The sequence below is a fragment of the Centrocercus urophasianus genome, unplaced genomic scaffold, assembly GCF_019232065.1.
Source record: "Centrocercus urophasianus isolate 14NV4802_14NV808 unplaced genomic scaffold, USGS_Curo_1.0 seq_16, whole genome shotgun sequence".
Classification (NCBI taxonomy): Eukaryota; Metazoa; Chordata; class Aves; order Galliformes; family Phasianidae; genus Centrocercus; species Centrocercus urophasianus.
Window position 1 is genome coordinate 32,709,371 of NW_024884711.1, and position 141,087 is coordinate 32,850,457.

The 141,087-nt window shown below is 42.1% G+C and overlaps 3 protein-coding genes and 1 long non-coding RNA gene across 10 annotated transcripts in view; 1 reads left to right on the forward strand and 3 right to left on the reverse strand.

The window, feature by feature from the left end:
- MPP7 (membrane palmitoylated protein 7) overlaps nucleotides 1–29,079 on the reverse strand; it is a 143,428-nt gene extending 114,349 nt beyond the window's left edge. Inside the window, exons 1-2 of one of the 3 annotated variants that reach the window (XM_042816650.1) lie at nucleotides 28,988–29,079; nucleotides 21,923–21,998 (exon numbers count right to left, since the gene is read on the reverse strand). The gene's annotated coding sequence lies outside the window, so the exon portion shown is untranslated. Of the gene's footprint in view, nucleotides 1–21,922; nucleotides 21,999–24,513; nucleotides 24,597–28,987 lie in introns of those variants that run through there. The other 2 variants (XM_042816653.1, XM_042816649.1) reach the window with 2 other exon arrangements.
- A 30,196-nt stretch (nucleotides 29,080–59,275) lies between these two features.
- LOC122159395 lies at nucleotides 59,276–64,165 on the reverse strand. Of its 2 annotated transcripts, none has more exons than XR_006168489.1 (2): nucleotides 62,136–64,165; nucleotides 59,276–61,110 (listed from the first exon to the last, which is right to left on the reverse strand). It is a non-coding gene; the product is annotated as an uncharacterized LOC122159395 (long non-coding RNA). The 2 variants fall into 2 exon arrangements; XR_006168488.1 differs by having other exon boundaries at nucleotides 59,276–61,114.
- Nucleotide 64,166: 1 nt separating this feature from the next.
- LOC122159394 (Sjoegren syndrome nuclear autoantigen 1 homolog) lies at nucleotides 64,167–67,592 on the reverse strand. Of its 3 annotated transcripts, none has more exons than XM_042816922.1 (2): nucleotides 66,034–67,141; nucleotides 64,167–64,207 (listed from the first exon to the last, which is right to left on the reverse strand). In XM_042816922.1, the coding sequence occupies exon 1, from the start codon at nucleotides 66,419–66,421 to the stop codon at nucleotides 66,077–66,079; it is 345 nt and encodes a 114-aa protein (XP_042672856.1). In that variant the 5' UTR covers nucleotides 66,422–67,141; the 3' UTR covers nucleotides 64,167–64,207; nucleotides 66,034–66,076. The 3 variants fall into 3 exon arrangements, with proteins under 3 accessions (XP_042672856.1, XP_042672858.1, XP_042672857.1); XM_042816924.1 differs by lacking the exon at nucleotides 64,167–64,207 and adding an exon at nucleotides 67,537–67,592 and having other exon boundaries at nucleotides 64,218–66,480; XM_042816923.1 differs by lacking the exon at nucleotides 64,167–64,207 and adding an exon at nucleotides 67,533–67,588 and having other exon boundaries at nucleotides 64,218–66,480.
- Nucleotides 67,593–68,271: 679 nt separating this feature from the next.
- On the forward strand, nucleotides 68,272–121,668 carry WAC (WW domain containing adaptor with coiled-coil). 2 transcript variants are annotated; one of them, XM_042816921.1, is made up of 14 exons: nucleotides 68,272–68,406; nucleotides 68,531–68,567; nucleotides 69,979–70,174; nucleotides 91,410–91,516; nucleotides 92,279–92,394; nucleotides 92,841–92,953; nucleotides 94,404–94,712; nucleotides 104,193–104,438; nucleotides 105,942–106,064; nucleotides 107,075–107,223; nucleotides 111,001–111,119; nucleotides 116,869–117,052; nucleotides 118,895–119,022; nucleotides 121,497–121,668. In XM_042816921.1, exons 1-14 carry the CDS (start codon nucleotides 68,366–68,368, stop codon nucleotides 121,564–121,566), a joined length of 1,938 nt encoding a protein of 645 aa, XP_042672855.1. In that variant the 5' UTR covers nucleotides 68,272–68,365; the 3' UTR covers nucleotides 121,567–121,668. The 2 variants fall into 2 exon arrangements, with proteins under 2 accessions (XP_042672855.1, XP_042672854.1); XM_042816920.1 differs by having other exon boundaries at nucleotides 68,273–68,406; nucleotides 116,866–117,052.
- The last annotated feature ends 19,419 nt before the right edge of the window (nucleotides 121,669–141,087 follow it).

The window sequence follows — 141,087 nt, forward strand, 5'->3', positions numbered from 1 at the left end:
AAATAAACCCACCCTCGCCCCTGAGTTTTGGCCAATCTGCAAAACAGTCTTTATGTGCCTCAGAGTGAAAGAAAAATATGAATTTACCAGAGGAGGGCAAATAACATCCTCAACCACACTGAAAGCTAAAGGATCGCCTGAAAACATGGAATAGACTAGTACTATCAAGTGAATTCACAATCAAATTTATAAGCAAACTTTGCTCAGGATATCTGCAATACCCAGCTTCGTCACAACATCCCACCTAGAAGTAGAAAGTTGCTCTGCTTATGAAAATCTAGCAAGCACATATTGAAGCAACAAGTTCCCAGTACACACTACATCCGAGCTCACACTTTGCAATCACAAATAGTTGTTCTCCCTCCTCATCCATTCCCCCACATCCCCATGTGGCTCACTGCACAGGACAAGCCCTGCTCACTGAGAGCTCACTTTGTACTGACACATGGGCCATACATCTTGCAAATATATATATATATAAATAAATGCATTTCAAGCTATACCTGTTATTATAAGTGCTTCATCAGATCTCAGACTGACTACAAGTAAGAACCTATGCTAAGATTCAGAAATATAGACAACTACATAGTATAAGTCCAACAACAGAATCAACTACAAGAAGCTATAATGCATACTGAGTTTTGTGGAGCACCACACCAGATTACCAGCAGCCTTCTGAGATATGCTGAGAATATTTCTTTCATTTTAAATTACTTAGTTCAACGACTAGCCTAAAATCCAAGAGAAAGAGGAGGAACTTTAACACAGGAACGCTCACTTTAATTTTCCTTTATTCAAATAGAATAGTAAGCAAAGGAGTAAGATCTGCTGCTTCTCCTTTCTTAAAAGACAGTAAACTGCATGTATTCATTTAAATAATCATAGAGATAATCATTACAAAGACTTGTAATGAAACTTCTGTATATACAACAAAATGTTTCCATAGGAATGCTACCTGAGATTTAAGTGATATAGAATCATAGAATGAATTGGGGTGGAAGGGACCTTTAAGATCGTCTAGTTCCAACCCCCTGCTATAGGCAGGGAACACTTCCCTCTTGACCAGGTTGCTCACAGCCCCATCCAACTTGGCCTTAAACACGCCCAGGGAAGGGGCATCCACAACCCCTCTGCCCAACCTGTTCCAGGTCCCATCATCCTCACAACAAAGAATTTCTTCCCGATTTCTTCCTGTGGTCTAAATCTACCTTCTTTCAGTTTAAAACCATTTCTCCTCATACTGTAGCTACATGCCCTCATAAAAAGCCCCTCCCCAGCGTTCCTGTAGGCCCTCTTCAGCTACTGTGAAGGCCACTATAAGGTCCCCCCAGAACCTTCTCTTCTCTGGGCTGAAGAGCCTCAGCTCTCCCAGGCTATCCTTGTCAGGGAGGTGTTCCAGCCCTCTGATCATCTTCACAGCCATCCTCTGGACCTGCTCCAACAGCTCAACGTGCTTCTTGTTGGAGGTCTCAGAAGTGGATGCAGTACTCCAGGTGGGGTCTCACAAGAGCAGAGGTGCAGAATCACCTCCCTTGACCTGCTGGTCATGCTTATCTTGATGCAGCCCAGGATACGGTTGGCCTTCCGGACTGCAGGAGCACATTGCCAGCATATGTTGCCTTTCACCAACTGACACTCCCAAATCCTTCTCCCCAGGGCTGCTCTTGAGCTATTCTTCATCCAACCTGTATCTGTGCTTAGGAACGCCCCAACCCAGGAACAGGACCTCACACCTGGCCTCACTGAACTTCATGAGTTTGGCATGGGGGCACCTCTCAGGCCTGTCCAGGTCCCTCCAGGGTGTCAAATCCATCACTCAGCTTGGCTGCAAACTTGCTGAGGGTGCCCTTGGTCCCATTGTCCGTGTTGCCGACAGAGATGTTAAATAACGCAGTACCAACACTGATCTCTGTGGAACACCAGTCATCACCAGTCTCCACTTGGACATTGAGCTGTTGACCACAGCTCTCTTGAGTGCGACCATCCAGCCGATTCCTTATCCAGTGAGAGGTCCATCCACAGAATCAATTTTGGATAAATCTCCAATTTAATGACCATGATGCCATGCAGGACAGCGTCAACTGCTTTGGTTCTTCAGTTATCACAGAATCACAGAATGGCCAGGGTTGGAAGGGACCTCAAGGATCATGAATCTCTAACCCCCAGCCACATGCAGGGCCACCAACCTCCACGTTTAATGCTAAACCAGGCTGCCCAGGGCCCCATCCAAACTGGCCTTGAACACCTCCAAGGACGGGGCATCCACAACCTCCCTGGGCAGCCCGTTCGTTATCTACCAATGCTGTAACTCCATCATAAAAGGCCACCAGGTTCAGCAGGTTTGTGCCCTTGTGAAGCTGTGCTGGTTACCACCAATCATCCTGTCTTTATTTTCCAAGCACCTATGGCAGTGCCTTCAGGAGGATGTGTTCCACAATCTTGCCAAGCACAGAGGTGAATATATATGTATATTCTTATATATATATATATATATATATATATATATATATATATATATGAAATCAGTTACGACATTTTTGTGCTTTCAATTTAGCAGTGACATATTGGTTACATGTATGGAAGTTGGGAGTAAAAATATTTTAAAAGTAACTGTTTATTCATAGCAGTGAAGTACAAAAACTAAGTATTAACATCCAACTGCTTAAATAAGAAGTTTCGTACAATCCTGTTTACAAAGCAGTGGTGTTAACTAACAGGAATGAATCTCCTCAAAAAAAAATTGTTTCAGAGCAAGTTAGATTATTATTTATTTGCAACTGCATTTACAGATTCTTATTGTATTTACAGATAAGTTACTGTTAAATCTGGTTATTAGAAAACAACTAGATTTCAAATACTTTGCACTGTAGTATTATTGTTTAACTGCTTTCACACATTTTCAAAAGACTCGTGCAAGACAGCACTGCTGTGCTTAACCCCCACGTTCAAAGAAGAGGCTCAGAAGGGCTTAAGTCAGGAGTATGGGTTAATCCATACTGCCCTTCTTGAGATGCTTTCATATCAAAGCCAGGCTGGATGTGGCTCTGGGCAGCCTGGTCTGGTGGTTGGCGTCCCTGCAAATAGCAGGAGGGTTGAAACTAGATGATCACTGAGTTCCTTTTCAGCCCAGGCCATTTTATGATTCCATGATATTTAAGGTCACTTTAACGAAGACCTATGTGTGCAAAAGCAGTTACAACTAACGTAAGCCCTAGCTGAACACACCAAAGAAATCTGCAAATTTGCTTTTAAGCGTTCACACCAAGATGTCTAAGTCAAGTGTCTATTGAGCTGTACCTCTCAAGAAGCTTAATTACCCAGAAACACTAATTAAAGTCTAATTGAAAAGCCACAACACTTCTGCTGCAGAGGCAGAGAACGATGCAATTCTCCATCCCAGGAGGGCACTCCCTAAGCAGTACTTCCCCTCCCCTTGCTTGCAGGCTTTTGCAATAGCAGCATGCTCCACAACTCAGAAAGCAACAGACATCAAGGCATCTGTTCAGAGAAGACTGTCATTCAGTACCCACAAAACATTTACACAAACAGGAGGACATTTAGCTTTAGGTGCAAATGTTAGAACGCCTAACTTAACCAATTTAATGCTATTCTTTCAAATTTGGTTGTGAAGCAATGCATTCCTACAGCCTTCGCACACAAACTATGTGCCTTATCATCACCTACATGGCTCACTGGGTGACCTGCAGCTCCATGACCCATGGCACAGCAGCACCCAGCACCCTGCAGCAAGGGGCTCTGTGCTGGCAGTAGGGGAACCAGCTCCACCATTCCTATATATTTTCAGGATCTTCTGAGCTCAGCTCTACCTGGCAGGCTGGGAACACATCACAAGATTTGCAGGAAGAATGGAAATACAGCGCAGTGTGAAACAAAAAGATAAAAATCACCTTGGTCTACTGCTGAGTAATACAGAGCTACATCAAAATCTGTTTAAACTAAACCTCTCGGTCTCCACATCTTTCTTCTTTCTGAACTGAAGGAGAAAATACAGGAAAAACATGTATTTCCAATTGTCTGTAGGACATCCAGAGAGCCCACACCAACCAGCCTGACACCGGAGGCAAAGAAGAACCACATCCAGGCTTGTTTGCATGCGCCAGGTGTGGCTTGCTCGGTAGGACACAGTGCTCTCCCCACTTGCAGAAAGTTGCCTGTCTTCTCTAAAAGACAAGCTAAGAACAAGTCACAGACCATCAGTAAAAAACACCAGAGTCACCTGCAGAGTTATGAAAGGAGCAGCAAACAGGACGGAACTTGCTGCCCTGCTGATCCGCAGCGAGGCCTGGGGAGGGTGCCAAGTTACTTAATCCAAGCACACAAACAAGTTAATGATGACCTGAGGGAGCAACACTGGATTTACACATTGGGGGAAACACCAAGTAGAGAACTGTTAAGAAACCACCTGTATGTCAGAACGCTACGCCAGCATTTCAAAAGCTGTTTAATTCAGCCCTGGGACTCCCCAGGATTCTGAGCCTCCCCACAACAGCACCGCTGCTTCCATTCACACAAGGATGGGAGTTTGCAATAGGAATTCAAATAGCAAGCAGCATCCAAATCACCAATGCTTTTGGAATCCCTTGTCGTGCACATTCTGAGGACCAAAATGACTTCTTATGCTCAGCAAGTTCACATAGTATAAACAAGTACTTAACTCTTTGGTTTTTTTTTTTATTATTATTATTATTTTTTATTTGTTTTTAAAAATCAAATCACAATGGAAAGACCAAAATGGTGACTTAGAGGTTCTATCCACCCAATAGAGAGTTCTTCCCTCTGGACTTGTTGCACTTTTCATTTCAACTGTTATACAAGTGGAATTGTTACACAATTTGAGAAAACACTGAGGAAATACAAAAGAGGTTCATGTGACAGAATTTCCATATCTGAATACCAGAAAGCAGAAACCTGAATTTTCTGAGGAACAGAGACTACAGCATTTATAATTCACATGAAAACATTCAGTTCCCCGTCAGCTGCTAATATAAGTTTAAAAAAAAAAAAAAACAAAAAACTGTCAGAGAAGATGGAAATTACTTTCTGAAAATGTTCGCAAACTTAAATGACGAAAGAAAAAAGCATTACTCCCAGTCTCATAAGACATCAGCTTCCAGTCTGACGATGGGATCGGCATACCTTCTCAGATGTGAGATACAGAACTGTATGAAGCCATGACAAATATCTCCCCAAATAATTGTGTAATGTCTCGCAGCTTTCCTGAGCTCTCCATTTAAAATCACGGTTAGAAAAACAAGTCTCTTGCCCTTAGTTATCAGAAAATATGTGACATGAACAGAACCACTATAAGCCTTCTTGCTGCTTCTTGCATTCACATTCATAAGCTCCACTGCATTTTTTTTTTCTTGCAGATACAGAAGAATGAAGCAGCACCGAACCTCAAACTAAGGCTGAGCTGCTACAAATCGAGCTGCTCGCCACAAAGCCACCCCTCCTGCAGAAGCTCCAAACTCAGCTGCAGAAAGAAAATTCCTGCAGTTCATGGAGGAAAGGCTGAGTAAAAGCAGCTGCATTTTCTGTCAACATTTTTTTTGTAGGACAATCTCAAATACCTTCAAAAACAAGCAAACAAAACAATTTACATTCAAACAATACCCTTCAAAAGAAACCCTGACACTAAATTATTTAGGAAAGGTTTCTACTTACCCTTCTTCCTTCCTGTTTTTACACCAAACGTTCAAAACACTGTCGTCACAGGTACATCCCAGTACTTAGGGGACTCTACCTTCCTCAGTATCCTCAAAAGCAGCTGTCCCAACCTTCTGTATTTCACAGAATTCTAGTAACTATGTAACAAGCTTTAAATTAAAATTCTGGGGATGATATTATTTTGCCTAGGGACTTTAGAAACAGGCTATGGATTTTCCTGTTTCCTTTCTCTCTCTATAGAAGCATGAGGGTTTCCCAGCACTTCCTCAAGGGAACAGGAGTCAGGGCCCAGCCCTTGGCCCTGCAAGAACTGGGTCACAACATTCAACACCCATCACTGCATGTGACTTGCACCGGGTATGGAACAGAGACGTATGCTCTACTTCTGATTACAGGATGCTGCATCTCCTTTCTCTTTCCTTGTTGGGACAAAGAAAGAGCCCACAGCCTCATCACCCTACCATCGGTTATCCTCCTTGTCTGAGATTCTTTCCAGAACAAAAACAGAACAAATGAACAAACAAAAACTATTTCTTGACACAGAAACAGGAGACCTTTAATTTATAGTACAATACAAGAGTAGGTTTCAATAGCAATGTATGTGTTAGGTGAAAACAATGTAAATCCAGGTATATATGCACATGCACAGAATTCTTCTGTGTTTATCCTAGACAGAAGTGAAACAAACCCTCTTATATAGCAGGGTGAGAGCATACTGGCACCACGACCTCTTAACTGCACATGAAAGTAATCACTATCAGAAGAAATGCAATGGGAATAATGGCATGTGTGCTGCCACAATCAATCAACAGTTATGAATTAATATGAAATGATTCTATTGTATGTTTATGTTTGAATATATTTATATAAGTCTGTTTTATATAAGTCTGTTTCCCCCAGCATGTCTATTGAAGATGGCAAATAAAATGTGAAATTGGCACTTACAATGTGTGAAGACTCAAGAACACAACAACCAACATGATTTATTGTGACAAGCTGCCTTTCCAGGGTACCTTTCATTCATGTTATAATAATGAGGTTGTTATCTTTAAACATTAAGTTTTGACCAACATAGTATCTTTTTAACTAACTCAAAATCACAGGATTACCATGTGATTCTGTTTCTAAGACATTTATGCAGGCATGAAAATGTTTGTCCCTTTTAGGAAATAAATATTAATAAATGCACACATTAAACCACAGCTCTGTCACATAATAAAGTCCTTCAAATTCAGCACTGCCTTAAGCAAGTCATTACAAGTTACTATTACAATCACTTCTTAATTGAGCTAGAAATAAATGCAACATTGATGAAGGCACTAAGAAACATTTAAGACAGTAAATATCTAGTGGAAAAAGAGGAAAAACAAGAGAGAAATTCAGAGCGAGCATTAAAATTAAAAATGCCTTATGCACTTACTTAATAGGAAGTTGAATACATCTATTCTCTGCATCTTAGCAAATTGAGTTTGCCTTCTATTCTCTGAATTCTATTCATAGCCAGACATCATGATGCACAAAAAGTCTGCAGACACACTTGTATTTTGTTTTGTTTTTAACTGGAATGTCTTATCATTGCAGACATATTTATCTTTTTTCATCTGTCCTACACGTTCACCCCCGTTGAATTTGTTAAACAGAAGCTTATGTATATTAAAAGAATTAGCTAATTACTTTTGTTAGACAACAAACTAGGTTTAGGTTCACGTTTGAGTTCTTGGACCTTACATATTTATAATTTCAAGTAAGATTGTATCCTACTTATTTTCTCCACACCTGATCTAAGTTGATTTGTTTGATTATTTGAAGGGAGCAGTTTAATTTAGATTTGGGAGTTGCATTATTAAGGCAGTTGTGATCTATATAAGGAAACAATCTCAATAGCTCAGCATCTGTGACTACATAATTTCACAGCCTGTGACTTCAGATCCCTTGACTATTGGATTTGCATTGGACACAAAGACATTGTGCACTTGTTCAACAGTTTCAGAATTTTACCTGTGAAAAAGTTCAAAATCCAGGCTAACAAGCTATGTTTTGTCCACCTTTGAAAAAGCTAGAAGAGTTAAGCAGAACTACCAAATTAAGGTACATACCCTAAACATAACATTGCAACATGAGTTGCAGTTCACGAGAGCAGCGTGCTTGGAAAGTAAGCACTCAGCTCTCCGGGATGCTCTGAGGACTGCCATACAAAAGAGATGCTTTGGAAAGATGCAGAGATCATCCGTCAGCACCGCACTGCAGAACAGAAGGTGACCTGCCAAGCCACAATCAAGCTGCCTTGCCTACATTAAGATCTTTCCACACAAAGCTTTCAGAAGAAGCGTCAGAAGAAAGACATCCATTTCTCTTTATCTCAGGGCAGTATGAAAACAGGCTTGAAGTCATTGCTATCAGGGTTTGAAGGCAGCCATTTTGGACAAATCTGCTTCCTGAGGACCTGTCCAACCTCAGCCATTCTGTGATGAGGATGAGAGCACACGACAAAGGGAGGCCTGGTACCCTGCATGTAACTCACTAGGAAAGAGAATTTCTGCTGAAGAAAAAGAAAGTGATGAATGACATGGTCAGAGCAACAGCCTGGTAAAATCTCTGAAGCCAAATCACGTTGCAGAGGTAAGCATGACTAAATGTTACAAGAATTGATGCAGTAATGAGCAACAGATAATGCAGTCCAAAATATTTCCGTGTTCAAACATGTAAGAGTGAGCATATCTTATAGCTGTTATTGCAGGATTTGAAATGATTACAATTTAAATATAGCCTTGACATGAGCTGAATTTGGGAGCATTTTCCTGTTTATGAGCTCAAGTGAGAGACAGAATAATGGCATCATTCATAGCAAATTAAGAAAGGACAGAAGAGGAATTGTAGAAATGATGATGAAATTATGGCTTGAATTGTATTATTCAAGAAAGCAAGTAATGTGCTTTATTAACAATTGTAAGTGAAGATTTTCTGATAATTTATTTCTTCACTAACAGTAATTAATACTAATAAAGTATTTTACATTGCAATTTGACTTTTTTTTTTTTAAGAAAAGCTGATGACACGTTCAAACATTGGAGACGATGAAAATTTTACTCTGTTTTTTCTTTACTTAATCACATTTTTAGCTAGTTTTAGTCAGAAGAATTAACTGGAGCCAAATGGCAATATAGCAAAACCAACTGAATAGATTTCACAATCTGCATCCCAACAGTATATAAAAATGTGCAAGTGATGATTAAGGAAGACAATGCGCAAATCATTCACACTTTCTAAATTAAACAGATTTTTTAAATACAGTAAATCAAGTAAGAACAATATTACCAACACCCTTGTCTAGCTTGTCATTAAACTCAGCAATGTGGCTCAGCAGTGACAGGTTTTTTTATTTCCTCTCCACAAATCCATCCAGGATCCATTACCTTCTTTCTCCTGAAACCCAACAGATCGATAAATCCAATACATTTATTTGTCCCCATGCATGAACAACTGAAAAAATGCGAAGAGGAATCCCTTCCACTACAGTAGTCTTAAAACAGTATCTGTTGATCACGATCCATTTCAGTTTTCAAGAAAAACCTCTTGCTGTGTTACTTTCAATTAATGATTTACTGGGGAGAATGCCTCCATAGCTTCTAAGTTAGGACTGACATTTGAAATGGACACAAGCAGGCACAACCAAATCATGCTGAGGCAAGCCTGGTTTTTCAGGGAGACAGGACAGGCATTTATTTACATCATGACAAAAAGTTGAGGATAAGTTCCCTCTACCCCACTAAATCCCATGAAAGCAATGCATATTGACGTGAACTTCTATAAGCTACATTTGCTACATCACTCAGTTAAAATCACTAGTCCTCCCAGTTCTTTCCTAGTAGTTTCAAACAATTTTTGGTTATTAAGAGATGAAGGCATTGGAAACACACTCAGCTCTCCATGTTACATCAGTTCTGCCCACACAGCTTCCTTTGCAATTTACTTACGTGAACATCTGTCCTGTTAATGACAAGACAAACACTGCTCAACTCCTTCATGATCCCTTTAGATCTCTCACCCTAAACAATCAGCTAACACTCCCTCCCCAGCCACGGAGCTGCACACTGCCCATGTGGAACAGCAGTGCAGAGGATTCCTCTTCCCAGTCATTCCCTTGCCTACATAATAAAAAGGAGTTCCATCACCTCCTGCACTCCACACTCCTTTCTTCTTGTTCAAAGCAGAACACTGCTTAGATCATTACTCTCCTTTATCTAACACCCTCCAGAGAAATTCAGTTATAGATTTCAAATATTTGTTCAGATTTTCTTTATTAAAGAGAATCCAATCATTTGAAATAGCATTAAAAAAAAAGCAGCTAGAGTATTAGACAGAAAAGCAGTCGTGTATCTATAACATTACCCTACAGTACTCATGGTAGTAGTATTTACAACAATTTAGAACTGAAATGTTCATCACTTTTATGTATTTTCCAGGGCAGTACTGAATTCAACATGCATTGGTCAAAGCAGCAACAAGACTTTGTTTTAAAGTCCTGCTGTAAGATGCCAGAACAAATGATTGCTGGCCATGTAACATAAGGCTTCACCTAATGTTCATACTGACTGTTGTTACTCTTCAACTGTCAAACTGAAGAGAAATACCAATAAGCTGCACAAATCTGCAAATGCCCATTGAAATGCAAAGGAGCACCGCTGATGCACTGAGGAATTACAAGCTTTCAAAAACACACTCATCTACCCTTGGAAAAGTGATGTTCCAGTGTGGTTTGGGTTGTTACTTAGAAGTATTTGGATAAAGCAAAGCTCAGCTCCTAGAGATTTTCAACACAAAGGCGTGTGCTAACATTATAATACTGCTTTCTGACTTCTAAATAGCACTGAAGCAAAATACCTTCACTTGAAATATTTAATTAGGCAGGAAATCTAAATCTTGTATCCAATTTTCTTTCACCAAAACCTCTTTATCCTCAATGTTACAGTAACTTCATTTATTCTTAACATTAACAGGTGCTGTTTGAATCCACTGCCAAAGAGAGGATAGGACACAAGCATAATATTACATTTGGAAACATGAGTGAGATTTGGCAGAAGCTAATGTGTGGAGGTATCTAAGACACTGCACATGTGCTCCTCGCAATGAACTGAGCCAAGTATGAAAACTACACCACTCTAAGGTAAGATGTCTTACAGGTCAGATGAATGGACTGCACTTGCTCCGTGCTGTAGACAACACAGGGTACAAAAACCAAACCCACAGCAGCCCTCCACAAGCACACATTCTTCTCCCAACTCACAGCCAGACTCAGAAGGGTGCAATCCTACCAGTGTTCAGAATCTTTTTCTGTATTGCCACTTTGCTTACCTTGTATGCTGCCCTTAAAAGAAGAAAGGAGCACATCCTGTTGCAGCATTCTACATACACTGATCCTGAGAAACAAGTGAATTCAGTATAAGCCACTTCCTTTCAGAGCTGTAGAATCTTTTGGCACATATCAAATCCATGCATCCAGTTTCTGAATTGCCTCCATGTTATCACCTGATCCATCTGAACTATTCTGGGTACAAAATACCACCTTTTTCCAATAAGGATGAATCCAATCACCTTTCACACACACTCCGTCCATCACAGAAAGCCAAGGCACATCTTTTCTACTATCACAACGCTTGTGTCACAGCACACAGGTCATTCATAGCACAAAGTCATTCATTGATGAATACAACTACTGTCATGCACACAAATCCAGAAGATCTAGCAGGCTGCAGCTAAGAATAAATACAGAACATTATCTTTCCAATACTGAGTAACATTTTTCACAATTTTTATTCCCACTATCAAGGTGAATAACTCATTAAATTCCAAGTTGGCTCAATTTCATTCTCGTACAACTTTGCCCCGAAGGAAGTACAACTTCTGAGTTGTCATCATGTAAGGAGCAGTCCCCTGGAGATAGGGGAGAAAGGAGAAAGGGTATTTTCCACATAAGTGCTATGACATCACTTAGGAACTAAAGAACTGCATTTCTTCAACTTGGAAAGTAGTTTCACAGTTGAGTCTTCCATGACTGCCTGCACATACAGGTATCAAAAGCCGATTCCTAAGACAAAACCGCAGTAGGTCATACGGAATTTAGTTTCTAAATAACAAAAACGTTTCATGAATGCCTAAGGCACACGCTAGCTTCCTACTAACCAGGCTCACTGCAGCAGCACTCTGCAATATGGATTTCAAATTCCAGCCCCCCAAAAAATCACAGTCAGCACATGGCCCTTTACATGCATGCCTCCACACTTCTGTAGCCAGGAACCACAACCTTTATGAGCTACAGTGTTGAACATTAGCAGGCTTAAGCTCTTTCTTAAACTTAGGATATAAACAGTGTGAAGTGTTTGGTTTACTTTTTCCAACACATCAGTGCTGCTTGGGATTCCAAATGGAAGGAAAGTAGGTCAGGTTTTCTTACTGAAGCTTTTACAAACTGTTTAATTTTGCAGTTAGATTCTACAAAATGCATCTGCCTTTCACATCTTTCATTACTATCTTCAGAATACAAATCTCTGAAGTGGAGTTCAATGTATCAAAAGCCTTATAAGTAGCAATTATCTATAAATATTAGTCAGAAAAGTATAATGCCAGTTTTTGGTTCCTACGTAATAGACCTGATTCACCTTTGGCCACAGAGTTCTGCAGTAACTCATTAAAAAAGCACAAAGAATACATCTGCACAGATCAGCCACTGAATACTGATCTGAACATTTAACAGCCTAAGGGGGGGAAAAAAAAAAAAACAAGAACATGGACCCACACACTGGAGGCAATCAAACATCTGCCTGCCTTGAACACTTACATTGGATTGTCTGCATTCTTGAATTACAGTACGTACACTGAGAGCCCTAATGATTAGACAGCATTCACAGGGTTTAAAATATGGAATTTCCTATTTTAATGTTTCTATTGGTACACTGCAATAACAAGGAAGCTACTATTTGCTCCTTTTATCAGCACTAATGCAAAGTGTAAGGCACACCCTCCTGAAGCAACTGGAAAAACCTGCTGTGTGAGAGCAGAGAAGTCTCAGAGCACCCAAACCTTGGTGTTGCTCCACATTTCAATGGGGACTTGGCCTGAGCCTGGCTAAACTAGCTGAGTAGAAAAGTAAGAGCTGTGCATAAACACACCAGGAGAACTACAAAAGAATTGGAAAGAAAAAAAAAAATCCCCATTTAAAATAAAAGGACAATTCTGGCACAAGAACTGGTTATTACCAGAACTGATCATGAATAAATTTAGGCTGGGTATTACAAGGAGGTTCCTCATGGTTAGCACAATATAGCTTTGGAACAGGCTTCTAATTAAAGTCGTGGGTGAAAAGGCCCAGCTGCTTTTAAGACAGAGCTCCGTATGTCTACAACTGTACGATGAAGCCTACAAGAGCATGAAATAAACTTGATGAATAGGGAGGTCCTTCCCTAGCCTACATTCCTAAGAGAAAAATAACTGTCAAGCAAATAACATCATTCTGATACAGCTTTAAGGTATAACCATCTGTCAGGCAACACCAAGCAATAATTAGACCAGAAAATGCAAAAACATATGAATACCACAGCAGGACAAACTTTGCCAACAACAAACTTGAGGGTATCTTTTCACAAAATGTCTCAGATTCACATCCACACTTCCTGCCATTTCACACCAGAAACTTGCTCCTTTGGCAAGCAAGAGGTGCACAAAGCACACCTCAATGCGCTGCTCACTCCCATATTTCACAGTGCTCCTAGGGTTGGCCTCCATGCTGCTAAGCACTCATAGCATCCTTCACTCACACAGCACCTTACCGAAAGTGCATTACCTCTAATGCACAACAGTCCCTTTATTTGCTGCAATCAATTGCCATGCTCAGCTCAAGCAGGATGAGACAAAACTAGCTGCCAACTGCTTTGCTATTGGAAGGCTACAATAGACACAATGCACACATTAGCCAGAAAGCTACTGCAACCAGGGTGCTCCAAGGCCACTATGGTAAGATGAGAGATTTTCTCAAGGAGACCATATTCAATCAAACTAAGCACAGCAGTTTTAAAGCAGGTGGTCTTCTGGGCACACCAGCCTTTCAATCTGTTTGACATCTGAAGAGGTACTCAATGCAGTATGCTAGCTGGTCTAATAAACAATTTTGAGTCCGCCTGCAAGCCTTTCAGGCCAGGAGACAGTTTCATCCTATTGGGTACACGCTCAGTAGACAGGACTTTTTATCTTTGTTTTACTACTGCAATGTACCTGAAATTGAAATGACAAACTGTATTGACTCCACCTGCTTACTGACAAAGCTGCTGACCACATCGTGCATCCCACTGTTCCCATTCTCAGTGCCCATACTGAAATGGGACCACTGAGGGAACTGCAAGAAAGGGCAGTGTGAATGCTCAGCAGGAATCGTACACGTAAAGCATGTCAAACAACTACTTAGTATTGCTCATGAAACAATTTTAGGACACTGGAGGAAATTGCCTGAGAGCAGCCAAAAGACCAAATGATGGGAAATATTTTTTCTATGCAATACTTAGGTTAAATTGTAGTAGCCAAAACCCAATTATTTAGAAGTACTTAAGAGGCCTTGAGAACAGGTTCTTCAAAGCTTTGACAACAGTCTGTCAATGGCTGTACTGCTACACCAAAATAAAGGTTGCCTTATAGCAGGTTTTATCTTCTTCCCTTAATATCCCCTCAGACACTTCCGAAGAAGGAAGGACAGCTCTGATGTTCCCGTCAGGAGACATACAGCATGCAGTTTTCCCTTAATTAACACTCAATTTCACTTCAATATTTGAACTTAAAAACAATTTCCTTTTTGCAGTCCATTTCCTGTATCAGTAAGCCCTTGCAAAACTGCTGTGTCTTAACACAGAAACGTTTAGCAGAACGAGAATAAAACCTGTGTCTGAGCAGAGAAGCTTACATAAATTGTCTCTTCTGGGCTTTATTCTCTTGGTGAAGCACAGAGCAAGGTGGCTGCAAGAGAACATTTCAGCCCATTCTCTTAGTTTATATCACATCACAACTTTTTCCTCTACCATTTCAGTACATCTGCTTACACCAGAATACCAATGCTTTTTTAGACTTGCCTTCAGAATAGCACAAACTTATATTCACTGTAAGTGCCTGCAGATCTGATTTATAGTATATTCCAGACGTATGACTGTATAATTCAGACAAGCTTAAAAAAAGTATTCTGAAAGAAGATACTTGCAAGGACTTCCCATTGGCTCTGCTCAGCATAAGAGGACATATTTTTATTTGACCTACACAACTAATCTCAGTAAACTGGGCATTAGCAACAGATGCAAAGCTCAAATGACCACCTTCAAATCCTTGATGCAGCTCCACCCTCAGCCTTTTTCTTCTGAAAGTAACAAGCAGACCTGTGCTTCTTGGCCTATGTAACAGTTTCTCCTTAATCCAGGAGCTGATCTGTCTAGTGCCAACAAGTGGGATTCCTGGTCTTGACTTCAGCTGCATTGCTTCCTATCACAAACAGAAAGCATACACTGGGATATAAAAACTAATTTCAGAAGTTCAGAGATTGCTTTGATTATTTTGCTGAAGGATTAGGTAACAAATTCCATATAAATGGTACTTTTGTAGTTTCATATTCTGGCATTTAACAATTGACATTCAGTCTGGCCCAGAAGTCTGGCCTAAAGTGTAGGATAAAATCTACTTGAGCCAGCTTTCATTCTTCTGAGTATTGCAAAACTGCAGGCACACGAATTAACTGAAACACATTTCACCCTTGCACAAACTTAAACTGGAACAGAGTTAGAAAGAATGTTTTGTAACACAAACAAAAGGTCTTTACCCCAAAGTAAGTAGTAAGAATAGAAACACTGTAAGCATTTTAAAGCAAATAAAAAAAAATCACAAAAGAAAAAAAAAAAAAAAAAAGCACAAATAAAAAGCACTCAAAAAGATTCAAGTAGTAAGAACTACAGCTATCTCAAAGAGCACTAACTTAAACCTCTTCCACTTCTTCCAGGCGTCACCCGCAGTAAATTGACAGAAATTGGCCATCAGACATGCCTGTTAGTATCCTATACTGACGCCTGGCCAGGCTCCAGCAGCCTGTATAATTCTGCTGTGCCACTGCAAGGACAGCAAACCTGCATCCAAAGTAGCAAAGGGTTTTTTTAGTGTGTTATCTGGAAACAATACTTTTTGAAAAATCAGCTTTGAAATGTTAATAGACTCATTCCTGTATGCAAACTCTGGATCTCAGTTGCAGCTGTTTATGCCAAGTATCAGTCTGACAGTCACACAAATTTGCTGTTTTAATAGCAAGTTTATTTTCCCCTTCTTGGTTTATACTTAATACCAAGTTCACAGACTTACACAGGTTGTTCTGGCAGCTGGTACAGTCACATGCCAAGTCATAAGCTAGACTCCCATGACAAAATGTGACTTAACAGAGGCTCACTGATTTAACAAGCAATGGTAAAACAAGTCTCCCTCCCAGAATACAGCCTGGTTGAGCTACTTGCAGATATGGTCTCAGCACTAAGTAAGGACTGTCCTAAGGAGAAGCCCAAGTGAGTCTGATCATACTGCTTATTCTTCAATATTAACAAAGAAGAAGAAATGCAGAACAATATGCTTCACAACAAGACAGCCTACAGACTGGGCACTACTAAACTAGACAGTCATATCACAACTTCAATTCATAATCCAAACTCAAGTGCTAGGGCTGAAATCAGTTTCATACTTGGCGATCAGGGTAGCTGATCCCTTGACTCCTCAGGAAAGAGGCTTTTATGTGAAGTCTTTATCACCTTCCTTTTAGTTACAAGAATTCTGTAGGACCTACCGTACAGTAGATTGTTTTCCCTTATGCTTTGCTTCTTCCAAGGGTACTGTACTACTACACTGCTCCCTCTCAAGAGGAGCTCACTTTTTTTTCCTGAAATGCATGGATTCCATCAAAGGAAATGTGAACACCTGTCATTTTCCTTTCTTTGCCCCACAATTCTTCCTTTTTTTCCTTAACCCAGAAAAGGCTTCACCATCAGAGGAATCAGGGAATGCTCAGCAGTAAGAGAGGACAGCTTTAACAATTAGCTAAAATTCAAGGTCAAAAGGGACATGTACACACACACACACACACACCCACCCACGCTCACTAGTAAGGGCTATCTTGGACTTGAATAGATACACTATAAAACAACTTTTATGCATAGCTGTACAATCAATGAATATACAGATGTTACAGTATAGCAGAGAGCTTGGCTACATAGTTGATACACCAAAGCAGGAAACAGAAAAGATAGGCACGCTCACCTGTATCCCGGGCTGACTTGGGAAACTCTGGTGGAGTAGATCTCCAAAAGAGCTCCTCCCCCACTGGCAGTCAGCTCTTAAATGGGCCGTAGGAGAGGTGCAGCCAGGCTCCACCCTTCCGGCAGCACAGGAGAATTGCCTTCACCTGTGCTCCATGGCTGACTCAGCGCTCGCCTCAGGTGATCAATCAGAGGTTCGGGCCCTGACTCAACAGTTCCCATACAATAGCAATTGTGCATGCAAGAGGAAGATTATACATAAAAACATTCCAACTTCATGGAAAAAAAAAACTAATTACAAATAAAAGGAAGCGTGTAGCTTCCATGTATTTGAAACTTCTAGTTTCTAACCACATAAGCTTCTCTGCAATGCTGGAAACACTGGATTTTGGATTAGCTTTTCTATTACAGCCTATATCCAACAAAGAAAAGTAAGATGGGTAAAAAAGAAGCAATCATACATGAGGCTTTCACTTTGGCTGTGGCACATTCCCAGTTCTCCACTGGGAAAGCAAAGCTGTCAGTTGTTCTATATACTCATCTGCTGAAACAAGCATTCAAATGGGGACGTAACATCTCATGTTGCTCAAGAACGAGTTTTGTAGAACAGGCCAAACTATTTATTTTTTTTTAACCAGAGGTGGTGAGGCCCTGGCACTGCTGCCCAGAGAAGTTGTGGATGCCCCATCCGTGGAGGCATTCAAGGCCAGGCTGGATGTGGCTCTGGGCAGCCTGGTCTGGTGGTTTGTGACCCTGCACATAGCATGGGGTTGAAACTAGATGATCATTGTGGTCCTTTTCAACCCAGGCCATTCTATGATTCTATGAAGATAGACGAAGAGGAAGAGAACAATTTCCATTAGCCAGAAGATGCAAGGTAGCAAGAGCAATGAGGCATTAAGATTTGTTAAGGCAGAATCAAAACCAGCTCTTCAAGAATGAGGGTTAACATATGCTTTAAATTCACATAGCATGTAAGAGCATATGGGTTGTAAGGCCAATGCTAGTTGTGCACATAAGGAAAGTAGTAGTTCTTTGCTTACTGTCCTCTCAATCCCCCCTAAAGAGAAGGGATTTGCATTTCACCAACCAGTGAATCAAAAGCAGCTGGCAGCAAGGAAAGGGACGGAGACACATGGCCTCAGAGAGGACAACTGCATTGCAGCCTGGGCAGGGGCACAGGAGGCACGCCAAACCCTCAGCACAGACTGCTGCTGCTCTGACCACGTCCTGCACGGACACTGAGCATACTCTCACTGTCATCCTAACGTAGAGGAACTGCACAGATAGCAGCCAAACAAATACTTAGCTATAATTACCAAAACGCAAGATGAGATTTGATTTTTTTGGACAACTGAAACTTCATTTTCTATTTAAATCTTCACCATGCAGGGCAAATGTGTTGAGATTTTTTGTGTAGCTACTCTAACATACTGGAAACTTAGTGAGCAGCCACAGAAGGTCCAGCTTCTTAAAAAAACATTTTTCCGTTCCTAGAGTACAGCATTAAACTTGTTGGTTTTATACTGATGTAAGACCATCTTAATGGGCACGCAATGTTCTCCTCACAGGAAGCCAAAGATATTCCATTCACAAAAGGAAGAGGCTTTCTCTCCCAAAAAAGCACCAGCATTCCAGCTGAGCAGCCTGCGCAGACACAGTGTGCCTGCTGCCACCACGTCACCCCAACAATGTTTAACTGCAATGGCAGTGGGCTTATTTTAACAAGCTGCAGTGTTTTGACAAGTAATGCACATGTTTATTGAACTGATACGTATATTTTAAATATTAATGCTATATCCAAGCCAGAAGACAACATTAGAAAAGACAGAATAAGTGATTAATTAAGGTGGGGCACTTAATTCCCTGAAGTAAGTCAGCAGCATGCAAAATGGTTGAGATCAGCGACCAGAATCCCTCTCGTTTCCTTTCAAGTTTAATTGCCATCATCCACTGGAAGCCAAACCCACTAGCCAGAACTCATTAACTACTGTGATAAAGCTCTATGTCCAAGGAGTAAAATGTAAAATCCAACATTAATGAAGCAGCACTTAATCAGCTGCCATCATCCATTACACACGTCCACCTACACAACAAAGTTACAGTATTAAACACTGTGGTACAGATGTTGTCCGCCCTATTCATAGCGAAGGAAAATGAAACAGTACCTCAGTATCTTCCTACAGTAACAAGAAGCCTTTTACTCCCTACCTTTGCCTTTGATTTGATAACCTCCAGTAGAGAGTCAGTGGGCTGAGACCACTTGTCTTTATATTACTGCCATTGGTTATTATGTTTCCTGTGTATTTTCCCAGTTAGTTAACTGTTACTACATCCCTCCACACCTGAAATACTTGAACTCTTCCTCCCCAGCCACACCAGCTGCAGGTTCTTCCTATTTGAAAAGTTCCTGCATAGATTTTAACACTGTTCTGTTCTCACTCCCACTTTTTTTCCTGTTGAAATGAAGGTATTTAACACTCTGCATTTATCATTATAAACAAGTTCAGTGAAAAGCCTTAATGAGAATGAAGCTAAATAATCTTTATTAAGTAATATACACGTGTGTCATGAAATCAGGAATAATTTATATTGAATACAATACAAATTTTAGAAAACAATTTTCATAGCTTCATTGAAGGAAAAAAAAAAAAAGTGCTGATTACTGCACTGGTGTAATGCAGTTTCCTTCTTTTCTTTTCATTATCAACTACCCCACTGCCACCTGTTCTCTCCAGTATGTATCTTGCCACTTCCTCCCTTCATGGTGAAGAAGCTTCCAGATGTAGCTGCCAATGAAGCCATGGTCCTCCAGTTTAAAATCAGTATCTCCCAACCACCATTCCTCCGTTGGTCTGGGCAGCAGCGCATACACCACAGATGAGACGTGGGTCTCTTTCAGCAGACATGAACAGAAGGAACTTCCAACAGCGCCCACCTTCCATGCTTGCTGGTTGTAGCCACAGCTCCACATGAAGGACACCACACATCTTTCCTACGCTGCTTCCCAAAACTGCTTTTCCTGATGACTGACTGTTCAGCTGCTGCACACTACTTTTAGTCTCATTGTTAAGCAACAAGGTTTCTTAGCACCGGAGAGCCTTTCCTTTGAAGCACCCACCTTGCAGCAGTCAGATGAGCTCCCAGCACACCACTCTGCACTTGCCTCCAAGCACGCTATTCACAGCTTTATACCCTGAGGTTGGTTTGTCAATTGGATATCCACACGGTCATGGCAGCTGAAGGTGGTCCAGATTCCAGTTTGTATGGTATATCAAACACGTAACAAACTTCCAAACCAAAGGTGTGCACAGTGCCACTCTGCTGGAGCAGATCAAGCCACGCTGGGTTGTAGCACTGTGTTTTTCCAATACAAGGAAATTCTAACATCGAATTTTAATGTTCTTTAGTAGATTGAGATATTTGGAAAAGAAACATCTGAGAGCTCTGTAATGCAAACTGGGCATTCCTTTCCCCATTAGAAAGCAGTTCCTAGAACCGAAGCTAACTTGCCAAAGCTGCAGGTTACATACACGCATACTGGAGATGACTGGGAGTTGCTGGTTCAGACAGCCTGGGATGCAAGACAGCAAGCGACTCTTTTCAGTGTCCCCATGTCTGCAGATGGTGACAACAGCAGGGAAGGCAGGGCAGGGAGCCCCAGCAAAGCTGCTGACAAAGGGCTGCTGTTCATGCATGCCTCGGACTACCAGGACAGCGAGGATGGAGAGGGAGCAGAGAAAAGTTTCGATGCAACCTACAGAGCCATACTGCACACCCTTGCTAGCCTTGATCCTCAACACACCTGAACAAGAGGGTAAGCTGCTCGCTCAGAAGCTGGCTGTGAACACTTCTCCAGCACTGCTGGTCTCCAGACAATACAGCTTCAGCTTTCCCCCTCCGTGCACACATTCCACTTGCCATTAGAACACAGAAGTGAGCTGTTTGCAGCTTCCCCAGTGACCCAGATCACAATGAGATAATTAACCACTCGTGAACAGCTACTTCATTGAAAACCTCTATTACTGTATTTGAAAACCTTCATTGCTTAGCCTATTAAGCCTCTGCAGAGAAATTTAATACTGTTTCTATAGATCAGTTCTCTTCTGCAACTCTTCCAAACTGTGATGGAAAAGCAAGGCTTTCTATCGTCTGAATTTGCAACTTCTTTTTCTTTAAAAAAAAAAAAAAAAAATTTTCTTTAAAAAAATTCCATTAGCCAGTTCAAGCTTCTCATCTGGCCACAAACAATACATGAAATCTAAATATCCCATTCTTACCTATAATTAGCAATGTCAATTACATTTCTTCATAAAGCACTCATGGCATATTGACTATGAAATAGCACCCTGCATTTCATATATGAGACTACACTTTTGCTTTTGGAACAGATTCATTACCTAAAGCCAAGTTCAGTCCACCAAACAACATATTATGAGTGCAATAAAGATGTTCTGTGCTCCTTATATAAATGGATGTAGACATTTCCAAGTTCTGAGGCATAATTAGTAGCTCTAAAGCATTTTACCTTATTCTTAATATGTTATATAATTTATCGTGTAACTGTTCTTGTAGCCAATCCTTCTTCACTGCTGGCTGTACTGGTAACACACTTCCTTATGTTTTCAAAACATAATCCATCATATATAATGAAAGAACATATGAAAATGTAATCATTCCTGACTCCAAAAGAAAAAAAAAATACGCTGTCTTTGTAAGACAATAAAGCAGCATACAATTTGAATTAAGCATACTTATACCACATTTAATTATGCTGATATCTGACAGCTTTATTAATACTAAGTAGAACATTACTCTCATCCCAGTCTACATACTGCTAAGGGGCAGAGAAAATAAGTGATAACCTAATCCACCATCAGAAAGCCATGAGCAAAAGAGTAATCATACAGTTATCCTACCCATATGACTGTCTTGACTTCAACAAGAATGCAAAGTATGCATTTTCCAGACTGGGGAGCTGAGAATGTATGGAACCTGAAGGAAAAAGGAAAGGTTAATAGTATTATGACATTAGTGTCAGAAAAATGAAGTATCTTCACGTTTTTATTCTAGAATTATAGAATCACTGAGGTTGGAAAAGACCTCTAAGACCATCCAGTCCAACCATCTACTTACTACCAATATTTCCCACTCAGCCATGCCCCTCAGCACAACAACAAAACGTTTCTTGAACACCTCCAGGGACAGTGACTCCACCACCTCCCTGGGCAACCTGTTCTAGTGCCTGACTACTCTTTCAGAGAATAAGCTTTTCCTAACATCCAACCTGAATCTCCTCTGGTGCAGCTTGAGGCCATTTTCTCTTGTTCTATTGCTGTTACATAAGAGAAGAGGCCAATCTTGACCTCACCAGAGCCTCCTTTTTCAGGAAGCTGTAGAAAGCAATATGGTCCCATCTGAGCCTCCTCTTCTCCAGACTGAACAATCCAGCTCCTTCAGCCACTCCTCACAATCCTTGTGCTCCAGGTCCCTCACATCTTCATTGCCCTTCTCTGGGCACACTCCAGGGCCTCGACATTTCTTGTGGTGAGGGGCCCAAAACTGAACACAGGCTTCAAGATGCAGCCTCATCAGAGCTGAATACAGAGAGAAGATCACCTCCCTGCTCTTGCTGACTACACTGTTTCCGATATAAGCCAGGACATCACTGGCCTTCTTGGACACCTGGGCACATTGCTAGCTCACATTCAGCTTAGGGCAGACAACACCCCTAGGTCCAATTCTTCTACACAGACTTCCAGCCACCCTGTCCCAAACCTGTAGCATTGCCTCGGGTTGTTGTGCCTCTAAATGTTACGAGAATAAGTTCCTAACAATCCCTTCTCTATGAAGCCTTGCGAAAAAATAACAAAAGTCAGAAGAGAGCTTTATTTAGGGCATGGTGGTATGATGATATGCAAATTTGTTCTGCCTCCAAGCCTACCTTAGGCAAATTGGCCTTAATGGAGTAATTTATTTTTTTTTTTCAAAATGGTTATAGGAAAGCTTCAAATAAATGGATACAGATAATAGGAGTAAGCATCCATAAGACTTCGTTTATTCAAGACTTCATATATTCATTGCTGATGATACGAAGTTGGGAGGATTGGCTGATATGCCTGAAGGCTGTGCTGCCATTCAGCAAGACCTGGACAGGCTGGAGAGCTGGGCAAAAAAAAAAAAACAGATGAGGTTTAACAAAAGCAAGTATAGAGTCTTGCATCTGGGGAGGAATAATTCCATGCACCAGTACAGGTTGGGGGATGACCTGCTGGAGGGGAGCTCTTCAGAGAGGGACCTGGGTGTCCTGGTGGATGACAGGTTGGCCACGAGCTAGCAGTGTGCCCTCGTGGCCAAAAAGGCCAATGGCATCCTGGGGTGCATTAAAAAGAGCGTGGCCAGCAGGTCGAGGGAGGTGATCCTCCGCCTCTACTCTGCCCTGGTGAGGCCTCATATGGAGTACTGCGTCCAGTTCCGGGCTCCCCAGTACAAAAAAGACAGGGATCTCTTGGAAAGAGTCCAGCGGAGGGCCACAAAGATGGTGGGGGGCCTGGAGCATCTCTCCTATGAAGAAAGGCTGAGTGAACTGGGTCTGTTCAGCCTTGAGAAAAGAAGACTGAGAGGGGACCTGATCCAGGTCTATAAGTATCTGAGGTGTGGGGGGCAGAATGGCGAGGACGGACTCTTTTCAGTGGTGAGTGGAGACAGGACAAGGGGAAACGGCCGGAAACTGCAGCATAGGAAGTTCTGCACAAATGTGCACAAGAACTTCTTTACAGTGAGGTGACGGAGCACTGGAACAGGCTGCCCAGGGAGGTGGTGGAGTCTCCTTCTCTGGAGATGTTCAAGACCTGCCTGGATGCCTACCTGTGCGACCTGCTGTAGGGAACCTGCTTTGGCAGGGGGGTTGGACACGATCTCTGGAGGTCCCTTCCAACCCCTACAATTCTGTGATTCATATACGTGATAACATTTTATACATGACTGAATCAAGCTTTGGTACAAAACATTATGCATACACCTTCTCCCATTATACATCATGCTTGTAGTAAAGATGCTCATTTCTTTCCTTCACAGTAACTAATCATGCTGCTCTGAAAAGTCAGCAATAACCTCAAAACCATGACTAGCTGTGTACCCTGACATTTAACAAACGGCTTTTTCAACACTCCAGCTGGCACCAAGCTCTGCTTGCTCCTCTACAAGCTCCAAAGACCTGTTGTTTCCTACTGGCAATGGACAGCAGGACCAGCAATGGTGGCACCCAGGGTCACAGCCACAGCAAGTCCCACGTGTATAGCGGGCACTGAGCAGTCAAATCAATAGAAAACCCCAGGGTTTTCTACCGACAGGGCTATGCTTTCAATGTTCACATTTCGTCACAGCCTTGGCACACTGCGTATGACAGCAATCACATTGCCAATCCTATAGTTCCACAAGGTTTTGCAGTACTGTTAGAAGTTAGTTCACAGATTCTTTCAATGATTATCTTTAAATACTGAGAACATACCAGCTGTAAACAGTGAGTTCACTTCCAGAGCACCTCATTGCAGGTTTGTGGTAGAATGATTACATCACTGGCAATGCTGCACGCTGTTAAAGAACCAGGAAAGTTCACATTTTGATTCTTTAAATTGACTGGCTTGATTTCTTCTTCTATTAAAACTATTTTTTTTCCTTTTGTTTTTTTTCCCCTCTTATGAAGATACAACATCCCAAGCACTTCATGTGAAGAGTGCTAACACTGAAACACACCAGATTTCCAACTGACTGTAAAGCCAGCTGAATTGACAAAAAAAAAGACTGTTGGGTCTTTGGTTAAGCATTAGAACAGGCTGCCCAGGGAGGCGGTGGGGTCACTGACCCTGGAACTGTTCCAGAACCATGGTAATGTGGCACTTGGGACATGGCAAGTGGGCACAGTGGGGGTGGGCTGGGCTCAGAGGACTCAGAGATCTTCTCAAACCTTAACGATTCCACGAGTAGACATGATGGGTTGACAGTTGGACTAGATAATCTGAGAGGTCTTTTCTAACCTTAGTGATTCTATGACTCTATGATTTCATAACATACCTTCAGAAGGCACTGTTCAGCTTTTTATCCAGGCTGAATTTTAGCCTGACTTGGGGAGCTTAAATGAAATCACAAGAATGGGAATTGAAGGAGCATCTTAGCCCTCACAACTGAATAGAAAAGTGACAAAACCAAGACAGTGGCCACAGTAACATGTAATCCCAAAATATTAAATATATTGAAACCCTCTCATAGTAGCTACTCATCATTTCTCCATAGCTAGCAATGGCAAGATTGCTACACTTGATTCACAACATACACAGCTAAGTCATTTTCAGGACAGAAGCTGTGGTCCCCAAAACTAGTCTGCTTAATGCTATTGCTCAAGAACACCCTTCTGAAGAGGGGAGGGAAAATTCAAGTCATATTCCTTGCTAGCTATGCATAAAGAATATAGATACTCTTCAAAAACACCCAAGAAAAGTTTTGTGCATCTTCAGACGAGCTTCTTTTTGCTTTCTGCTGGTTTTCCTCTAAAAGTAAGACTGCTAGCTGAAGTAAAGAGCACGTCAAAGTACCACTTAAACTTGGAAACTCACTAAAAGAACTTCACTGAATGCGTGGTGATCTTCCAAAGGTCCTGGAAAACCGACAAGCAGAGCCAGGGCTCTCAGAGCTGCCACACAGCCAGCGAGGTGTGGCACAGAGCAAATGGGCTGAGCTGGCTGGGAATGTTAAGGACACTGCACGGCGAGGCTAATTTGACATGCATTAAGTAAGGCTTGTTCCCTCCTGCTGTACTTAGTACTACTACCTGGCAAGGAAATCCAAGGTATGACATCATTTATGATATAAATACTCAGGATCCTCTGCAAGCAAGTGTCAATTTATTGCGTCATATATTTCTAAGACTAAAATTAGGAAGGGACAAGTGAATACACCACATCTTTTCCTTAATGAGCTATGTATAGCAGCAACCAGGATGAGAACTTCCCAGGAGATGGGGCAGGAAGAACACACACACCGCAGGCTGGGATTAAGCTGTATTAGCACAACTAAGTGGAAAGCTTTTGGGACTCCCATGTGTAATTCACCTTGCGCTAGGTGGTAAAAATTGCTTCAGTCACTACAACAGCCTTCAAAGAGGTACACCAGGAGACAAGTAACAGAAGTTTCGCTAGCAGCAGGACCGGATTTCTTCCTGCTTTTACTTATTACCATAGCAAGTTCTGAAATGCAGCTCAGAAAGCAAATGGTATCCTGGGCTCCAAGAGAAGAGGGGTGGCCAGCAGGGACAAGGAGGTGATTGTCCCTCTCTACTCCGCTCTTGTGACGCCCCATCTGGAGTTCTGTGCCCAGGTCTGGAGCCCCCAGTACAAGAAAGACAGGGAGCTGTTGGAGAGGGTCCAGAGGAGAGCCACAAAGATAATCAGAGGACTGGAGCACCTCCCCTATGAAGACAGGCTGAGGGAGCTGGGCTTGTTCAGCCTGGAAAAAAGAAGGCTGTGGGGTGCCCTCATTGCAGCCTTTCAATACCTAAAGGGAGACTAAAAACAGGAGGGGAATCAACTCTTTGAAAGGGTTGATAACAGCAGGACAAGGGGAAATGGTTTTAAGTTGAGGGAAGGGAGATTTAGATTGGATGTCAGGGGGAAGTTCTTTACAGAGAGAGTGGTGAGGTGCTGGAACAGGCTGCCCAAAGAAGTTGTGGATGCCCCGTCCCTGGAGGTGTTTAAGGACAAATTGCATGGGGCCCTGGGCAGCCTGGTTTAGTATTAAATGGGGAGGTTGGCGGCCCTGCCTGCAGCAAGGATATTGGAGATTCATGATCCTTGAGGTCCCTTCCAATTCGGGCCATTCTTTGATTCTGTGAAATAACCCTTACGTGGAGGAACCAGGTTAGACAGAAAGGTGCTACTGAACTACTTTTCTTATGGTCCTTCTGCTCCCTTCCATATGTTACAGCTAAATGAAAGGCTCAAGTATGCCTGGCTGTTTGCTGCATAAGGAGAATTCATCACAGGAAAGCACAATCAAAGCTTCACTTCTAGTCAAAGGCAGTGCTGCAACATCCTAAGAACAGATGGGAGTTCCAGCAGTTTCCACCAGCATCTTTCTGAGAACCACAGCGCTCCCACCACACACTCAGGAGAGGGCTGGCACTTTGAGACATGTTTGCGACTGCTTTCTATCAGGAGCTGGGGAGCTCTGCCAATTTTAATGAAGGTACAAATAAGCACTGAAAGCAATAGTATGTTAATCTGCTTTCTCTGCACCTGGTTCTGATTTTACATTGTGCTCTTACAAACCTACAGCGCTGCACCTGCCTAATATGAAAGCTAAATTCCAAATTGGGTGTTACAGCACAGAAGACATTTCACTGTGCACACAAACGCCACACCAGCCCAGAAGCAGTGCTCATGCAACACAGCCTCCTGTCTCTGATAAAGACTGCTGATAGATGCCTGAGGAAGAGAACAAGAACCGAGTAAACACAGAGCAATGTTTCCTCAATGTTCTCTGCCACCTGACAGCAATAAGCACCTCTGGGACTACCTCTGTCCCCATTTACGTGTACACATGTAAGTAGAGAGATGGTCAAATCCAAAACGACTCTAAGTCCAAGCCCATTTAGATCTACCTTTTGCCATTTAGGTTGCCGCTTTACTCTTTGTCATTCTGATGAATAAACATGCACAGCTGAAACTGCCGTGTCCCTTTCATTCATTCTCCGCTCTAAGAGATTAAATTCTAAAACCTAAATTAACCGTTGCTTTAAGACCGCTTTTAGAAACTGCATGTAATCACCCGTTCTGAATACAAAAAGACTTACTGAATCCAACAGTGACATTTACCAAAATCCTAACATTAATTCTAAGCGAGATCAGAGATTTAATCATCCACATCAGTGAAAGTATTGTTTATTCTAATTAAGTGAAAATCGAAGCTGTAAATTAAGCCAGATCTTCTGTAAATACGGCATAGACATAATCACCCCTGCATTAAAAGGTCGTGAAGGATGACACTAATACCTCATACCAAAACTCTAACGGCTACATTTTAAAACGGACATCTACAAAGAGCACTTTTAACAAGGAACGGTGGCTACAAGCAGCTCTCCTTGAAACCAGAATCTCAGTCTAGGGGTGCCTGAAATAAGAACTCTGAACCTCACTGAAAACTGTAGAAAGGAGATGCTGAAATTCAGTGCTGGAGATCTCCGTGAGGTTGAAGGACGCCCGCCCCCAAAGCCCCTGAAGTTATCGCACACCACGTTCTGCAGGAGGGAAAGGCAAAGATGAACAGGGCTGTTTAGGAAACCAAACCGGACAAAGCTCTGGAGGTGCGGGAAGGGGTCTGTCTGCTATGCCACGGGCTGAGCAGCAGCGCAGCCCGGACCATAGCGGGGAGCACAGCGCTCCGAGTGCCGCCGCATCCAGGCTCGTTTCTGCCGCTCACGTGCAACTCGTCCAATTTATAATGCTATTTACGGATGTTTTTAAGGCTCGCTCAACGCAGATTAAGCGTGAGCATTAAGAAACCAACGAGCGGCCAGCTCCACGCCCGAGTTACGCTATTCTCAACCGATCTACGAGCACACCTCGCGTCACCGACAGCCGCAAATTAAAATTTACGGCTCTGCGCGCCCGCCGTCCCCTCACGTCCGCTCACATCCATTACTTCCCGGGACGAGCTCGCACCGCCCCGAAGGGCTCCGGGAGCCGGGCAGAGCGACTCAGCCCTCCCCTCGGCCCCAGCCCCGGGAGCGCCGCGGGGCTCCGCTCCCGGACGGGGGGCGGCAAGGCCGGTCGCCTCCCTAGGGGGGCGGGGGCCATCTTGGAACCCGCGGGGGGGCCGCGCCCCCGGCCCGCCTCACCCCGGCGCCTCCTCGGTCGCCCCCCACCCCGCACACCTGCCTCGGCGCACCCGAGGTCCCGTTCGCCTCGCCCAGCGGAGGCGGCGGCTCCTACCTGCGGCCGGGTCTCCCGGGTGGCGGCGAACGCACCCCAACCTCCGTCTAGGAGAGGAGCCGCGCGCCCCGGCTCCGCATCGCCTCTGCCGCCGCGCTGGGCCGGGCCGGGCCACGCTGAGCCCCGCCTCGAGGGGTGGAGCTCCGCGGGAGCGCGCGGATACCAACGACCGCTTCGCCAGAACACGGCTCCGGCCCTCGCCCCGCGCCCGGGCCCCGGGCAGCCTCGCGTCCTATTGGCTGCAGGAGGGAGAACGGCGCGGGGCGGAGCGCTGATTGGTTGCCGGGCGGGGCTGCGGCCCGCCCCTCGGGGGTCCCGTGATGCCAGGTGGATGCGGCTCGTGTCCTGCGGGCGCTGAGGCGGCTCTGGCGACGGGGTGTTGTTGTGCTGTTCGGGACGGCTTTCGCTCCTCTGTGCTTGGCGGAGTTTTTCTGCGTTGCCCTCAGGTGGGATTTGGGCTGATGAATGTGACTGTAACGAAAGTCCGCTGAGATGCGTCAGTGTTTCACGAAGGCTCTTAATTTCTTCTAACTTCCTCTCCTTCTGGGGGCACATCTTCCCTCAGCAGGCACGCCTCGGTGCACGCCGTACTGCAGCTAATCGCGCTCACCCTCTAGCACTTGTTTCTGTTCGATATAACACGAGGGTTTGGGGCACTGCAGAACTGCATGGTTTCATTGAGTTGCCGTTTGTTTTTAGTTTATATCGGCAAATCATTAACAACTACTTCCTTCTTGTTTGTATCTTCAGAGTCTGGGGACGAGATCCCTCCTCTTGTGATCCATCAGCACATGAAGTATTTCTGAAAGGAAACCGGTTGAACGTGTGAGGTTAGTTTTGTAATAAGTTATTCTCAAAGGCAGTAGAGTAATTGCAATGGCAAGAAGTGCCAGACACCTCAAAATACAGCCCCAGTTCAGGATAAATCTGCAGAATTTTGCATTGTTCAAGGTCGTACTTCAAATGTTCATCTTGCCTTCCTTTAAATATTTCACAAGATTGAATGTGTGCCACACTAATAACCTTTTTCTTTAGTGTCAGGTACCCCCCAAGTACTTTTTTTCATATCTTGAGACATAACCACATTTGGAAAGTTAATTAAAAAAAAAATTAAAAAAACTTCTGAGTTCTGACACTTTATATGCAAACACTTAGTTGAGGCCAAGTTGTTGGAAGAGAAAGTTAATTCCTAGGAATTAAAGTGCTGACAGATACTAAGCAACAAAACTCCAAAACAAGGCTTCTAGCCAGAAAGATGATTTGCCGTCGTACCATCCAAGAATTACCCTTCTTTTCCTCTTATAGTGTTTGGCAAGAGTAAGTTGAGCCCTCTGCTTTGAAAAAGGACCTATTCTTCACAAACCCAAAACAATGCAACTCCTGCAAACTGGCCACTCCCATTTGATTGCTAAACAGATGAAGCTGAAGTGCGTGAATATCTTCCCACAGTTCAGTGCTCTTTACAAACCCAGGGAGGTGACGTTCTCCATCACAACTTCAGTTAAGAACTAAGCATCCCGACATCATTAAATCAGTCCAAAGTCTGAAAGTCTAAGAGCCAGACCTGCAGAAGACAGGGAGTTAAAATCAAGGAGGTTAGGTGCTGATGTTCCTTTGATTATTCTCCTAGGGCTTCCTCTGGTGGAAAAGGACGAGAGCAAATAAGACACTAGGGAAGCTAATAATAAGAGACAGTAGTGCCCAAAACACTTTAAACGTGATTGATTTGGCTAACGAGGTAAGACATCTGCAAAAGTACCCTCCTACATCTCTCATGGAGGAATACAACCACAGAAAGACGTCCCAGGTGGTACCGTGTCTGCAGACCACTCCAGGGCCCACAGTCCTTCTGGTGGTCTCCAAAGAGCCGAAAACAGGCTGTTGGCCCCGCTCTTTAAAGTTGCTAAGCTGTTGTCTTAAGGTAGCTAAAACATATTAAATACTTTCCTAAAATTATTTTTCCATGTCTTTGTGCTGTATCTGGCACAAAGATGTTTTATGATTATTAATGGGAAGTGAAACTAAGAGTTCCTCTACAAAATGTGGCCAAAACTCCTGGGAGAGTTTTGAGAACTCCTGCTTTAAATGCATTTAGTTGTGAGTGTATAGAGTGCTGTGTTCTTCACCTCCTGACACTGATGCTTTTACTGTGCATAGCTGAGATTCTTGCATAATTTAAGAGAATCATCTCAGGTGTCTCCCACTCTGTTCAGAGCACTCCGCTGTGTTCCAGATTTTGGCACAGAGCTTGTATCACATTACATTTGAGAGGAGTTTACCAGCAATGCTTGTTTAGAGAATTTTCTAGAAAATAGATTTTTTTTAAAACACATATATTTGAATGGCTCCCTGAATTTGTAAATGACAGCAGCCTGGAGTCAACTGTTTTAGTGCCTTGGATTTAGTCTGACAAAGTATAATCAGCATTATTTATGCTTCTGTCTCAAATTGCAGCACTATTGGAGCAAGTTAATAAGTCCTTATCATCCTTTTTTTTTTTTTTTTTTTTTTTTCTTCTCCTGATACACTGAAAATGCTTGCTGCTTTTTTGTGTTAGTGCTTCACCTTCATGGTATTCAGGCAGGTTTGCCTTGCATGAAAGACCTACTGGGAGGAACTGGAACCAGCAAAAATCATTGCAAGATGAGGATGCTGGAAAACATGTAGAAACAGAACTTATTAAAAATTGATTTGGTTTTCTCACACTTTTTCATACTGTAATTGCAAAACCTTCTGAAATTTGCTGTTAAGCAGAACTCTAAAGTATATCTAGGTGCAGTAAATGAATTATGCAAATGATTTTATTGGGAGAACACGCACATTCACATGTACACATTATTTGCTTTACAATTGTGGTTAAATTCTTACTTGTAAAAACAAGAGTTCTCTAGAGAATCCAAATTTCCTTTTCTGATATGGTATAAATCTGTCATGTTGATGTAGGGCATATGGATCTTGAACAGATCAATATGAATAAATACAAAAACGTGCTAACCGATGTTTTTAGTTGTTTTAGGTTTGTTTCCTAAGGAAACAGGGCTCTGATATTTTGATGTTCATGAACAATTTTTCTATGAGTTCTCCATAGCAATTTCTGAATCTCTTTCTAGATACCTTACGGTAATTATAACCTTTTCCTTTCATTATGAAAAAAAGTCAAGCTGTGTCAGCTCTGTCCAGTCTGTCCTTCCTCTTGTAAACTGCTGCTGCTTTAGAGTTCTGAGGAGTTTTTGTGAGATCACCTTTCTGATTTTCTGGTGCGTGCGTATTTCTCTTCAGGAGAATCCAGCTGTCATAAAGGTCCGTACGTGAGGCAAACACCCGCCTTCAGGACTTACCATTCTAATTTCTTCATGTTGAACGAGCTTGTTGTGGCCGTTTTTGCTATGCATAATTTATTCTGAATATGCATACATTTTTGATAAGTGACCAAAGTCAGCTTTTGTCCCTTCACCAAATATTCATCTTTCTCAGGCTTATAGTTTTCCTCACTGCAGACCATTTTGATATTCTGCCATCCATGCCACCAGCTTCTCATTTATGAAGGAGAAGCTAAATAAAGTAAGCTGAGAAGAAATTAAGCAGTTTGCTTCATGCATATTCCAAGTTTGAATCCTGTCTTTAGACTGATACTTCACATTCTTTTTTACTTTGAACACATTCCTGTATGTTTTCCCATAATCTTGCTTCAAAGACAAGCTGTTCTTGTCTTTGCTCTTCCATCCAAATGCATGCTACTGATGTGTGTTTATAAATATGTGTGTGAATATATATATTTACTCTGTGTGTATGTATATAAACTTGTCTAGTCATCAGGCTATAGTCAATTTTGGTGAATTTTGAAATACATCCATTATTGCTGCTCCACCCAACTTGAGAAGTTATTCTGGGGCTTTCTCAGACTTGGAATTTTCCTGTTTTGAACTGTTAATTATTTTAATTATGAATATTATCTAAGATTTTAATGAAGCTTTATCTGTATAACCCATATTATTTAACTGTCCCTTATACTGTTCCTAATTGTATGATCAGTATCTGACCATGCCTTGCTTTTCTTATTGGAATCTTACAAGTTAATCATTTATTAATTCTGGTTTGCAGTTAAAACACTTTCATTCCTGGCATGCAGATCAAACATCTCAGAGTTTTACTGCCGCCTCCTGACCTCTGGCACACCTACTGATATATTTTTTAATCTTGTTTACTGGTTTAGATTTGCCTAAATAAGTTTCTTACCACCACCAAACTGGGTTGGACACTGCTGGACCAAAGCTAGGCATGTCCTATATACATCTTAATAGTCATATTATATTTTGATGCAGTGCTTGGAGAGGAGAAAAACTTATTCAGTTGAGACTTAGCAATGCAAAAATGTTTGTTCTGCTTCTAAACAAAGGAGTATTTCTGTGTTAAACACTGATGTTGCATTCCTTTTAAGACAACTTTAGAATGTATGGTGGAGTTGTGAAAGAATTAAGAACATAATGAATGCAAATTGGACTTGATGATCTTTAAGGTCTTTTCCAACCTGAGCAATTCAGTTCTATGAAGTTGAGCATGTATCATCCCTAATTAGGAATGTACTTTATTTTGCTGAAATCCTGGGAGGATGAACTGTTTGCTTCACTAGACAGTTACAACATCCCTGCTTTCTTTATCCTTCCTAGCAGTAACAGAAAAGTATTGGCTGCTATTAATGAATTAGGATGTGTCTGCAAGCCAAGAGTGTGCAGTTTCGTGAGTGTAGTCCTGCATGTGTATTTTAGTCTTCCCCTCATAGGATGAAGAGAATGCTGATGCTGAGAGATCAACATCAGAAGCTAGTGACAGACACCAGTATGAAAAAAATATATATGTGTATATATATGGTTTGATAAGCAGCCATCATTTCATTTTCATTTTCTACCTAGTTGCCTGATCTCATTTCCCTGTATTTTCTCCCCCTAAGTGGGATGTAATCCCTCCTGTCTTGCAGCCTGGAGGCAGGGTGCAAAACACCTGTCCAAACAGAGCTAAGGCAATGAGCACAAACCTCTGCTCCCTTCCCTTTGGGCAGTGAGTGGCTATACAGTGGAGAGCAGATCTCCCTTTGGCATTACTTTAAGTTATCATCATATTCAGTTAACAGTATTCTGAGTGTTACCTGGAGGGGATGCATTATAGAAGAGGCAACTGCTCAGGTAGAGACAGGCCACCAAGAATAACAGGAAAAATACAGCTATAATCTCAGAAAATCACATCACCTAATATACAAGAGGGAGGCAGATTAATCTTTTTTTTTCACAAATTAGGGCACAATTATAGTGTGTTATGAAATTAAAACAACCCTACTAAATCAGTGATCTTATTCTAACAGGAAAATTGAGTAACCAATGCTGAGCGCCTGGAGATGTTAGACAGGAAGGCTGTTTGCTTTGGAGATAACCTGGTCCTCCCATTTCACAAACATTATATATGTGGCTGACAGTAGGGTATATCATAACTGAGAAGATGAAGACGGTAGTCCAGAACAGGCAGAAGTTACCATCTCTGGGATGTCTCCCTAATTACATGAAGCTATAGCACAGTGTGGCTGCTGTACAATATGCACCACTGGCACCTCTGCATGTTGTGCATAGTGAGAGGTTATCTCTGGGCTGAAAAATGAGCACCTCCTACTGGAAGTTGATCATTATCAATCTAGCTGCTATCAGCTGTTACAAAGCATCCTCATTCTCCAGAAAATTCTTAAACTAATATTTACTAGAGCTGCCTGATAAATACTGAGAGCCACGTAATCCTCCAGATATCAGGAAAGACACCAGAAATTAATATAAATTTTCCTTCATGACCTAACAAGATATACACTTTCCTTGTATACTTAGCCAGGAGTAATCAACCTACCTTTAAAATCAGGACTGCACCTAGCTATGCTGCACTTAGTCTGTACTAAAAGGCCAAAAGAGCATGAGCTGAAGAGCTTCCTGATACATGCCAGATGCCTTAGCAGCAGCTCTTGTGCCCTTGCTTGGACATGGATGATTCACACACAGGCAAATGCCTCATAGGCATTAGCAAGACAGTCTCAAATTTACATCTTCGTAACTACAAGCAAAGATGCTTTGAGCTCAGGCTGCAGCAGAGCTAACATCCAGGATTGTGTAGATCTGCTGCCAGGTGAAACAGCCACTGCTCCTCAGATTTCCCAAAGCAGCAGGTGCTGCTGTACTCCAGCAAAAGCTTCTGCCTTGCAGGTGCTGCTGGTCTCTACTGAGCTGCCAGGACAAGCAGAAATATGGCCCACTGTCAGAGCAGAGCTGGTGAGCACACTTCCTTGTGCTCCTGTCAGGGCTGCTGTAGGAGTTGAACTTGCTGTAGCAGGAAGGTCACTGCCATTGTAACAACACTAAGAAAAAGGCAAGTGGCTGCATTTCAGAGCTGTAATTTTGTCTTAATCCTTCCAGGTCAACATTTTCACCGCTCTGGACTGGGTAACAAACACACTGTGGTTCTTCAGTTTCTATTTTCGGTTAGCTCAGCCCAGTGAATTGTAAGCAGGCTGGCTGTGCTCGCTGCCTGCCAGCACAAGCCAGCCAATCTAGTGCAAAATCTCATTACCAGTCTTTTATTTTCAACTCAGTTAAACTCTGTTACCTCTCAGGTCTGCCAAAGTGCTTTTCTGCCTCTGTAGAGGAACAGTCTTTTCCTCCTGGAAAGCACTCATATCCCATTCTGTTCTTTTTTGTGCATGTACGTGCACATCCGAGGGAGGGGTGGGAGGAAGGAGCAGCTCCCCTAAGAGACAAGCATCCATTTCTCTCCCTAAGCTGGAAACCTATTTAAATCTGCTTGCTGGGAATCAGCCTTTCAGCCGCTTCCCAAGGCCCTGTGAGCAGGGTGAGCAGCTCTGCTGAGGCTTTAAAGGGCCTGGGCAGCCCCTTGCTCAAGGCTTAACATTCCCCACCCTGGAACCAGCTGCCAGCCAGCTGTGCCAGGCTATGCCAATGTGGGCTGCAGGCATCTGTGCTGACGGTCTGCACCGTGCGGGTGTTCTGCTTCTTTGTGGAAATGAGTAGCCAAAGCATCCTGGCACTTCTGAAGCCAAATATAAGATGAGTAGATTGTTTTCAACAGGAAAAAGATGAATGAAATGTTTAATGGAAAAAAAGTTTGCTTTCAAATTAAGCAAAGGAAGATTTTGTCGGATGTTTTTTTAATTCTTGAAAATCTACTTTAATTTGGTCAACTTTTAGGGTATTTCAGTTCTCAGTTTACAGAGACACTTGGTACTGCTTAAAGGTTAAGAATGTCCCAGAGCAAACTCACCCTCTTACAACTTCACTCCTGTTTGTGCATCATTCCCACAGTTCAGTAAGTCTTTGTCCCTTACCTAGGCATGCACTCTCCTTACAAAGCCACCACACACACTGCAGCCTGGGATGATGTGATGAGGACAGAATTTCCCAGTGATGGCTGTTTCCAGCTGCTACGCGTGTAGCTGGTGCCAAGCAATAGACTGAGAACATGGATGCTGCCATGCACTCCCAGTGACCTCCCTGCTGGCATCTAGGCAATAGGAAGGAAGGAGGAGACTGTCCCATTCAGAGGCAAAAGAACAAGAGTCAGATCTAAGGAACATAAGAGTGCAGGAAGCAGGAGAATGTGAGATGAAAACTGGGACCTGTGCATATGTTCCAGGGTGGCTCATCCAGATTTTGCAGTGCAGTCTTTCCTTGTTCAGTGCATACAATTGGGAATCAGGATGCTGGATGCAATCTGATGCTAGGTAAAAGCATAGAGGTTTTGGTAGCTGTATGCCTCTTTATTGATTTTAATCTACCAATAATAATAATAATGGCAAGATAAATGTGGCAAAATCTGCTGTGGATGAAATTTTTGCAGGCGGCAGCATTCACCACATGACTAGCAAATAATTGTTATTACACCTAGCACTGGGCTGGACTCATGTTCTTATTTTGGAAATAGTTCCTGATCTTTCTCTTCTGACCAATGAGTAGGACCACGCCTGTGAGTGCTCAAGCCAGGCTGATCCTCTTACTCCAGATTGCATTTAACAAAAACTCCAGCTGGTTCCAGGCTTTCTGTGTGTGGAAGCATGTTAGCCAGCACAGACTTTAGCATACCTGGTGCTGGTTTTAGAATCACAGAATCCTAAAATGGCTTGAGTTGGAAGGGAGCTTAAACATCATCTGGTTCCAAGTTCCTGCTGTGGACAGGGACAACTCCCACCAGACCAAGTTGCCCAGGGCCCCATGGGCAGGAAAGCATCTTTACCTCTGTCTGCAGTGACCTACCACTATTTGGGTTCTTGCCAGTCTTTCAGTAGTTACTGTCATTCAAGATCAACCAGGTACTATCAGCATTTAGAATCTCTTTCATGTAGTGCTTTGAGAATTGTAAATACATTCAGTATGGCTGGTGCTAGCACAGTGCTGTGGGAATCACTCTTCTGCAGCTCCAGGGCTGGACTGGATGCCTACAGCCCCATGAAAACATTTATTGCACAGTAACACCTCAGTTGCCTGTGGTATTCCCTGAGGTGTACCAGCAGGCTGGCAGGTTGCACCATGCATTACTCCAAAGTGTGGTCAGCTACACGTTTCCCCTTCTCTTGATAGTCAGTTTTTAACTTAATAAATGTCATCGTGCTGATGTTTCATTCTGTATGGAATTCTGACAAAACATCACCCACAGAAGCGTGCCAGGATTGGAGCCTGTCCTGCTCAGGGCCCATATGGCTGCAGCTCACAGCACTGGACAGGGCAAAGAAAAACTCTTCCACCTCTATCTGCCTTCTGCAGCTTCTGTCATATCCTGGGAATCCAGCTGTGCAGCACAAAGTGAGTGTAAAGATGGACAGGTGGTGCTGGCGTTTTTCTTCCAGTTTCTGTAGCAATTACAGCATTATATTATCAAATCTGCATACTAAACTAGATTAAAAGCACCACTTGATTTCAGTGTGTGGTTCCTAGGACCTCTTTTTAGTCAGTGGTTAACCTAGGGTTATGCATCCCTTGTATGCTCAAAGAACAGTGCCTGCACACCTCATTCGCAGCCATCTGAGGCTGTCTGCAAACCAAATCCTGGGTTACTGAGTTGGCACCAAGATGAGGGATGTGAAATCAGAGACTAACATTAAGCACTCCTCTCATAGAACAGTCCAGCAGAAGCAAAGCAGACTGCAGTTCTCCAGGAATGGCACCCTGTTATCCTATTTGTAAAACAATCCTGTTTCTCCATGCAGTTCCCCGTATCATCCACTATTAATTTCCCAATTTCAGGAACAAGGACAAGGGTCTGGCAGGCAGCAGATTCTTTTGGTTCAGAAACTGATTCATACTCACAGCACAACTGAAAAGTCAATATGCAATTTTGTAAGTAAAAACTACACCTAAATTTAAAATTACGAAATTAGCTTTCCCAACTTTTAATGATTGACTGTGCAACATTAATAGTGTTGCTTGAATGCATTTTTTTCTGACTGCAGATAAGTTGATGTGCTCTACTTGTTTGGCAGCTCACATTCTTTCTCTTTCCAGTGGGTGTTGAGAAAAAATTATGGGAGACAAAATTGAAAGGTTGTGCTAATTTGAACCAGTCCACACAGGCAGCTGGAACACACGTTGCTGCTTCCATTTAGAACGGGAAAGGCAAACAAAAGGGTTAAAGGACATTGGTGTAGCGAAGGTCCTTGAAGCAGCCATGGTGGGATAAACATAAGACTACACCTAAGCTGTTTCATGAGATTATAGTCCCTCTACATAAGACTCATGTGTTAGTAAAATATTGCCTGGTTTTATAAAAAGTTAATTAAAAGTAGATCTAAAATAAGCTGACTTGACTTTTCTTCACCCAGATAAGCCATGTGTAATCTGGTGATGCCAGGTCTGGTGTTGCAGCAAATGGTGGTTCTTCTCACAGAGCAGATGAGAGGAGCTGGAGCTGCCTGCTTCCAGGCAGTCTGTGCTGTGCACTCAGCAGCACTCTGCGTGCAGGCAGTGTCAGTGCGTGCAGTTGGCCTTCAGTGCATTCTGCTTTAAAGCAGAGCCTCATGGAGCTGCTTCTTCTTGCAGTGATGGGGGGAGCTCCATCTCCAATCTAGGGCCACACACAGCACGACCTATAACTCAGCATTACAGTGGACAAATAGCATGCAGAGACACTGCAGAAGACTAGTGGATGAGGTATGCTGCTTTCTAAGCCTGTTTCCTTTTCTAGACACTGGCAAAGGCTCATGAAAAAAAATCTTCTATAAAAACAAAAACATCTTGTGTGTGTTCTGTAATGCTTTTCCCTTCCAAATCAGGTTGGCAGTGTCTCTTTAATGTGCAGCACTGTGAACTTAAAAGAAATCTCATTATCAGCCTTCCTAGCCTTAAGCACTTCAAGTATTCCATGGTCGCTGCCTTGCAGATGCTACAGTTAAGGTGCTGGGTGGTGGAGTTTTGTTTGCATTCCCTTAAGCCCTTTTCTTGTTTTCATGTGTAGCTATAAATATCTTATCCCTGAGCAGACATGAAAGTAATCCTATAGACATTAATTAGATTCTGTGTGATTTGTTTTTCAAATTCTGGAGTCACAAAGCACAAGTTTTAATTACCCATTTTTGTTTGGGGACTAGAACTTTCAGACATATATCAACACGATCAGAAATACGTAAAAATTCTTCTCCGAAATTCTTGTATTCTTTCCCCCAGCCAATTTTTAATAAGTAAGGAAGCGTTTGTGCCTCAATCAAAAAGCTGTGCACCCCTGAGTAAAAGTTCCAGTTCCTCTGTTGTGGGTCTCAGCACTGTGCATCTATCAGGTTTTGTTCACAGAGATCCTCAAGATAGAAATCAAAAACTTAAAAGTATAGTTCATTTCAGTTCACTTTTTAAACTTTGGAATTAAAGACAGAGCTTAATCCCAGAGCAGCCATATCCACCCAGCTGGGTAAGTAACCACTTTCTTTATCCTTCCCTCTAAATGTTGGTACAACAAAACCGTATCACCTAATTTAAACTAACCCAGCTAATATTACATGCTTATATTATATATTCAGACATGAAGGAAATTGCTTCTTTCTGCAAACATTTTTGCAAAATTCAAGCAACTGGCTTCAGACTGATGACCAGTGCAATATTTTGGGTAGGTAGCTTTCATCAAAGTAGAAACTAGTGATGATCCATTGGTGTCAGACAGCTAGAAATTGCTGAAAGGTACCATTTTCAGACAGGGTCTACTGCAGCTAGGATTCAAGGGTTGCCTTAATTTGGATTTCAAACCTACCTCTTGCATCTCCACTCCCCTCATCACAGAAAAAATCACTGCAGAGCAAGGGCTGCTGGTAACCAGATCACAGGTCTGGAGGTTGCACAGGGGTGGGATGACACCACTGGGAGAGCTGAGAGATGGAAGTGGCTTTTTGCAGAGGCTGCAGAAGGTATCCTAATGACTGTGATGTGCTTGTGTTAACCAAGTTCCATTTTTCAAAATATCCAAAGTATTCTCAGGTTTTCTAGTATCTGGTTTCTTTCTTGTTGCCTTTCTTCTTTTTTTCCTTCTTTTTCTCTTTTCCTTTCCTTTTCCTTTTTTTTTTTTTTTCCTAGTTACCAAGGAATCTTGGCTTATGTGTCTGTGTATATTCACAGTAATTCTTGGATTTGTTAGCAAGTTTCTATCAATCAGCTGAGTGAGGTCTCAAAGATAGGCTTGAATTTACTCAAAGCAAAGTTTAATTTCATGAAATTACAAAGCTGATACAGGAAAGCAACCAAAACTGGTGGCTCCACACCAAAAGGCTACAAGAGCTCAGCTATTATTAGTGATCAGAGAATCTGTTTGCAGGAGCAACATCTCTCAGCACCTACACGGTAAGAAAAGCTTCCACTAGAGTTGTGCATGGATGGAAACCCATTATAATGGGCAGTTAATACAGATCCTTGGTTTACAGATTGTTGTACTGTGACCATTTATTTGTCCAATGTAGAAGCAGAGACGGACCATTAGATATGATGAATGCCTCCTTTCCTTTCTGTTTTGTGCCATCCCAAGTTTCCCCAAGCAGCACCCCTCAGATTTCATTCCTGCCTCCTTATTTACTGCCAGAAATTAACAGAATCTGATTTAGATTTCACATATAAGCCATCCAAATCAACAATTCAACTGCCCCATACCTTCTCTCCTAAATACATACTGTGAAAAGCCTGTCCTGTGGTCAAATGCTATTTTAATTGGTTCCTGCATTCACCCAAGGCTGTCTGTTTCATTCACACGTGCTGTCATTGCCTTTTCCAGCCCTATTCTTACCAGGTACATGATTATCTGAACCCTATGAACCAATCCTATGACCAGGAATAGATATTCTTATATTCTTACCTTAAATTTACAGTTCTGTTTCTCATAAATATTCTCAAACTGCTTGCTTTTTGAAGCTTTATGTCTTTATAGAAGCATAACTCTGGATTGTGACAAATATCTTTGGAGTATTTCTATTAGCAATATTTTGCTGTTATAAATCACTACTATTAAACATTCTGGACTGCCAAATTTTATGGATAAATGTGAAGAAAGAACCTCAACCTATCATAGTAGTCTTGGTGAACACCCTACCAATTATTCACTCTAAAGCTACGCTAGTGATCAGAGAATAAACTGCTGGGCTCAGAGAAAGGTCAGGCAGTCAGTCAGTGCATGTAACACTCACCGTGCTTCTCTTCAGTTTCTCACTTTGCAGAGGATGTGAGGGCAGATCTGGAGTTCTGCAAACTTACAGACTCACACATGGGTGACTATGTAAGTACTGACTACCCTGGTCACAGATGCCTGTCTTTGGGAAGGGCCAGCAGTTAGAGCCATACTCAGTGAAGGTTTGCATTTTCAAGGCATTGAACAACAATCTCTCCTACCTGTGAGGAAAGAGCAAGGACACAGCTTGTGGCTGATTTTAGGTACAAACTCATGGTTTATTTTTCTGGAAAGGAAGGGTCACTCACATGCATTTCCCCACTCTTCTCATGTGTTGTTAGGTTGAAAGTACAACCTTTCCATGGTTGAATGAAACTGAAATTTCTGTCACTCTCAAAACTGTAGTTCTGAATGGGGTGCCAGTGACCACCTACATTTTCCCTATCAGCAAATAAAATTTCCCCTATCCTATCTTGTAGCACACATTGGTCACTGGCTCAGTACAGCAGCCAGAAGCCTTTCTCCCGGCCCAGGTGTCTGGTGCAGAGGGTTCCAGAGGAACAGCTGGCTAAGAAAGACACCTTGGTCAGCCCCAGATAACACAGAGTCACTGAAGCCAGGAACTTTGAAATACCGAGCTCTGAAGCTCTATCCAGAGCAAACTGATCTTTCTTAAGCCTAAAAGTCAGCCGTGCTGAGGTGGATTTCCAGAGTGAGTAAAGAAATTTTCCTGCCAAATTTTAAGCTTTTCTTCCAAAGCACAGAGCCTTTCAGCCTATCTAAAGAAGAGACTGGTTTTTGGTTTTTTGTTTTTTGTTTTTTTTTGTTTTTTGTTTTTAATATGACAGGAACAGCACATTTTTTCTTGTAATTGTTGAGAAGCAAAACCATTTTGGCTAAAATTTTTGTATATGCTCAGCCTGAGGCAATTCTTGATACACATACACAGACATCACACCTCCAGCCTTTTACAGGCACCTGCCATGGAAAATCTTAGTCCTAATGGCACAAGTCTGACAATGTCATAGGCAATGGAAAATGTGGTCTAACAGTGGAAGTTACCAAGCAGCATTTAGCAGGTGAATTGTCCCAGCACTACCCAGAATTATCCCTCCACTGAGGAGCTTTGAAAAGATTCTACAATCTTATTTGTCCTTTGCAGTAATTTTCCTTTTAAAAAGCCTTGGCATGCATTTGTTCACATGAAATAATGATTTGCGGAAGGGAGGAAGTGAAAATCCCACCCATCCTTTTCTCTCCTGGTTTATTTATTTTCCATGTGAGATTAATGAGTTTCCTGCAGCAGGGCAAGATCCGCTCACACATTGTGCAGATAAGTTAATATTTATTTCCGTTTCCAAAGGCGAGCAGACACCTTCACGTCCCCCGCTTCTTTAAAGCAGAGATCTGTGCACAACACATCAAGTGCTGCCAAAATCAAACATCCTAAATTGTGAAACACTACTTCGTGTTGCGTGCTGCCATTGAGCCGACAGGTAAATCAGAGCTCTACTGCTCGGTGCTGACACTGAAGCTGAGTTAACTGGATTCATTTTACCAGCAGATACCTTGGAAACAACACATATGCTTTTTTAAAGGGCAGAGCCTGTCTTGTGCAGGCTCAGCTGCTTGCAGCAAAGCTCATGAAGGCTACAGATTCCTCTCCCAAGTTCCCATACGCTCCCAGATCCTTCCCTTGTCTCTGGTGCCATCCCTCCTCTCTGCAGCATCCCCCCTGTCCCTGCTCCGGGCAGTGAGCTGTTCTGTCTCTGCCCCTGCAGAAGCTGCAGATCATTGCTTCTGCAACCTGCCAGGTTTCACAGAGCTTCCTACTCCAAGGCTTCTCTGTCACATGCCACCAAGTTAAAGTGACCAGGAGATGGGCAGGCAGCATGAATGCAGAGGCTGCATTTCCTAGGAAAAATGGGATTAAAAGTGGGTCCTTAATATCAGGGCATTATATAAAATAATTATATATAAGAAAAGTTGTGTGTGACTTGGTTCTAGAGCCTGTCTAAGCAGATATTTATACTGTTATTAAGCTCTTCTCCATGGTCAACCCCACTGCATCAATTACAGCTTCCCTCTCCTTGGCCAAGTTCCCCTTAACAACACAGAAAATTCTTATTTTTCTTCACGTGTGATTTCAAGTTTTAGAAGGTAAACTGGAAAAAGCAATATGAATAAGTTATAGCAGCCTATGGCACCTGGTTGGGTGCTTGCTGCTGCTGACAGTGTGCGTGAGGTCACTGCTCAGAGGAGCTGTGCAGGATGTGGGGAGTTGGGCAAACTGTGTGCACACTGCAGAGACCTGCCTTCTGCAGCCAAAGAGGGAAAACGCTGTCTGTTAAGGGTGAAGTTCAGTAATTCTTGCTTTTACCTAATGATACAGCTGTAGCAGAGCAGAGAATTTGATTATTCACTAGGTGTTTGATATCAAGTATAACAAAAACACTGCATCTTGTGCTTAGGACCTGGCAACTGAGAGAAGCAGGAATGTCTTGGTTCAAATGTGCCTGCACCTCTCAAAAGAAAAGAAAAAAAAGCCTGTGAAGTTTCCCATGAGTTTACAGTGAGTACAATAATGCTGGCACTTCTCTAGGGGAGCAGTCACAGTCACCGCTTTCATTATGACACTCCCTCTGGCACAGATAAAGAGTAAATGAGCCTCTGACTCAGCTCCAGATGTGTCCTTTATCACATAACCCAGACTCAGCTAGAATGAATTTTTCAAGACATGTGGCAGCTGCGATTGAGAATTTAGAGCAAATAACAAGCTTTCAGTATTATTACTACATTACCTGCATTGCTCACAATTTAGAAAGTTGTCTTTTAAAAGCAGACCTGCTGCTTCCAGCAGTGTGACTGGTGAGTGTTGTATTATACTGCCTCACAGAGAGCATCCTGCATATTCAAAGAGTTGCCTGGATCTCTGCCCGTGAGGAACAGTGGGAATTTGGAGCCTCTCCCTCCTCTCTCAGAAGCAACAGGCAGGAGGAAGCTTGAAAAGGACAACTCATTTCCCACTTTTCATTTTAAAAGAGAAGAAAACATAGCTGATTGCAGAAGTTCAAGGAGAAGACTGTGAAGACTTCCAGAAGCGTCCTGAGGCTCCCAGAAAGGGTGAGGTCTGACAGAGCTCACAGCTGTATGAAGCCAGGCAGAGATCAAAGGAATGAGGGCTCTTGGTGCCCTCCTGTTCTCCTGTCCCTGCTCACCAGTAGCACAGAACTGAGAACTACTGGAGCACCTCAGTAGTGCTGTGGCCATAAAGGTACAGGCAAGGAGAGAATGTTTCAGTGACAAAGTACGTGCAGTTTTTATAAGAAATACACCATCCATATTCTGGAGATGCAACAGTGATCCATGAGGGAAGTATAAACATTTTCCCCATAGTCAGCCAGTTCAACTTTTCCTCTTTGCAGTCTTTTTGGAAATAAGTTCTTTTTAAGGCATTTTACTTCTAAGATTTGAGAGTTGCAAATGAAAACCCATGTGACCTAAACTGCTCATTTTGTTAGCCTTGCCTTTCAGTAACCTGAAAATTTGGACTAACAGGTCTTGAAACTGCTATGTCATGGGCTATGAGGACTGAACATGCTGCAGCACTGCAGATACAGAGCTTGTAAGGAACAGAAGGGGAACATCACCTTAAAATCTGGACCTGTAGAAGTGTATGAACACTGCAGTAAAAAGCTGGGTTAGACTTTACATTCTGTCTTCTGAAGAGTTCCTAAAATCTTCATATATTGTTCATCTTTTAGAATTTTCTTTCAACAGAGAGAGCTTCCTTTCTGCAAGGTAGAACAAACCCACATCTGACCTCCAAAGGCCATAGAAACATACCTCATATATTTGTATGGGACTAGTTTCCATACATCTTTTGCTTTGGGATTACACTCCCCAATCAGTGCCCAACTTGTGGCCTGCAGACTATTACATTTCCTCTCCTTCCACCATCTCACTCTTGGACTTGCAGTGACCTAGTTTCAAAGAGAGAGGCAGACTTTCTTCCCTACCCACATCATTTTGTAGCTTACTGACTCCAAGTCTTCGGAACAACTGATTTAAATCCTTTCAGCTGAGAAGGGAATTAAAGCGGTCTTTTATTTCCATTACAAACTTGCTAGGTTTTGCTCCAGGCATGTAGAGATTTCTTCTTGAAAGAAATCCCTTGAGGTGGTTCTGCCTTCCTGAGAGTGAGCCCAATAGTCCTCTCTGCCACTATAAACATAACCAAGTTGTTATTGCTTCCACCAAAGCAAGTCCTTCCTCTGAAATTTTCCTCTTGTCCTCTACCACATGCCAAAGGTCAGTGTCAGATGCCCAGTCTGGTGCAACTGCTTTTTGATGACAGTAGTAGCTCTTTCCACATTTCCCACCACCAGATGTGGAAAGGTCTCTAAATGAAACATAAAGGTTCTCTCATCTTCAGACATTCTCTAGGACCAAGGGCCCAGAAAGGTTCTTTGCACTGAAAGAATGAACCTGAAAGATGTCATAGGAGTGGAAAGTGATTGCAAAGGCAAGAGTCTCCATGTGGGATTCCCAGCATCAAAAACTTGGGAAATTCTGTGCCCTCTCAGTGCTGGAGGTTGGACTGCAGCCGTTGTGTCCTTGATCTTTACAGAGAGGAAGGACAAGCAATTTTCAGATCAGAATTTGTGAAATTTTCCCTCTTTCCAGATCTATAGGAAAGCTTACCACATCTCACACAAAGAAATAACATATTGCTAGATTTTATCTTATGGTTGGTCGGCAACCCACTGTACTCACAATCATAGATTCATCCTACAGGCATTGAAAAGAAAAAAAGAAAGTTGAAGTGGAAAATAACCAAGTGGGAAGATTATATTTGCAGAGAAGAGACCATAAAAAGAAAAAAGCCAAATTACCCTTCCTTTCAACTGTTGCTTCTTCAAAGACACTGCTTTCAACTGTAGACGTAAAACACTACGAAAACAGTTTTGAAATTTGGTAATTGCCAATATCCCTTCAAGCTCTTTTCCACTAATTCCAAAGTTAATAAATAAATTAATGACACTTATTTATCATTAGCTGACATTTGCATAAGCTCATTTCTCCTGAACAGGCTGCAGCTCCATAACAAATGGCTCCAGCATGGCTACACTCAAAGCTACAAGAGCCTTCAAAACCACCCAGGAGTGGCAAGCAGGCCTGGCACTGTGCTGGAGGCAGTTTCTGGTGGGTTTCAGCCCTGTGATCCCTTCCTCGGTCTGGCACAGAGCATAGCACCACCACTGGAGGGCGTATCCCTTCTTCTCCCCACCTGGTGGTCATGCTTATCGTCAAAATATTCTTCTTCAGAAGCCACTCACATCCTCAAAACACCAAACTTCTAATTTGCAAAAATAAGAATAAAAATAGGAAATGAAATACCAGTGGAATTTACCCTTCTGTAAAGAAAACAAGGCCTCGCAGAAAGTAGGAGCTAAATGGGACTTAGCTAACACAGGACCCTTCAGCAGATTGCAATGTCTAATTACACACACTGCATTTTACTCATGGTGCAAAGAACTACTGCAGCCTAACCACACAACTGAATACAACATGCTGGGCAGCTTTTGGCAATGAGGAGTCTGGTTCTCATGCTCAGAAACAGAAAGAAATGTTTCTCTTTCCTAGCTGCTGTAATAGGTTTTCCCTAGTCACGGAACGAAGAGAAGTGCTGTTATGCAAAGTTTTGAGCAAATACTGACCACTTCCTCTTTGAATTCCTGTTGCCATTTTTCCCATCTGCTGTATTCCTTTTTTCATAACTACTTCTGATACCATAAATGCTTGTCTTAACAAGAGGGCAAGTGTCAGAGAGGAAACTGCCCAAGTCAAGGTTCACTTCTATACTAACAGTGTTTCAGACTTGTGCTGAGATGAGGCAGGGAGGTCTGGCACCACAGAATGTGAAGCCCTGAAATGCAGGATATGGGGATCCCTGCTGAGCAGTTCTCACTATTGCCTGACACATCAGATGCTGATCAAAGGAACAGCCAGTTTTGCCTCTTACTGCTGAAATACAGGAGAAAGATAGAGGAAAGGTGCAAGCTTGTGGCTTCGCTGCAAAAGTCTATGATGGGGAAGGTTCACATCTGTGGGTTAAACTGAATGGGCCTATGACAGTAGGACAAGGATGCAGCACAGCATGCCAGTTACAGTGTGGAGATTTGCATCTGTATTTGCTGCTGTGGAAAACATGAGATATGAAGGAACAATTCTGGAAAATAAATAGATTTACAATCTTTGCCAACTTCCATCTCTGCCAAGGGCAGCAGTGTTCACTTTGCCCAAGCAGTGACATTACAAACAAGCCATGGCACATAAGAATCAAAACTGGCACCAGAGAATCTCAGAAGCACCCCTTCCCCACAGACCTGTGGCTCCTGTAGGAAGAAAGCCTTATCTGTGTAAGCAGACTGAGGCAGAAAGCCCTGGGATGCCTTGAGAACAGTCCTGGGGATTTGCTGAGCTCTCACCCCTGCAGCTGTGCAGAGGACAGACAGATGCAGATAAGGTTGGTCAGGTTGGTCTGCATGAGAGCCCACACTAGCCAGGTTGGGTAGTGGCCAGGCTAGGATTTTCTCTCCTCTGGCAACACCCTCAGCAGTGCTAGTGGCCAATCGTGCAACAGAAGCATGGCTCTCCTAATAAAATATTTCCTAACTTGATCGGTGCAGTGTTTACCTTCTGCTGAGCTGCCCCCCTTCTAGCTGACGGAAACAGTAGGCTGTATTCTTGCAGCTCTTTGTACAGCAGTTCCAGCACAGAACATGGAAAAAAACGCAAAAAGATGCTGAACCTGTGAAAAAAAGGACTGTGAGCTGCTGCCATCAGGCTGCCTGCTGCTGTAAAAGCTGATTTGAAACCTTCCTCTGCACTGCCAAGCAGGCAGCTGGAGGGATGAAGCAGCCACTGGCCTAAGCAAGGATGGACTGCAAAAGGATTTTAGGTGCCTCAACATGTAGGCAGATGTCCCTTAGGACTTCTAAAAGCTCCCAAGAATTAAGGATGGATTTTGTTGAGCTGTTCAACATCTCTGTGATTGCAGCCTTGAGCCAAAAGGCAGATGCAGTACTACAGGAACTGAGGTGCAAAAGATGAATATTTAAAATGTACTCACCATGATCCCAGAAACAGCAAAGGAAGTGTCAAATCAGTAAGGGATGAGGAATCCCAGGCAGCAAAGGAATCCACAGGGTGTTGGTGGAATGCTGCGGCCTCTGGCAGGAACGAGCAGGTTGCACACATTCCCACTCTGCCCTAGCATTTGCTGTTTGCTTATTATAAACATAGTTAAATCAAAAGTGTAATTCAGGAGAGCAGAACTCGGTCTGCTGTGAGCAAGACTTACAGCTTGTTGCCTGCGACCTTTCTGCTCTCCTGAAGTATTTCCTGGATCTACTTGCAGGTTTTGGGAGCCCATCCACAACAGTTGTGCTCGAGGATTATTTATCTCAGCCCTTAATGGGTGTTCACAGGAACATTGCACCTATGGAGCATCTTCTGCGCTTCTTAACAAGATAAGTAAGAGTAAGGACTTTTACTTCACAGTTTACAATTTGAGTTAAGCATCACAATTACAGATATATTTTTTAAATGATGTATCATACACTCCCCTAAATCTGAATTATTATTTTTTTTTTTTTAATGGAGTTAGTTGCATGGATTTTTGTCTGCTGGATCACCATTTGGAGATGGCAGGTCTATCCATTGACTCTAGAGGGAAGCAAAGACAAGCCAGCTTGTAAGTCTGACCTCTCTTAGATGCCTTATAATTGGGTGAGATGGATGCAGGCCTTACTGTAAGCTATATGCTTCAATTACCCTTTCTGTTTAAAGGACACAGCAATTCTGCCCTCCCTGGAGTGCCCTTAATTAAATTTTGCGCAACATAACAATGGATGAAAATTCCAAAAGTATTTACAACACTCATGAACAAGAGCAGAAAAAAACATTGATATGAAACATTGCATTTGCTGGTTCATACAAACGAATCTTTTAAAATGATTGGTCCCTTCCTATGTTCTGTTCTCTCTGTAGCACTTTTTGAGAGCAAGCTGCATCTCAGTTCTCTTGGAGAGAGGGGCTTTGCAGAGAGACCTGGACAAATAGGATGGCAGAACAGTCACCAACTGCTTTTGGTTTAACAAGAGCAAGTGCCAGATTTGGCACCTGGAATGGGGCAGCCCCAGATGACACATATGGACTGGAGGACGAGAGGCTGGAGGACAGCCCTGCAGAAAGGGATCCGGGGGCTCTGGAAGATGGCAAGGTGAATGTGAGCCAGCAGTGTGCCCTGGCAGCCAAAGGGCCAACCGTGCCCTGGGGTGCACCAGGCCCAGCACTGCCAGCAGGTGAGGGGCTGTCTGCTCTGCTCTGTGCGGCCTCAGCTCCAACACTGGATGCAGTCTGGCCCAGCAATATAAGGACATAAAACTATTAGAGAGCATCCAAAGGAGAAGGTGAAGAGAAGAGAACAAGATGTGTGAGGAGCAGCTGAGGTGCCTGGCTGCGCTCAGCCCAGAGCAGAGGAGCTGAGGGGAGGCCTGATGGCGGCTGCAGCTCCTCACAGGGAGCGGAGGGCAGCGCTGAGCTCTGCTCTGTGTGACAGCGACAGGGTTGAGGAAACGGCATGGAACTGTGTGAGGGGAGGGCAGCTGGGCTCAGGGAATGGTTCTGCACCAGAGGGCGGTGGGCACGGAACGGGCTGCACAGGGCTGTGGGCACGGCCCTGAGTGCTGGAGTTCAAGGAGCATCTGGACAGCGATAACGGATGTTGCGTTTGGGTGGTGCTGTGTGGAGCCGGGGGCTGCGCTCAGTGATCCACGTGGGTCCCTCCAACTTGGGATATTCTGTCTCTGATTCAGTTGTTTGAAATTGCAAATCTCAAAAAACAAACAAGCCAAAAACAGACGAGCAAGAGCGCGGCGCTGTAACCCGCCCGACCCCGCTGACCTGGCCCCGCATCCCGCGCACAGCCCCGCAGCGTCGCGGCTCCCTCACCCCCTCTGCTGGCGGGCGGCAGCGCGGCCGGACACCGGACATGCGCGGTGGCGCTCCTGCCCAGTTATGGCGGAGCCGCGGGGGACGGCGGGTGGGTTGTGCTGCCCTATGGCGACGTGATGTGGCAGGGCTCAGGAATAGGTGCGCGGGTGGGACGGGGCGGTAGGGACGGGTCGTACGTTCACTGGTGTCATTGGCGTTAGTTCTGTCACACCACAAGTACGTACTGTTTCTCACCAGCATGTGATTTGAAGCTTTCCTCACAGTTGTCTGCGCGAGTTCTTCTGCAGATGTACGTTTTGCAAAATAAATGCTGAAGGCAGCAGACATGCTGTGTGTGACAAGGTGAATTGTTTGATCTGCTGGCCGATTGCAGACAAACTGTGCATCAGATTTTATCCCTTCTTAGCAAAGGAGAAGCAGGGGAAGAGCGAGCCCCTAAAACAGCAGTGGCTGCAATCCTGCTCCCCTCAGATCCAGTGCTGCCGATGGGGAATGTGCTCGAAATCCCATCTGTTTCCAAACTGATGTTAAATTATTGCAGACATCTCGGTATTTGCTGTGCATGGATGTATCTTGTGTTGGAAAACACCACATTGCAGCGATGGAAGATAACCTGAATTCTTCCATCCCATTAACTGCAGGAGGTCTTCTACCCGAAGGGCCACGTCTGGCAGGCAGGCTGGTTGGGCATTACAGCCCAGTGCTGTGCACACAGCTGCTGTCTGGGGCTGAGCCGGATGGAGCCATGGCTGTATGGCTGTATTGGAGACTGAAGTGAGCCCCACTGGGAAGGAGTGGCAAAACACCCCATTGCAAGCAGCCCAGAGGCTCCATGCAACCTTGGTGTAGATCACCTCACAAGAAGACACCTCAAGGACTCATTTGGTTTAACTTAGCAGGCATCTAAGCACCACACCTTTTAGTCCCTGGTAAACGTAAGGCAGAATTACAGAAAATAAGCTTTTTAATCCCCCATAAGCTCAGCATGCCTTGTGCACCTATTGCAAAGGGAAGCTCAGAGCTGGATTTTAGAATGAGGTTTTTGGAAGCTTAGAGCTGAACACTGTTTTGGGGAATAGAGGAGGGAGGCAGAGCCTGCAGGGCTGAGGCACTTACTGTGTTCCACCTTAGGCTGCAGAGCTGACATCAGTCTGTTTTCTCTTGGAATGTTTGATGTTATGATTGAATGGCTGAGAGCTGATCCAGATATCATGGCCTCCTCACAGTTAGAGAATCACAGAATCATTAAGGTTGGAAAAGACCTCTAAGACCATCTAGTCCAATCCTCAACCCATCACCTCCATACCCACTAACCATCTCCCTTATCTCCCTTGCTTCCAAATCCAGACAACAGCTGCACAATGAGAACACTGGCAGTGCTGGAGTGCCACTGCCCCAGAGGGCCGACAGGACCGCTGTTGCTGCTGCAAGGAGCTTGGCACAGAAGAACATCCCTGGAGCAGGTGGGTGGCCGTCAGCCCTGCATGGCACCTGGTGCTGTGACTGGCACCGCAGCCATGAGGATCCCCAAATGGAATAAAACTTGCTTTCATGGGGCCACTGCATCTCCTGGTTAGAATCAAGGTCAGGCACAAATTACAGCTCTGATTCCCTGGGGATTCCTGCCTCTGCTGTGTTTTGGCAGCTTAAGGCCTCTTTGATATTTGAGCGAGGCCTTTCCCTCAGCACATCTGATCCTGATTACGGTTTATGGCAATGGTAATTCTTTACCTCCCCAAGGCAGCAATTTTGAGAAGAGAAAGGGAAAACAAGTACAGTGTGATCGTTTAGGAGAGGGGCACACTGCACAGGATTTTAACTGTTTCTCTGTTTACAGCCATGGCTCTTCCACACAGATGACCACTATCAGTACCAAGCCCTTCCCATGGCAGCACCCCATGTCCAGCAGTGAAATCTCTGTGAATGGAGGCAGAAAAAGTCAGGTTATGTATTTATGTATCCAGGCATTGAGTTCTGAACAATAAAGCTGTGGCTTGGGTAGCTTTTTTGTCACTTTCTGTTTCCTGGTGAGCACAGAATGAACAGGCATTGGTAAGTGCCAAAGATTTTCTGACTGCAGTGAAGAACCCAGGTCCCACTGGGTACCACCATCACCTCTCTCCTGCTTCAGACTTGAAGGGGAGCTCTGCTCTGTGTCTGGCAAGCACCAAGTGCATCTGATGGAGGTGGCAGAAAATATGGCAGTATGGAGGTGGCAGAAAATAGCAGCGCTGATTTGTTTTTGTGACACATCAAGGCAGTGTGTGATACAGGCACTTTGGCACACAACAGTGGGTTTCTCATGTCTGTTCGTAACGTGCTTCGTTCCCTTGTTGCTTTGGCTTCTCTGCCTTGGTTATACTGTGAGCTCCTCAGGTTCACTGAGGCTCCTCAGAGGCCATGCAGGGGCTTTACAGTGTGGAGGGCTCTTGACTGTGAATAACCACTCCTGAAACATGAATAACCACTCCTGAAGCTGGTACCATCAGCTTGCCCTCAGACAAGATATCACAATTCACAAAAGCACTAGAAGCATGAATCACAAAATGATTCCATTACTTGTCAGCACTATAAATGCCTCCAGTTAGCAGAGGCCTGTGCTGGGTATGGTTCTTTGGTGAAGGTGACCATAAACACCTCTCAGGGAAGCGGGGGATGTGCACTGTATTTGCCCATGGAGCTACCAAGAAATGGAGCAATTAATAAAGGACACTTGTAACATTTTTGTTGAAAAAAGGACATTCTGTAAATCCTAGTCCATAACCCTTTCCAAAAAGTAATGCAAACTGTCACAGGTGCAGGAGGGGAATGAAGCAGCACCGGCTTTCAGTATTGCTGTGATGTAGTCAGTCCTCAGGGAGTGTTTTACAAGCCAAAATTTCTACTCAGTTGATGCTAAGGAAGGGTCCATCATGGGATTTTCCCCCTTTCCATTAGTATTTTAATTAGACTTTCATATTATCTTGGGACTTGGGGCTTGCGAGGAGTACCCTGTGAAGGAAAATAAAAAATTATACCTGTATCTCCCTCTATATTTTCTTTGTGTGAAGCAAGCAGAAATTTGAGAGCCCAGGTAGGCAGCGGGCACCTCGACTCAGTGGGAACACTGCAGCCCGCGAGCTGCATCTTGTGCTCATAAATCAGCCCAATTATCCTAACGAGGAGAGCTGGGTCCCTCTTCTTTGAGCCCTGCTGGTTTACAGAGAGAGCAGAGCAAATAATAGAGAACAGTGGCAGCTTCTGGGTTGGGGGTGGGCAAAGGGATGGAGGACAATGGGCGATGCTTCTCACCACTGCCACTTCAGGAGGGCCGCAGGGCGGTTTTGCATTATCCCTGGCTGTTTTTCCAGATCAGAACTGAAAGTAGTTTCTTTTCTTGCTCTGTACTAGTTTAAGTTTTCTTGTAATGGTGAAAATTAGAAACTTGTTTTTCTGCAATGACAACGCAGGTTCTTATTTACTCCATGAATCTGGGAGCTGAAACTCCAAGAAAACCACAAACTACCATGAGATTTATTAATGAAAGATGAGAGCCAAAATTATAATTATGAGTGGCCCCATTCATTGTTTTCTATGTTTTCATCCTGGTCCCTCCTATTGTCCCCTCTTGGCGATGTCTGAAACAAATCATTCAGGTCTAGATCTCTTATTATGACACTCACAGAGCCTCCTTGCTATTGTTTTGGCCAAATTAAAAACATTTGTCAGGAGTAATTGTGGAATGGCATAAAAATTCATCTCTATTTTGCTGACGAGGACATAATTACTTCTATTCTATTGTGATAAGTTATGTACTGAATTCAGATATTTTTTAATACAAAACATTTTTTAAAATGGCCAGTTCTGGCAGTTCTTATGACATTCTCCTCTCAGGAAAATTCTTCTTGATCTCTCGGGATGTTCTCAACAGCTTATCCCTCTTTTCTAATGTCAATTTTCCTAAAATGCCTTCTTATTCCTGCCCCACACACAGCTAAGTTGTGTCCATATTTTCAGCTTTTCAGGCTCCAAAGAAAGCTCTGTAATTAGTAGATAAACCTTCTCTTTGGTCATCAATCCGCTCTGTGTTTCCTGTGTTGATTTCAGTGAGCTAAATGCATTGAGATGTTTGGAGATGTCCCCACCCCATCTTCAGCCTGAAGCACCACTGAGACCCACAGCTGCTGCAGAACACAATGAAGCTGCCAGAGGCACTAATGGGAGGAGCTGAAGGGTTTGTAGATAGAAAGTAAGGGGTGTGCTGTAGTGCCTACAACCATGGAGTGCAAGAGTACCCTTCTTAAATGGCATCTTTTTTGATGGAAATATAACAGTGGGACTTCAGAGCACGACCAGCACCCAGCATTCAAAACAGCATGCATCAGGCCAGTCACAAACTGTAAGACTATTTTAAGTCATTAAAAAGATCCAGAATTAGTCATATTTGCTTGTTATTTCTGAGCCTTTCATGTTTCCTTGGTTTTGTGTTTTCAACCGTTGCTCTACTGGGAGCAGGATACAACTTTGGGGGGGAGGAGGAACAAAGAGGACGCCTGGGTTTGGAGTGCTGGGTCTCTGCACCGTGCACCAGGAGCCACAAAGTCAAGAGACCCAGCAGAGTATGAGACCCAGAGACTCTCAGTAAGCCTTGTGATATTAAAAAACACCTCTGGAATTCATTAAATTCTTAGTATTATCTCCAACCTCACCAGTGAATTTTAATATTAGCTTTGTTATTACCTTTGCACCAGAGGTATTTCAGCATTGCTGCCATGCAGGAAACAACCAGAACCGAAAGTTACAGGTGGGAAAAGTCACCCCTTTGAAATTCTGTGACATGGCACAGCAATTTTGTTCTGCTGTTTTTAAGTGCTTTGCTTCTGTTCATGAGACTGTTTTAACTACAAATTAAATCAGAACCTCCTGATGGAGCAGAATCAAGCAGCAAAGCAGCACTGAATGGCTCAAGTAGCACAGAGCAGAAACAGCGATGAGACTCCCAGCTGCCCTGACTGCCCGTGTGCCTCAGCTGTGTGCAGCATCATTGCCTTGCTCTCACTGCCAGCTTGCTGTGATTGCCAGCACCCTGCAGCACCTTGTCCAATGTGCTCACTGGTGTCAGGTGGGATTAAGAGGTTGGGAAATTGAGGCTGTGCTGAGAGTTCCTGGCTTAGACAAATACTGTCCTTAACACATTTGGCAGGTAAATTCAAAGATAGAGCTTGGAAAAAATGTGAGAAAATAATTTCTCCAGTTGTAGCAATCCATTCTCTGCCAGTGCAGCCCTGGTGCCTCAGACCTCCCTTCTGTACAGTAAAATTAAAGAGGAGACAACAAGCCATCATCTATCGCCATATTTAAATCTAGCTGCTTTTTCTTAGAGCTTCCATTTCAGATCTGAGGCCAAATCATGGGCATGGATGGTCCCAAAGCCAGGAGAAACTTGCAGTGACCAGAGCTCCACGGGAGGCAGAAACAAGAAGTGCTTTCACAGAATCACAGAACAGCTTGGGTTGGAAGGGCCCATCAAGCCCATTGGGTTCCAACCCCAGACACAGGCATGGGTAGGGCTGCACCCAGCAGATCAGACTGCCCAAGGCCCCATCCAGCCTGGCCTTGAATGGCTCCAGGGATGGGGCACCCACAGCTTCTGCAGGCAAAATGCTGCTTTACTCAGGACACGTGCTGTTAGCTAGAACAAACGTTTCAGACCTCTTTAAAACATTTCCCACCAAATAACCAAATGCAGAAGTTACTTAAAACAGAAGTGTTCCTGCAAGGCAATAAGGGAAGATATAACTGAAGTCCACAGTAGCCAAGTCACACCTCATTGTGTTTGCTTGCTGCTGACTTCACTAAAATCTTAAACTATAAAAAACACATTGGTAAAGTTAAAACGGTCATCTTAATGCTTCAGAGCTACATCAATACATGGTTTTACTAACAGTTATAGATTAACTTCATATCTAAATCATCACCAATAAGTGTACTGCATCAGCAAGCTCACTTAAAATAAACAAAAAATGGATTTTAAGATAAACAGGCTCAAGGCCAAAAATCCACATTCTTTGTAACCAGGGAACTGCACACATGAATGCAGCTATTGGAAGAATAATTGGTCCACAGTTACAGGCAAACACAGCATTTTGTTGTTTCCCCTTCCCCTTCAATGGCTGCTGGATTTTAAAATTTGCATGATGGCTATTTTTTTTTTTACTGAAGGAGAAAAATAGTGCTCCCATGGGGCAGCTTTACCCTCCTACCATATGGAATTGGCTTTTCTTTTTTTCAGATTATCTCATTTATTATTATTCGTACCTTTAAAGAGAAAGAAAATTCTTTCCATACTCAGACCAATAATGATGTAGGAGGGAGGGAATTAAAAAATAAAAAGCCCCTCTCACTTGTTACTTCTGCCAGCAAGCCAGCAATTGAGATCAAGGCCAGCAATTTTGCCCTTTTATGCTTTCCCTTCTGTGTGATGGAGGCCTGCTCTTCCTCGGATTCTTTCACAAGATATCAGAAGTCTGCTCTCCCCTCATCAGAGCTGAAATGATGTGTGCCCATAAAAGAAAGGAGAATTTTCTCTGGTCCAGAGGAACCAGCTTGTCACCAAGTCTTTGCTACTATTTGATGAAAGTAGAAACCTACATGCAAACCTGTAGGGTTTTAGCTGTTGTGAAAATGATTGAGCTGCTCTCCTCTTTCAGAAACTGTTTGCATTCAGTCACCCCACATAGCAGGAAAACCAATTGTTCCTTAAAAATGATAAAATTCTGTGCAGAAACTGTTGGTGCCCAGAGATTTCACAGCAGGCCATCCGTTAATTGCCTTTCCTTCCAGTCTGCATCTGGAACATTCATCTCTAATGCACCTTACTGAGGAATATATTAGTTTGTAAAGTGGAGAAAGACCACAAAGAAAACTACTGAATGCATACAGTGCCTTAACTTAACAATTTGCAAGTAGCCTTACTGCTAGCATGTCCCACTCTAACTTTGCACAAGTTTTTTATTTTGCAATATAGGTCACATTCAGCAAACTAGGTGACCTTCAAGGCCCCTTTCCAAACGAAATCATTCTATGATAGAGTGCATGAAGAATTACACGGCTTCATCAGTGAGATCATTGATTTGCAAGCTCCAACACTGCACTCCTTTTCCCTCTTTTTAACCCAATTATAGGCTTTGCTGAAACACAGTGCAGTCATTTCTGGCACAAACTCAAGTCACCCTGCATATAGCAGTGCTATCAGCATCACTTCTAGGAGAATCTGCTCCATGAATTTCCCATGCACAGAGGTGAGGCTCACTGGCCTATAGTTCCCCAGGCCACCTTTTCTCACTTTCTTAAAAATACACGTGATGTTTCTCTTTTCCAGTCGCTGGGGACTTCACGTGACAGCCACAGCTTTTCAAATATGATGGAGAGGGGTTTGGCAACCACATGAGCCAGCTCCTTCAGAACCCTGGAATGCATGTTGTCCACCCCATAGACTTGTACATATTCAGTCTCATGAAGCAGTCTTGGTCTTGCTGCACTCTTACAGTGGGAGGAATGTTGCTCCCCTGCCCCCCACTCCACTTTGACATTCAGGGACATGAGATGCATGGGAAACCTGACTGCCAATAAAGGCTGAGGCACTCATTGAGTACCTCAGCTGTCTCCATGTCTGCTGCAGACAGTTCTCCCTTCTCATTTATCAGAGGGGATACACTCTCCTTTGCCCGTCTCTTCTGACCAATGTACTATAGAGCCCCTGCTTGTTATTCCTCACGTCCCTCACCAAATGCAGTTTGATCTGCACCTTGAATTTCCTGAACCCATCCATGCACGTCTGGATGGTGTCCCTGTATTATTCCCAGGCCATGTGTTACCACATCCCATATTTATAGACTGCTGGTACAAGGATATTTTCACTGACAAAAATAAAACACCTTTTCTTCGATCTCCACAGTGTATCACAAAGATGGAGAGCTAGGTTGCATTCACTTACACCTCAGCCTAAAAGCCAATCTTGGTAGCATGGATTTTTTCATAGCATATAGCTCTTCTCAGATCAGGTGTCTGTTATTTCTCTGCCAAATAATTCTTACCCTAACATTTCTCTGCCTGAAATTCTTACCCTGTCCAACCTGAATGTTTGTGGCATTATCAAATGAAGTGAAATCAATTTATCTTTGCAAGCAGGTGGTTTTTGGTGTGGGTTTTTTTGCATATTTTTTCTTCCTCCCCAGTATGCACAAATACATCTGGTCAACATGAAGATAACAGAAGTATCTCTAACTCACACATGGCAGAAGAGCAGTGTGTTTCTGGTTGGCAGACTGGGATAACTAAAAACATGATCAGCAAAGGGGCTAGGAACCAGGATAACTGCAGGAGGAGAAAGAAAGCAGCTGACAAAAGCCAACACAGCATGAAGAAGAGGAAGGAACTAAGCAGCAAGGCTATGGGGATTCCTGAAAGCAGAGGGCACAAGACCTAATGAAAGTAATTAATGACTGATCTATTTAAGTTGTCCTTTCTAGTGGCAGACAGTATTGAAATATCAGGCCGGCTTCTACTTAGAACATTTGATACTTACTGAAATACTTCACATATATATACATACACCCATACACATACATACACATTTATTGTAGTGTCTGAAATTAGAGAATACTGCTGTCAAGTGTCATCTGTCCTACAGCAAAGAGGTTTTTAAACTGGATTCATAGAACCAACTTATTTTCTCAGTGGAAGAGCCATGTCCATCCACATCACCAGTTCCTGACTTGCCAGGCTATTTCAATTCCATGAACCCAAAGCAAAAGCTGTGGTAGAAATGGTTGCCATACAGCCTGCTGCTGTAACATACGGTCAGAACTCTGCTGTAAGGGACTCAAATGCAGATCCACTAATGAATGTAAACATTAAAGAGCCTCAATGCTCAGAAGTCCCTTAAACGATGTTGGTACAAACACCTGGTGGTCTTACATAGACCAACAGAAGGCATTGAGTAGCTTGTTGAACATCAGAAAGACAGCAGGATCTATAAAGACAAGATATCTGAACAAGATTAGAGTTGTGAAAGTAATCAATGAACAACGACTGGCAAGTCTGTGTGTTCTGTGACCCACCTCCTACGGTCAGCTCGCAAAGTCTAAGAGCAGGGACTGGAGAAGGAAGCACTGAGAAGTGTGAGGAGCTGCTCTGGAACAGGGGTGGTTTGTCACACTGGATGTATCCATGGAGAAGTGAGTAACGCTTAAATATCATCATGGCACTGCGTACTACATGAAATAATAGCAAAAAGCATGTCCTTGTTCTGTTCTTTCTGTCCTTCCCTCTAATACGCAGGTTGAGAATGTATAATCCTACGTCAAACACCAGGCAGAAGGCGCGGCTCTGACAAGTCCAGTGACTTCTGAGTGCACAAGATATCATCAGCATTCACACTGCTGTGTTTGGCAGGGTAAGGTAACCCTTGCTGAGCCCAGCACTGCAGCAGATGCACTGCTTTCAGCTAGACCTGCACTCCTGCTTCTAAAGCTAACTTGGTTTGATCAGATACTACATTCCTTGTGACTGTCAGCACAGATTGGGTTTGCTCTTTTTCAGCTTGCTTTATGAAGTGTGACTGTTACAACCACTTACTTTGAATCGCCCCATAACCCTTTATGATGAGCTGCACTAACAACAGTGTTCTTCCACTCCTTGGCCCACGCTCCTCAGGGTGAGGCATCTCTTCCTTTAAAGCCAGTAACTATTCTTGATGAAGGACCTATATTTAATGGGAAGACCCTCAGGTTTGTCCATTTCAGCAAGCATTCCCCTTAGAACTGCACAGTAAGCAGCACAAATCTCTAGCAGGATTTCTGCAACTGGGCAACTGTATAAACAAATGAAGAATTATTGCTGCTTCCTTTGTTTTTTAAACATCTGACTTCTAATACAGTTCAGCTTTGAATAATAATTACATAAAAATGCATCACAAGAGCCCAACTATCATGCTGGTTTTCATCTCAAGCACTTTGACTGTGCAAGAAAAAAAGAGGCTTTAAACAATTTAAAGCATGCAGAATACAAAAAAAAAAAAAAAAAAAAAAAGATTTTGTCTCTGGAAGAGAGATTCATAATCACATCTGATCAGAATATGTCTCTTGTATCAGGAGGTTCATAAAAATAAAACAGCAAAAATAACACTAAAAATAGGAATTTGTATAGACAGCAAGGTGACTTCACGTGCCTTGGGGTGAGACGTGCCAGAGAAACAGAAGCTCCTGCATCCAGCGGTGGAACCGTGATCAGTCACACCTCCAGAGGGCGATGGTCCGGCTGCTCTGCTCCTCTGCTCAGACGTGGTGAGTTTGACACCGTGATTTTCAATGCTACAGCTAAAGGAGATTTTCAAGTCCGTACAGAGATTTTGTCGAATTTGCTGTAGCGGTGGCTGCGGTGTGCCTGTAGCCCTGTCTTGCAGAAACAGACCAAACGTACTGATTGTGCCACCCCACGAGATCTTGTGAGACTACTTTTGAAATTGTTACAAAAATGAAGCTGCTTTTTACGGGCCTTTACCCCTTATAAAAATCACATTTTTGTAATATCAAACCAAACACCTCATTCCTTTCAGCACAAATCCCATCAGATAAAGCTATGAAACAATATATAAACCCCTCTTCTGCAAGCTTGAACCTCTCCATCACATTACTTTACCAGCTAAATGTGTCCCCTGCACACATCTGGCTTTTAGATAAAGGGGGATACTGCATGAAACTTTATCTGAAAACCAACTGAGAAATACAACAATCAAGTAACATAATGAGACCACAGAATTAAATACAGATTTATAAAGCAGTAAGGAGCAAGGAGCAAACTAAGTGCTGCCGGTTTTCAAAAAAGGTATAAAGCAGTTGCTGTAAGTGGTACACGAAACAGCTAATTGAGCCCTTTGATTTTAGGAAAACCTGCATATCCATGCATCAATTAACTTAAAAAAGCAACCAAATCAATATTGAACCTTCTATTCATCCTCACTCACAAGAAGAAAAACCTTATAAAAATATTAAGTATAGTAATATTAAGTAAGTATAAAAATATTATTTATCTACTTCATATATAAAAATCCAAGAGCTCAGGATCTACTCAAGATTAAGGATAATTTCAGCCACTGATGCAAACCACATCTTGAAGTTAAGGATAATTTCAGCAACTGCCCCGAGCTACATCTTCCAACTCAAATTTCTTCCAACAAGCAAAATCCTCTAAGGAGTAATAGATACCAGTCTTCTGCACAGAACTCATCTAGAGCATGAATTAACTGTAGACATTCAATCCTTTCACTAACAGTCTTTTGAATACTCCTGTTCCAGCATAAATGTCTTGTTCCAATTTAACATAATCCACCTAATCCATTTGCAGTACGACTCACTTATACCTCAAAAGCTAGATGGAATTGAGACACAGAATTCTGGAATTGCAGTTTAAGACTCACTTGTCTGTTTAGATTACAGCTTGCTTCATCATTTGAACAGACAGTTCTTTGGGCATCTAAAATTCCATCAAGTCTGAGGAAACCTCATGCATTCACCATGTTCAGAATCCAAAAACCTGACATTCCTCAAGATCAATCTGAAAAAAAAAAAAAACCAGAACACTGAGTGCATCTGATAAACTGACAGCATTTTGGGTTCTTTGTCAGACCCAGCAGTTCACCAATTGCTGTTCCTAGGAGCTACAAAATTAGGAGACAACAGTAACAAGCCTGGCAGCACACGTACTCAACAAGCTGCAAGCTCAGGCTTGGGGCTCTCTCACCTTACAGGAAGGCAAAGCATCACCTCTCTCAGGACATTGCTCTGCTCAGACCCTCTGGACAGTGCTCCCAATAGCCTCCTGTTGGAGCTGGTCACTGCAAAGCAGAACACGCCAACTTATTTGGCCAGGAGAATAAAAGTCCAGGAAGAGGAAATATGAGGGAGGCTGTCCTGACTTATGGTCAGCCCCAGTTGATATCCAAAATTGGATTTATTGGGCAGCAGGAACTGCAGGTAATGGCTCACTACAAATACACTTACAGCTGAAACAGAAATGAAGAGGAGGTGAACATCCATTTCTATCATGCCCTCTTACAATTTATCTTCCCAAACTACAACTCCTAGTACATCTGTAATTTCTCCTTGCTTTCCACCCCTAAAATTAGCACCCATGCCAGCCCATTCACCCCCATTCCTATAGCACGAGTAGCAGAATTCTCATGTGGGGACTGAACAGAAGCATCTCTGCTGCCAGTTATGGACGGTGAGTGACTCGCAGCTCTTCACCCAGTGGTTTGTGTAACCACCTCCACACAGAAAATTACTTTCAACATAGCACCCAAGTTTATTTGGTAACCACCAAACACCACATAGATCATAAACTTAGTTTACTTGGCAGGAGTTAATACTCCAGTGTTTTGAAAAGCCTGTTGATCACTGGAGTTGTATGTGGTAAATACATATTTAAGAAACATTGCTTTAAAAGTGGGAAATCATCACCTCTCCTCCAGTTCCACACTGTTACTTGCAAGCCAGGTAGAAGAAGCACCATGACGTTAAGTCAGGAAGTGATCCCAGTGCTCTGGATGTATCTCACTGAAGCTTTGAATCAAGCACAGATAAGCATTCCAAAATCTGTGTGTCTTCGTTCAGCAAATAAGGCACAACACACCCAGCACAGCTTCTGATCCAGCACCACAGTTCAGTAACACAAACTTTGCCATTACAGCTTCTAGCTTGTAATAGACATGTATCTTACTGGGTCTAAAAGCCATATAAAAATTGACAAAATATATATATATATAAAGCCAGGAACAAATATGATGCTTTAGATTTATAGCCAGTCTTATTTCAGGCAAACTTTCCTTTGCAGGCTAACCTTACATAGCTGCTGTCATCTCCACATTACCAGTTCTATTCTAGCAATGCCTTAGTTTGTTTTCTAAATAAACTTAAGCTGTTAAAGAAAAGCTTTCTATGCCAAGATTTGCAATATACCTAACTTCTGACAAAAAGACAGAACACCCATGCACTTGAAAAAAGCTTTTGACTTCAGTAATAGGATGCACTAAAATAATTTGGGTCAATACAAAATATAAAGGCAGGAGGCATTTTTGAGCTACACTGGTGCACTTCCCAGTGACTGCCAGGGTGCAGTCACTTGACAACAGCCCTGGAGATATACTACTATTGCTCTCCATTTGTGGATCTGAACTTAAATACATTTCCAAGTATACAGCTGCACTTTGAGGAAATAAAGGTTGCGAAGTACACATCTTTAAAGACTCATTTTTTTTTTTAAATAGTACTTCTCTGAAGGAGTGGTCAGGCACTGGAACGGGCTGCCCAGGGAGGTGGTGGAGTCACCGACCCTGGAGGTGTTCAAGGAATGGTTGGATTCTGTGTTGAGGAACGTGGTTTAGTGAGAACTATTGGTGATAGGTGACTGGTTGGACTGCATGATCCTGAAGGTCTTTTCCAGCCTTGGTGATTCTCTGACTCTGTGATTCCTTTTTTCAGTTTTAGCATCCTAAATAAAGCAAGGAGATACATTTTTATGGCTTATGATTATTTGAAGACAAGCAAACCAATAGTCATTACATATTAGGAATTCACTGCACTGTTATGTCAATTTGTAAACAAACTTTCCATGATATAAGTTTTTTCACGTAGGCAATTTCAAACTCCCTTCTATATAACAAGATGAATCAGTTTACATATGCTTTTTTTTTTTTTTTTTTTTTTAAAGTCCTTGCTGTTCAGTCCATACTTTTTCTGAGATATCCTATTTTGATATAAACTAATCAGTACTTGACCAGACTAAGAGGAGAGACACTGCCAAGAGGCATCCCAGCCCAATCCACCTTTTTGCTACTAAAAAAGAAACAATGTTTTGGCTTTTGTGTTTCACTTCAATATAAACAAAGCTGTCATGAATACTGTGGCACTGCAACAATAGCAGTACTCCTGAGATCATCTAATTTTATCACCTCCGCATTACTCAGGGGAAGCCGGTGGCAAAGCTATACAAGTAAACTGTTGATGAGCTCTGTCTCGCTAATCCCCGTAGCATGGCAAACAGGATATAAAATTTGTTTATAATTATTGGTGAAGAGCTATTACTGAAACTATTCATATCTGCACACTCTTTATACCTGTACCTGAGAGACACAGTTATCAAGAAAAGAGATTGCAATTGCATTTCCTCCAATTTAGCGAATTGTTATGAAGGCTTGATTTAAACATAAAGCTGCTGCTGTAATACATGAATGAGCAGGACAAAATGCATGTGCACACGTATTCAGTAAGTACCAGAAATGGAAACAAGACAGAGATCTCTGCTATATTCTTACCTCCTCTCTATTCTCTGACTTTGGTTCTATTTAATCTCACCTACAAGAATGTCTAACAGCTGCATGTTTACTACTAATCTAATTCTGACCCTTCACATGCATTTATTTCTCTCCATTCCAGGTTGTTCACTATTCTTTCCAACCTTACTCCAATATTAGTTGGTCCTCATTTATATGGTACAGCTCCCTGCAGCACTGTGCCCTGCAAGGGCATGCCTCCCACTTGCACTCAAATCCATCTCTCACCATAGCATAACTTCTTTCTAATCAAGGCTTTAGAGTACAGTTTCAGAAAATACATAAGCCTGACATAGTCTTACAGTTTAAGCTTTCGTACCCTGCTTAAATCATGTTTTCCTCAAATTATCCCTCCAAAACTCCAGCTAAGAGATGATTGTGAACAGGAGCTGTAAATATATCACAGAGATGACTCCAGGCTCCTTAAGGAGAAGGCTAAATAGCTAATTCCTATTTGGTCCCCAACAGTAAAGCAAGAAGCAGTAGTGCCTGAGCTACTTTCATTCACTACAGTGGTCTTCTTTCTAGACATGGATGTAGGGGAAAAGAAAGCATACGGAAGAAAGGCAGCAGGATTTCAGAGAAGCCATGAACACAACTAAAAGAGCAATGGAAAAAAATGCAAGCATTCTGTCCAGATTTAAAGTCATATTCTATCAAACAGGCATTCCACAGTAACCATCCGAAAGCTAACCAGTAAAACATTTTTCCTGTTTTTCAGAAGAGCCTTGAAGCATCACTACATCAAAATCGACAGCCTGAAATCTAGTTCAGTTATGCATCTGCAATATAGTTTTGCAGTGATTTAAGAAATTATATAAGATTATTATTAATTTTTTAATAAGAAAACAGTAACTTTATTTCATTTGTTTTATCTACAGTTTTTCTAATGCATTTAAAAATCATGGGAAATGTGGAAAGGTTGGAAGAAAGCCCCCTCAGCTTACACTGCTGTTGTAGGGTTCTGTGCCTGACCACATCTCACCTAGTGGGATTTTAGAATTGCCAAGTCCAGACATTTGATAGCTTCAGGTTACATTACTTTTCAGCTCTGGCGCATGCTTTAAGCTTCCCACTTCCTTCTTCAGGACATTAAGCAAAGTTCTGGAACTATCCAAAATCTTCATGTAAGCAGCTTCAGTTTCAGCAAGAATTTTATCAAGCTCATTTCGTGAAGCTACCTTCTGAGCCAGGTTTTCACACACGCACTCCAACTGTTCATTCAGAACTTGAATTTCATGTTGGAGTTTACTTTTTTCCTCTTCTGCTTGCTGGATCTGTTTGTTCAGCTCCTCTTTTTGCATACACAAGTCTTCAATACACTTGACGAGCTCGTTGTTGTAACCTTGAAGAACAGCTCCCTGCTGCGTCATCCTCTGCTCCTGTCTCTGAGCTCTCCAACGGCTTCCTGAGGACTCCTCTCAGCAGCGGCCTTCCGCACATTAATACAAAAACAAAAACAGAAAGAAAAAATATGGAATAAGAGTTTTTGCTATGCTACGTTTAAACACATAGAGTCACAGGGAAAGATGTGCTACTACAAGCCAGCAGGACAGTTCTGAGGTGTGCTGTATCGCTTCTCTTATCAGAAAGGAGGCAGGACAAGATTCGGGCTTCACATCGTAGTATGGTTTGGGTTGGAAGGGTCCTTAAAGACTATTATTCCCAAACCCCTGCCATGGGCAGCGCTCCCACCCAGCAGCTCAGGCTGCCAAGAGCCACATCCAACCCGGCCGTGAGTACCTCCAGGGACGGGGCACTCACAGCTTCTTTGGCAGCAGCGCCAGGGCCTCACCCCTCTCTCAGTGAAAAATTTTCTTGACATCTAATCTGAATCTCCCCTCTTCTAGCTGAAAATTATTCTTCCTTGTCCTATCATTACCTATCCGTGTAAAGAGCTTACTTCCCTCCCATTCTCAAGCTCCTTCGAGCATTGGAAAGCCCCCATCAGATTTCCCTAGAGCTTTCTCTTCCCCAGGGCGAACAGCCCCAGCTCCCTCAGCCTTTCTCTACAGGCGATCCTGTGGCCTCCTCCGGACCCGCTCCAACAGCCCCGCATCCTTCCCAGGCCGTGCCCCGAGCCAGGCGCAGCGCTCCCGCCGAGCCCCATCGGCTGTACACGTGCACCGCCGCTGGACCCGGCCCGGCGAAGTCACGTGACCGCGGGGTCCCGCCGGCCCTCAGCGCCCCTCACTCTCACCCGCTCCCCCCGCGCGCGAGGCGGCCGAGTCCCGCCGCCGCCTCGGGAGGAATTGCGAGGGAAGGCGAGAGGCGGCCCGGCCCGCCAGCTCCCAAGGGACATTTTAACAACCTCTCCCTGCCGAGCGCCTCTCGCGCAGCCCGACGTACACAAAATGGCTCCTGCCTATACATCAAGGCGCCGGGCGGAAGGGGAGGGGGGGAGGCGAGGGGAGACCTTCCCTTTCCTATCCCCCCTCCGCCCTCACCGCTCCTCTCGCGGCCCCCCCCCCCCATCGCCCCCACCTGCCTGGCGCTGCCGCCCGCTCGGCTCGCACCGGCCGCCCAGCCGCGGGGCTCCCCTCGCGCGGCCCGCCCGCAGCGCGGCCCCCGTACGCTCCCCTCGGCCGATCGGCCGCGCCCCGCCAACAGCCGCGCCGAGCGGGAGCGCTGCCGAGCCGCGGGGCGAGGGGTCACGGAAATAGCCGAACGGTTCCGAAGGCGGCGTCACCCTGACGGGAGCGTGAAAGCCTCTCTACGGAAATAACCGATGTTTTCCGAAGACAGGTAGCGTTCGGGAGAGGAGGACGAGGCGGGCCGGCCGGCCGGAGGGGGGAGGAAGGGGGAAGAGTTACGGAACAAGCCGACGTTTGCCGAAGGGAGAGACTGAAGGGCGTTGGACTCGGCGGAGACGGCCGATGTTTGCCGAAGGCAGAGTCGCCCGAGAGCAAAGGGGACAGAGGGGACGGAGCGCGTCGGAAAGAGCCGAAAAGAGCCGACGTTAACCGAGCGCGGCGTCGCCCGAGTTTCCCGGATGTAGTTGGAGGAGCGGCGGCGGCGGCGGGCGCAGCGGGGGGAGGAGGCGGCTGCGGCGGCAGCGACGGAGTCCGCGCTCCCGGAGCGCCTCAGCGGGGCCGAACTGCCGGCGTCTCCCCTCAGGCTGCGCGCGGCGGAGATGGGCCCGTGAGCGCCGCTCCCAGCCCAGCTGCCGAGCCGCCCCCTCCCTCCCTGCCCCCTCCCTGCCCCCGGTCGGCGGCGAGGCGGAGCGCCGCTCCCCTCCTCCCCCCTCGGCGCCCGTGGCCCGGCCGCGGCCGTCCCTTCCTGGTCCCCTCACACTCACACACACAGGCCGGGCATTGATGGTAATGTATGCGAGGAAACAGCAGAGACTCAGTGATGGGTAAATCCCCTCCTCGGCCCCGCGGCTCTCCCCCCGCCTCCGCCATGTTTGGGCCCCTTCCCGGCGGCCGGTAACGGCCCTCGCTAACGCCTCTCTCTCTCTCTTTCTCTCGCCTTCTCCGCAGCTGTCACGACCGCAGGGGGGACTCGCAGCCCTACCAGGTACCGCCGCGCCGGCCGCTAGGCCCGGGAGGAGGAGCGGGGCAGGGCAGGGAAGGGAAGGGGGGGGGGAGCTACTCCGGCCCAGGCTTCGGCCGCCGCCGCAGGCCGCGCTGCCCCGCGCGGCTTCTGCCCGGCCCGCGGCGCCTTCTCGGGCACCGGGGGGGGGAAAAGGGGGCGAGGCGGCGGCCCGCAGCCGGGAGAACGGGGCCGCTGCGCCGCTGCGAGGGCCAGGCCGGGAGGAGAGGCCTAGCGCGGGGCCGGGGCCTAGCCGCCGGGAGGTGCGAGCCCAGGGGCGGGAGAGCGCGGCGGGGTCACGAGCGGAGGAGCCGAGAGCCGGGGGGAGGCGAACGTTTTTCTCCTAAAAACAAAAGGAGGCTTGTTCGCCCCCAGCCCCCCTCCCCGAGGCCCTTCTTCTCCCCAAAAGTGCCGCTGCAGGCTGTAACCTGAGCAGGGCACGATTTTAGACCCTGAACTGGGGTTGCCGGTAAGGCTTCCTTTCTACAGTTGCCAGCTGCTAGGTGTGTTCAAAAACATCAGATCCTCCAGCTTTTGGCAATAACTTCACTTTGAGTACAACGAATCCCATCGTCTTCTGCCTTGTCCGTGGAAAAAAAAGGAATTATACCTTGAGGAGGGTGTGAGTCTGGGGAACGCCGTGTGTTGTGACACTGCTCTTCTTAGGGCACGTAACTGAACCATTTTATTACATTTCTGAGTATTTCTCTCACTGTGAAGTGTCATCTGACAGTCCGAGGCAGCTGTCAGTGACAGTTCACGTAATGTAAACAGTTGCCACTCAGAAGCTCGCTCTGCAAAACTGAGCAGGTCAAGGAGAGACAGAACATGTTTTGGTAAAAGTTCCCAAATGAATTGTCACATTACATGTTTGTCCCCTTACATCCCCACAGAAATTCTAGATTTTTATTGTATCTGTTGTGGGTTTGCTAGTACTGAAGTCTGTCTGCAGAAGCTTAAGGTAGAGGCTAAAGGAAGTGGTCTCCATTACAGTATGGATATTTACAGTTTACTCTGATTAAATGTAACTTTCTGTTTATTTCTTTGATACCAGCTGCACTTGTGCTTATTTTAAGTGCCAGAAGTATTGTGGCCCACTTACTGCTTAAAGTTTGCAGTCCCTCACTGAAACAAAAAGAAATTAGGCTCATTTTAACAGCAAATGTTACGTTAGATGTCGTGGTGGGAGCAAATGGTTTTGTCCTAATTACAGAACTTGTTGCTTTAATGTAGGTAATTAAAATTAGGAGGACTAATGGTGGTTGTTTAAATGGGAAATGAAAATTAATTACTTCAAAAAGTATCTTGGAAAAAAGATCTAAAATTTATGACTGATGTTAGAACGTTCATTCTGTAACTTTAATGAAAATGCCTGTTCTCTTGTGATCTGTTTCAGGCTCTTAAGTACTCATCCAAGAGTCACCCAAGTGGTGGTGATCATCGTCATGACAAGATGCGAGACACCACAGATCCTTCACCACCAAATAAAATGTTGCGGCGCTCTGATAGCCCTGAAAACAAATACGGTGACAACACAGGGCACAGTAAAGCAAAAAGTGTGCATACTCACAGAGTTAGAGAGAGGGATGGTGGTGAGTTATCTTTAATTAACCTTTATTTAAGCAATTACTGCTTTCTCATAGAATTAAACAGTTGTTACTCAGGTGAAGGGAGCATTGCGCTAAGCGATGTTCTTTGGTGCTTGGAAGACTACAGTGAAACCAAGAACCATGTTTCCTTGGAAGTAGGCATTGTAACACCTGTTAGCTGTCTTATTTTTGCAGGTATGATAGTTCTTATTTAAACTACGAAGGTTAAATTAACTTCTTTTTTTTTTTTAATTAGCATATCTGACTTATTTCAGACATACTGCAACATTCAATAAGATGAAACCGTATTCTAGATTTTTCACTACTATTGGCAGTCTTAGAGGCTTAAATTGTTGGCTTTTTTAATAATTTCGTGTTCCTGTAAAGTGTTTAATAATTTAATTTTTTAAATTTTTTTAAATAATTTCGTGTTCCTGTAAAGTTCTGTGCTTCATAGAATACACATTGTAAAATGATGAAAAAGCTTTGTATCTAGTTCTAGTTGCTGTGTAGAACTCCTAGCAATTTTAAAATCAAAGACAGCACTTAGTACAGTATCTCTTGGCAGAAGCTTAGTCAGGTAGCCTCCTGTCTTTTTACACTGTAACTTAAATGATAATAGCATGCTCAGAAGTTTTAAGATGATGTTATTTTCTGTTCCTACCTCCTAGGAACACCTAGGAGTAGGGTTTTCCTTTTAATAGAAGGTAGTAACAGCTGGAGGTTTGAAAGGCTTGTTACTGACTGAATTTGGAAGCCTGTTTTGTAAGTATTGTTCTTTGTATTGTGTTATAAAGTATTCAGGTAGAGAACTTGAGACAAAGAAGCACTGATAAAAGTTCTACATAAAGTTAACAGCCTGTGATGTCCAGATGTATTTATTGCTGCTGTATGGTTACTTGTTAAAGTAACAAAGAAAATACCTTTGTCTCCTTTAGAGTGTATTGGTTCCATACCACATGTACATTTATGGTGCTCGACTGTTCTAACAGTTCTTACGTTTTCCCACTTTTGGGGATTAATAGTAGACTGTTGATAATCAGATGTTACTTTGTAGAAGGTTTGCAAAGACTGGCAGCATTTCGTAGTACGTTGGTTTTCATTATATTTGCACATACTTGTAAGCACTGTAATCTCAGAATGAAATGCATGTGCCAAACTGGTAGACTGCTATTCCACATTACTTTCCAAGGCACAAAAGTGCCTTCTCTTCCTTGCTTGCCTGTCCAAAGGTACTTGTCCTACCTCCTCCTTTAATTCTGCTGAGTTCTGGTGCAGTCAGTAACCCGATTTCAGTGAAGCTACATTTAGTGGAGTTATGCATATATGAGAACATTTGGAGGATGAGGCTCTGTGTGGGGAGCATATTCGCTTATTTTAGTACTAAAATTGTTTCTGAGGGTAGAAACAGATTCTAAAGCTCTCACTGACTCTGGACTGGTGAGTGATCTGAGGTGTGGATGTAGAGAGTAATGATGGAGGAAAAGCAATTATTTGTAGTTTTGTAAGTGTAAGGAACCCTGTCCCACTGCTGTTAATACAGTGAAAAATGTACTTTATTCTATCTGAATGTGGACTTGTCTAAACTATATGTCAGTGGACTGGGAGAAAGAGGTAGTCTTAAACAGTTTGAAGGAAGTTGCTAATTTTGAAGGAGCATCTACATTATTCTGTATTGACAATGAAGTGATTTTTGTTGTGTGTGTCTTATTAATAAGGTTACTTTGGTGCCTGTTTCAGTGTTTTAGCACATACTCAAAACAACTAAAGTTAAGTACTGTGTATTACTGAACCAAAGCTGGGCAGATGTGAGCCAAGAGAATGCCAGCTTTGTCTTCCAGAGTAACTCCTTGCAAGTTTGAAGCTGTTGCATCTTATTGTCTGTGTCCCACTAAGGTTTACTGAATCTCTCTGTCAGTGTGAATTAAAGGTAGGTGTCAGAATGTAGGTGAATGTGGATACTTACACGTTGCTGATACCCAAAGGCACAATCTAATAGTTTGCAGTGTTCTCTCTCAAATTACTCGGAGGTACTATTTTGTTTTGTTTTGTAATATTCCCTCAGTTTTGCAGGTACAGATGTACCTTGGGGGAAATAACAAAAATCTTGCTGTGTTTAAATGAGTAGATATCAAGGAAAAAAAAAGAATGCTAGTTTTCATCACAGTTGTACTTGGTTTTGTCAACACTTTGCAGTGACTTCTGGGGGGAAAAAATAGGTTTGTTTTTTTTTGTAATTGCTGTAGGCTTCATTATTTTAAAATGAGTAGTGCTTGATTTGGGGCTATTACAAAGGCATTACTGCCTTCCTGTGATCTAGCTGAACTTAGCAAAACAAACCTCATTGAAAAATCTCCAGTAATGATTTTCCCAGTCTTCACTGAAGCCCCAAATAAGCAATCTTTTTTTTTTTATCCCTTAGAAATCAATTCAGAAATGTGGGGTATTACTGCTGAACGTAAATATGAATTAACCTGATCTGCTCCCTTTCAAGTTAGTGTTAAAGAAAGCACTCTTAGTATCACCAGTACTAAATTTTGTTCTGGAGTGATACGAAAAGATCCAGCATGCTGATGGGTGCTGGGGACTCATTTAGTCTTGATTGGCTCTCTCTTTTGTGGTAAGGACAGAAAGGGCTGACCCTTGTTTGAAGGTGTAAGTGTACCTACAACATGAAGGTGCTGTGACTCGACTGGTGTAAAGTGAATAAAGAAATGTTAGAGCCCTGCACTGTGAAAAGCTTTGCTGCCTATATAAATGTATTTGTTATTGTAGCTTACTGGGAATGTTTTTTTGTTTTGTAGAAATGTATCTGTAAGAAATGTTATTATTAATAATATTGATGATACTATCAATAATAATTACTGATAATTGATTAGTAATTAAGGTTTTAGAACTTGGGCTAAGAGTAGGCCCTCCATACTGACACAGTGCAAGCAAAGCATTTTTCACAGTTGCTTCCTGCGTGTTTTCTGTGGAAAGAGAGCACAGAGAGAGACATTAGTTACTCTGAAGAGAGACTTCCAAGTTTATCTTGTATTAATGGTAAAGTACGTGCAAGTTTTTGTCACATCTCTTGTTTTCAAGGAGTGCTTGTAAGTCTAGCGTATCAGAGTGCTGGAGTAACTTTGCTCTTGCTTTCAGGTCCCTGTGCATGAGGATATTATCTATGTGTGCAAGGGTTTGAAATCTAATGAACAGCCACCCCCTTCTCTGTATCTCTTATTTCTAGGTCAGCTGCTATAGGCAACGGTGGAGTTGTAAGAGATTGGGAGTCTTAGGAGACCAACTCATGTGAAGTTCCTGAACAGTAACAAACAGGGAGTTACAGCTGGCATTGTTTACAGGGAGTGGAGCTATGAAGGGCCTTGTGAATGTAGAAGAGTGTTTCCATTAAAGAGAGGAGGGAAGTACAAAGACTTTAATGTTATAGTGCCCAGGGGTGGTAGATGATCTTTGTAAGTCTTTTCAAAGGTATAAATGAGGTAGTGATAATGTTGGAAGTACAGGAAATAAATGAGGTATGGAAGTACAGGAAAGAAAAAGGAAAGCACTCGGATATGTAGGGTAGCTTTGGGAATGCTGGGGGGGAGGTGTGAGTGTACGTATATCACTTAGGAGTAAAAACAAAAGGTGGCCTTCAGAGTTTTTGTTTTGTTTTTAAAATGATATTTCTACTGACTTAAAGGTTTATGTGCCAGGATGACCAACAAGTGATAGCAAAGAGGTGTAGCAAAACTTAGTCCAAATAAAAATAATGTAGTTCAGTTGATTGATGTACGCAGATGTTCCTTACGGTGCAAATACTGTGCATTTTTCCACATTTACCATTAGGAGACTTCAAAATAAATGGGTTCTTCATGTTGGGATCTTAATGGATTCTTTAAAAGAAATGGAGAGCATAAGTATACATGACGTGATTTTCTTTTTTGCTGGACTGTATGCTATTTTGTTTTCATGAAATTTGATTGTAATTTGTTATTTAAATTCCAAAATATGACCAAAGTTGAATACTTCTTCTGCACACTTTTTTAATTGGCAATTAAGAATACTCTCAGTAATGGTTCTCTCTGCTCTGTGCTAAGATTCATAATTGTTCTGCTGTCAGAGCCTGTGTGGAACAAAGCATGCGTTCCTAGTTTTAAAGAATTGTTGCTGGGAGCTGGTGTCATGACTTATCCTGCATTGCTTTTAGTGGTTCCTGAAGGAGTCCAGAGTCCTCGCTGCAGAAGGAATGCTCAACAGCTGGATGCAGGAAGTGAACTTTTCTTTCCTGTGTTAGCAACCGTCGTGGCAGAGGAGGGCAAGAAGCAAACCGTTGGTTACATTAGCATCATTGTTAATTAGCTGACAGAAATGAATGGCATTAGGGCTGGTGGAAGGGAGTGGAAGCTGCCTGGGCAGCGTGCGTTGCAAAGAGGAAATTAAAGGACTGCTGGAAACAGGGAAGCCTGAGAAGAGTGAAACGTAGTGCGGGGTGAAGGCTTGAGGAGGCAAATGGTGCAGATGGTCGCCATTGAATCAGTGCTCACTGCTATAAATGGTCCGTTACTGTGAAGAAGGTTTCTTCACAGTCACCACTCACCTGGGATGAGTAAAGTCTGTGATTCAGATGAGGGTGTGGGTCATCCATGAAACAGGCTTTGAAAACTGCATCCCCAATGTCAGATTCCAGGACTGCTCAAATCTTAAAAGCTTTCTGTTGGATTACAGGAAGAAAAAAAAAGAAAAGAAAAAAGTACTTTTCTGTTGTTTTCTTTAGGTCTCCAATTTGGAATAAAAGCTTTCTTGTGTATCTCACTAGTAGTAGAACCTTCAATTGGTGATAGTTAATTTTAAGAGTTTGCTATAAAAGTTGGGAAATTATAGGTAATACGGTTGTAGAGAATGGAAAATAGCTTTAGATTTGCTCTGTAAGCTCGACAGAGTTTCTGAAGTGTCTTTTTATTGGATCAGTTGTATGAGTTTTTTATTATGATTTGGTGGTTAAGGCTTTCTTGTTTTTACTCTGTGAGAATCTCAGAAAAAAAAATGGGAAAGTGTAATAATAGTGTCACAAATATACCTTGTGTATACACTTCTTTAGCTTTGATGTTCATAATGTTGATGTTCAGAATTACTTTTGAAAACTATCTGCAAAGCTTGCTTTTAAAAAGCACAGGATGGAAGGTGCTTTTAGCTTCTTAAACTAATAATAGTTGGAAGGAATTGTGCCTTCAAGATGACAGTATTAAAAGCTGTGACTTTAAAGTATGCATTTAGATGGGTGAAGTGCTCTGTCTTCTGGTGAAATTCAAGTATCTGATGTAGTTTGAAAGAGTAAAGGCAATGTTCTAATGGGAGACCATCCAAAGTGGAAGTTCCAGCGCGTGGCAACAAGTGATGCTGCTCGTTTGCAAGCTGTTGCTGCAGCCACTTCACAAAATCTGTTGGTATTAGGATCGTGATGCTGGGAATGTTACTTACCATTCTGATTTACTAGTATGTGAAATACAGATCTGTAAATAGATAAATTCAAGGTTTTGCTTTGTGGTTGGTTTGTTTGAAGGAAGATGTATCTCTTAGTGTTGTAAGAACTCATAAACATTTTAGATTGGAAGCGTAATTTGTTTAAGCAATTCTAATAGCTCAACCTGATAAGCTTCTATGTGCAAATTTAGTATTTGGAGAAGAAAAACATTGTCCTTGAACAAGTTCTGTGAAATTTGCATATCCCTGGTGCATTAAAAGCACACTCCCTTGTGATTAGTTTACTTAGCATCGCGCTTTCTGAAGGTTTGTTTCCGGACTGAGTTTGCAGAAGTTACGCAGGCTACTGTCCGAGCTTCTGAACTTGTGGATTGCTCTTCTGGAGTTGGAAAGCAGCAATGAAAACAGGTAGTTCTGATGAGTTGTCTGCTTCCAGGCAACAGTGAAGAGAGTAATTTGTAAATGATGTGGCATTATTTACTGGAATTACTCTGGGCTCTCTAATGGCCCCTGATTAAAGTTAGTTCCTTAATTGCTAGCTGGGACATAACTCCTTTTTCTGAAGAGAAATACTGTTTCTTGACAACTCACATTTTTCTTCCCTGCTGCTTCTATGCTCTCCATGTAGACTATCCAATAAACCTACGTAAGTCAGTGCATTACACAGAACTTGCAGACAAAGCTCTGCCCCTTTTCTGGCTCAGAGAAGAGATTTCATTGAAATGTGATTTGCCTTCTACACACTGTCATCTAACTCAGCGTGCTGTAATAACTTTGTGGTGGAAAACAGTAATTCAGGGGTGCTGAGCATGCAGCGTTAACTGCTTTTGTTTTTGAAGTCCACTTCTGTACAAATCCCACAAGGCACTTCCTGGGAAAATCTTTAGTCTTGAAGAAGACTGTGTTCCTTGTTGAAGTTCTTCAGTTAAGGGGAAAGAAACCGAAAAGTACTCGTGTTGAAAAGCAGTTCTTAAGAGTGATGCTTGTAGTGCTTTTGTTTTGCCTGCAGTTGGTTGCAATGTAAAAATGAATTTCTGGACTTAAATGTGGCACTGGAAGAAAGTGCCTGCATGCTGTTACGTTGAGGTAGATGATGTCCTGTTAGTGTTTTCTCTTGAATTAGGAAGGATACCAAAACATGGTTGTACTGATCTGCAGATGCTTCTGCTGCAACTTCAGTATGAGAAGATTCAGTTTCCTTTCTTGAAGGCCTTTTGCAGATTGCCTGGAGGTCTGCTGAGAAGTTCTGTTGAGGAGAGATCAATTAAACTGAGTTTGGTGAAATAATACTGGCACTATGTTCAGGTTATTGGGTCTGAAAGAAATACTTCTGTATTCATTCCTTTTCTCTTGGACAGTACTTGATTTTTCTTCAAACTTGAGAGGTTCAAATGCAAGTTTTAAGATGATTTACGCTTTATTTCTGACTAGAAACTGATGAGAAGTGGTGTCTTGGAGCCATATTCAAGAATAATGTCTAGATGGAATGTCTGAATTCCAAGTTAGTGGAAACGGTGGAAAATTGTTGAGTGGATGACTGACAAGAGACCTCATTATTCATTTTTATGCTGTCTGGTAAATGCATGTGGCTTTGACATGATTCCATGCATGTAGCAGCATTACTGTGCGTTAGAAAAGAACGGAAAGAAGGTGTTGATTAATACTTGTGTTGATTAGGTCCATTCTGAATAATTAGTTCCTTTTTGTGGCTGTTGTAAAGGGAGGAGTTGAACAGCATGTCAAAGTTCAATGATGGAGTTTTTCTGCTATTTTTAAAAACGTTCCTAATTTTGCTTCTGCAGCAGCAGTATTGATGAAATGTAACTTAACTGCTTTGTCATCACGCAGAAAAGGGACATGGTGTGGTATGACTCCAAGTGACACAGGCAAGGTACTCGGATATGAACTGCTGGTTTCCAGAGCTGATTTCCTCACCTTAGTGTGTCTCTGGTGTGGCTGGAGTCTTGACAGTGCTTTTTTTTTTTTTTCCCTAAGCTTTTGTTATTGGTATTTTGATATTCAGAAGCTAATTTCTCTCTGATGATTCTTACCAACTGAATTTAAACACACAGATTTTGAATCAAGAAAATATTATTTACTTCATTTACAGACTGAAAACTGAAAACTTATTGCAAAACTGCTTCCAAAAGTGTCATTAAAGATGTTTGTTTGTTTGTTTGTTTTTGCTATGTGTGTGGATTTAATCTCATACCTAAATAGAAACATTATCGTCTCTGAGGAACAGGTCGTAGGATTGTTCATGACTTACCACTAATCCGCAACTGAATGGCAAATAATAAAAACTATTCAGTAGTACAGAGCTAGCTAAGTTATGCAAGAGGGAAAATGCTGATTTCTCTGCAACTAAAAGTGGTCTGTTGTGTGAAATGTTACAGGAAGGAGAGTAAGCATTAACAGAAGGAAAACAATTATGTACAACGATGACTCTTAAAAGAGATGTGAAACTCCTGACACAATTAAGAGCATAACTGCTGAGCATAGTGCTAGCCAGAAAGTTACATGATCAGGGGAAGATCGAGCAGGACTAGACAGAGATTGCCTCAATGCTAATGTGACAGCTACTGGAATACAGTCTCTTGGTTTGTTTTTCACAGCTGGAAAAAGAGACTGATGTGGAGATTTTCAGAAAAGAGACGAGGACATGACTGCAACTGACGCTTGGGCATTAGAGGGAGAGAGATGAGAACTCTCAATTTAGGTACAAAGGAAGCATTTAAGGGTTTATTTAACAAATAATTGCAGAAAAAAGAATTGGAATAATGAAGAGTTCTCTAAGGTCTCAAACAGATGCAAGCACAATCCAGTTCATCTAAGTATTCAGAAAATAGAAAAATTGGCACAATTTTCAGTGTTTTTAGAACCAATTGGAGTAACTTAACCGTGGCAGTTTTTGCAGGGCTGGAAGTTTTAAAACTGAATGACTTAGTTTTCTAAGGTTTTTCTACTGCAGAAAGTTGAACTTAGCTGTTCAGTGGTTCATTGGTAGGTAAAACATTAACATGAATATTTGTAGTTCATGTCTTCTGGGCTAGTGGCTTGTTCAAATTAGAATGGATTAAAAATTGTTACTTCACCTCCTGAGTATCCTTCCAGTGGTAACCTTTTTTTTTTCGGGGTGGTTGAACTTGGCTTCTGGAATGTGAGGATTATGAACCTGTGGATATGCTTTGCATTGCACTGTAGGATTTGGTCATAGAGAGTGTGCTCTTTGGAGTGTGGTTCTGAGGTCAAGTGAAACTATGCTAGGTCTGGCAGCATATGCTCAACTTGCTTCACTGCTTCATGCGTTTGCCAGATTGGATTTTAGTTTGAGTTGGCCATAACCACAAGCTTCATCCGTTTGAACACTATACGAGTATTGTGAAATGGCTTTTCTGTTGTAGACCTGCAGAATATGTGTGTGGCAGAACAAATGTAAGATTCTTAAATTTCTTGTCTTCCTTGCCAGAAGAACTTATTGCAGAGAGGCTGACATGCTTGCCTCAATTGCTTTTTGAAGGCCCTTTTATGAGGCCCTTCAGTTTTCCCTCCATGCCATCAAACATATGAATTCAAAATCAAATTTAGCAATATGGAGGTTAAAGAGTAATTGATACATTCTGTAAAGATTTCTGTTTGGGTTAGAGGTAACAGAATCATAGAATGGCTTGGGCTGGGAGGGACACCAAGGATTGTCAAGCTCCAACCCCCTGCTGTAGGCAGGGCCGCCAACCTCCAGGTCTGCTACTGGACCAGGCTGCCCAGGGCCACATCCAGCCTGGTCTTGAATACCTCCTGGAGGTGATGCTGCAGATGTGCTGCACTCCTTAAAGTCATCATGTGGAGATCATTCTTGTGCAGAATGACATGAATTTGGAGAATAACTAGAGGTAAATTCATCTTCCCCTCCCATTTAAAAGCTGTTTCAGGTTTATCAAATTCTAGCATTTCCAGTATTTTTTCTTGTTTGCTATGGTTAACTTTTTAAAGTGTACAGAAAATTAAATTAAAACAATTAAGAATCTCTTTTTTTCCCTAATTCTGCTACAAAAGTTTTCACTTGCTAGAAATGTAAGCTGTAAGAAATTCTGTAAGATGGAGTAATGAAGTTTCTTCTTGTAACTTGAACGGAATTTTTAAGTCTTTCCTTTAAATGATCAACAGCTTTTGTGTGCGTAAGGTGAGGAAGTGAAGATACGCAATCAGTTATGCAAATTTAACTGTTGCTGTTTCTCCTCTTCATATCAAGTGTGCTGGGTTACCTGCTTGGGTACTTGTCAAGGTCTTTGTGACCCTGTAGGAAACAGAGAAGGCATAGGGTGGTGGCTTGGTGGTGACTTCTGGTTCCTCACTGTCCTGTTTTCTGCTTTCTGCCCTCAGCTTTAGCTTTGAGTGTGGGACATAGAATTGGGCTTAGAGACTGAGAAGGCTACAGGATGAGATGAGAGGCAGCGTAAACCAGGCTACTTCTGTTTATCTTAAGATTCATCATTTTTCTTTAATTATTAAATAAGGCATTACTGAACATCCTTTTTGCATTGGTTTTACTAATATTTTAAATAAATTTAAAAAAAGCCTGATCGTGGTTAAATTAGTACAGGTTAGTGCGAAAAATATAAAGGAATTTTGAAGAAACTTATTAGTAGTTGAGATGGTTTTTGCCCCTTTTCTTAATCAGTATGTGTTAGATGAGAATAAGAAATGGCAGTGTTCTGATCTTTAAATTGCAGCGGTTATTGTTTGATCAGTCCATACCTTCTGTGCTTTTAGGTAGGTAAGGCTTGAATCAAGACGGATGATTTTTGTGCCTCAGGAAACTCCTGCCATAAAGTCTGTACATGTGAGTCCACTACGTTTGATAACCTGAAATTCCTTAATGCTTCTCTAACTTCAGCCCATTGGGAGAACTACCAGAAATGCAGACAGAAAGGACTTGTCTGTGCCTCCTCATGGGCAGGTAACTAAAACCCAAAATGCTGCCTTGTTTAGTGGGGAAAAAACAGAGCTTGCAGCACATTGCCTGTTACATGTGTGTGAGCTCACTCAGTACAGGTTCCTACGTGGTAGACCCTGAATGGGAAGGGTAAAATCACACTGGTGATTCAAAAGGAAGAAAATATATTTGTGTTTCATCTTTGTATGTGTTTTTTAATCATCAGTGCTAACGAGCTGCACTTGTTTCTAAACAAGTTTGGCCGTTGCTAAAACGGTACGGTAGCACCTTGGATTTCCTTTTTCTGTATGAAGAGTGTGTGTCAGAGCTGCGCTGTCGTTGTTCCATACAGCTGTTCTGGCAGTGAAGCTTCCTACCAAAGAAAAGAAAACCTTGTGGAAACTGAACGTGCTGGTGAATTTCTGCAGCAACAAAGCACAATTAGATAATACATACAAATGTTGGTTTAAAAACTGATTTTTAAGTAAGAAAAGGAACCATTTCTGGCCGGTGTCTAGTGAAGTGAGAGCTTTGTGTTTATTCTGTAACTGTATGTAAGGATTTGTGATTTCAGTGGTTTTGGTTTGGGCTCCTGAGCGCTTTAATCTGCTTACTGCAGGAATCTGGGGATCAGGCTTTTTGCTAAAGGAAAACATGGTTTGGATATTTTTTATCCATAGTAATGGACGTGTTAATATAGGTTTAGAGGGCAGTGTGTTCAGTTACTACGGAAGCGATCTCAACATAGGTAAACTCTCACAAAAAATCCCTCCTTCCCCCTTTTCTAACCTGTTACATCTATTGCTTTAAGAAATTCAGTATCTCTAGTAAGACTTTAAAAGTGTATGTTTGCGGAAGATGATATTATTGTAGAAGTCTGATGCACCTTGGAAAGCACTGGGCATGTCAGTCTTTCTCAAAATCTTTTTAAGAAATGGTATTTACAGCTGTGTCCCAGTTACACACATGGGTTGCTTTCCCTTGGTCTCCTATCTTAAATACTTTTCTGTTTTACGTCCTTCACAAGCAGCAGTTCTTTTCCACTCCTCTCACTGGGTTTGTTACCGAGTTTGTCAGAGTAGCAGAGTTATCAATTATTCATATCTCTATCAGTAGCAAAAGCAGAGAAAGGAAGTCTGTGATCTGCCTTACTCATCTCGCTTGTATTTCAAACATACCTGCTCACTCACAAATGAAAAGGGAAAAATATGGTGGTTTTGTTGTTTTCCTTGCCTTCATTAAAAAATAGTGCACGTTTGCATAAACACTTCTGTCCAGATGAGGTAACGCACCTTGCCTCATTTCTTCCTATTGTGTTTATTCCACATGTTTACGTTCCTCTGGATGATGGGAGATTTCATGTCAGGTGTCACCCTTGAGTAACATCAGTGGGTGTGCAGATTCCTCCTAGTTCAGTGTCTTGCTCGCTCAGACGCCTGCTGCTGACAGGTTAACGCGTGTAATTTTCTAATCCTCTCATTTCTTCTGGCAGAATACTGTATTTACCTGATTTGATGTGAGAAATAATTTGATCTTTTAAATTCAAGCGATGTCAAGTGCATCTTTCTGGCAAAATGCTGTGTAAACTTAGGGCTGAAGGCTCTCTGTAATCCTTTGGAGTGTTTACTTGGCTGGGGAAATAAATGAGACACTTGGGCAATCAGATAATCCTAAAATGCATTTTCAGTTTGTGAACGTAACCTGAGCTTTTGCAAAGAGGTCTGTTTCTCTAGCAAAGAGATTCTAGGAAAGCTTAGTTGAATTTTAAGTATGTGTTTAAGAGTTATTTAATTGGAAGATGAAAGAATTGCAATGTAGTGTGCTCCGTATTTTAGGCAATGTGCCTTTATTAAGCTGTGCAGAACATCCAGCCTGACACTGTGGCTATGGATCTATCATACTGAAAGCAGAAGGCTTATGTATATAAAATGTGTGTGCATACGTATATGTAAAAAACATTTTTAGGTGGATGCTTGTTATAATTGAATACTGAATGCAACTGTTCTGTGTGCTTATGTTGTTTCTTTTTTTTTAATACAGTGTATATTGAACAAGATTTCACTTGAATTTCGCAGATTAGTTTCTGTGTAGCTGCTTTTCTGTGTTCTTGGGGATTTTGGAGCCAGTTCTCTGTGTGTATTTTTCTGTCCCAAAGAGTATTTTAGCAGTTTTAAGCGGTCTGATCATCTCTGAACTAAAAAATCCGTGGCCTGTGGTAGAGAGGAGCATAAGTCTAGCAAGTGCTGTGTGACCAGAGTCTGTGTGCCAGCAAGCATGGGTAGTGCAATTTTGTAGTAGGAAACAAAATGTCTACATGCATGCTGATTTTCTGAAAGTGAGCCTACTTTGCTTTCTTCTTTCAGAAGAATGCTAGCAACATGTTAACCATAAGAAATAAGGGTAAACAAAAGCTTACAAACTTAAAACGTTGTAATGACTTACTTTTAAAAAGTTGCTTTTTGGCAAATTAGGGCAAAATGTGCGCGAATTTATTTATTTTTTATTTTTTAAGAGTTTGAGCACTGAAGTGTTACTGTCAGTTCAGCTCACCCTCTTTTTTTCAGAGTGGAGATGCTCAATAGCTTTAATGTTGTAGCAGTGCACTCAGTATTGAGGAGTGGTACTTACAGCTTCTGAAACCATCAGGAACAATCAGAAATTTTGCCTTTTTAGAGTGAAGGTTTAAAAATATAGGCTTTGTGCACCAACCTGAATTAAGTGGTGCTTCTTTTCTTCTCAACTGTTCCCTTTATTACTAGTATGAAAAGTGTGGTGTTTTCTGTGTGGTCTTCATGGATCATGCGTCTGCACCTTAAAACCTTGAACAGATAAATGTTTTTATTGAGATTATTCCAAATGACATGGAATCTAACTCTTCCTCAGTTATGTCAGCTTCCCCTGCACGTTAGTGAAGGCGTGGATGGGTTGCAGACTGTCTTCTGTTTACTGAGTGCACCAGGACTGCAAAGATGTCATTCCCTGACATCGGATAGCGCGTGGCTGAGGTGCTGTCAGACTTGTGTTACCAAACTTGATTCTCTTGGGACTGTATTTCAGCACCTTGTTCATGGGAGGGCTGTTTACTTGAGTTTCATGGCAAGGCATTAGAAGGGGGAAATTGAGTCTCTTGTCCTTAAGCTGCGCTGATCCACATTGGAGTTGAGGTATTGTCATCATTAGTTTGTGGTGAGAGTTCAGGCTGTCAGTTGAGCACTTCTCTTGTTTTGCATGTCATTATTAAAACCTCTTCCTGTATGAGGTACTTGCTTGAGGACAGCAGAACCTCTTTTTTGTGCTGTCTTTTACTCTATTAGAGGTAGAAAAGTTTACTGAGCTGTAGTCAAGAACAAAAGCATGGTTTTGCTTTATGCTCAACTACGTGTAATTTCTTCTTAGGGGATTGTTCTTCTCTGAGTAATACAAATGTAATCTGTTAATAAGTGGAGCAGAATTAAAAAGACTTAAAGGTACTGTCATTGGTGATTCTGTACTGGGATCTTCTGGTGTTGTGAGCTGAAGGGAGCAGGACTCCGAGTTGCTGAAGTTCACAGTCCCTTCTCATAAAGGTAAAATGGTCTAACCTGCTTTTTCAACCTGATCAATCTCAAGGTAGCTTAGTGTTAGGACTGATGGTGTTGCTAGCAGCTGTCTATATTAATAAACACCCTAAATCCAAAGGGAGGGAAAAATAAATGGAAATACAAGGACTTTGGTATCCACTTAGAGTTCTCAATTTCCTTTAAATTCAACTTGTAGTTTTCAAGTCCTTCAGCTGTGTCTCCTTCAGAAACTCTTGGTTCTTTCCAAGGTGTTCTAACAAAAATTTCAGAAGGTGATTGGATGTTGCTGTATTTTAAGAGAAACGGGCACATTTACTCAAATGTTATTGCATATTGATCATCAGAAATGAATAGTATCTACATTTATTTTACAGATGACTTTAAAATCCTTTGTACAGTCTTTTGCCTATTCTTGTTTTTGCTATCAGGAAAACTACTGCTATCATTGTTTTCTGTAAAGCTGGTCAGGATTTATGAAGTGAGAGAGTCTTCTGTGGTGGCTTCACTTACCCTAGATAGATGTGCACTACATTTCTGTGACAGTGCTTATGTAAATTTACTCATTCTCATCACAGTGGTGAATTCTGAGTGGATGACAATGTTAGCCAAGGCAGGGCTACCTGTGGGAACATATCTCTGTACCCCCAAGTAATTGGATGTCTAGCTTTTTTTATTTTTATTTTTAAAGAGTTAAACTGTTACGTGAAGCAGTTTGAATTTTGAGTTGTTAGGAATTTCACCTCGGTGAAGCGTTATCTAATCAGGTATTTATCTTACATATATTAACACAAAGTTGGTCAGAGAGAAATCATTGAAATATGTTTAACTTACTTGTCAGGAGACTTGAAGATCTGTTGTTTGCACTACTCAGAATTCAATTCAGTGTTGGGAACGAGCCTAAAAAAAAATGCCACCACCTCTGGGAAATGAAAATATCACATTATGCAACTGCCTTTTCCAGCTATTCTCTTTCCTTTCTTGTTCATGTTCCTTATTCCTGTTTCTTTGCTCTGAACTGCTCTGTTGTTTGTTGTTGTGAGAGGACCTGTAGAAGACCACCTGCAATTTTATCTTCTCCCTATGCAGAGGTGGTTGGAGTCCCTAATTTTTGGTAGAGCACCTGAGCAAAACTCTGTTCTACATGTGAACTAACATATAATTCAAAAGATAAGGGTAGAAAAAAAGGCTGTAGAGAGATGACTTGTCTGCCATCACGTTCGCAGTAGAGCTACAAATCTTCCAGTTTTCCCCTTTCTTGGTACCCATTAATGCTTTTCAGGAGTGCAGTGGAAATGTGTTTGTCCCCTTAGCCGTTTTGCAAAGAACAGCTTTGGGACGTGGGGTCTTTCTGGAGCTCACTGCATCCACTGAACTTTGTTCATTGGACCTAATCATTTTTGAAGTTGCGTACAGGTTGGAAAATGGTTTCCCACTGTTAACTGTGGGTGAGCCGAGGGCTGAGGGGAGGAAGAAAACAACAAAATAATTATAACAAGGAAAACAAATTGGAGCGGGATGGTTGGCTTATATCTCTTCTGCCAGTGAGAAGTACCAGAACTGGTCGGTCTATTCAGATTGAAGTGCAGCCCTTGGAAAACAGTTCTCCTCTTAGCTTCTGGAGTCTTGTGAGAAGTCTGAATTTAAGTTGAGCCCTTTTATAATTACCTTCACTTTCATTTTCAATGAGCCAATAACTGATTTTCTTTCTAGAGCAGCTTGGACTCTTCAGCCTAAAATTGAGCTTCAGTGTCTGAAATAAAATTAGATGGATCTAATTAAGAATACAAATGTAAACAGAAGATAGCAGACTCATTATGTAATGCATAAAAAAAATTAGAAGCTAATGTTTAATTTTAATATTATCTTGAAGCTCTTTGAGTTTCAGGAAATTTGGTTACTTTTGAGTTTCAGTAGTAAAACAGTGTAAACCCTTGGCCTCCAGTGGTTTAGTACTCCCCTCTCTTCCTTTTGGAGTTATTGGTTTCTTTCTACCATTTTAGAAAGAAAGCTGTATTTTAACCTGTTTTTCTGAAAAAGAACTTTGCAGAATCCTTTTCATCCTTTTTAGTAATTTGTCCCACTTATATATGATTCTTTTCATAGTGATGTCTTAGACTGGTTTCCATGAAAGTTTGTGTAAATGGTAACCTGGAGAAAAAGATGAAAACTTCCTTTCAGTGGGAAGAATGTCCTGAGAAACAGACATTACAGAGCAGCACAGGCTTCACTGTTCCAGATAAGGAGATGGAGCAGGAGGGGAAAAGAGGCTTTGTAAGTTGTTTTGCTCGCAGTGTAAAACTTTCGGTTTGAAGGATATAATGAGTATTTAATTGGACAGCAGAGTGATCAGGCTCACATTCTCTTGGCAGAGCACTGTGCCTTCAGTTTTGTGTGTTATGATTTTCTGGAAGGTGTTACTGACCAGTTGGTATATTCTCTGAGGCTGTTGCTCTGCTAGAAAAATGCAAATTTTTTTTATAATTTTAATCACTTGTGAAAGGCAGCCATATTTTACTTCAACACAGCAGGCCACATAAAAATGCACTAAAAAAAAAAAAAAAGGATATTGTCTTATGTGCAGCAAATAAAAATGGCTGTGATCGGCTGTTCAATTACTTCTGAGGCTTGGGTATTGCGTTCCCATTATGTTACTTTTATTCCCTCCCATATGGAGAACTTCAGCGAGTGTTTTGCAGAGACCTCCATCAGACTAACAAAGATGGAGGCTGAAATACACTTCAGACATCTTAGTTTGGGTGTACTTAGGTAAGGCTTTTTTCAATGCTTAAACAAGTTTTAGTTATCTCTGTACAATGTCACTACCACTGACTGTCATGCTGTTACATTTTTTCTGACGACAAATAATTAATGTCTGTCTGTGCTGTTAAGGAAGTTCAAATTCTAGTAGTGTCTCTAGCTTAACACATTTGAATACATACTAGCCAAGAGATGGAAAGGATTGTGGCTGAGCTGTATATGAGTATAAGTAAGTTGAATGAAGTTCCTTGCTTTTCTGCTGCCCCATATTTCTTTCCAAATGCTTGGTTTCTGAGCACGGAAGACTCTCAGATCCCTTCCTGAATCCCTGTCAGCATTGGAGACAGTGAAGGGAAAGGACTGGCCTTGAGGTTCAGCTGCAGCACTGGTTTTTGCTAGGGAGCATTTTTAGTGCTTTTTGCCCAGCTGGTAAGCATTTGTAAACTTTTGTTTGCATTATCTACACTGATACTTCTTATTATGGTTACAGTAAGAGTTACAGTATTAAGAGTTACAGAGTAAGTATCTTGGGAGCCTAAGCGCTCTGTGTATGTTAGACTGCATGAAGTTAGGAAACGTATAGTCCAGTACCGTGCAATAGTATCCTGCTGCAGCTACTGCCAGCTTATTCTTTGTGCCTGGCCAAAATCTTGGGTGTCTGAGGTGGTTATGACTAGATGTTGCAGTTGCTAATATGAGTTTTTTTGGAAGTTTCAGCTTGTTTTGAAAGACGGTGGGGGGAGGGAGAAAAAAATTAGGTGCTTATTAGAGCAGTCTAATCTTCAATTCAAAGTATCCTTGTTTCTTAATTTCCCTGAGTTGAAGTGGTGTCAGGGGAAACATCAGTTAAATGTGAAAATTACTGACAAAGTTGAAGGTATGCAGTGGGCTGTGATATTCTTTCTTCACCCTGCGTTGTCTGCTTTCCAAGTCCAGCATGGTGCTGAAACCTCATTGCAGCTCAGACTGTATTTGCTTCAGTAATTTGGGTCTGGAGAGCACTTAATAAAAATTGTGCAAGTGAATCTTGGCATAACTGAATTTTTCAATCTGTAGTAGGCATTAAGTCACAGCCTATTTTTTGAATTGGTTCCCAGAATCATGCTTTGTGTACTTGTGCTGATTTTCATGCATGAGTGAGGAAGATGTGATTTTTTTATTTTTATTTTTTTTAAAAAAAAAAACCTTGAAGAAAATGATGATAATTTAACCTTACCCTGTCTGGATTTAACTGCTTCCAAAATAATGATTGAGCTGAGAAAAGTCACAGCGATGGTGCTATAGATACGTCCATAGAAAGCTCTGTAACTATTGTTAAATTCTAGGATGTGCTAACAGGTATTTGAAAAGCACAAGCCTCTTGATCCTTCTTCTTCTTTTCTTTTGGTTTGTGCATTTTTTTTTTTAATGCAACAAATAGATAAAAACAGTAAAATGTTACAAGGGAATATCTCAAAGGGTGCTAGAATTCTGTCTACCTTAGCAGGCCTCTTTCTGGGGTATGAAGTAATCTCAGCTATCCTGCCTTTGCGATTTGGATCTCAGGAACAAGTTGCCATGCATGCACTTGCAGCACAGACAGCCATATAAAATGTATTGGGATTAGATACTGCTAAGGGTATTGCTGGTGTACCAGTAAGAGGAACCTTCCTCCTTATTTGAAGTAGGCTTCCACATAGTGATTACTTTTGGCCAACAGTTTTCACACAGTAAACTCTGGAAGCTCCTGCGCTGTTTTTCTATGGAATTCTGAGCTAGCAGTGCTTGCTGGGCTGGACTGCCAGAATTCCTTGAGAGGTTACAAGGTTTTGGTCTGCAGTTAATTTGGTGGATCTTTAAGCCATTAATTTGTATGAATTGTCTAAAACTCTTATTCTTCAGAGCATTTGCTTCACTCTTGGAAGCTTTCTAACAGCAAACATCATTTTGGCAGCTCCCTTCATGCTCGTTCCCTTTATGTTCTGGCACTGATCTAAGTGTAGAGCAGTGTTAACCGTAAAAATAAATGGAGGTCTGAGGGGAAAACTTGCGCCTTTAACTGCGCTCTGTAATAGCTCTAGGCATTATCAGGTGTGGAATTATGCTTTGCTGTTCCAAAGCCTGACCAGCATGTCCTGATGACCCAAGGTGGGATCTTGCTGGAGAAGCCATGAGGGGCCCTTGTGAAGAAACTGCTGCAGAGCAGCGCCGGGGCTGCTGTAGGCAGTGGGAGTGCCACAGCAGCTCAGGTACTGCTGAGGGGCTTCGTGACTCACTGCCAGGACTGGGAACAGCCTCGGAAGCAGTGGGAGATGCAAAGGAAACTGCGGAGCTGTGAGACTGAGAGGGGCTGGATGTCTGTTCAGTGAGCTTGAGGGGTCTATTTAGGGTTGGGTAGAACAGGTTTTAAGAGATCTTAGTGGTCTAATGCATATGTTGCCATCTTGCTCGCGTTGGGAAAATGTGTAATGGAGTATTCAATGTGGCAGTGTATTTAGAAAGTCACTAACAACATCTTGACTGAGCTGAATGAAGTGTAATGTAACTGCACCTCTAGGACGGGATTACAGTAAATTGGCTGTGTGGATGGTTTCTGAAATTTTGAAGTGAATGATATCAAACTGTTTTAAAAAAACATCTGGTGCATCTCATTTTTGTTGTTCGTTTTTTTTTCCCTATAAAAGGGAGATAGTTGTTTTACCTCATAGTAGAATTTAACTAATGAGTCTGTGGTAAGCAGCCTACAGAAATACACAGAGACATTTAACAACTTTATCTCAGTAGAATTTGTGAGGGGAACAGTAAATAGATGAAGACTGTTAACAGAATAATTTATTTAGAAATATTTAACCACTGTCTCATTCTGTAAAGGTTAAGGATAGAGTCACAGAATCACCGAAGTTGGAAAAGACTCCTCCCAATGATAAGTTTCATTCTGCTGGCCTTGAGTGCACAAGATGGCATTCGTGTGGGCCTAACTCTTGCTTTTGGAAGGCTGTACTTGTGGAGATGTCCTTTTTCCTTTCCTTGCCATGCACTTTTTAAAGTGAGTGAGTGACATACACTTGCTAGCCGAAATAGTGCTGGAGAGGGTTTAGAACTGCTGATGATTCTGGTGGTCAATAACTAGTGTGTGCAAATTTGTCTTTATTCTTTGTAGGGTTGGAACCACGTTGGTCATAGCATATTTCTTTGCTCCTGTGACTGACTGCTTTTTTTGTCCTGTGTGAGGAGGAGGTGGAGAATTTTGTAGTAATTTTGTCAACACTTGCATAGTCAGAAGGATCAAAAATCATTATTTGTATAATAATCTGTCCTATGCTATGTCTGATACACTGTAATAAATCATTTTCTGCTTATGAGCTCTCAAAGTCCTAGAAAATCTTATTTTAATGGCTCAGTTCACTCTCACCTATTAGAACAGTATCAGGCTCTGATTCTTTGGTGTGGTTACTCATGAGATTTAGTTCTTGGTATTTGCAGACCCTTCTGATTTCAAATTTAAACTATGATACAGTATGTGAAGCTGGTAGTTCCTGTTGTAGTAGTAGTTACGTACTTGGGAGGGCAGATAAGATAAGGTCAGTGCTGATGTATTTTGAGTATTTAGTTTCTCCTTGAAATCTATAAGAAAATGATTTTTCTTAGCACGGTGTGGAAGAAAAATGGGAAGAATGGAAAAATTGAAGAGACTTGTGTAGAATTTTTCAAGGAATAAGAGTCTGTAAGAGCAAGACATCTATACGAAGTTCACCAAGGGCAAATGAGGGAGCTTATTTAACTGGAAATCAGAAGAGTTAATGTTTAGTTGGTGATTGAGTGTAGACACAAATGTAAGTCTAAAAAATGCTGCGTTCTCTCTTTTCTCATTGCTCAAGTGAGAAATTTTTTTAGTTCAATTGTTCCAAGGAAGAAAACCAGGTGACCTCAGTAAACAGTTGTTTGGGGTCCAGAACTGTGTGAGCCTCTGAGAAATGTTGCTTATAATATGCTGTATTGCAGAGTCTGTGCTGCAGGAAAACTGAATTTATTCTATTTTCATAAATAGAAATAGTTACGTAGGACCAGGTACAAAGGAACTCAAGGGTGAAGAAAACCACCTTGCTTCAGTGAACTTGAAAAGTGATTTCTGTATATCAAACACAGTGGGCGAATGAGAAACCCTTTTAAACTTTCTGACTTAATGTTTTGGATAAAATGATTTCTAATTTCTGAATTAACACGTTAGGACTCTGTCAGCATACTGATAAAATAATGGTAAAGGCTGTGTATTTTGTTTATGGGATAAAGTTTGAGAATAAGAGTAGTGCAAGCTACATTATTGTAACTGGAGAGTCAAAGGGAGCTTTACCTTATATGCAACAGAAGAAATATGTGTGTATGTCTTCTGAAACCCTTCACATTTGATTGATGTTTTGATACAGGTGACTGATATGCCCTCACTGCTTTTTGCCTCTTCAGAATTCAGATGTGTAATTTCTTTGAGAACATATGTGGTAAAGTATTTCTTTTTTCCTTTTTTTTTTTTCTTTCCTTTTAGGGACCAGTTACTCTCCACAAGAAAATTCACATAACCACAGTGCTCTTCATAGTTCAAATTCGCATTCTTCTAATCCCAGCAATAATCCAAGCAAAACTTCTGATGGAGTGAGTATTTGTGATTAGTATTCATCTCCATTCATATATATATAGTACTTTCAGCGTTATCTGAAATGGGAGACATGTGCTTCCTCTTTCATTGAGTTCTCCAACATCAGTTTTTCTTTTATAAACACTTTAAGCATCCAAGCTGCAGTTGTGAAATGTTGTAAAACTGTTCTAATTGATAATCACTAGAGGTTTGAGTTACATGTTTTGAATTTAAAATGTGAGATTGTTTAATAAAGTAGATATATACTTTCCTTGAACTTTATTGGTAAAATCATATTTTCTTGCCTAGGTTTACTTCAGATGCACTGTAGTGACTTTTTATCACCTTATTATCTAACTAAGTTTTAGTGGTTAGGGTGGTGATTGTTCAAAAATTGCACTGAAAGCAGAACAGATAAATTTGCAAAGCATAGGAAAAGATTGAAAATACATTTGCAATGATTTTTTGAGAAATTTTAAGCTGCAGAGAACTAGCGTTATCAATTGTGATATTGCTGTGTCCCAGTAAGTGTACTGTTATTTTCTTCTATTTTTTCATGGTTAGTGAGAATAAAACAGAAGAAACTTTTGTAGAATGCAGCAGGAGTATAGGGGTCACATCTTATAGCTTACCAGCAATGGATCAGGCATTTAAATGTGATCTAAATGGAAAGCAGTGATAAGGGGTATCAAGTATGAGGACTTGACTTGACATAGTTCTCAGTGTGTGTATTAAAACTCTGGGGTAGTCTATTGTCCAACACTGTTTGTATTTCAAAGGCTTACGATTCTGCGGATGATTGGTCTGAACACATCAGCTCTTCGGGCAAAAAGTACTACTACAACTGCAGAACAGAAGTTTCACAGTGGGAGAAACCAAAAGAGTGGCTGGAAAGGTATATATATGTGTGTGTGTGTGTGTGTGTGTATATATACACACATGTCTGTTTTCAACTTATAAAGAAAAGTCTTCTTAACATCATTTATAGAGCAGTTCAGTTTATCTAGTACTGCTGTAAAAGACTGTGGTCCAAGTTTGTGTTTCCACCACCCATACATGACCTCTAGCACCTATTTTATCCCTGCCTGGGTGATCCCAGGAGGATCAGGGAGGGGGAGGGGAAATGTTGTTTTTCTGTGCTATGTTAGTGAGCTGAACTCGTCTGATAGGGTGAGGGCTTGGACAGATGCTGGTGTAAGGAAGCAACAGTTGGAGTTCGCCAGCTTCATCTGTAGCAATGATCTCTTAGAACGATTCATCTTATGCATCTGTAGAAAGTATTGTTAGGCGATGTAAATTCTTATTTAACTTGTGTTTTTTTTTGTTTTTTTTTTTCTTCAGAGAGCAGAGACAAAAAGAAGCAAGCAAAATGTCAGTTAACAGTTTTCCAAAAGATAGAGATTACAGAAGAGAGGTGATGCAGGCGACAGCTGCCAGTGGGTTTGCCAGTGGAAGTATGTGGTTTTGCTCTTTTCCAAACTTAAAGAATTAAAAAATATTTCCTAAGCTGCTTTTCTCCTCTCTTCATATAAACAAAGCCAAACTGAAGATGCAGACAGCTATGTCAAGTGTTGTTCCTTAAAACAACTTTTATTTACTAGAATCACAGTTTCGTAATGCTTTTTATGGTACTCCTTCTTGCAGCTTTTACTGCCTAATTTGAGTTCTGTGTAGGTAGTTATTGAAACAATCTGCACAACTGATAGTACGGTTGGAGTGTTGCACTTATTGAGACTTGTCAGTGTTATATTCTGAGCATGAAAATAGAAAAGCAGAAAAAAATTCTAAAAACTTGATTTCACATCTGAAAAATGCAAACTAATATGATAGGTAATGGTATCAGGGTTTTTCAGAAACTTGTATACTCTACTGAAAGGTATTTTTGCCACGCCAATACTATTAGCAAAGCAAGTCCCAAACCATGACTTTCTGTGGCTTGGATTTTTTTCTTTTTTCCTGAGAATATAGCTCTAATCTTTGCCAAATTTTTCTAGGAAATGTGCAAACCATTCCTAGAAACATGTGAGATTCCTTCTGTGTGCTGATATAGTTTTAATGATTTTGTAGCATAAATCTCTAGATGGATTAAGAGTAGAAACCAAACTTTTATTTTTCCAAATTGTGGTTTTTCTTCGCCTTCTGTGGGACTTGGCCAAGCAGACGTGTGTTAAAGGAATGCTTTTCTGTATATGTGAAAACATATTGCCATGCTAGAACAAACTGTATGCTACAAAAAGATAGCATGCTTGCATGTTTCAGTAACCACTTGTTTTATGAAAATCAAGGATAAAAAAGCTCAGTATTTGCTTGATGTATTTTCTGTGCAGTGTACTTTAACATCCATTAGCACGTGACAGATGCAAACTAGTCACTCATTTCAGATATGGTCTTCTGAATTCATCCAGCTGAAAGTACATTCTTTGTGGCAGTATTCAAGTGACTTGAAGGAGAATTCTTTGAGGGGTAGAATCTGAAACTACTTAATTATACATGATGCTCAGGATGTCTAATGAACAAAAGAAAAAGGGCAGAGATTATCTCTTCATGCTAAATATAAGTGAAAATAATAGATTTTGATTTAGATTTTTTTAGGAGACTTCAAAAGTTAACTTTGACTGTAACACTCATTATAAAGCACCCCTTCGTCAAAACACAGTGCTTAACTGGAGCTCTAAATCAAGCAAAGGTCACAGAAAATGCATTTTGTCAGTGAGTAAAATTGAATTTTGCCTTTTTTGATGCTGATTTGCTTAAGTTTTTTTTAATCATAAGAAGTTTGGTCAGCTATAGTTATTGATGTGCAGCTGTATTGATCATAGTCAATGCGATTTTAGAGAGAAGTTTCTAATTTTTCTTCTTTGTTTTTTTTCTTAATGCAACATTACTTGGGGAATCCTGAAAAAGTGGAAGACAAGCATTCTAGTGATGCCAGTAGTATGCTCCCACAGAATATTTTGTCTCAAACAAGCAGGCACAATGACAGAGACTACAGACTGCCAAGGGCAGAGACTCACAGTAGTTCTACTCCAGTACAACATCCCATCAAACCAGTGGTTCATCCAACTGCTACCCCAAGCACTGTTCCTCCTAGTCCATTTTCTCTACAATCTGATCACCAGCCAAAGAAATCCTTTGATGCTAATGGAGCATCTACTTTATCAAAACTGCCTACATCTGCATCTTCCATCCCTTCACAGAAAACAGAGAGGAAAGGTATGTCTAATGAAATTCCATGTAGTACTTAAAACCAGGTATTTCTTTTCCTTTGCTGGTTAAATGTTACTTCCAGAACTTAAGTGTACTTGTTGTGTTGATTGTGCATGCTTACAACCCAGTTAGCTTTTTGATGAGCTTACTAATTCTTAAACAATTCTAAATGGATTTTGTGGTATTTACTGTTTATTGGCTTATTCTACAAATTGTTATTTCAGATCATCTTTTAGTAATATGTTCAAACTTTTTTTCTTGCCTCATGTTGTTTTGGGTGTTTGCCATTTTTTGAGTTCTTAGCATAGATGTAGCCACACTGTTTGAAAGTCATTTTGGACCATTATATTTTGGGAACTACTCTTACAAAATGGAATGCCACTGTGAATCTGAAGTGCTGTTGTTACAGAAAGCTACAAAACTTGTATGTTTTTTAACAGCTGCTCGAAGGCTGCTGAAAGTTTGTGTTTCTGTGCACCAGAAACTTTTAGAGTCATCGAACAAAGATGAGGATTTTGTGCATTGTTTGTGAATTTCAAAAATCTACATATTAATTTGATTTAATTTGTTATTAGGGAAGAGATGCTAAAGAACATTGTGAGGATGGAAAAGTGATACTCTGATATAGCCAAGCTCATTGAAATGAGTAACATTTTGTTAGAAAAAGGTGTTTCAGAGCTTTGAGGAGAGGAAAAAAATATTTTTTAATAAAGATTTGGGTTTTAATTTTAAGTATTACTAACCTGTTATGACACTGGATTCATTTTGGAAAGATACTGAAATTTGTGAGTATGCCTAGTTTAGAAAGAGTAATACAGTCCTGAGAAGCACATTGAGCCTCAGGTCTGCTGTTGGTCTTACACTCTGCATTTGTTTTCTTGCCTTCTAGTTTTCTTTATTAAAGAATTCCAGCTTTTAGTGCAGTTGGAAATTTTCCTGGCTATCCAAAAATTCCCAACGGTAACATTTCTAGCAATGTAAGAAAATTGTACATGAAGAATTTTTCATGAGACCTTGAGCAGTTTTCACATGATTTGGAATGTGAGTGTTGATGGTAAATACGGAGTAACGGAGGCGAGCCTTTTTCTGTTGAGCACTGTAAAGCATGAAGAATGGTGTGCTGGTTTTCGTGTGGTTCTTGTACGGAACACCAAGAAATTAGCTGCTAAGCCTCTGCTTTGAGTGCAGTTTGATACACTCCTCTAAACAGTGACAGTGCAAAACATCCATGTGAAATATTCTCTCCTTAGATTCACACGATAATTAAGATTGGAAAAGAACACTGCGATCATCCAGTCCAGCCATCAACCCACCACTGGCATGCCCACTAACTTTGTCCCTCAGTTCCACATCTGTGTGCTTCTTAAACATCTCCGGGGTGGTGACTCAGCTGCCTCCCTGGGCAGCCTTTGCCAATGCATTACTTCTCTCTCTGAGAATACTTTTTTCCTGATATTAAGCGTAACCTCTCTCTTTCCAGTACTATCTTTAAAACGTTCTTTAAGAAACCCTTTGTTACTTCATTCTTGCATGTGTTTCATTCCTGTTTGGTGTCTGATTGGACTTCATGCTGGGTATTCTTTTCCCGTTTACTGCATACCTTTATTAGTTGCCTCAGGTTAAACTGAGCAACTGAGTCTTGCTGAAACTGAAGGGATTTTCCCCTTGTGACAGCTGCTACAAGTGTTATCAGGTAGTTCTGGAATTTCTTAGATGTGGCATTTGTTTGAGAACTTAGTGTATGCAGTTGGGTACATGCAGTAGAGGTAACTGTGTGGGGCAGTCTTGCCACTATGAATCTTACCTCAGGATCCACGTTACCTTAGATGCTTCCTTATCAATAATGATGTAATTTCTGTATTCCTATAAAGGGACCATTTAAGCTTATAGGAATGAAATGGATAGATTCCATAATGATGAGTAGTTGATGTAACTGCTTTGTGACACCAAAGGTGAGCAAATGCAGCACTTTGGGAACTTCAGGCAGGGTGAGTCACAGTTTTGAAGTTAGTAAGCAGTTGAGTTAGTAGAATTCGTTAGTTGAATGAGTAGAAGAAAATTAGGCTTCAAAATTTCTTTGTAAATTTTGGTGTATTGCTTGAATTTCCTCCTTCATAAACAAAAAAACCTCAATTTTGTATTATGATAAAAGATTGTTCATAGGGTACACTTAGTAATCTTGCCTTTTTCTTGTTTTGTGTTTATTAAAACTTGTATTTGGTATTTGAACGTGAAATTTGACCAGTGTAATATCCATGGAACCTCATGTATTTAAACAAAGGGAGTAAACTGTTGTACACTGTAATGGTTCTGTATAGCTGTCTTCAGTTACTCATTCTCCCAGATGTGGCTGTGAACCTGTGCTGTTGTAGGTATGCTGTTTTGTTGGTGATTGTTTCATTGTGATGAAAATGAAGAAAGTCTCGTCCTGTGACAGCTTAAACAAGTTCCTAAAGTTATCTTTGTAGAATAGGAAAGTAGTTAGGGAGGTTTGTTTTTATGGTAGTAAAGGAAACAGCCTTTGGTTTCCTTTGATTTGTTTTTTTTCCTTTTTTGCTTTTTGTTCTCCTGTTCACCAGCTGTACCATCCCTCTCTCTCTCTAAGAAGAGGTAAAGCTGTCTTTTAGCATTGCTTACTAAGGGAGCTTGGTCCAAATGACTGAATAATACATGCAGTATCTTGGCTAAATTAGTTCTTGCTTCTTGTCATTGTGTTGCTGGTGGCTGTGTGCCGTATGGCATATGCCACATATGTACCACTGTTTTAATAGTTTTGTTAATGGTGTGTATTTTTTAAAATGCAGTAATAGTTATGAAAAATAAAACAAAATCACCAAAAACCAACGCTTCTTTCAGCTCAATCTCTTTTGCTGCAGGGGTATGTTGTAGTCCCGCAAGGAGATTGAATAAAATTCCTGGCTGAACTCTAGCTCAGCTGTTAGCAGTAGTCCTCTGCCCTCATGGCTGGCAGTAGTGGAGAGTTCCTGGGGAACTATTTGACCTCTACCCTTTCATTTGAATGTTCCAGTCAGAATCTGCTGCTTCTGTTTGTGCTCACTGTGAGTGCTCTATGCAGGTAAAGTGTGGGGTTGCTTTTCCTACTTTGGGCTGTAGGGCACATCACATGTTTTTGTGTTTCTTATTCACTTACTGAATGAAATGTTGTACTGTCCATACCTTAACAGCGTGTCTGTCCATAGAGTACTTCTCACAGCTTTCCTCCAAGTCCAGTCAAGCAGCACTTCTGTTTCTAGCAGCAGTACTGTGAAAACTCTCCAACAGAACTCAGCAGGATGGCCAGCGCAGGGTTGTGTGGGTTGTGCTGCTGATGCTGCCAGACTGTAGTGGTTGGTTAGTGGTGGCTGAGCTTCTTCCTTCCTCTTTCCGCACCCACTGTTTTGTACTTGTAACACTTCTTAGACTTCAGTGGTCAGTTATTAACGTGGCTCCTGGTATCACTGCATCTTCTTTGGCTGAGTTTTTCAGTTCTAAGTTTATTGCTCAGTTTGTACAGTGGTTGCAAAAAATTACATTAGTGAGACTGTTGGAGGTTTCTTTCACTGTTTCATACTTGTTTGCTGAGCATTGCTGTTATGTTCATTTTGGCAGTGGAACTAAAAATACAAAAGCTTCTCTGAGACTGAAGTGATCCAATATGAGCAGGGTACAGGTTGGGATTTTTTGTATTTCAGAGGTTTTGAGCGCAGTTGAGAGCCCAGTTACTGTTGTTGCAGTGGCTGCATTTGTCCAAACATTTTCAAAATGCATCTTTTTAAAATATCTATGTATCTTTCTGTAGCTTAATAATCTTCATAGGTGAAATTGAATTAAAAAGCTCAGTGTGACTCACACTGCACAGAGGACTCGGTGGAAAACACTCACTGGACTGTACACATAAGTACTTCAGGTGAATGCATTACGATTCTTAGTTATTAGCAGTAAATCAGGTAGTTTGGTGAGCTGTTCTGCAGGCTGTTTAATTAATAAAGCAGCTGCGAGCTTTATGGGGCAGTAAGGCATTGGTTTTCTGAACATTTTGTAGTGCTATTTCCCCCCTACGGTGAGCATGCTGAGAACACATGTGATTGTTGCTAACTGAGCAGAGATTTAACTCCAGCTCACAAATGTGCTGAGTAAGGATGAAGTGCTGAATTCAAATGTCTTCAAGTGCATTTTGTTCTACTGTTCAAAATAAAACTTAATAGAAAAAGCTAATTGGAACACTCAAGGGGTCACATTAATAATTTGGAAATTATGCAGTCAGCCCTAAGTGGGAAATTTCCATGTCATTTAAATAATAAAAACCTTTGGAATAAATCTTTTCAAATATATATGACAGAATAAGAAGCAACCTACCTACAACAACCTTGTAAAGCTACTTGATGTTTAGAGAATCCCAGCCTGTGTGTTGTCAGGAAGAGGACTGTGAGGCAAGTTGGCATGCAGAAAATCCGTTTTTGCATCTCCCTTTTTCCCTCGGGATCACTGAGCCTGGGCAGCTCAGCAGTAGCAGGCAAGGGAAGGAGGAGTGCTGCAGGCACAGATGAACGTCGCTATGGAGCTGGGTAGGCCTCTGGTGAGACAGGGTCTTCACTTGTGCGTTAACCCTGGTCTGATAAACTGCTTTTCATCTGAAACATTGTGGGCTGAAAACACAACTCAGAATGAGGTACACTGGTCCTGTTTTGCTGAGGCACAGCACAGTATTGTTACGAAGGGACCATGATTAATGACAGCAAGATTCAGCAACATTTTAATTTACTGCCTCAAACTTTGAGAATAGAAGCGTTTGCCTTGTTGTCCCTAGGCTGTCGTTGGAGAACTCTGTGGTGCAGCTGCCAAAATTAATCTGCCATATTTTTCTGAAAGGATTACTTGTCCTTTTTGCTTAGGAATCCATACTGCTTTGGAATATCCAGTGGAATGTTTCAGCTCTGACTTGAGATGACTTTTCAGGGACAAGCAGTGGCCTCCAGTTACTTCCTTTCAGCTGCCCTTTTGTGAAACCTGCGCCTTTGTCGTATTGGTTCTTGTCGTGGGGAATGCTGCCTTATGTCTCTGACTTGTCTCCTTCTAGGCTAAAAGATGTGATCACAGGTCACAGTCCAGCAGAGTAATTATAGACAGAAAGCTCATTCTTCATGATGATTGTCTTAAAAAATGCTTCATTCTACTGTATAACCACTTACTAAGCTCTTCATGCAGCTGTAAGTTAAGCTCCAAGCTTAATTGTTTTTTCTTTGCCATCTAGTTTGTTTTCCCATTTGTTTTTTGAACAGCTTGAGCTCTTGGCCTCGTGGTTCAGAAACTTGTTTTGGTGTCAAAGTGTACGTAGGCTTTATCCAATCATTGTTGGTTTTGTTTGCTGTTTTTTTCAGAAAGCATGCTGTACATTTCATATTGTTGAGACAAAGTGAATTGCTGGATTTTTCTTTTAGAAGTTTTCTTTAAAAGCTCCTGAAGTCAAAAGGTTTTTCCCTCCCTGGTGGTGTTTTTTGCTTTGGAACAGTGATCTTAAAGGAAGAGCTCAAGTCATGAAATTTTCCATAAGTGAAAAGATTACAGCAGATGTTATGCTCTCGGTTTTAATTATTTTTTGTTTTTTTTATTTATTGAATAGTTTCATTTGGGACTTCATGATAGTAGCTGAAATTGTATGTGTCATTAGGGTCATTTGTGTATTTGTTTACAAGTTGCTGTTGACAATGAAGGGACCGCAGAGTTATTCTGTCCAATGCCAAGTGGTTTTAGTTCATCATCATCTAATACTTTTACAGGCCTTGCAATATAGTTGATCTTTTCTTTAAGAATACTTCTAACAGACACAAGATTTGAATTTTCTGCTTGTAAAAAAATGCTTAGGTTCAGAGTTAATCTGTGTTTGATGTATTAATAGCTAAAAGCAGATTTAGGAATGACTGCCATCCTAGGTAATAACTAGAATCCTTATTTTGCAGTGATACTGAATGAAGCTTGTTTATGAGCAAGGTACTGTATTGACTCAGGTACAGACCAGTGTATCAGAGCTGTAAAGACTGACATTTGTAAAGAAATCTAAATGTTCTCAGTATTGTGTTCTCTTCAGATGCATTTTGTGGTGGTTGAGATCTGAAATGAGAGTGACAGGTCTGTGTAATTCCAAATATAAAATAGTTCCAAATTAAGGTAATTAAAAATCAACTTTTACAGAAGCGGCCTGTATTTCAGAGTTTTTAGCATGTAAGGTTTTTTCATGAAAGATTTTCCCATTGTAGAGAAGAAAATGGCTTTTCAGACTGCTTGAAAAGAGCAAATGCTTCCACAAGCATACCTTTGTCAATTCTGGTTTGGCAAAAAAAACTTCGTACCCTTTGTACTGTGCACATTTAGATGGTTATGAGCACAGAGATGTACTCCTCTGTTACATCTCGACTGCTGTTTCTGTAACGTTAATGGTCTCAAAAGCTGACAGTGTTAGTGTTGGCCACGAACTTCTTTTTCCACATCGTTTTCTCAAGGTGTTTAGTTCATATGATTGTACAAAAACTCTGTTTTCATAGATGTATTTTAACACATACATAAAACTTTCACAGTAGTACAGTTGCAGGACAGTGTTTCCACATTGTTCAAAAGGAATCATTTTGATTGTGTCAGTTTGGTTAGTATTCTTGTAGCGGAGAAGCTCTCCAAACTCAAGTACTTCTGAAGGCTCTTTGGCATTCTGTGGTTTTGTATGACAGATTCTAAGTCCTTTTGGACGAGAAATGAGTCAGGACTCATTGAAGGTTTGCCTCCACTGCATTGCTCATTCATCTTTGCCTTTGATTCAGTTTTGTGTGTGTGTGTGTACAACACTGCAGCGTGGCTGAAAAATACTTGGAAATGCTTGCTGTGGTGGTATGGTTTGAAGCTCTGGATCTGCTTGTGTGAATTAATACTATATTAGTGAGCATTTCCCTTGCTTAAAGCAGTTAATTTCTTCTTTTAACCAGTGGTTGTACAGAAACATGATTGGTCTGATCCAGTGCCAAGAAAAGAACTCAATCTAGCTGTGAAGAAATATTCTTTGCATTAAGTACATCTAGCTATTAGTTCTGGTAGTTGCTTAGGTGTTTGGTTGGATTTCAGTTGGTTTATTTTCTGTTCTTTTGGGGGTGTTTTTGTTTCTTTTTCAATCAGGGTCGTCACAGCCACCTCTCCTCCCTCCTTCCCTCCCCCAAAGGTTCTCAGAGTCATGGGGTGAAAGACTTACTAGCACTTACCTGCCCCATTCTGCCACGTTCCCTTGCCTTTGTCTGCCAGTACATGCATTTAACAGAATCTGTATCTGTCCAAACTTTATGGTGTGATAAGATTCTTGCTTACTGATGTATCTTGAATTCCTGCAATTTTGCTAAACTAACTCGGAACACCTTTGCATTGTAAGATTTTATATGCAGTATTACTGCAACAGACTAGTGACTCAGTGCATTCATGGGGAGGGCTGGTATGTAGTTGGTTGTTCTGGTCATGTTACTGAAAAATGTATAAAGATTTTGTAACCACTTCTTTTTTCCTCTTCAGTCTTTGTAATGCTTCTTGTCCCCTCATGTTATTTCAAGTTTTCAGTTCTTCTTATGAAAGCTCCTGTCCAAATGACCAGGTGCCTTTACAAATACAATCAGATCAACCTTTTGTCCAAAGGTGTTTGTAACGAGACAAGGCTATGTCTTTTTAGAAACTTGCCTGAAAGATCAGGCTGTGTCTGTGTGCCCTGACCTTCACATCCTTACAAGCAGTCACATTGGAGTTCTTCAGCATTTCTTCTAGTTTAGGTTTCTCAGCAGATGAGCAACAAAGCTATTTCCAGTGTTGGAGGCCTGCTATGAAGTTTCTAGAGAAACTGCGGAAGTCTTTTTTTTTTTTTTTTTTCCATTTTAACTGAGAAGTATAATCCCATTGGATTTACATACTGGTACTCACTTCAGTCACTCTTAAATTTTTTTTAGGGTTCTTCTCCAATGTAGAATCAAACACAGAACTTGTAATTCAGGCTGTCAGAAAATTACAGCTTCTAGGAATTGTGTGAGACTTTGTTCTCAAGCGGTAGAATGAAACAAGACCTTTTGATTTTTCTTCTCTGCTAGAAGTCAACCTCTTCTTACCTTTAATATCTCTCCAAATGAAAAACAAAACAAACAAATAAAAAAACAGAAGTGCTTAGAGTGCAGTTTTCCCTCCCAGTTACTTTAGCTTTCATTTGGATTTTTTTACCTGAAGTGTTTATCTGTGAATCTGTGTTGATGTTCTTTCCCCAATCTGAGGTGCGTTTCCAATCCAGGCCTTCAGTATTGTGGGCAAGCATCGTCAATGAGAGCTTGGATCTGTACCCGTCTTTCCACTCGTCATCCAGGTTGTTTGGTACTGTAGGGCCTCAGGTGGAGTTGAAAGGAGGACGTGAGAGAAAGGGAAGCAGGAATTGAAGTATGATGATCCAGGCTTCTAAGAGGAAGGGTATTGGAAGTGACTGTATGCCCACAGTTAGTGGAAATACTTTCAGAGAAAGAATTTCTTATGGTACTGGAATGCAGGAGAGACTTTCATATTGACTGTAAGTCAAATTTAAAAGTTGTTGATTAACTCAGATTATATCATGGCATTTTTCTTCTAATTAAGCCCAATTTAACTTAACTTGTATGAAGTTAAATTTAAACTTGTATGATATAACTAATAACGTAAGCACTAAGCACGTATGTAAGCAATTACTTGCTAAAAAGAGAATAAGAAAGTAAAGGAAATAGATGTTTATGTTTGAGAACAAGCTGATGATGAGCTTGAAATTAATTATGAGCAAGTACACATTCAGATGTTTTTTCCCTGTGTGGTGGGGATGCTAACAGCTCTTGTTTTAAATTTCTAGTGCAAATTATCACCCCAACTATAATCTTGAGCATTTTTTTTTTGTAGCTGGATTGTACATGACAGACTTGGTCTTTTTTTGTAGCTTTTGAAATCTAATTCCTGAGTAAATGAAGTACATCTTATTCCCTCCCTCAGATTTTGACATATTAACCCATCTGTTTGTAAGTCCATGGACTTCTTAATGCCTTTTGTCACTGCATGTCTTCCAAAGAAAGTTTGGAGTGCATGATAAAAAACATTTCACAAGAGGATATGTACTGCTAGAGAAAACATTAATGAAGAATTTTTGGCTTGAGTTTGTCTTAATAATTCAGAGTACATTGGAGGTGGGTGGGAAGCCTTTGATGTGTCGACAGCTTTCCATCCAATTCTTGGAAGCTAAAGTATTTTTGAGTGTGTGGCTAATACATATTAAGTTCAGTAACCCAAATGACACCATTTATCAAATATCTTCAGTTTTTGTTACATGAATATTTGTATGTATCTTTTCATCTTATAATCATATTTAATAGTTCGATCTTCTGAATTTAATGTGAATATTTTGCTAGTGAGGAGTTATGAGGCTGTACTGAGGAAAATGAAAATTGCTCTTTGCCTTCTATTTAGAGTCTACATCCGTGGACAAGACTGTATCCCATTCTTGCACAACTCCTTCTACATCTTCTGCTTCTGGACTGAATCCAGTGTCTGCACCTGCTTCATCAGCTCCTACAGTTCCTGTCTCACCTGTCCCACAGTCACCAATTCCTCCATTACTTCAGGACCCAAATCTCCTTCGACAGTTGCTGCCTGCTCTGCAAGCCACATTGCAGCTTAATAATTCTAGCGTAGATATATCCAAAATCAATGAAGGTAAGGATTCCTTAAAGTTCATGTAATCCTTTACTTATGCACATTAGTATACTGTGGGTGGTTAAATTGCAGGAAATTCCACTATTACCTTAAATGAAAAGTAAGTAAATCCCTACCTGAAGTGAGGGTTGCTAGTTACCTTGCTTTTCTGTTCAGCCTTTTAAAATTAGCCAGATGATGTTTAATATGCTTGTGAATTCTGATGTACCTGAGAGTTTTTCATTGATGCCAGGGATGCATCAACTGTGCAAGTATTCTCTTGCTCAAAGTTTAGTTAGTTTTTCACATGTTTATTTTATGCAGTGTTCTTTGTTTTCTGTAGTTTGAGCTGCCATCCTATTAGTGTTTGCAAATACCAAAACTTCTAGCGCTTTGGAAGTTGTTTATCTTTTTTTTTTTATTTAACAGAATATGTTGGCCTCACTGAGTAAGATGGTGTATCACTAATTTTGCTAGCAAGCTAAATTTAGTGCATTTAATCCAATTTTGCTGGATAGGCTTTGTTTGTTAGAAGAATTTTTACAGCTAGGTGTAGTGCCTTTCATTGCAAGAACAGGTGAAGGTGGTGCATTTTGATCATTGATTTTTCTACTGGGATTTCTGCACATGGCAACTTAATGAAAGAGGAAGTGTTGTGCACTGGGTTTTTTGTTTCAATTTGTTCTGCGCTGATCATCAATTTAAATAGGAGGCAAAACATTTGCATGTAGTGCCCAGAGATCTTTGATCTTCTAAAAGTGTAAACCATGGAAATGATCAGATTTTACTTTAAACTTAGGAATTTTCCCATAACAGTTGTTTCTGTGGAAAAAAATCTCAATTGGTTTCCTTTTAATCAACAAATGTGGTTTCATCAGTAGTCCAGTAGGTTATTGTCTCTTGTTCTGAGCTGGGAGGAGCTCTTATAAATGCTTATTTGCACGAGGTTAGACTGAAAAAGTAGGAGAATCGTAGTTGGTTGGGTTGAAAAATTACAGGTCCTGTTATGTGTCCTGCTGTATTCTATTGGAAAGTCACTAACTTGAATTCCCAGGCTTTTCTTTGAGCATACCTGGGCAGCAGCTGTGTTTCCCTCTACTTTCCTGAAACCTTTTAGTGAGCTGAAGTGATGCTGGTTTATTTCTTCATCATCATTATTATTATTATCATCATTTTTAAATTACAGTCATTTTGAAAAAGCTTATTCTTCTTTACTGTAATAATAAATTGAATAAATGTTATCTTTATGTATAAGAATTATAGTTGATCCATAAGATTAAGCTGAAGAATTGAACTTAGTTTTTAAAAGATTTTTTTTTCCAATGAATGTCCTAAACTACTAAATAAAGGGCTTGATTAAACATGCCAAGCATTCACGAGATGAATTTATGCCATTGATCACATGGCTTTCTGATTTGTCATGGATGTGGGGAAAAAGATAACGGAAGAGCAGTTTCAGACTGGCTGCATGCATTTAACAGCTTAAACTTAGAATTGTCAGTAAAACGTAATGTTTGCTTTTAGTTCTAACAGCAGCTGTGACACAAGCCTCCCTGCAGTCTATACTCCATAAAATTCTTACTGCTGGACCATCTGCTTTCAATATCACTTCCCTAATTTCTCAAGCAGCACAACTGTCTACGCAAGGTATTAAAAGTTATCTTTTTTACTCATGTAGAGTAGTGAAGTTGTATTTTATAAAGGCTGATACAGCTGAAACTTGTAGAAGCTGTTTTGAGTCATATCTTTGGCCGCATGATGCAGAATATGTTGAATGACTTCTTTTTCTGAAGGTACAATGTGAAACCTTTACTCAGGGAACCTGCAGCTGGCAAGTAACTAGATACATGTACTGCTGTCTTGCCTTCTGGGGTTTTCTCTGTATGTTAACTAACTTAAATACGAGCAGTGTGAAACGTAGAAGTTTATTCTGAACCTTTATAAGACTTAATGTTTTTTATTATATTAAACATAACTCTTCAGTGTTTGAACACCCATCCTTGTAACACTGTGCAACTGTGACTATTGAGGCAGGCTTGAATTCTTGAAAGTAAGTTAATTCTATCTCATGTTATTTGTAGACTTTTATAAGTAATTTTCAGCTTCTAGGCATGGTATTACTTCAGATATCTTTAGTACATTCTGGTTTGTGACCTAATACTAGAAACTGAAACCAAAACAATCATTCAGCATTTATATTGAGTAGATAAGCAGTATTATACACATACTAACTTTTAACAAGTAAAACACGAGATTTTGGTTGTTCTGTTCATTTGTTTTGGTGATTAGATGCTTAGAGTGAATGAATGGATTTCTGAGTATAGTGTTCGTGCATTCTCTGTTAAATTCAGTTGAGCACTCTGAAATAGAAATCACAAGTGAAACTAATTTAATCTCTTCAAGTGTAAAAAGGCATTGTACAAAGGCCTCTTCCTTGCTTTCCACTTCTGCCAGGTTTTAGAAATGAATGGTTTGGGGAAAATACAGATCCTTAGTTGAAGTTGTTGAATATTTGATTGTTCCAGTTGTTTATTCCCCCTCTGTTTTGAATGGAATCTGTTTGTGTAATATCTAATACACAATACTGTGAAATACTGGAAGAAAATGTATTTCACATTGAGATATGGTTTTACAAAAAACAATGTTCTTCTTCGCAGCTCAGCCATCTAATCAGTCTCCAATGTCTTTAACATCTGATGCCTCATCACCAAGATCATATGTATCTCCCAGAATAAGCACGCCTCAGACTAACACCGTTCCACTTAAGCCTTTGATGACTACACCACCGGTATCATCACAGCAGAAGGTAAGCTCCTGTTGATTTATGGCATACTGCAGTAGGAAACCACTCGAGGTAATAGTAAGTATTAATGCTGTGTATTTCAGGTACCGACTACTACGTGTAGGATGATGACATGCGTGTTGTCTTTCTCAGTAGGAGCGGAAACAACTGGAAGCAGCTGTAGTCAGTTTGTCAGTACCATGCTAGTATCTTGTAATACACTTTTTTGTTTATTCTTGGAGAATATCTTGCATTCACTTAAGATGCTATCATATGCAGTAGTAGTGTCTGGAAATATTAGTAAGAGATCAGCATTGCACCATACTTAAAAGAAAATAAAAACTTTCTACAAAGGGAACAGCTGATACGGTTCTTTGTACTTTAGCCAATAAATGATCATTGGATTGAGGGAAAAATTCTTAGCGAGTTGATTTTCCTTGGCACAGTCTCAGATTTGGTTCTAGGTGTTTACAAGGTCAGTAGCATCATTTTCCCTTTCCTCCCTACCCCCTTTATGTTTGTTCTTTCAGATTTTCTTATTTGGATAAGTGGCAGGTGGCACGTGAAAGAAAAGAACGTTGGTTTTTTTTTGTTTTTTTTTCTTTTTGTGATTCCCTCTTGCTGATCACTGCTCAGAGGAAAGAATGTGTTTTGCTGTGAATACTGTAGGAAGGTTAAGAAGCAGTTGGACACCTTGTGTAACATTTTATCAGTGTAAGAAGTATGACTATAGACTTTAGAATGGAACAGTTTTGCGTGACTTTTTTTTTTCCCCCCTAAAATTTGTTTTCTGCCTATTTTCACCCTTGCGTGTAGCTGAGATACCTTTCTCTCAAAAGTCTGCTATGAAGAGAACCTCTTGTAGTTTGAAGGCCTTAAAGAAATATTTTTATCTTCAGGAGGACAGATTGCATTCCTTATTTGAATATAAACACCTAATTTTCTTATACTTGAGTTGTTTCATGGGCATAAAGAAAACCAATTATTCCCACAGGTGGTTTTTGGTGATTGGCAGTGATTTGTGAAAGCCTAATGTGTACGAATCCTTCTACTTGTCTTTCTGTCCTTAGAGAGCATAATAAGTCAGTGTGGTCACATCTGATGTCTAGCCAACGAGTACTGAAATCATCATGTAGCAGACTTGTAGCTAAGAAGGGAACGTGTGTGGTGTTTTCACATCCTAGGATAAGAAAAATAATAATTGTGTGGATTTTTTTTGTTGTTTTCTGTTGTTTTGTTGATTTTTCCTGGCTTTTTTGTTTGTTTTGAAGTTATTTACTTTCAGTAGTCTGAAGTTGGTTCCTTCTGATCTCTGCACTCCTGAAATATGAATCTACTTTATAAAAGTTTTGGTCATCAGCTACATTGTAAAGATTTCAGAATCTTAATCCTTTGCAATCTTCTGTATCTTCTGATTTGCAAGACGTTTATCCTTGTCTTACAAACAGCTTTTTTAGTATTTATTGTCACTGCACAGTTGTTTTCCTACAACTGTGCAAACAAATGTGTACCCAGTGCCCGCCATAATCTCCATCATTATGCCTGTGTAGTAGGTGTTATAGTGGTGAAGTATTTCTTCAGAGAAAAGGAAGGCAAGCCAAGTGCTCTAAGTAGGGCCAGTGTGTCTTGGTAGACCAACAGTATAACTGAAGTTGTTTTTGGGCACACAAGCCTTCCCTCAAGTATCCTCAAGCAAACTTTGAGGCTAAATGAAGGTTTGAGAAGAGTTGGTCTGAATCCTACTCCAGGATGGAGTGGGGGAAGGGTTGGTAATTTTATGCTTCGTTTGTGATGACGATCTCTTAACTCCAGGCTAGCTTTTGTGATTACCTATAGTCACTGACTTGGCATCAAGGTTTTCACCTTTTCTTAAGTAGAGTATTGTATGTTTTATTGCTGTGTACGTGTGTGTGTGTTCATATATAAGCTCTTCTGCAGCTGATGTCTATGTTTTGGTGAGCATGCTGAGGCACATAAGTTGAAATTGCTCTATTTTAATCCAGCTTTCTTTCGAAGATTGCAACTCTGCTGTTTTGTGTGTTGTACATATTGCATACATGAGAAGTTTTTATCCCGTCCCTCTGTGAAAAAGTTCTAAGTCCTACTACTCTGGGATATAAGCAGTAAAACTGTATTTTTTCAAGGCACCTTGAGTAACTTAACAGACCTTCTAAGAATCATAACACACTTGACAACATGAGCCTTTTTGGGGTTTGGTGCTAGCAACAAAGATGTTGAAATATTAATGTGAACTGTTAGTCCCAGAAGTAGCAAATTCAGGTTCAGCAGCAGATAATTTTCCAGTTCAGTAAGAGCTTTCTTGATGTTTGTTGTAGTCACATAATTACATTCTGGCAATCAATATCAAGATGCAAACTTTGGTTATAGCTCCAAGGGGAGACTGTTTTAGTAGTTGGGATTTTTCAGTCAGGTCAGCTTATCCTGCTCTTAGAACTCAGTGTAAGTTAGTCCAGATGTGGTGCTGTGCCAGGAGGCTGTTCCAGAACACAGGCTGGTTGGTGTAGGTGCTTCTGTGCAGTAGGTGTAGGTAGAACTGAAGTGGTACCGTGCAGGCAGGGCCCAGTGCCATGTGGCAGCTATGTTGGCTGGCTCTGGAGACAACGTTACATGGGTTGTAAGTCAGGCTTGTTCCTTAGGGCTGCACAAACACCGTACTGCTTTTAAACTGAAGTTGGTTTGTGTGCCTGCAGAAATGCATGGGAAAAGGTGGAATAGCTAAGAGGATTTGTAGCTTCTTTAATAGCGTTTTTTTTTTTTTCCCAGTGAATCCTGTTTGTTTTGGTTTTTTGGTTTTTACAATCATTTTAAAATTGTGTGTTTTTTTGGTTTTTTTCTTTACTAGCTAAGGAGCTAGTTAGTGTCTTACTTTAGATCTGCAGGGTGATGGTGATATCTGCAACCAGACTTCCTTTTGAAATTATTCCTTGTGTTAAAACAATTTCAATTGTTACATCTGTTCACGGGGTAAGCGAAACATAGGCATAGATGGCAAAGTTTTTCATGCTGCACACTTCATAAAGATATTTAGCCTTTTCAGGAATCAATTTATGAATTACTGGTATTCCATCTTCCTTAGCTGTATAGTTCTGTTGATTTCAACTGAGATAATCACTGTGTATTCTTACAGTAATGTTAATTTTTTTCTTTACCAACGCTGCTATTCAGACTGTTTTGGCTTTTTGTGATAATCTTAAAAGGTAGATTTTTCTTTTGAATGTAGGTTTGAGATTGCATTACTATTTTGTTTGTATTTAAATAAATGAATTTGCATCCTGAGTTATTTTAAGAATGACTGGTTTGTTTCACTGATGTCTGTTTCTGAAATAGAGAGGATATCTGGAGGTTCTGATAACCACTAGCAGGTAATCTACACCATCTTGGTGTCAGCAAATGCCAGACAGGTGCCCTGACTTAAATTTTTGTCTATATGGATCTATAGAATCAGTTCTTAAGTAATAGGGAAGGAGAAAAATTATTAGCTTGATTTTTCAGGTGAGAAGGCAGATGAGTAATTTTGCAGCCACTTCCTCTCTTGCACCTTCTTTAAAAAGGATAGGGGTTACACACATGGGAGGAGAAAATCTTAACCTCCAGATAGTGTAACTTGAGCATACGTTCATAAGTTACAGTTCTTCTTTTCATCTTGTTGTAGCTCAGAAATGCACAGTAAGCAAACAGAGCCTCTTGAAGAATAAGAAACTTCCATCAACATCAACTTCCTTCCCTGTTTTCCTGATAGTTACTGTGTAGGAAACCTAATGAAGGTTTTAAACTTTTCAGGTTGCTACTCCAGGAGTTAAACAAGGACCAGCTTCACAGTCAGCACCTCAGCAGCCGGTAATAGCTGACAAGCAGGCAGGTCATGAACCTGCCTCTCCTCGAAGTCTTCAGCGCTCAAGGTATGTCGAAATACTTCTCTGTACTGTCTTGTTTCTGTTCTGAATCCATTGTGTGTGACATGGGTTGCAGTTTGTGGATTCTTCTTGGCTTCTTCACTGGCCACACAGTTTAACTCTACTACTGCTGCTGGATGTCTAACACATCTTTGTTACAGATCTCACGTGGCAGGCTCTCTGCATTTGGAACGCTTCTCAGAGTTGTGTTCGCAGAAGCAAAATGAAATTCTTATTTCTGACCCGTTGCTCGGCAATCAGTCATAGAAGTTATTCCTTGTGTTCTGACTCAGAGTTTGGAGTTTTTTATTTTCTGCGTAGTTAAGAGAGTAAGGGCTTTAACTGGCTTAGTGTTAGATGTTGATGATGTCTTTCTGTAGTGTCATTTGTTTGTTTGTTTTAAATCATTGAGAGCTTTTGTGTAATGTTGGCTGCATTAAACTTCATTCTGATCTTTGTCAAGTATCTAACCTAAAACTTACAATACTCAGTGGGTGGAACAACCAAACAGTGTATCAGCTTCAGCATCTAGTAATTATGGATATTGCTGTTTAATTCTTTCTTAATAGTAGTATCAATGATAAATTAATGTTTTACAACGAACTAAAACTTTTTGGTAAGGGGAGTAGACGTTTTTTTTAAGGAGTAGATTTTAGGGAACAGCTCCTAATCAGCAGGCCCTCTTGTTCTTTGCTGGTTGTCATTTCCCAGTAGGCAGTCTTGCTGAAGAGGGATAGATACTTTCTTGGTCAAATTTGTGTTGGGTTGGAGTCAGTCTGAGGTGATCCTGGTGAGTGTTTTTCTGCTGTTCCATACCCTCACCTTTTCAAGTTTTAGGACTTCCTGCCCTGGCATATATGCACTACCCATATCCAGTTATCTTCAGAGATCTGTTGAGCCTCTACAAACCATTGCTGCACTTGGCATCAGCATTGTGCTGGCAAAGGGAAGCTGAATTTGACCCAGCAGCTATACAGCTGGATCAGAAGGGTCACACAGGCAGCAACATCCCCTGTTTGAGTAGGAGAGACACAGGGAAACAGTGCACAAGTTGAGGAGAGTGTGCAGCCTGTTATCGAAGATACTGTGACAGTATTTTCACCGAAAACTTGATAGTAGTTGGTATCCTGTATCTTTTAAATGGTTGGATATTTGTGGCAGCAATATGTCGTGACAAGTGTATGCATTTCTACTTCCTTGGAAAGTTGCAGAAAATGGAGGATCAAGGAATGGGTTCCAGTGCTGTGGAATTGAACAGAAATGGACCAGTTGAGATGCAGATTTACTCATCTCCAAAAGATTTCCTATAACTGAGCTAGCATAGAACAATTTTTAACTTTGCAGGAGAAAGCAGTCAGATTTGGGCTGCTTCTGAGTCTGAGTCCCTGAGGTCTTTTTGTGCAAACGAGCAGCATAACAACCTAAACTGTGAACAAGTGGTCCAAAAAGAGGCTGTATCAATGAAGGCATTGCTTTCCTACAGGATGCCAGTTTAAACATGGGTTCCTTGTGCAGAAGCTGGTAACTAAGTTTCCTTTGCTTTGATAAGTATAGAAGTCTTAAGTAAATAGAGCTAATATGTATTTTCACCTCTTTTGGAAGAAGTACTGTTTAAGAAACATTGGAATGGCTGTTTTGAAAGAAAAGGCATCATAAAGATGACTTTTTTTTCTAAGAGATAATTCCAAAGACATACTATAAATTATCACTACTTTAAAAGTAGGACTAAATGAGTGCCTCAGTTATTAGTCAGGATACTGGTTTCTCTTAATAAAGAATTGGGAATATTTTTCTCTTACTCTAGAAAATGAAAAAGCGCTGGAGGGATGTCTTTCCTCCCCATTATTTACATACTGTAAGATTTTGCAGTATTTCACAACCATCCCGTTTCCATCTTTGTGTACAGATGCTTTATCCTGTCTGGAAGCATTTTATTACCTGTGGCATAGACAGTCTGTAATTCATTTAGCGGGTAAGGGGGGTATTTGCTGGTAGCGAAGCAATACGAAACCCAACAGCAGTTTTGTATCATTGCTGCATTAGTAGCTCCCCCTGCTGCTGACGTAGAAGTACTGGGATATTTTAGTGCTAGGATACTTTAGGACAGTATGTTTTATTCATAGTTAAGATGCACGTTTATTTTTCAGAAGCTTGCAGATTTTAGTTATTCCTTGAAACATTTGTGGTATGTTGAAGAGATTTCTACTCGTTATGTAGGAGTCAAAAGTTGGGATGGTAAATGAGAAGGCAAGTCACAGGGATACTTTGATTCCACTGCAACTGAAGCTTAAATAGATACTGAAGATCATGTGTCAGTTCTGCTTAGTTAGTCAACATAGCCTTTCTCTAAGCCATCAGTATGCTGATGCTGTATGGATGCATAAAATCATAGAATAATTTAGGTTGGTAGGGACTTCTGGTTATGATCTAATCCAAGTTCAAACTCAAACTAGAACCAAAATGACCTTTGAATATCTCTGAAGAAAGGGATTTTGCAGGCTCTGAGCATCTCTTCTGAATGTTTGACTACTCTTACAGTGATATATATTTTTTTCTCTTTTTCCATTTTTTCAACTTGTTTTCTGCCTCTTGGCTTATCACTGTGCTTCTCTGGGAGGATCCTGGCTCTATCTGCTCTCCCTGTAGATAGCTGAAGATATTAAGATCCTTCAGCTCTTTCTTCCAGCCTCTTTTTTTTTTTCCAGACAGAACAAATCCAGTTCCTCTAGCTTCTCCTGAAATAGCATGTGCTTCAGCCCCCTTAACAGCTCTGTGGTCCTCTGCTGGATTCCTTTGGTATGGCAGCTTTTTTTGCCTGGTTTTGAGCTCCCTACTACACAGCACTCCAGGTACTGTGTATCTTACAAGCTCTGAACAAAGAGAAGGAATGCTGTATTCAACCATGTTCTTGCTAATACAGCCCAGCATATGCTTGGCCTGCTTTGCCACAGGAATACATTCCTGACTTGCATTTAACTTGTCTGCCAGGATCCTCAGGTCCTTTTCTGCAAATCTGTTTTCTGACCACTCAATGCCCAGTCTGTTACATTTCTGTGGGGTTATTCCAGTATTGCTGCAGAGGATTATTCCACCTGAGCCGCAGGACTTTGCATCCGCCTTCTTTAAAAATTGATTCTTGTCTGCTCTATTCCCATCCCTCTGAATAACAATCTGCCCTCCCATGTGTTGACTGCTCCTCCCAGTTTGGTGTGATCTGCAGACCCACTGAAGATGCACTCTGGAGTAGCATCTGTGTTGTAAATAATGACACTGAACAGTGTTGACCCCCCTCTCCCCCCGAGTTGTGGATCAGCAAAGGACAGCATTAGTTTCTGGCTTTCACCTGGACTTTGTACTGCTGACTTTGTACTGCTGATTGACACTTTGAGCCCAGCAATCCAGTCAGCTTTTCATTCACCTTACACATGATGTATGGACATGGATGACTGAGGAGTTAGATGATAAGAAAACTATGGAGAAACCATGTCAAAGGCCTTGTTGAAGACATCGCTACTGCTTTCCCCTTCCTCTGAGGTTGGTTTGGCATAATCTGTCCTTGCCAGATCTGTTCTGGCTCTCTATTTTTGCTTTTTAGCCTTTAATGTTCTTGGAAGTGGATTCCAGGAAGACTTGTTCCATAGGTTTTACAGTGACTGTGGTTAGGTCAACAGGCTGTAGTGTCCATGCTCCTTGGCTTGCTGTAGATGACTGTAACATTTGCTTTTTTCCCCATTCTCAATACAGTTGTCTTCTCACCGTGATGCTTCAACGTGATACAGTATCTCAGTCATACTTGCCAGGTCCATCATTACCCTTTAGTGCGTGCTGTCTGGTTTAACTGCTCCTTAACTTACTCCTCTGTTGCAGCCTGATACTTCCCTTGTTTTGTCTCTGCTGATGCACTCAGGCACATGAGAAGGGCAGCCCCACCTGTCTTAGTCTTTCTTCTGCTGTGCATCTACAGCCCTTTTTGCCCTTCACATTCTTGATTAGTTTCAACTCCAGCTTCAAAATCTAAATGCCGGTTCTCCTCATCAACAGAATGTTTCTAATGTTAAGTGCTTGCACTTTTAAGTGGTTGTAAAGTGGTTAGGCCAATTACTGAAGAGAATACATAGCAAAAAATATATATATTTTTTCCAGTTATGACTTTTTCACACAACTTCTGCTGCCTGAAATCAGAGGAGATTTGTGTATATAATTCTAAGAACGAATCTTTCCAAATCTTTCTGCATAATTGTTTTTAATGTATTAAGCTTTTTAAAAAGTTTGGGGGCACTGAAAGGAATGAGGTTCAACAAAGGAAGTTCTGGAGTGGAGCAAAAGTCTTTGTTGCTGTACAGCAGCGTGCTGTACCTAATTTGTAGACTGTTCGGAAAACTGCTGTACTGTGCAAGTGTGAGTGATTAGGGCAAAACTCTGGGCAGTGGACTGTGAAGATAGTTGCACTGTGCTAAGATGTTGTGTCAGTCCTCAGGTTACTTGATGAGTTACGGTAGTTGTTATTTGTAATACTTGCAGACTCTCATTGTGCTCAAGTTTGCTGCTCCCTTAAGAGGCTGGTGAGGACAGAGGCAGTCTGTTGTCTTCCTGACCTGTCCTTGTCCATACTGACATGCTTTAGCTGGCCCTATCCTGCCTCTTAGGAAATCACAAGAGCAGAGCTCCACTCTGTGAGTGAAGGGGCAGGGGGAGCGATCAGGAAAATACTAGAAGGGGATACAAGGAAGCAGAAACCTTGTTTTGGTAAGAGGATAAAGGAGTGAAAAAGGGCACATGCTGAAACTTCAGCTGTTAAGCTTTCCCAGCCTGCATTATTGCCCATCCAAGGGTAAGTTCTTCTAGAAGATCAGATCGCCTGGATAGCAGCACTTGCGGGGATGAGGCAAATCTTGGTAGTAGGATACAAGGCAACCACTTCAAGTTGCACACGAGGAGGTTTAAGTTGAATATCAGGAATAATTTATTTATGGAAGAAAGTCACTTAAGCACTGAGCAGGCTGCTGAGGGAACTGGAAGTCACCATCCCTGGAAGCATTTAAGAGACGTGTGGATGCCATGCTTAGGGACATGGTGTTAAGTGGATAACTGGGCTTTTTATGATCTTGAATGTCTTTTCCAGCCTCAGTGGTTGTATGATTCTGATCCTTCATTTGTTGAAGGGAATAGAACAGTTTTGATGGTGGTGGAAATTTTTATTTTTTTTTCCTTCTGTGAACAAACTCTCCAGCAAATGATTGACAGTGTGAATATTGTTTACTTGAATTTGCTCAAGTAAAGCAATCAGAATGTACTGCTGCTGTACAGCTTCTGATCTCTTCAGTACCTGAAGTGAGGATGTACAAAATCTAAGTGTCACTTAAGGCATTTGCTTTTTGGCACTGGTAAAAATGGTTAAACTTGTGAAGTCCATACAGTTATATTTTTAGACTGGGACAGCACTCTTTGTGCTTAATAATTACGTGACACTAAAATATAGCCGCAATCTACGTTTCTTTAAGTTAGGTAGATTAAAAAGAAACAACAACAGAAAAAACCCCAACAACCGGAAAAACTCTGCCATGTAGCACTCAAACCATTCCCATGCACCTAAGAGGTTTGAGGATAAGTGTTTCATGTTTGATATACCAGAAGTATTTACCTTCTCTTGATTTATATGCTTTATGTGGCTGGAAGCAGGGGATTTTTTGTGTTAGTTTTTCTGTGTTTACATGTTTTTAGAGTCTTACTTTATAACATTTCTTTCTTCCAGTAGTCAAAGAAGCCCATCACCAGGTCCAAATCATACCTCTAGCTCTAGTGCATCAAATTCAACACCTGCACCACAGAATCCATCTGTACGACCCACCTGTTCATTAACACCTACGCTAGCAGCACACTTCAATGAAAACCTTATAAAGCATGTTCAAGGCTGGCCTGCAGACCATGCAGAAAAGCAGGTGAGTACACTTGTGCTCTGTTTCTTGGGGGAATGCTGAATGGGTGGCTTAAAAACTCTTTTTTGTTAGCCACGTTGCCTTTTCTAGAAATTAGAAGGATCTTTAAGGTAAATGTGCTGGTCCTTAGCCAGAAAAAGGGGAGAGGTGGGAGGTTAGGCCAGACCTCCACGTCTCATGTGTGATGGCTGTTTACCAGCTGAGTACTTTGTCTTACTTTCATGTACCTGTGCTTTTGAAATCCTCTCCAATAGAAGAACAGTCATCATTGTAAATAGTTTCTCTTACTGACAAAGTTTGATTGAAATTTACAAACAACATAAATTTTAACAGATCTTTTCTTAAAATCTTTGTTACGTGAAAAATGTGAAGAATTAGGTGACAGTGTTAAACTATTTGAAAGCGATCCACAGTTTGAGTCACTGAGTTGTTGGCTCTTCACAGTGAAAAAAGAACTGTGCCTCGTTTGTTGGATCCAGTTTTTAAGTTGATGTAGAGCTCAGACTGAATGTAAGCCTTTTGTTTTTTTTTAATCTTTTTTTCCTCTTCACATACTCTTCATCATCCTTATAAGTACATGCTAGTAATATAGGGAAACTGGGTGCACGTCAGCTACTTAGAATGTGTTATTCAAAGAAACTATATTGGTTATTGTGTCCAGTTGAAGTCTTTTCTGTCAAAGGCAATCCAGTTTGATGGCCTAGGTCAGATACTGATCTTACTTAGCCCATCTTACTTTGGCCTTCTGAAGAACAACTGCACACTGCCTCAAGCCTACAGTAGAAGCTTATGGCAAGTAACTTGCAGGATTGCTCTTAGAAGCGCTGTTTCTGTTGCTTCTGTTTTGGGTTTTTAGTTTGTTGGTTTGTTTTTTTCCTCTATTAATTTTTAAATACTATTTTAAGACATTGACAAACTGTATTGAGTCAAACCACCATTGCCATGAAATGTGGAAATGATGAGCACAGTCATTTCTTGCTGTGGCTTTGGCCTGATAGTTGGAGATTTTAAGTTGACAGTGTTATTTTCACTGTGTGCTGAATTGAGAATATCTCCCAATGTAGGAAATTTGAATATATACCATTTTTTGGGTCACTTTTTCCCCTCCAATATCAGTAATAAATGGAAGCAAAACAGCTAATGCTGTGAAGTCATGTACCCTGCTGGATGCTCTTACCAATGTGCTGAGTGTTTACATACTGTATTACATCATGTGAAAGTGTTGTGAGTAAACCAGTTTTGAATAGTCACACCCAAGTTAACTGGAGTCACATATCCAGTTCAGTGACAAGAAATGGTAGGAATGGTAAGAAATGTGCCTGCTGTGGAGAAAGGCCATTCCTTCTGAATTTGCACATTGCTCATCTCTGCTTGAGTAGTGGAAATATTGAAGTAAAGGAGTTTGTTTACAAGAGAACACCTGAAGAGGGTGATGAAATTCTTCATAAAGTTGCTGAAAAGAAAATGACATTCAGCTATTTTTGTCAGCAAGGCTTGGATGAGGAATGAAAGTTGGTCGTGAGCCCTGTTGTGTGCCATCTTCAAGATGGTCGAAGAAAGGTTTGTTAGGGTTAAGGAAATCTAAATCGCCCCTTCCAGCATCGGTTATGTGACATATTAACATCCAACATTGTTCTTTTCTGATTCTAAGTGGACATTTGTAGAGCACTCATGACGTTTGTAATGTACTTTTGATTTGATTTACAGTACATTCAGAAGTCACAGCGCTGTAGAAGTTACAGTGCTTGCTGTTCTGAGATGCACTCACCAAGCAGTCTTGTGGCTGCAGCCCATTGTTTCCAATGCTTGACTCAAAACTCTGACTTTTCTATTTCACTGTTGTAGGCATCAAGATTACGTGAGGAAGCCCATAACATGGGAAGTGTTCATATGTCAGAAATTTGTACTGAATTAAAGAATTTAAGATCTTTAGTTCGAGTATGTGAAATTCAAGCAACTTTGCGTGAGCAAAGGTAAGCGTGTTTGTTTTCAGAATAGCAATTTGGTGATTTTCAAGGTGCTATTAGAATTGCCTACTGATATTGTTTTGTCTGAGCAATATTTGTTGATGGCTTTATGAGTATGCTGATGGTTAACAAAATTTGAAAGCTGTCTTTCCTGTCTACGGCCTACCTGTTTTCTACACAGATACATCTTGACAATGAATAGGGCCAGATATGTTTACACAGATGGAAAAGAAATGTATTTCCAGGTACACTGGTTTAGAATAAATCTATAATATCCTTCAATACGTGATGCAGAGATCATAAATGCGCGTCTACATCGTTTATACTGTTCTTAAATGCTACAGTTTGAATGAGACATTGGGTCTAAAGCTGGAACAGGTTTAAAGAATTCTTTCTGATACACATCAAGGTAAAACCAGTGTTTGTTGGTTAGGTAAGAGACATTAGAGAAGGTCTTAGGAGTTCTCAGGGAAACAGTTCTTCAGGGAAAACAGACTTCTTGAGTCAGTCAAAGAGGTTGTCGTTAACAGTGTGGCTGTTATTGTTTCTAAAATCTTTATTTGTTCATAGCTTCATAACATAAGTTGCAATTCCTGTAGGATATTTAATCAGCAGCTTTGTTTCTTACAGATGAAATAAAATGTCTTAGTAAACTATTCTGTATTGATAGGCAATTTTATCAGATGTTACATCAGGTGCCATTGTTCAGTTTGCTAAATGGTGCTTTGTTTGCTGTACACTCTGTGTCTTTAAACCATCAATGGATAATGATTTCTCTGACTTTGACTCTGTGATAGCAAGTTTCTTTTGTTTTTGCTGCCATCCCAAAGACATGGCATAAGTAACAGTTTGTGGGGCAAGAGGGAGGGCCTTCACAAAGCCAATATCAAATATCAAGCCAATCAACTTGAATGATGATATAATTTGCACAGAATAGATCTACTTAAATTTGTTGTAAAACAGAACTCAAAGTATACTGTTTTAATCATAACTGGCAGCATGCAAAATGAGACTCTGCATTGGCGGATAGATTTCCTATGCCTTCACCTTTTGATCTTAGTGTGTTTATGTTCAGTTTGTCTATCCTGATTTATATATTTTTACCTAATTTTCAGTAGAAAATTCCCTTTTAGTGAATCATAGAATAGCCTGGTTGAAAAGGACCACAGTGATCATCTAGTTCAACCCCCTGCTACAGGCAGGGCCGCCTGACCACCAGACCAGGCTGCCCAGAGCCACATCCAGCCTAGCTTTGAATGCTGCTAGGAATGGGGCATCCACAACCAGCTGAACTAAGGATATATTTGAGAAGTATTCATAAAAAGTCTGCTGAAGTGGACATGCTATCTGTATCAAAATTGCTCTGGACTAGCAGAATATTTATGCAGTATTTCAGCTTTTTCTTAAAGTTTTCTTCATATGCTTGCATTGCGCTTCAACACTGGGTAAAGTTGCTACAAAATATTCATCACAAATTCTGGGAAACTGTCTAAACCATATGTTTGTTAATTGAAGCAACTGTTTATGCCAGTTCAGTAGAAGGAATATTTTACTTAGAAATGTAATTGATTTCTCAGTTGCATGTTGTTGCAGCTTTTTTTCATTAAATGTCTTTTAATGATGAAATACTTTGAGGTAGGAATTTACCCTGACTAGAAGCTGCCTTTAGAATGTTTTTTCTTCTGCCAGTCACAGAGAGAAATGCTAGAAAGAAGAGATGCTGAGAAGAAAACTTCTTTGTTTAAAACTTGTTTGCTGAATTACATATGAAATGAATTTATGGCTCTGTACGTGGCTGGTTCAAACTAAAATGCGTCAGGCTGTATTATGGGGATAATTTTTTTTAGGGAAACAAAAGCATATGTAACTCTTCTGCCTGCACCGCTATCTAAATCTGCCGAGTATAAAATCCTCCAGCATATGGGGAGGAAATAAGTAGAAAGGTGTGAGGACGACGGCTTGCATTTCTAATGGCGTTGTGTCTCCAAGAACGGGCAAATTTAGATAGAAGACACGACTGTGAGAAGAAGCCTTTAACCTCTTTTCCACCAAAGGTCCTGGGGTTGGGCTGTGAACAGAGCAGCTCCGCGTTTGGTGACAACTTCAGAGTGTTTTGAGTCGTACAGTTTGGAAAACTGCATGGCACAGATGTAATACCATTGTTCAGAATATTCCTTGTACTCTTCTAGTGCGTCCTTTCTCTTGAAGTGAAGTTCGGATGAATGGTAGGCTTGAATGTCGCTGTGTTTCAGTCATAATGAAAGTTAATTTTCTAAATCAAGGAACCAAGTAGTGCAGATCTCTGTGCCTGCACAGGGAATGTGTTTGACTGATGGAATATATTAAGAATTAATTAAAAATATTTAAGTTTTTTAATAGAGCTGAGGAGCTTGGCATTTTTCAGTGGAATTCTAGGCACATTTCTGTGCATCTCTGTGTGATGGAAATGTGTATACTAATTAATTTTTTTTCTCTTGCAGGATACTATTTTTGAGACAACAAATTAAAGAACTTGAAAAGCTAAAGAATCAGAATTCCTTCATGGTGTGAAAAGTTGTAAACAATTGCACATGGTTTTGAGTACAGGAACTATTAAACTGATGCCCAGTCTTAACACTTTTGAGCTGCATTTGAGTAGACTTTGGACCGTTGAGCTGGGCAGAAAAAAAGATGTCATGGGGAAGGGGACAGGAGGGAGTCAAATTCAGGGGAAAGATACAAGAATGATTTGTAAAACCCTTGAAATGTAGATTTATTGTAGATGTATTCTTCACGTTGTAAATATGTTTTGTAGAGTGAAGCCATGGGAAGCCATGTGTATCAGAGCTTAGACATCCAAAACTAATCGATGCTGAGGTGGCTAAATACCTAGCCTTTTACATGTAAACCTGTCTGCAAAATTAGCTTTCTTTTTTTTTTTTTTTTTTTTAGTTAATTTATCATTCAGAAATCTTGCATTTCCTAAAATTCAATGCAAGCGCCAGGCGATCCGTGTCTAAGGCTGCAACAATTGGGGTAATGTACAAAAATACCATGAAACAACTGTTTCCACACTTGCACCGAATCAAGAGCAGTGCTTCTCCATTTCTGTTTTACAGAGAAATGTTTCTCATTTTCTGTGTTCCATTTCCCTGTGAAATCCTAAATCTGATTTTATCCATTTTTTTTTAATGCTTCTAATTTTCTCTTTTCTTAAGGCACTGTTGCTATGGCACTTTTTCTATAATCTTTTCATTCCTGTGTACAGTAGCTTAAAATTGCAGTGATTGAGCATAACCCACTTGTTTGTATAAATTATTGAAACGTATTTCCATTTGCACCCTGTAAGAATGGACTTATAGTACTGCTGGGCATGTGTGCTGAAAGTACATTACTTGCTCAATTATAAAGAAATAGCCCAATGAACATGTTAACATGGTTGTGGGAGGGGAAAGAGGAAAAAAAAAAAAGAAGCTAGTCAGATGTGAATTGTATCTGTTGTAATAAACATGTTAAAACAAAGAAACACTGGTTTTCATTTCCTTTGGTCAACACATTAAATTTTGGTCTGTTTGGGGACTCTTTATTAGAACTGTTCTTGTTGAACGTTTTTGTACTTAAATAATTCCTCAAGGGAGGTTTTGTTTAAAACTTGTAAACAGGAAATTGTGTATAAAATATTTAACAAAATATAAAATTCAACAAGAATGATTTAAGACACCTCCTCCAACAGTTGTCATATGTTAACTCCTGGTTTACTTGTCTTGATATTATGACATTTCATTTCGAAGGATGTTTGTGTTGTAGCTAACTGTTCAAGTCTGGTGCTGACTGCTGTTCTTAACCATCACAAAACGCTGAATTTGTGTAATTGGAGCAACCCGCCGTTTGAGAATGGTGGCAAAGCTCAGCTTTGTATATTGTTTCCTAAAGTATATTAAAAATAAAAAAGAAACTATTGCTACTACAAAATAAACGTGACTTTTTCTTTGCTTAAAAACAACAACGGAAACAGCGATGGTGCTACTAGTTCAATGTTTGCAGCAGCTTGTGGTATCATAGCTTGTTGAGTAAGAAAGGTTACGGGTGATGAAATAAAAGGACGACAAAGGTATCGATGTGTGATGCTACGTGTTTTGTTCCCAGAAAATACTGCCTTTCAGCACCAGAAACATCACTTGACTTTCTTTTGCTTTGTCTCATGTTGAACGACCTTGGGCTGATTTTTGTTTGTTGTATATTTTTGAGCAGACTCTAGTGAGCGGAGGTTGAACGCCCTGTGCTGACAAAGCATTGTGAATGAAGTAAATGGAAATAGCCAACAAGAAGAAATAAGAACCTGTAGTTTTCTTCACTTTTTAATCTGGTTTGTGCTTGACTGTTTCATATTGTGCAAATGTTTGGTTTTGCTCAGAAACTGGGCAGATTAGAATCATGAATGAATTAGTTTTAATATGCGTCATTTCTGCCGAGGGCAGAGCAGCACAAGGCTTCCTCAGACTCGGATCTGCCTCTCATCCCAGTTGCTGGGGTGCTCATGGTCCCTTGTTGTGCAGGGAGCGAGTGAAGCTGCTGGAAGTACAGGAGGTTTCACCAGTGCATGTCTTTTGTTGTACTGCAGTTTAGTTATTCTCCAAGTCAGAGATTGCTTTAGTCATAATGGGGATGCGGTGCCTGTTTTCTCATGGGCTTTGATTGGTAGATCACCTCCTGTAACATCCTGTATCAGCAAACCTCACAAGTTAGTTGTGTGCTGTTTCAGAACTGTGACTCACAGACCTACGTATACGTTGGCTTATTTTGCAAAGAAAGTTATTTTCAAGTGTGATGATTTGGCATTCCAGTTACACACCACTCTTGTCAGCTATTTGTTAAGTTCAAGTATCTTTTCTCTCTTCCATCTTCAACAGGCATTTGGGAAGATTGGCTTTTGTATCTATAGGCACTGGCTCTGTTCTGACTTTCCTGGCTGCCTGCGTTGCTGCCGCCATACTAATTCAACAGGAAATGCTCCTGGAAGATGCTCTTTCCTACGGATTTCTGCATTTCCCAACCAATGTGTTTTGGCTGAGGATCCCATCTGGAAGAAAGGACGTAGGATTTTCTACCAGTTAGGGCTCCAGCTGGCTAAGGATCAGGCAGCGGCGAAGCATTTCTGTCCACCGTAGCAACATCACTAACCCACCTGTAGTGACGCTTAGCAAAGAAGCTGGTGAGTTTTGTCTCCCAGGAGAGCGACCTGACGGGCCCTGCTGGTTCTGCTGGGTTGTAGAGCAGCCAGCACTACACAGCTCTGTGTATCTGACTTTGCACACCAGCTCTGCAAACACGACTCGAACAACCCGATCTTTCCAGGTGGTTTTTCAATACAGCTGACAGTATTTTATTGCCTGCTGTGTCACACGTGCCAGAGAGAATGTGCAGAGGGAATACTGCTCACCTCTGTGTGCAGCACCTTGCTGAAATCTCAGGATTTAAACTGAGTACTCAGTCTTTTTACTGTATTAAAAGAAAATCCAATTAATTTTGGGTAGTACTGTCAGAATCATCCATATCAATGAATAGAATCATGTGGAGACTTTTACATTAATTCCATTCCTCTCCTTCTGCCAAGTTCTCACAGTTGGCAGCGTGTAGCTGTTGGTGTGCTGCCTTTCAGTGCTCTGAACAGCTTCCTTCTGCCTGCCCAGCCTGATCTCTTGTCAAGATCGTATGTGCTTCTTTGTCCAAGATTTGGCGTCTGGGTCTTTTTTCAACTTAATTGGGATGCTGTCAGAGTTCGGCTGAGGTTCCTGTCCTGCTAGATGCTTCCTCATTAGCAGCAGAGAGCTTGTGTGCCGGGAAGAGCTCTCTGGCAAAGGGACCAAAGCCTGTGGCAGATGGTGCTACAGAAGGTGGATGTGCTGTCAGTCGTTCTGGACTGCAGGACAGTGCCAGCAGACCCTGTTGTCCCATTGCTTCCATCCAGGCTCATGTAGCTGCTGCTGGCTTTTTCTTTCTTCTGTGTTTTGAACTGTTGGGGGTTCAGTTTCCCCAGTAAATTGTCTTTTATAAATGGGGAAGCTATTAAATTGCTGACAGCATGTCCCCATCTTCAGTTGCTAAGTAAAACCACCTTTCTGCTTGCAATAGCACTGCCAGTAGAAGCACAGGTAAGAGGACCTTTTGATATTATTCTTCTGTTAGGATAAAAGTTCTCAGATTTCACTTGCAGTTAGGATGGTATCTGCATCTCACTCAGAATCTTAGTTATTTTTTTTGATGTTTTGTTATCCCTTGGCATCTCTTAAGCTGAACAGTCAAGAGATGTAGGGTGTGTGTAGGTGAGCACAGAGCATATCTAACTGCGACAGGACAAGGTCCTGAGGGACTCCTCCTGTTGCGTTCATGTGTGGCTTCATGAGGAAGAATACCTGGTTGAGGGTGAGGTTTCACGCAGTTAGAGCTTACTTAGCAGTAAGAACAGACCTTTCCTATCACTTCCCTGCAGTGTGCTCCCGTTGCATCCCCACTGCCAGTTCTGAAGGTGGTCAGGGAGCAAAGCCTGAGCCAAAAGCTGTGTTGTACATCTGCTGATCTTGTAAGCTGGAAGTTCTGAAGGGGCCAAGCAATGGTGCTTGTCCTTCCAGCGGTGAAGAGGAGGTCTGGTAACACTTGGGACCACGGCTCAGGTGTTAAGCAAGCACCTCTTAAAGCTCAGGGGAGAGTGTGTGGAGGGAAGGATTCAAGGCATGGAGACTGCCGTGTGTTTTTCTGAGGTTTGAATGCAGGTATGCTTTCATCTGAAAATGTCACACATCTGTATGTACAAATGTTTACCTGCTGTGCAACTGCAAAAAAAAATAAAACAATCTTAACCCAGCCACCAAACTGCTGTACTGTCTTACAATTATCAACTGAGCATGAATAAAGGCAGGATTATAAACCATGCTCTCCATAATGTATTTAAAACAAAGCACCCATCCCAAAACAAAGAGTGCATCCCAGTAAGTTTGGAACAAGAACAGAGGAGTGTCATAAAGGTGGCTGCATGCCCCAAAGTGCAGAACCTTCCTGCCATCTACAAGGGATCTTTTCCAACCTGCTTAGAATTCTGAGTGTAATTCGTACTAGTTTATTGAGCAGAAGGCAGCATTCTGGAGCTGGTTCATGGGTTTGCTGCAGTGTGCTTTTGTAATTTCACGACTGATCTTCATGTTGGTAAAGCGTAGCTGCTCTCTGAGGTGGTCTGACAAAAAAAAAAAATTAAAGAAAAAACACCCTAGAGAATAGGATGATAAATGTCATCCCAGAATAGTACTCGTTTAATGACTTCATACTGTGCATGCTGTCCATCAATTACTCCCTGTTTTGCTGTCTGAAAGCAAATGACATTACCAAATGCAGATAGAAACCCACGTTCCTCTCTTCAGGCATCCAGCCCCCAACTCACATTCAGTAAGCACAGCTGTGGGTGCTGGATTCTGGATGATCTGGTATGAAAACATCAGCATGTAGACAGGCTTAAACCTACTTTAAGTTTCTGAATAATTGGAAAAAAATTCAACTGAATTCACCTCACAGCACTGATCTGAAGCTCAGATCATGAATGACTTTTAATCAGCACAGGAGTGCTCCACAGTGGCTTTATGGAGACTTCCCAGCACTGAGAATCCAATGTGCTCATGTTATCCATTTTGAATGATCCAGGCGATGATATTTGATGTGTTGCTGCTCCTTTTTAATATGAGGCTCATTCTTTCCACCCCCACTTCTACGTTTTCTTAGGTTCTTGTTATGCTCTCTTTTAGTTAATCTCCATCTCTGCTTGGGAATTGTTTGCCTTCTTCAGATCAGTAATAGACCCCGCCAGCAGTGTCTGGCTGTGATGTTTCAGCCGTGCAATTTCCTTTCTTCCCAGTAGACAGTAGGTTTTTACCACATGCTGTCATGCCACAATCTTTATGCTTCAGTTTTTGGCTGCTGTGGCCTGACAACTGATGTTGTTCCTCTGATAATGAAGTCCTACTGCTTTCAGCTCCTTTGGTCAATGTTGTGTAAAAACTGAGCTCCTTCTGATGTCTTTGGTGCAATTCTTTAACCCCACTCTGCAGTGGAAGCTCTTGTTGAAAACTCAGTATGCAGCATGTGTGTTAGTCTTAAATAAAAGTTTCTCATTAACGCTTGCCAGCCCTTAAACCACAAACTCTTGTGGGCAGAAAAGATAATTACTGAGTTGCATGGGCTTATGGATCACGGGTCATCATCATAAGCGCAATTGCTGCTGTGTAAGTGAGCTGGCAGCACCTGGTGGGAAGGCGATGCTCTGCCTGTCCTGGTGTTCAGCCTCAGGTTTCCTCACGGTGCTCATCCCAGTCTCCCCCCGGAGACCCCGACCTCAACTTCTGCAACATAATGGCAAGCAAAAGCCTGCGGGAGGAGCAGGGCTTTGGATACTCCTGAATCGTTGTGGTACAGATTCTGGATCTTGAAAGTCTGCACTTGAACTTGTTTTGCAGGTTCGTGCGCTTTTGGCTTTTCTTTTTTCTTAGCTGAAATAAACAGGATTGTAATGTGAAACATAATAAAAATGTAACAACACAGAGTTTGCTAAAATGTCCCTCTGTACTCAGCCCTGGTGAGGCTGCACCTCAAGTTCTGGGTTTGGTTTTGACCACAAAAAAAGACATGGAGGCCTTGGAGTGTGTCCAGAGAAGGACAACGAAGCTGTGAGGGGTCTGGAGCATAAGGCTTATGGGGAGCAGCTGAGGGAGCTGGAATTGTTCAGTCTGGAGAAGAGGAGACTCAGGGAGACCTTATTCTCTCTACAACTTCCTGAAAGGAGGCTGTGGTGAGGTGGGGGTAGGCCTCTTCTCCCATCTAACTAGCGATAGGACTAGAGGTAATGGCCTCAAGTTGTGCCAGAGGAGATTCATGTTGGATATTAGGAAATACTTCTCCAAGAGAATGGCTGGGAGCTGGAACGGGCTGCCCAGGGAGGTGGTGGAGTCACCGACCCTGGAGGTGTTCAAGAAACGTTTACATGTTGTACTAAAAGACGTGGGTTAGTGGGAAATATTGGTGGTAGATGGATGGTTGTACTGGATGATTTTGAGGTCTTTTTCAGCCTTGGTGGATTGTACGGTAAAAAGATCCTTCTGTGTAGGCTCTATTCTTCCTGCTGTTAATGGCCAGGAGCTGGTGACACACTCTTGTCATGACTAGAGACTTCATCAGGGCTGCTCTGGTGGTGTTGCTGGGCCCTCTGTCTGGATGCCTTCTCTTTTGAGAACTCTGTGTGTTTATGGACACGAGGGAAATTACTGGAGAAAGCATTTTAAATCTAGTTCTTATTGTTGTGTTGACACATTCTGTCCCTCCAAATCTCAGTGATTAAATGAGGAGGTTTTTGACCCTAGAGATGACAAATAAATGCACTCTGTCTGCCAAACAAGAAATGAAGTGTCTTGTGACAAGAGGAGGATGATGACTTTTTTTCTGCTTCCCTTTCTCTTGTCTTTTCTCTCCTTATGTCTGTCCTTCTTCCCACTTTGCTCTATGGCAGAGCTGCTTCGTTCCCTCCATCTGTGTCCTTTCAAGCCAGCTTACCAGCTGCAGGAACACATGCTTGGGTCTGCACACCCAGCCCCAGTTGGCTGGGGATTACTGAGAAATTTGAGAAGATTCACCTGGAGACAGGGTTTGCAGATCCTGCTCCTTTCACTCCACGTTGCTGAGAGCCTCCAGCAACAGCCCCAGCCCTCTTCCTTTAGTTGCTCTCATGCTGGGAGCAAAGCAGAGGAACCCCCTGAGGTGTGGTGCTCACCCTTCCACAGCCCCAGAGGGTGAGGTAAAAGGACGGGATGCAGTCGACAGGAAGAAATGCAGCTTGCCTTCTAGCTGACCTTCAGGCTTTTACAAGCTTAGAGGGAAAGTTACAGAATTGTTAACAGCTATTTTATTATGCTTACAGATCGTGCAAGCTGTGTTTTATTGGAACTGGGGCTTGGCAGTTTCTGCATCTGGCTGTGATGCAGGCAGAGGCTGCAGCCCTGCTGGCGTTAACCCCCTGGTGCCAGCGCTTCAGTGGGGCAGAGTGAGCTGCCTCACCACGAGGTGCTGCACTGCACAATGACAGTGTGAAGCTGGGACTTTCTGGCCAAGAGATTTGGGTACAGGGCAACACTTTCACATACTGACGCATTTCTCATTGCTGCCCAGGGAAGAGGTGGTGTCACCGTCCCAGGAGCTGTTAAAGAAATGTGTAGATGTGGCACAGAGGGATATGGTTAGTGGGTGTGGTGGGGATGGGTGATGGTTGGACTCAATGATCCTAGTGGTCTTTTCCAGCCTTATTGATTTTATGACTCTGCTGCTCATTGCTCAGCTTTGAGTGAGTATCTGCAGTCTCCGTGGAGCTCAGCTGCTGCCCTGGTCAGGCCCTGATCCTGTTCCCAAGTGCTGGAGCACTTACCGAGTTACCGAGAGATGGGAAAGATAAGCTGTATGGCTCCCAGAAAATGTTTTCACTACAGTTCAGGAGAGTAGTTAGGCAGGGATTGATCATGCCTTGGAGAAAGGTTAATACATGTTTCTGTGAGTTTTGTGATTAATATTCACACCAGGTGTGGGGACTATGGCTCTGCTTTCTTGGAGATCTGTTCTCATTTGATGCATCTTGTTGCTCCAGGACATCACCTCTACTTCGTATGTCTGTCTAAATGTCCCTTACTTCTCAGCACACTGCATAAGTTCATTTTACTTCAGGCCTTAGCAATTCAGAAGGCAGAAACTTGGATGAGAAGATGAGAGTGCTGAGACTGCATGCTCCCTTCACTCTGCTCCCTGGCCTCCGTCTGACTGTCTGCACAAAGGAAGAGGCCCTGGCAGCTCCCAGAAGAGGTGCGATGTTGTAGTCTGCCTTGCTAGTCCCAATGTGTACTGGAAGAAAACCAAACTCTGTTGACCAGCCCAGCTTGGCAGCAGAACCAGAATGTTGCAATGAGATGACTAAGAAGTCTGATTGATTGATTATAACATGAGAACCAAGACTTGGCTCCTGTACATTTGACTTCCCAAATCCACTTGGGAAACAGATTCTGGAGATGTGGGAAAATACATACATACATACATACATACATATATATATATATATATATATATATATGGAGACTTACTAGGAGCCCTCTGACTTAAATAGGTAAGATCATTTCTCTCAGTGTTGAGATGACTTTGAGATACAAATTGGAGTCATGTATTCAAGTTTCTTTGGTAATGAATTTAAAGCACTAGATTTATATTCCCAATACTGACTGGGAATGACCCAATCATTTTTTTGTTAAGCTTGACCCTTGGTCACCTGTACCCAGTTGCTTGCAAGCATTAAAGTATAACCTCAATCTTTCTCTCTTTCCACAAGCACTGTGTTGAATTGGTTTCCTCAATTGGATAAAAATATGAACTGTCTGAAGAATGGACTGAAAGGAAACAGGAACAGAGCTACCCTGTCTTTCACAAAGTCCAATACAGGAAGAACAAAACTCAGTACGTTTTAGGAAATGTCAAAGACAGATCATACATGGTCAACTGAATAGCTTAAAAAAAAGAAAAAAGCTTAAACAAATTGTTGACAACAGGTGAAGCTTTTTACCAGCCTCCTTTTGAACGTTAGTGTTTTTAAAGCCTAGTGCACATGCTAACGAATTGGTGGTACTCAAACAAGAGTCTTTCTAGAATTGGTAGTTGGCCCAATTGCTGTTGCGTGACAAGCTACGTTAGCAGCCAGAAGCTCCAACCTCGATCAGAAACAGATTGCAGCTCTGTTACTCCTCTTCACCTGCTTGAAGACTCACTCTCATACAGTCTTTCCAAATGGTGAGAAAACTGGTCTGATTGACAACTCCAGCACAGACATAATTCCGCCAGCCAGAGCCATCTGCTGCAGCTTCTTCAGATACATCAGTTTAATTAGAGGTAGCGTATCTGCCCTCGTTCTGTAATTTAATAAGAAACAGAGCCCCAGCTGTCCTGGGAGAGGGTTTGTGAACCCTCAACCCCAGCTGAGTGAGTGAACCCAGTGAGTGAATAGGGGCAACGTGGGGAGTCTCATAAGGGTAATGTCTGGGGGAGGTGATGAGATCAAAGTCTGCAAAGAAGAAATAATGAAAAATGGTGCAATGAATGGTGAGCTCTTCTTTGTCCTAAACTTCTTAACACCTTAACTTCTGTGTGACTCATGGCTATTGCACCACAGAAAAGAAAGCCAGGTTGGGGCTAAGAGTCCCAGTGCTGCTTTCACAGAGGTTATTGGCTCTGTCAGTGGTGACAAAACTGGAAAGGAGGAGTGCAATGACTGTACAGGACTCTGCAGGCTAATGTGCCAGAAAAACCAGGCAGGCCAGATTGCCAGCAACCAGCCAGCGCCCAAAGAACAGAGAAAACGTGGAGAGCTACAGTCACCTGCATGCCTGCTGGGAAAGGAAGCAGAGCTGCAAGAAACTCCAGCTCTTGTTGCTGTGAGTTCTGTGCATATGTATGTGCGTATTCATACCCATGTGAATTAGATGATAAATTATTTTTTTTCCACCTTATTTATATATGTATAAGATAATTACAAAAAAGAAGTGCCAAGTTTGAGTCTAACTGGTAGTGCAAAACAGGTTGAGTGAGAAGATAAAAGGAAATGTTTGCACTGCTCAGGAACACAAAGTGAGAAAAGAACAAACTAAAGACAAAAGATGTGAGAAAAATTAGAATTGGTGGGTAATATTAGGGTGGAGGCCTAAGGAAAAGAAAAGATCATTAAGCAGAACCAGCAATTCCTTAAAATTAGAAAGAAAAAGAAAGCGCTAAAAGTACCAATGGGAGTGGTTTCAGCCTGAGTAAACAACAGTAGAAGGAGCTGCTGGATAAAGCGTCACCTCTTCTTCCACAGGGCAGGAGTGCATGGAAAAGAAAAAAGCAGTTTCTTGGAAAAACGCTGCATGAAACTCAGCCTGGGGGCATCTGAGGGGAACACACGATGCACAGATCTTCAGGTGTATATAGGGGTGTTGCAAGAAGAAAAATGTGTGACAAGTAGAACAAAGAGCAGGGGGCTTAGGCTGCAACAAGGAAGGCTAGGGTTGCTGTTTGCAATAAGATACAGTACATAAGGAACTGGGAAGAGTGACCCTGGAAAGCTGTGGGGTCCCTGAACTGTGTGAAATAAATAGCAGGTAGGATGGGTATCTGTGCAGGGGGAGCTCATCCTGCTCCAGACAAGAAGTATGGACTTGGTGACCTTATAAACTCTTCCCTGGCCTTATTTATCTGTGATTTTTGTGGTAACAATCATCACTTTTATTTTTCCTTCTTTCTGAAGTGATAATGGATGTGAGGGTACTTTATCACTGCCCGCAGCTCTTTTCTTGTAGTTTCCAGATGATTATAAATGAACTTCCACCATCTGTAGAATTTGGCTTCAATTTTGGATGCTGAACAAATCTCACACGTTATTTCATGTACTGAAGCAGGAATCTAGTGTAGGGCAGGGCAGCACTTTGTGTAATTGGATGTTTTCCGAAGCTGGCTTGAGAAATACAGTTCATTCCTTTCCTGTGCTTCAGGGGTCAAACAAGATGGTATTTGATGACTTCCATAGGGATATGCCTAATATTTCCTAACACTTTGCTAGTAATGGTACAAGAGAAAGCCAAGAGAAGAGGAAGTCTTATGTACTGAGATCTTCTGGACTCCTGCAGTTTCTGTGGGATAACACTGCCCACCATATCCTGCTTTCTGATGAGGGAAAACAATCTGCTGAAGTTAGTGTGACTTTTCTGGCACAGATGTTTTCATGAGTGTTACTGCTGTGTTGCATGGCTTCTACCAAAGACTTGCTCTGCTTCCCTCATCTGCCACACTCAGGCCTGATTTGTAGCTGTCGTTCCTTGGTAATACATAAGAACATTTCTGTGGTAAATGGGAGATTAATTCCATTGAATTCCCCTGAAGAATCCCAGTCTTACTTGTTAAGGTTGGAAGAAATGAGCAGCTCATGAAGGAGTTATTGTGCTTTCTGAATCAGCTGCAGGGTTGCTCCTGGGAGTGCTCCAGTGAAGTTTAATACTGTGATAAGAGCCATGGAGGCTAGTGACAGAATTACACGTTTCACAATTTATAAAGAATCAATTGCCATTTATTCCCCTTGCTTCAGACCTGGCACACGCATCTCTATTCAGCATTGTCACCCACACCACAGCTGAGAAGGCACAGGTTTTTTAATCAAATATTGTGAGAACTGATCATTTTGGCTGTGTTTTATACTGCACCTTGGGGGATTTTCTGGAGGAAACATGCTTCATAAGCAGAAGGTATCCCCTGACACACAATCTGCCAGTCCTTATTACATACCATGGTATTTTTAAGGAATCTGTGCTGAGAGAGTCTGAGGCAGCTGTGCAGTTTTAAGGATTAAGGTAGGATCCTGGCGCTGTTTCCATCTCCAAATTTTTGACGGTCCCTCGTTTCAACGCTAATGAAGTAAATCTCTGACACAAACGCAGTGTGGAGGACTGACTTCTCCAGATGTGCCAGCAAAGTGGGGAAAGGACAGGCTCTCTGAGTGGGCCACGTCATTTGTGCCTTCTTAATTATGTCATTGAAATCTGAAAGGAAAAACCACAGTCAGCCATGGTGAGATATTCCTCATCTAAGCGTTCCTGCAGGATGGCCAGGACTGGAGCATGCCATGGGAAGACTTGTTTTTGAGGCATGGTGAAAGCTCGTCGTGCTGGAAACAACAATCCATTTCTGGAGTGAGGTATCAAGCATGGGGAGTGCTATTGCCAGGAAGGATGAAGAGGGTCCCTTTATGCAGAGAGAGATCTGACAGCACTATCCGACATAGGGCTGCTGCCTCATGTTACAACCAACCTCTACCCAGCCTTTGGGTGCACTAGGACAAAATTCTTCTCTGGAAGAGTGATTATACATTGGAACTGGTTGCCCAGGGAAGTGGTTGGAGGCACCGTCCCTGTAGGTGATCAACAAATGTGAAATTTGGCACTGAGGGACGCGAGTTAGTGGGCATGGTGGTGATGGGTTGATGGTTGGACATGATAACCTAAGAACTCTTTTCCAGTCTTACTGATCCTATGAACTTGGCCTCTCTGCTCTCTACAGCTGCCCCTAGGTCTCAATTCCTCCCAGCACAGCTGCAGCCCTAGCCAGGTTCCCAAGAGCAGACAGACAGCAGGGATGATTTCTCATGTCTGGATGCTTGGTGATTCTGGTGTCTGTCAGTCAGCATGTCCTCAGCCTTTGTCACTGCACCTCTTTTTCCTGGCAGTATGGTGCTGCGCTGCATTGCCTCAATGCCAGGATTTCCTCTGGATCCATTCACTGCTTTCTGCTCTGGTGGCCCATTTCTCATGCTTCCTCCCTGGGCTGCCTGTTCCATGCCCACCACCCTCTGGTGCAGAACCATTCCCTGAGCCCAGCTGCCCTCCCCTCACACAGCTCCATGCCGTTCCCTCAGCGCTGTCGCTGTCACACAGAGCAGAGCTCAGCGCTGCCCTCCACTCCCTGTGAGGAGCTGCAGCCGCCATCAGGCCTCCCCTCAGCTCCTCTGCTCTGGGCTGAGTGCAGCCAGGCACCTCAGCTGCTCCCTATAAGCCTTGTTCTCCAGATGCATCACCATCTTTGTAATCATCTTTTGGAAACTCTCTAATAGAGTTTTTCCTTTCTTACTACTTTCCTTTCTTACACCGTTCTGTTATGATATGTATAGATTTCCCAACTGCCACTGACTGCCTTGTTTCTGGCTTTTGGCTCAGAAATATGTGGCTCAGAAAATAGAGATTAAGCAGTAAATATTGACAAGCACTGAGAAACACTGCTGGAGAGAGCCTTTATCTGGATCAAAAGCTTTTAGAGCTGCAGTTGTGGAGAGGCTGCTGACGTTTGTCTGCAGGAGAGAGAAGGCCTCGCACAGCCCCTCAGCAGCGCAGCCGGGCTCTGGCTGTGGGGTGTGAGTCCTCCCAGGGGCTGCCAGATATTGGACTTCATGGACCTCACAGGTTGTCTCTCCTGCAGTGAAAACATGAGCCTAGGGGCTTCCTTTACAGGGCAGTTGGCTCTTTTTTCCAAAATAGACTGTGGTTTGACTTGTCATTCTGAAAGTAATGCCTCCTATTTATTTGCATGGAAACTACAGCAGATACGAAGAGCACAGTAATACTGATAGAGCAAATTCTCAGCTACTAAACAGCATTTTTCAGCATAGTCACTGCCATTAGCTACAATGAATGTTAGTTTTTGTCATTTTTCTCCACATGGAGGAATTCAGTGGCATACCTTTGCTTCATCTGCACTCCCATGTCAGACACCACTTTGTCAGACTGCCCCTCTGCTGCCATCCGTCTCATGGCAACAACATGGAATGCATTATTGGTGGGAGCTTTCAACCTCTAATGCCATATCACCAACACCCGCCTTTGACATTGAGGACCACCATAATAAAATAGGAGGCGTTACTTTTGGAGCAGCTGTGGTGCATGACTGCTCACCAGCTGCCCCTGCCTCCAAATCATCCTTTTCAGTAAGCGATGCCACGTGAGCTGTGTGCTCTGCCCAGTTCCCATTGTGTTCAACTTCCAGGCTTTTGGGCTGTGTTGTGACTCCACAGCCAGCTCTCCTCTCCTGAGCTGAGCTGTGTCAGGATATAACTGATGGTTTCTCATGCTGGAGATCTAAAGAGAATTCCTAATATTTGTCATACCTTCTCACCAGGCACCTGATAACTCAATCTGATAGGAGGTGCTTGGCTTTCAGGGTACAGTTTATGGATTCTGACACATAACACCTTGACGGAGATGTTTCACAAGGTGATGGCTGAATGCTGGGCTCTAACTCGGGCTGGGGCAGGAGCGGATTGCAACCCCGGCGTACCCCCCGGTGCTGCACCGCTCCGGCTGTTCGGGTACCGTGAGCGCCCTTCAGCCTCCGCACCGCCCCATCCCTGGGGCTGCGCCGCTCCCCGCTCCGGTTGCCGGGGCCGCTCGGCCAGCAGGGGGCAAGAGGCGCCCGCGGTCGGCCGGGACTCGGAGCCGGGATTCGCCGCTCGCCTCGACGTGGCTGCAGCGCTGCCTCCGGTCGGAGCTCGGGGCACGGTGTCACCCCCGGCAGAACTAATCTACGGAAGGTTCAAAAAGCTCAGTGCGCAGCCGGCAGCTTGCTGAGCAACGCCGTTTTACTGGAGTTGAGAGTAACGCTGTGCATGGGGCGTCAGAGGGGAAGTGCAGTTGTTTCTCTTTTAGAGCCCCTACCAAAAGCTGGTGTGAGTTCTGCTGTGATAAGCAGCAAACGTGCAGGCCAGGTCCAGTGTTAGAGATGTAGAAATACCAGCACAAGCAGAGGAAAGCTGCAGTGCAGCAGAAGCCATCCTACACTCGGTGTGCCCTTCCGAGCACCCCAGAACACTGCAGAGAGGGGCTGGAGGAGGCAGGCTGGGTCAGCCCCTGAGAAGGGCTGATGGGCTGGGGATGTTTCTGCTGCGGTGCCACGGCCTTCCTGCCCATCCTTGGCTGGGTGATTTGGTGTTCAGTGTGCAGTTTCCAGTGCCCAGTGGGGATAAATGCACTGAGGATACCCAGACGCAAAGTCTGATAGAAAGACTCTGTGATCCCAGGGCCGGCCCGATCTAGAGTGATTTTCCCAAATGCAACAAGTCTGGTTGCAACTCAGCTGTCAACATAAGAGAGCCATGTACCAGAGCACCCACGCTGCAGTGGGCAAGGGCTGCAGCCTGGGGATGAGACTGAGCTGCGGCAATGGCAAAGGGCAGGGCTGGATGTGGGCTGAGGCAGTGGCAGGGCCGGGCTCAGGCTGTCTCCTTCATGTGTGTCTCGGTTTGTATTGAATGATGTTAAGCAGAGCTGGAGCTGGCGCCTCAGCCTCATTACCTTCAATTACAATAATTGTTGCCTCTCTCCAGTGTTTTGCATTTCTCCCCGGGGGAATCTCTCTGCTGCTTCTTTTCCAGCCTCGCTCCATCTTCCCTCTATCGATTGGATCGCTCTCGCCCTGGTCCTGGCAGCTATGCCTCCAGGAGGATAAATGCAAACTGTCCTATTGATTGGGAGGAGTAGCTCAGCTGGGGGGAGGGAAGGATTAAAAAAAAAAAAAAAAAAGGTGACCTGATGAGCATCTCGGCAATGCTTTGCTTTCTGAGCCCCTTAAATATGTCTCTTTCTCCTGTGCTACATCTGGGGGATGCAGATCGGGGTTGGCTGGGTGATACGGGCACGGATCCTTCAGGCACATACCAGCCTCGCTCTCTGTTTGTTTCATGTGAATGTATTGCTGCCCATCACCAAAAGCAACTCCCCTCTTGCAGTTTGCAGGTAACCCAGTTTCACTGAGGACACACTAATTGCTCTGAAAGTGAGCAGGCCTCCATCTGCCCCTTTGAACTGCCCCACTTAAGCGGGATTGAGCTGCCTGGGAGTTTTTCACCTGCGGGAACCTGCTCGGCAGTCTGTCTGTCACCGAGAGGGCTGGGGAACGAGCCAAGCTCTGGGCTCTGCACAGCCTCAGCTCCTGACATGCTGCGTGGTTCGGCAAATCCACGGCCAGCCCCAGAAGTGGGAAACCAAAGACACTGCACTGAGTCATATTAGGTTCCCTGCCCCCTGGGCTTTATGCTGAGCATAGCTACGCTAATTTAAGCCTTAATTATTTTTAAAGGCAATAATCAGCATAAGTAAAGGCAATTCAGTAGAATTAGCCTGTATGTATCATGTCCCAAATGTTAGAAAAATAACTGGAATGGCTGGCGTTGAGCGGTTAATAAAAAATACTACTCTGATTAATGCTGCTCCAAAGATGCTTAAACAGTCCCATTTCCAAATGAGAATTTCTCAGCCAAAGTGCAGCTGCAAGGTGCAAAATAGAATGGATATGACATATGAGCATCACTTGTCACTGGTTTGAAAGAGCTGAAATGTAGCAATGATCTTTCCTTGCTGCTGAATGTGGCTGTTCCTCGCTGTTATGTGGCAGTGTTGGCAAGTGCTGGTGTGCACATAAATATCACAGCGTGTAAATGCTGAGCTCCCCGAGTTCCCCCAGGACGGGGCTGCTGTGATGCCCTCTGTAAGATTGAACAATCGACTGCAGTTTTCCAAACTCCACTTCTTTTTTTTTCTTTTTTTTTCTCAAGGGAAGAAGGAGCTAGTGGAAGTGTTCAAACAAGCAGATACTGTTATGTTAATGCAGTTTTTGTTTGACAGAGGCAGACTGAAAGGTTACATCCAAATATTTGGAGAAACAGTGGCTAGTTGCCAGCGGGAAATCCATGATAATGTTCAAAGCCGTCAGATGAAAGAATTAGTCCTCACTCACTGCAAAACGTTCTTCTAAGAGTGACTGCTTAAACCAGGAGCACCTGCGAGCTGAGCTTTCAGCCCAGTTCTGTCAGTTGTGCGGGCATGCTGCTGTGGTGATCTGTAACAGGCAGCATCGGGGACAGGCGCTGATGTTGATTCGTGTGAAAAAGAGGCAATACCTGAGAGAAGCAACACAGAGGGAGGAGGCTGATTTTTCTGGAGTTGGTTTCCCAGAGCCAGAGAGGAGCTTTGCTGTCATTCAAAGAAATGTGCTCAGCAAGTGCTGCCAGCTCAGCCTCTGCCTTGGCTTCTCTTGATGTTCTTCCCAGATCTAGGAAAGACCTAAAACCCTCGTGCCAGTCATGCTCTCGAGCCTGTGTTGAGTCTCTTGAGCACATGGGGCTCCCAGAGATGGTGGTGGATGTGGGGTTTCATTGGGGGATTTCTGCAGCTGATGAGAGGGACTCATGCGTGGCTGCACGGTTCACATAGTGCTGGTGAAGGACAAAAGGCCTTCTCCTGGATGTATTTATCAAATTGGGCAGCAGGCACCAGCAGAGCAGCTGCCAGCCTGCTGTGGGTTTGACTGGTTTGGGACAGTGGGTGCTTACTGTTCAAAGCTGTCTCTAAGGAGTGCCCTTCAGAAGACCTCCTGACAGAAACCTGGCAGCTGTTGGCCTGTGAGATGAAGTTTAAGGAACAAGACAGCAATTGAATGGCCTGCAAAGCTTCTTTGGATGGATCACTTCTTTTGATTGGGAAATTTATCTTCCTGGAAACAAAAGTTTGTGACTGTTTCGGTTTTGAGCAGATACAGAAGGGAACATGCTCCTGAGACACTTCCCAAGGCTGTGCCTTTCTCTGAGGTGCCCAAGGGCCAGTTCTGCAGCCAGGCCAGGCCCTCTGTGCTGGTCTCACAGGGCTTCACTGTGCCTGGGGAACCATGTGGAAGCCCTGCACCCATGGGGCCACATGGTCCCTACAAAATGGAGCCTTGGCGCTGCTGTCCCACAGCTGCTGGAGCTGTGGCCTCGGGCTCCTGACACTCTCCTCACTGCAGTTATTAACCCACATTCCTTCTGGTTGCAGAACGTGCTGGATCTGTCTCCTGTCCCTTTCTTGAAAGCCAGTCTGGCCCTGTTAAGCTCTCACCTCTGAAACAAAAGCAAATTAGAATTGCAAAAGTGGAATGATTTTGTTTGTGCTGTGGCCTGACAAGGGACCCCAGGTGATTCTCGCACAGCAGATCAGACAGACCTTGGCAGCACGGCTTCACCCATACATCCTCCAAGGGATGTAAGTTAGGGAGGTACAAGGCTGGGGAGCGATCCCTTCCCTGTCCCCGTGGTGCCCCAGCTCTGCCTGCAGCACACACCATTTACCCATTTTTCACAGTAAATTGTAGCTCACAATTCTGACTTGACAGCTGTCAATGAAATTTGCTGCTGAAAACTGATTTCAAGCACATTGCCTCCTGGCCAGTCTGCCCATACTCCCTGGACAGGATGTTTATGACATTCAGGAGTCTCTCATGTTACTTAGTGCAGTAATGTGGCTCCACGAATAAAAGCCATTTCCAGTCTGTCGGTATCGCATGTAACAAATGGGATCTGCTAAATGCACTTGTCACCAGCGGGAGGGAGAGGAGAAACGATAACTGCAGACTCGCACATGTTGCTGTAACGATTATAAATTATAATGAATGATATTTTTGTATGTTTGCAAATGAGTGTCTGACAGCAGTGCAGAGCGGGAGATACCGCTTGGCTGATCCCGGTGTTTTTGTAATTTCTAAACAGAAACAAGAATTAGAAAATTACTTTGTGGGGAGCGCAGCTATGTATAACATGAGCGTAAAGGCTGCGGTGCAGCACACGTGTGTCTATCTTATACATATGCAAACGGCAAGACTCGCAGTAAAACCATTATAGTTTGTGATGGCATCAGCACTCATTAGCTGAGATCCAGCCTGTTCCTCCCTGCCAAAGTAAACCCAAGTTATCTCAACCTCAGACTGCACGTTTCCTCCTTTCTCTTTCAGGGGAGGAATGCCTTTGTCACAGGGCATTGCATCTTGGATAGAGAACATCTTGGAAGATGTGTGGAACATTTCATATGAAGGCTGTAATTTTTGCTATTGATTGGTTATATACACGCTGCCCAATGGCTTTGACCATAAATGGGAAACAGTGGGTGTGCAGATACTGCAGAAATCAAGGCTTTTAAAAAGTAACAAGATGAGAACATAGAAAACCAAATTAGCAATGAGACGTTAATGATGGGACGTGCTGTGTTTGGGACATGAAGGAGCCTCAGCTCTGTATGAGGGGAGCCCTGAGTTGGTGGTACCATCACCTCCTGCTTCCCCTTCCTGTTGCTGCTTTTCCAAAGCCAATATCAGAGGGACAGTGGGCTGCACTGGTGCGGAGCAGACATCTGCTCCATCCTGGAGTGACAGTGGCCTCAAAGTCCCCTGAGCCACACAGAGCATCCCGGCCCACAGGAGCTGGGCAGGAGTACAAATGTATTTCTTATACAATCATGGAAAAAAAGGCTGTAATGACACTTCTGGCACCACGGTGTTGCATGACTTTGGCATCCCACCCATGAGCACCGGCGCAGAGCAGCAGGAAGGGCAGCAGTCATTACGTGCTGCAGGCCCCATAGCACTGCCATCAGCATGGGGCGTGCAACCTGCTTTCATTTCAGCTGCGCCTTTCATCATGAAGAAAGGGTTTCGCGT

Bases quoted from the DNA above. Each gene is read 5' to 3' on its own strand.
- LOC122159394 (XM_042816922.1), bottom strand. From the start codon at position 66,421: ATGACGCAGCAGGGAGCTGTTCTTCAAGGTTACAACAACGAGCTCGTC.
- WAC (XM_042816920.1), top strand. From the start codon at position 68,366: ATGGTAATGTATGCGAGGAAACAGCAGAGACTCAGTGATGG. The intron at 106,065-107,074 runs GTATTAAAAGTT...TCTTCTTCGCAG, and splicing joins AGCACAACTGTCTACGCAAG to CTCAGCCATCTAATCAGTCT. The intron at 107,224-111,000 runs GTAAGCTCCTGT...TAAACTTTTCAG, and splicing joins CGGTATCATCACAGCAGAAG to GTTGCTACTCCAGGAGTTAA.